The sequence below is a fragment of the Chionomys nivalis genome, chromosome 13 (genome assembly GCF_950005125.1).
Source record: "Chionomys nivalis chromosome 13, mChiNiv1.1, whole genome shotgun sequence".
In the NCBI taxonomy this organism is placed as follows: domain Eukaryota; kingdom Metazoa; phylum Chordata; class Mammalia; order Rodentia; family Cricetidae; genus Chionomys; species Chionomys nivalis.
Window position 1 is genome coordinate 12,345,791 of NC_080098.1, and position 144,179 is coordinate 12,489,969.

Sequence of the window (144,179 nt, forward strand, 5' to 3'; positions counted from 1 at the left end):
GAGGAGTTAATTTCATTGGTTAAATAAAGAAACTGCCTTAGCCCTTTAATAGGACAGAAAATTAGGTAGGCGGAGTAGACAGAACAGGATGCTGGGAGAAAGAAGCCGAGTCAATGAGTCGCCATGATTCTCCCATTCCAGACAGACACAGGTTAAGACCTTTCCTGGTAAGCCAGCTCATGATGCTACATAGAATATTAGAAATGGGTTAGATCAATATGTAAGAGCTAGCCAATAAGAGGCTGGAACTAATGGGCCAGACAATGATTAAAAAAATACAGTTTCCATATAATTATTTCGGGGCATAAGCTAGCCATGTGGGCGGTTGGGTGCCGGGGACGCAGCCCTGCCGCTCATAACACAACAGAGTGGCGCTCAACGTGCTAATAAACTCCACATAAAACCTGAGAGGACTTAAAAAGGAGAGAGAGAGAGAGAGAGAGAATTCAAGACAATTTTTTGCCATTTACGGGTTACATGCGGCAAAAAAATTGTCCTGACTCAGCAACAAGAAAAAACTGGCTGTTTTAAAATGCCAGCTTTCTACATTATGCCGCCATTGCGATCTCTGTCTGGCTCCTACGGGAGAAAGAGTCTTTAAATGGAGCATTTAAAATAAAATGCTACGATTTGTTTGATGGCAACTAGACTCGCTATGTGCCTAAAAGGAAGTCATTGCATGCTATGGCTCAGAGGCACCAAATGGCTCTGAGACAGGAGAAACTCAGCTCCTCCATGCTAAACTATACTGGTCTCAGGCAAAAACTACCATAATTACCATAATAACAGGACAATTAAGATTTAGACTAAGCAGGACATAGATGATACCATATTACTTATACATGATGCAACTTAAGTTTTTAAGAAATGCTTAACATTTTAAAAAATACTCCTGGATAATAAAAAAATTACAAATTCACAATAAAACGGATTCAAACACTGTTAATAAATATACATAGACTTAAAAAATATATATATAAAAAATAAAATTAATATCTTAAAAAATAAAATCTTTAAAAAAACAAAATACAGATAATTATAAATTAAAAAAATAAAAAAAATAAGCCACATAAAAATAAAAAATTCACAAAAAATCTAAATTATTTATATTATTATATTTTCTTTAAAATTTTTAACTATAAAGGAACTAAATACAAAAAAAACATTTCATTACATGGGCTGCCAAGCTAAACAAAAATGGATATAAAGATATTAAAATTTCAAAATTTGGGACTAAGGATATGATACTTTAAAAAGGGTCTTCTTTTGTTTTCACAAAAGATGCGACCCTATAAATTTCTTCTATCCCAATATGATATGATAGACCACGCCCTCCTAAAAGATTGCTATAAACACCTTCAAAAAATTACTTCACTCAACTGCCGACTAAGATGACCCTGACACACAGGTTACACCATAAAAGATATAAATACAACGCCCCCATTCAACAAAAAGCAATTTTAAAAAAAAAACTGCGCCCATGTTCCCAAATATGATTTATAAATATTCTTTTGCATTTATATAGATTTTAAGGTCAATTTTGTTATACATATATGTATTTCTGATCTTGATTAAGGTATTATGATTATGTAATTCATTTAAAAATATAATATATAATTAAGAAATATAGGTTGCTAATGGATAATCATAAATAATAGTCAAGCTTGTAGTCATGTTAATTAGATTTTCTAGATATGCATAGATATATTTCAGATAGGCATTCTTCATATCTTTCAAAGGCTACAGAATATAACATTTAAATGTTTTAATAACTTAGGGCTTTTCATGACAATGAGACACATCTGCTCCTGGCAACACCAATCTACTTCAAGAGGAAGATGGGCATCAAAGAGGCTCCTTATGGAGTTTGATAGCCATTTGGGCAAGAAACTGTTCTTGCCTGGACTGTTACATAAACTGGACACAAAGAACCCGCAGAGGGAGGACTGCTGAACTTGCCTAAAGATGAGATGGTCTTTCAGGGTTCCTGACTCATAGAGGAGTCTGCAGGACATTCTACAGGACACAGCAAAAAATGATTGAACTGTCTTTGGAATTTCCTGCTTGATGAAAATGTCTGCTGGATACTATGGGCCTGAGGGCTGAGGATGGATGCCCCAGCGATGCAGGGGAACTTTGGATGACTGTCCGGGCAATGAGATGTCTCTGTCATTTCTAGAATTTTGGATTTCTTGTTTACTTAGGTAATATTATATCCTTCTAAAGTCTTTAATGGAATTGAAGAATGATTAATTATAGTTTTCCATTATTATGATAAAAGATAAAATAAATATAAATATTATAACTATAATTCTTGCTTTGTAACTGTTTTGTTATATGTAATCTTACTATGTTAAAATGAAAGCCTTTCTTTTTTGTTTAAACAGAAAAAGGGGAAATGATGGAGGAGTTAATTTCATTGGTTAAATAAAGAAACTGCCTTAGCCCTTTAATAGGACAGAAAATTAGGTAGGCGGAGTAGACAGAACAGGATGCTGGGAGAAAGAAGCCGAGTCAATGAGTCGCCATGATTCTCCCACTCCAGACAGACACAGGTTAAGACCTTTCCTGGTAAGCCAGCTCATGATGCTACACAGAATATTAGAAATGGGTTAGATCAATATGTAAGAGCTAGCCAATAAGAGGCTGGAACTAATGGGCCAGACAATGATTAAAAAAATACAGTTTCCATATAATTATTTCGGGGCATAAGCTAGCCATGTGGGCGGTTGGGTGCCGGGGACGCAGCCCTGCCGCTCATAACACAACACAACTTGAAACATCTTTTACATATATTTGAAAATAACATGAGGACCATGCGTAGACTTATCTCCTGATCTGTAAGTATACCTCATACATGTGACAGCCATGTTTACTTAGAGTCATAAAATAGCTGCTGGAGGGCTGGAGAGACAACTCAGCTGTCAAAGGCTAGGCTCACAACCAAAAATAAAACAGTTGTGAAAAGATTTTGGCCAAAACAGAAATTTAAATTAGCCTGGTTCTGTTAAAAGCTCAACAATAGTAGAAACACAAATCATTAAATGCTTATCTTTTAAAATTAAATTTGAAAACTTAAATACAAGTAAACCAACATTCTAGAAAATCTAATTGCTTTGAATATAAAGCATTAAAAACCTTACAGTCAGGGGTTGGAGTGGAGGCTTAGTGGATAGTGCCCTGCAGATGCCCTTCAGGCCAGATAGGTGGGCATGGTGAACTGCCTGGGTTCCCAGCACTCAGGACATGTGGGAGATTATTGCAAGCCCCCAGGCCTCTATGCTCTACATAGTGAGCTTCTAATGGCATAACAGCTCAACAAAGATGTTCCCAGAGTTCTTAAGACAAAAGTGTGGGTTCTGACAGCCGCAGAGGATGTAGCTCACCTGCCAACATACCGACTATAGACATGGGGACAGCAGGGAAGGACAGTTATTCAATGCTAGTTTTGTTAGAAAGAGGAACAAATAAAGGGGTCCAGCGATATCTATCTTTGAGGTTAAGATTTAAATGGAAGACATAAACTTAATGAAGCAATTCTAGTGAAGGCACTGTCCTCACAACCATTACTCAGATGCATTAGCTCTAGTTCCTCTGTTGTCCTGAAGGTGTGCTGGCCTAAAAGGTGGTTCACTAAGTCATTAGTTACTAATCTGTTAATTGCTAAGGGTCTAGCCTCAAAGATACTTGTCTTCATGGGAAAATACAAACTGTGCTAAACCCAAAATGATTCAGGAAGAGAGGTTAAGTCAAAGACTTATTTCTGTGTTTTCAGCCAAAGTACAGACACAGAGAAAGGCAGAGGCACAAAAACTTTCATCCTGTTTTTTGTTTCCTTGTTTGGTGTTTCCATCAACACAAGGCTGTACATATCTGCTGAATTCTCTCTTTGGGTCCAGCCTTGTAGGGGATGAGGTAGGCTAGGAAAGTCTCTTGTGAGTGACTACCATGCCTGTGACGGTGAGGGCTAACTGTCACCTTAACAGGATGCAGACTCACCAGGAAGAGGGGCCTCTGGGCTTGCCCGTGGAGGACTTCCTTGACTGGGCTAATTGATGTAGTAAGACCCATCTGAGGACAAGTGGTCCCTTGGACAGAAGATTCGTAACTGTGTAAATGGAGAAAGTGAGCTGCGTAGTGTGTAGTCATCATTCTCTGCTTGCTGACTATGGAGTCAATGTAAGCAGCTGCTTCAAACTCTTGCCTTTTTGTGGTCCATGTCAGAATGGGGCGTACTCCTAAACAATGCATTGGATAAAACCCCTTCTCCCTTTAAGTGTTGTACCACAGTACAGTGTGGGAGATCCTTCTGTCCATGTCAGAATGGGGTGTACTCCTAAACAACACATAGGATAAAGCCCCTTCTCCCTTCAAATATTGTACCAGAGTACGGTGTGGGAGGTCCTTCTGTATATGTGTTGCTTTTATAGGTTAATTAATAAAGAATCTGTCTTGGGCCCAGCAGGGCAGAATAGAGGTAGGCAGGGAAACCTAAACTGAATACTGGGAGAAAGGAGGCGGAGTCAGAGAGATGCCATGGAGCCACCAGAAGAGAAAGATGCAAGCATTGGTTGGAACCTTGCCAGTCGGCCACGAACTTCATGGTAAAATATAAAATAACAGAAATGGGTTAATTTAAGAGATAAGAGTGAGCTAGAAGTATACATAAGCTAAGAGGCCAAATAGTGTTGTAATTAATACAATTTCTGTGTGATTATTTAGGGGCTGAGAAGCCAGGAACAAACAAGTAGCCAACTACAACAAATTGGCATGTCAACGTGGCCAACTAAATCCATCTAAAACCTGAGAGAGCTTGAAAAGGAATTCTAGACCCAAAAGAACAGAGTTTAGCACAGTTTCATGGTAGCCACATTTTTTTTTCCTAGATGGGATCACTGCAAGCAAGGGCACCATGGCTGCTTTAAGAGAGGCACACTAAAAACTGTGTGACTTCTTTAAAAAACAGTGACTTCCTGGTTTGCCAACACAAACAGCTCTGACTCTTTGGGAGGTTTGGCTATGGAGCACTTGAATGGGACTTTTCATAACAATGAAACACATCTGCTCCTGGCAGCACCAATAACTTCAAGAGGAGGCTGGGCACCGGAGAGGCTCCTTATGGAGTTTGCTAACCCTTCTGGCAAGAAACTGCTCTTGTCTGGACTTGCTTGATGTTAAGCTATATAAACAGGACATGTAGGACCCACAGGTAAATGACTGCTGAACTTGCCTAAAAGTAAGACGATCTTGCGGGGCTCCTGATTCATGAAAGAGTCTGCTAGACATTCTACAGGACACAGAAAAATGTGACTAATAAACTGCTAATATAGGTGGAACTGTCTTTGAAATTTCCTTGTTGTTAGAGGCCGCTTGCTTGTTTCCCGACCACCCAGCTGCCCAAACTCCTAAAATAACCACACAGAAACTTATTAATTAAATCACTGCTTGGCCCATTAGCTCTAGCTTCTTTTTAGCTAACTCTTACACCTTAATTGAACCGATCTCCATTAATCTGTGCATCACCCTGAGGTTGTGGCTACCAGCAAAGTTTCAGCACATCTGTCTCTGGTGGTGGCTCCATGGCTTCTCTGTGACTCCGCCTCCTTTCTTCTAGCATTCACTTTAGTTTTCCCTGCCTAGCTTTGTTCTGCCCTTCTATAGGTCCAAGGCAGTTTCTTTATTAATCAACAGTAATCACAGCATTCAGAGGGGAATCCCACATCATTTCCTGCTTCATGGAAAAGTCTACTAAATACCAGTAGACTAAAGATGGGTGCCCACAACATTACTAAAGAACTTTGGGTGACTCTCCATGCAACAATATATCTCTGTCAATTCTAGAGTTTTGGAAGTTGCTTACAATGTATTTCCTGTTAACTTAGGTAATATTATATCCTTCTGGAATCTTTGATGGAGTTGAAGAATAGACAATTATACTTACAGTTTTCCTTAGTTATGATAAAAGATAAAGTAGATATAAATGTTGTAACTATAATTTTTGCTTGATAGCTGCTTTGTTATATGTAATTATACTACGTTAAAATTAAAACCTTCCTTTTCATTTAGACGGAAAAGGGGGGGCTTGATGTGGGTTTCCCCTTTGTACGCTGTGAATAGAGGTAGGCAGGGAAAACTAAAGTGAATGCTGGGAGAAAGAAGGGGAGTCAGGAGATGCCATGTAGCTGCTGCTAGGAACAGGCATGTTGGATCCTTGCTGGTAAGCTGCAGCCACATGGCAATACACAGATTAAGGGAGATGGGTTAAATTAAGATGTAAGAATTAGCCAATAAGAAGCTAGAGCTAATGGACCAAGCAGTGATTTAATTAATACAGTTTCTGTGTGGTTATTTCAGGGCTGACAGGCTGGGAACAAACAAGCAGCCTCTTACAACAGGAGTATCTTATCACCTCAAGAGAAGGGAAAATATGACAGTGCCTTCGCAGAGTCACGGGGGAATCGGATCTAAAAAGGAAAGGAGACAGACACCGAAATGAAGAAGAGCTACAAGGCCTTCACCCTACATTTAGTGGGCCAAGAAGACGGGCCCATACACTGTTCAAGTAAGATGCTCATGTAAGAGAGTGCCACACCTCTGTTCTCTTTGAAGACACAGGGGCACTGAGGCTCAAGGGGTGCTCTCAGATGTATTGTTCTTTTGGGTAAGACATTTGTTAGAAGAATTACCAGTGCCTTCGACAGCAGAATGGCGGGGCTCCGAGGAGACTTCCCCATGGCAGACTGGGGGGGGAGGGATCACTCGCAGGTTCTGAGAAAGGGCAGAGGTTCTACACCATGTCTATAGCATGTGCTTGCATCAGGCTGTCTGAGTCAGCTGAGCCCAGGAAAGGCAAAAATCTAGAAATACAAATGACTTTAGTTCATATCAGATTACTGTAGTTTCAGAAATGGTCAAAGTTCATCCAAAATGGAAGAGCGTTATAAAAAGACAGGGGCCTGGCTAAAGGGACAAGAGGAAGAACATGGACAGGCCTTACAGAGTTACCCCCAGCTCACTGTCACGAAGCCGTTCCTTTCACCTTTATTGTTCTTCTCCACAATCACTCTGTTTTTACCACATCTAGTAAACAGACATGGATTTCCCTCTCTCTTTCTCTTTATGTAGGGCACAATGCCATGCAAAACAATACATGTATGTGCCTTTTCCTCTATAATCTGTCCTTTATTATAAGGTCATCACATAGTAACTTAGCAATGGGAAGGAAATATATTTCTGTATTCATAGAACTCAGGGACCTGAGTGAATCAGTCTTTCTAAGCTGTAAATGACACAGAAACAACACCCCCCCCCCCAATTAAAAAAGAAGAAAGAAAGAAAAGAAACGTTACTTTTGATAAAGAAATCTAGTCACAACAAACCCCACAGAAAGTTATCTGGTTAATCTATCATGACTAATTTAGCACAAGTGGATTTGAAAAATGATGTTAAAAATAGATTATACCCAGTTGCTTCCACTGATGCCATCTGCATGCCTGTTCCCTTTCTCAGGCAACAAAACTCTAGGAGCTCTGGCCTCACATCCCTAACCCCTCCTGCACTGGAGCTCTCTGGGTAATTAGCATATGCAAATATGCATCTCAATGCAAGCTCACACAGGAGCTTTCCATTCTCCTGCTGAGGAACGGATTCTGTTAGAAGGTATGTTCTCTCATTTAGGCATGCCTGTGCGACTGTGAACACAGAGGAAATTCTTGCAACAGCTGGTAAGGAAGGTGCATGAGGTGAGACAGGCCAAGCAGGACGTGGAAATGTATGGGTCCTTGGCTGGTCTGCCGAGACTGGCTGAAAGGCAGGGGTGCCTCAAAGAACTGATTGAAAATTTGATTGAAAATTCCGCTTTGCCTGTACCTAAAATATTGTTCTAAGAGCTAAGAGTAGCTTCCGGGGCCAAACCCCTCAGCTATATTTGAGAAGTATCAGGAAAGTACAGCAGGCCACAGGGCCACAAGTCACTCCTCTGAGCAGAAGGAAGCTGTCCAGCCAGCAAAGGCTGATCCCTGAGGGCGATGTCAGGGATCCAGGAGAGGTGAGAAAGCTTGCAGACCCAGGTCAGCTTGTCTATCGTGGCCCCTTGAAAAGCATTTATTGTCCACCTCTTGTATGTGATCAGACGTCCAAAGGACTGTTGGGTGCATCCTTTGGAATGTGTGAATAGATTGTTGGCTTCTACCAACCTGCAAAACTAAAGATATCTTCAGGGGTTCATGAGCAGAGGTCTCCCTGCCTGCCTGGTGTTCTCGCCAAGGTATCTGGAGAGTGCCCTGATTATAACTTTCTTTGTTCTGTTACTATAAGAGCGTCATGAAATTGTTACTTCATTGGAACATGGAATTTGAAGTAACCTAAGTCTGTTTGGCAGTTGCAGTCAGCTATATTTGATCCCAGAACAAACTACTGTTTATTCCCCTGGAGGCGAAAGCATATTTGTGTACACGTGCTTTACATTGTTACTGGTTATTTCTACACACAAAATCTTAATAAAGATAGGGCCTCGGTTTCTCTACTGCTGAAGTAATGACTTTCTTGGGTGCTGAGAGAGGTTAAATATGTTAGGAAAGCAAGAGGCTGAGGGCATGGTGGCTGGAGGCTGAGGCCACTACGCAGCTGTATTACGGTAGGACGTCAGGGGACCACTCAACCCTTCCCCGACAGGTTGGGACAAGTGTGGCCCTAATGACCACTGACTGTTCCTTGCTTCATTGCATATTATAGACTTACAGAACTGGCAGTGCCCTTTATGCACATGGCTCCATGACACAAACACAGGCTTTCACAAACCTATCCCGGGACAATCCTGACCCATTCCCGGAGTCCCCACCTTAACTCCTCCAAAATCCTGCTCTTCAGCAGAGTTTGCCGGTGACAGAGAATGAATCTTCAGCCATCACCAACCTTTAAGATTAAGGAATCAAAGTCTCAGAGAGGGAGATTGAGGGAAGACAGAAAGACAGAGAAAATTAAGAGAATATGCAAAGGCAAAAGAGTCCTCCTGGTCTCTGGGTAAAATCTCTTGCTAGTGAGAGTCAAGACTTGAGCATAATCAACAACATTGGCTGAGAAGGTTGTCTACATAAAGACAGCATTCCTTTTATGCAGAGAGAGTTCACACAAGAATGCTAAAACAGTGATGAGTCATGCATACAGCCTAAGCAGATACAACTTTCTTCCTTTCTCATATGTACACCTGAAATATTCGGGAATCTCATAAATAACATAAACTTTATTAACAGCACAAACATCTTAGCTCCTTAACACCCCCTTTTGTCCTGTGGCTTTATCCTCTCAGCTGTAATCTCATACAGCATACATTAGGATCCATCCTATGGTCTCACTTACCTAACAAAAAATTCCCCAACAGTACTTGAGATGTAACTTCAGAACCACGGACTTCCTCTTTGCGGTTTGGCTAAGGCACTTAGGTGGTACTCTCCTGAGAAATCTACTCTCGCATTTGGGGCTGTGCTCACCTTTTCCTAAGTGTTCCTCTTTCTGTAAACTCCATGACATTCAAATCACTTAATACATCCCAATTCTTTTTAATATTGACTTATGTTGAAATTCTTTTTTCTGGCATAGCCAAGAGTTCCTGAAAAGAAGTCCCAGAAAAGAACCCTTCAGGCTGTGCCTCCAGCTCCCATCCAGTGTTACAGACACATCTGTTGAGACTAGTTGTTCAATGTCCTTGGCACATCCATCTCTTCTGACTCACTCTTAAGTATGAATGTTTGCCTTAAACGATAACACCTTCTCCCAGTTTCTTCTTGATCTTCGTCTCTGAATTCTTTCCCTGATCATGACAAGACTCTGGGAATACTCTACAAGGAGGCAACATTACTTTTAGGATCCTAAAACTCCACTGATGTGAAGCTTGTCATTCTGCAGGAGGTCAGGAGACAGGGTACTGTCCGCCAGGAGGTGCACATCCTTTTTTGGGTTGGAACTCCCAGAAGGCCCCCAAAGTCTATCAGGGGCTCTTGACCTTGGTCGGTGGTGCATTGACTTTAGCAGTATGGAAGTGGGGTGTCTGCACCCCAGAAAGGAAGCCAACTCTAGAGGGTATGCAGAAGGCCTTCTCTGCTTCCTCCAGTCCTCATCTCAGCACCTCCCTGGACTGTACGCTTGCCTCTGGCAGTGAGTTATGAAAGCGTTTGGTACTGGGCAGTTGCTCATTAATATACAATGTATCGCTCGGCTTCTCACTGGGTATGGCTGCCATCCCACAAAGCCACGGAACAAGAGAAAGAACTGGCTTCCGTCAGCCCAGGAGGAGAGTGTTCCAAAGCAAACTGATCTAAGTATGTGTCTTGCCACTTGACTTCTCAGCTTCCTTTAAAGGGAGGACAGCAGTACAAAGGTGCCAGGGAAAGTGAGCTGTGCACCCCAACTCCAGACATGTGGAGTCAGAGTCCTCAGCCCTTCTGCCACCACACCTATCCTAAACAGGGGTCTGTGCCCTAAATTCTGAAAAAAAATGTACATATTAATTTTTTAATGGCCAAATGAAACAACTGCAAAGAGATTAATAATAATAATAATAATAATAATAATAATAAACCCTTCTGGATGTGATGGAACACACCCATAATCCCAGCTCCTGAGGCACTGAAGCAGCAGGATTAGCATGAGTTCAAGGACAGGTTAGGCTGTATGTTGAGATCTTATCTCCCAAAACAAAACCAAATAAAAAACTGGTTAAAGAGACACACGGAATGGCAAAGACACAGAAACAAACACACACACAAAACAAAAACTACAGCAAAACCCTGTCTCGAAAAACCAAAAAACAAACAATCAAAAACAAGAAAAAAACAAAAGAAATTTTAAAAACCACTAAGCATCACAAATCCCAGAGGCCCCTTCGGAGTGGGTCTCTCAGTCTGTTTCTAGCACTTTCCATGTCTTTTCTTTTGGTGGTGGGGTGGGTGAGGAGGGGGTAGCTGGAATCAAGCCTAATGCCTTGTACACAAGCTCACTCAATTTATGCCGAACTGAGCAGATTTTTAATTTTTTTTCTTGATTTTTATTTTATTATTACTTTGTTTAACAAGGCAGAATAATGGCTACCGGAAGCAAACCACCTCACATCTTTAAGTGGTGAACTCTTCCATCCATCCCACTCCCCGACTGAAGCAGACCAGGCGTCCACACTGAGCGCTCTGTTCTTTAAGAATCTAAGGAACCAGGCTCCTTATCTCTCCATCTCTCTCTCTCTCTCATCTACATTAATAAAATGAGGCTTAACAAAACAAAACCAGAAAAAAAAAAAAAAGCTCCACCATTTTCTGGATAGCTAAATAAAGGAAGCCAGGCAGCTAGAAAATGATGCATGCAGACACTGCCTATTGGTGAGGGAGCAGGAGAGACCCGATAACGCCGATATAAACGCGCTGGCCTGAACTCTTCGGAGCGAAATCAAAAGGAGAGATAGACATTGGCTCCGAATCCTCAGAGAAAGGATATGTAAATAAACGAATTGGTCTATCGCTCGATCTGTGCGCAGGGTACATAGGTGTGGAGAGGAGCCCTGCTTGCTTCAGCGGCCTGCAGCGTGATTAGTCTGATTCTTAGAGCTTGATTCCCTTCGTGTGCCAGCTGTTCTCGTGAAAAACAAATGGGGCTTTCTCAAGATAATCACAGTCTGGCTGTCTGCAGGGCTTGGGGGGCTCTGCTTCCGGACCGTGTCACAGTGTGGATCTCAGGCTAGATCTCCAGCCTGTGGCCCGCTGGGGGAGACTTAAGATGCAAGACTTAGGAAGGCGGGGCACTGCGGGTGTGTATGGGGCGCCGTTAAAGCGGATACAGGGAATCAAGGGCATATCCTTTCTCTCTTTGCTTCTGAGACACCATGAGCTGGGCAGTTTTGCATTGCCACTGGCCTCTTGCTGCACCGCAGGCTCACATCAACAGAGCCAGCCAACTACAGATCAAGATTTACTATCTTGCGGTTAACTCTGAGCATTTATTTATCCAAATAAAGAAAATTGAGTATTTTTAATATTAAAAGAAAACTAAATGGTAAACCTAGATACATTTCATCCTTAAAAGTTCATCTTGGATGTTTTTGTCACAGCAACAAAAGGTCGACTACCATGCTAGAAAAGAAAGACCATAGATGACCCTGGGAGGGGGGCTCAGGAGTTTGACTAAAGTTTGGCCAAGCAGACACTCATTGCTGGCACAATTTAAAGAAGTTAAACCAACAGAGAGGATAGAGATCAGGAAAAGTCACAAGAAACAGAGACCTACTTGTTTACATACTCAGGAATCCCCCAAACCACTAAACTTGACGCCATAATGTATGCAAAAAAGAGGAGAGAGGAAGATGACAACAGAGACAATGATGACAACAATGAAGAAGAGGAGAAAAAGGAGGAATACATACAAATAAAGAATAAGGTAAATTTTCAAAAGAGAAGTCTTGACATAATATTGTAAGACAAAGCCTCCTTAAAGATGCTGAATGCATTTTCTGTTGTTGTTCTGCTGGGGCATGAAGCCTCCTGGAAGAATAGTTTGTTTCTCCAGTGAGATACACTTGGAGGAAACTAAATTTTCATTTGTAAGTGGTTATCAGTTGGAGATAGCTTCTAGGTTAGAGATGGGGACATGTGTCCACTTCTCCATTTCAACTCTAGGAATCTGCCTGGTGTGGACTCACGCAAGCCCTATGCATGCTGCCTCAGTTCCCTGAATTCATGCATGATGTGTTGATCTTGTTGATTTACAGGACCTTGTTTTCTTGGTGTCCTGCAATCCCTCTGACTCTTACACTCTTTCCACCCCATCTTCATCATTGTTCTCTGAGCCCTAGAGGGAGAGATTGAATGAGCACCCCTTGTTTAGGGCTGAGTATTCTAAGGTCTCTAGTATCTGCATGTCTGACCGTGATTCTCTGTACTTGTTCTCATCTGCTGCAGGAGGAAGCCCCTCTGATGATGGCTGAGCAAGGCATTGATCTGTGTCACTGACTGGAGTCTATTTGTGTGTGTTTGCATGTGTGTGCACATGCGCGTGCATCTGATATATCTATGTGTACCAGATGCATGTAGCTGCCCAAGGAGGCCAGAAGAAGGCATCATAACTCTCAACTTGAGTTACAGGTTTTTGTGAACTTCCTTGCATGTGTGCTGGGAGCCAAACTTGGATCTTTGCAAGAATCATGGATCCATCTCTCTAGCTCCTGATAAACTATTTGGAAATTCTAAGTCGATGTGGTTTGGGAGGATTGTATTTAGCCATAAACATGCACTGTCTCATTTGCCCCCAAGAATGGCCTGCATTGTTATATTATTATATCTCCACAGGTAGAGTTTAAGTGGGAAATGTCCTTACCACCTCGGGTGTTTGAACACTTGACTTCCAGTGAGTCTTAGGGATGATAGTCTAGTCAAGCTTCCTGTTCTCCATCCCCCTCCTGCCTCTACAAACACTGCCACACCTTCCTCACCATCACAGACTAGATCCTCTCAAACCAGGACCCAAAAGAGACCTTTTTTATCTTAAGTTGCTTCTTGTTGGGTATGTGGTTACATTGACGAAAACAATAAACCATCTCTACTTTAGAGACAAAGAAACCAAAGCGTTCATGCATGTAAATACATACATTTAAGGGACGCTGGCTTGCATACATTCTTGCCATTATGTGTCGACCGCCTTGGCGGCTTACTTAGTCTAGAGGTGTAACCCGCCTGGCAGGTCCAGTAATTCCAGGGTCACGGAGAGGCACTACCTGAAAGACATGGGCAGGAGACAGGAAGAAGGCCAAGCAGAGTTCTTGTCAAAGCCTCCATTTATTAGAGTCATGGTTGCAGCTTATATAGCCCCTGGATTGAGGCGCTTGGGGGGCTGGGGCACGGGATCTTGCTACGTGGTCCATGTCAGTCACGTAGGCCAAGAGATCACAATCGGTCAGGTGATGGTTCCTCTGCCAGGAGTTCACGAGTTGACACACCTAGTTCTCTAGATAGTTTGGAATGTGAGGCGGGTTCCGCTAACAGCTCTCTATTAACAGTCAATTTGGGTGTGGGATAGGCTTTGTCAATAAAACAATTCTCAACACAATTGGGAAGTTGAGCCCTCTGCAAACTTCTCAGGGCGATGATCCCTATAATAATTTTTTTGGGGGGGGGATGGCTCCTGACATATTCCCCTTCCTTTTATAAAGGCAGGCATCTATTAAGTGGAGGGCACCAGGTCTGAGTCCAACCCTGGTGTCAGATCTAAATGAGAAGGGACTGGGACAAGGAGGGACCGTCCTCTCGAATGGTGGAGCAATTTGCCTCTCCTGGGAACAGAGGGGTGCCTTATGAATCTTAGGTCGAGTGGAGACCAGGTCTTTTTCCCCCTTACCCGTCCTCGGGTTCCCAGGACCCTGTCTTAGGTTGGGGGATGTCCTGCCACAAGTCGCCGGTCCTTGGAGCTCCTCAAATAAAAGGTATCTAGCAAGACCTAAAGTACGCAGGTCTTTGACCACAGGGTTCCCTGTCTTAGGCTATGTGGAGAGCGATCCTCATGCCTGGCATCATGCCATGTTGAGCCGGCTTCTACAGCCTCTGTATGATGTGCTGTTTAGGCGAGGGTCCACACTAACTCCAGTCATTGGGCCCCTGTGTCTATCATTAATGAAAAGACTGTGAGGAGTTCCTCAAATAAAAGGTATAATGATATAATTTGGGCACCAATAGCTCCATCTTCCAGACAAGAAAAAGGGCGTTTTCCAAACCCAGTATTTACCTTTCAGTCTGGCCTAAGGTATATCCTCCTTCCTAAATGCCTACTCCACAATAAGATTACGAGTGCTGCCTGCCATCAATTAGGGCAGTGTAAAGGGATCAAAATCTAAAATTCTTAACATATGCATTAAACCCAAACATTTACAGCGTGTGTCAAACTTTTCCAAACATCTATAAGCAGTTACAAATATCATTAAGTCAATTCCAGTAAGAATACAATGACAGACATTGTTGTTACCAAATACCACCAGTTCCAGTCTCTGAGCAACAGTCAGAACCCTGATCTTCCCCCTTCTTAAGTGAAGAGGGGTTAGTATTTTAATTAAAATGAGTTCTGTGTCCCAAAGTTTAAAACAGTCAGATGTTTGGTCTGCACCTTGGCTCCAAAGCAAACAGAATACAGACTGCAGAAGCAGCTCAACATTTGTGCTTCAGGCCAGGTGGGATTCCTGGGTGAGGTGAGCTGGACTCAGCTACCTGAAGCACATCCTGGCAATTATCTCAGGTCTCCCTGGACCCTCTAAAGGCAGCATGAGGTCCTGCAGAGTGGCGTAGCAGATTTTGTTATCAGGCACTCCTTTCCATGGGGGCAGGGAAGATCGAACCAAGGACCTCTCCAACTGGTTTCTCCTCGAACTCGTTTATGGGGTGTCCACAGCCACAACATCATCAGGTTCAGCTTTTATTTTCTTTCTGTGAAAAAAGCATAAACATATCCTCAACCTCAAATATATATAGGTTGGGTTTTTTCATAATGCATTGCAAGGGCTTTTTTACCTTGCCTTAGTAAAGGTCAGCTTGGTGTCATCATGCTAGATCCGTTTGCATCAGGATCTTTGTGCAACTGTTATAAGTTGCTTTTAAGGAGCCTTGGTATGCTCCATAATTTCTTTTTATTAATTATTAACCATATATGCAGTTCTTCCATTGGAAGAGCCATTTGTAAAATTTAGCATAAAATCCTTTAAGGGATTTTTAGCTATAACATTAGCAAAATACAGGTGTGAATTGTAGCAATGATCATCTGGGAAAAGATTATTGTTTTGGCCTTTGAATTGAGCAAAGGCAATTGTCCAGGAATCAATCTTAAAATTATCAATGAATCTATTGTTTAGTGTAAGAAACATTGATCATAGTCAATATTCTGTCAAACCATCTTTCAGATTTTATCCTGCCCTTTTGTACTAGACAGGCTACTGTTCTAAATTAAGAGTTTAATATCTTAACTGGCAAAACCGGGAAGGTTTAGCCATAAACAGAATTTTTATAAAACTGTTGTAGAAAAGTTTTACATTTAATATACACACTTGCCATAGCTGTATTATATTGTACTTATACAAATTGCATACTTCACCTGTTGATTTATATTTTACCTGCTTGAGTACCTACTAGTCAGCTTTTTAAGCTCTCTATTGGAAACTGTTTTTTGTAAGAATTTTACCTATCGGCTCAAGGTCTCCCATAAGAATATAACTAGAGCTTTAACCATTGAATATCTAATTAAAAGCTTATAAGCTATCTTCCTCTTAGGTTGTCAGTCTGCCTCGCAGATAGGGAAAATGGAAAAAGGAAGCATTTTAACTAATGATGTTGGCCTCATTAGACACCAACATATAGAAGAATAAAAATAGATCCACAGAAGAATGAAAATAGATCTACATCCATCCCCATGTACAAAACTCAAGTTTAAATGAGTCAAAGGCCTCAGCATATAAAAATTATGTTGAACCTCATAGAGAAAAAATTTTTGAAGTACACTTTGCCACATCTTAAACACAGTCTCAGTGGCACAAACATTGGGAGAAACCATAAATTATATCTCCTGAACTGAGAAACTTTTGTATAACAAGACTATAGAGTGGGAAAAGATCTTTACTTATCATAAACCCATTCCAAAAATATATGAAGAACTCAGGAAATTAGTTATTAAAAATTAATCCAATAAAAATATTTGTTACAGACCTAAACTGAAAACTCTCAACAGACAAACTTAAAAATGACTGAGAGACACTTAAAAAATGTTCAAACATAACATCCTTTAGGCATCAGAGAAATGCAAATCAAAAATCTTGAGATTTTATTTTATCCTTGTAAAAATGACCAAGATTAAAAATTATTGCTAACAATTTATGCTTAAGAAAATGTGGGTAAAGAAAAACTCCATTGCTGGAAGTGCAAACTGGCAGTCACTTTTGGATCATACACAGTATTGAAAAACCTGAATAAATCCAGACTCCCCCAGCAGGAAGAGAAGAATCAAAAATCTAGGACCAGCCTGTTTAGCGACCCTGCCCTAGGAACCAGCTGAAAGCAAAACCAGACCACAATCCTGAGGACAATCTTGAGAAACAGGGAGTCTCCCCACTGCGATTATCACTGTACTGTTTTAGGAACGAGCTGATTACCCTGGGAGTGGTCCCGAGAGACAGGGAGTCGTGCCCCTGCGACCACCACTGGATTCTTGGAATTTTTATGACCCTCCTGGACCACAGGGCTGTGGTCTCTTTTCCAAAAATTTCCTCCTCAGGTCACTAGAGGCCGAACTCCTCCCCCACGTGGGCCATGAGCCTCGGCCCCAGTGCATTGGCTCCCATCTCATCCCATCAACCAAAGCCTTGTGTGATTGCAGCAAGGATGGTCTCCTGCAAGTCACTGGGGTGGCCATGCCCTCCCGAGACCTGAGTGAGAGTCTCCCCAGCATTGGGAGTCCCTCATTATGGCCATTTTTTAAAATTAGGCAAATATCTACCTTAAAACTTATCAATACCCCTGTTGGGCCTAAATACAAAAGTTGTTTGACCATAAAAACATGTGTTCAGCTATGTTTATAGCAGAACTACTTTATCATAGCCAGAATCTGAAAACCCAAATATATCTCTTTTACACCTAGGATAAATGAGACATCATCCTTTTAAATATCCATGAATACCACAAAATATCTTGGAGTAACTCTAAGCAATCAGGACAGAAGTTTTAGGTCCTGTTATCTTTGCTTGTGAAGGTGGAAATGTTCTTTTATTTTTAACCATTATTATTTGTTAGAGTATAACTCCTGCCCTTGATAAATTTAGTGAGAGGCCTGAGTCTCAGCAGTCTACCCTGAAGCAACACCTGGCAGCAGGAAAGGACCACAAGCTGAGACAATACGACTCCCACCCAAGAGTGGGCCATACAAATGAAAAAACTTGTATGATAAGAACTTTAACTCTTCTAAGAAAAAATTAAGACATTAGAAAATAAAAAGATCTCCTATTTTCTTGGGAAAGTAGAAGAAACATAGCAAAAATGACAATTTCACTGAAAGCAATCTACAGATTCAGTGTAAATGTCCATTAAAAATTATACCAACATTCCTCACAGAACTCACCTACAGATTTAATATAAATGTTCACTAAAATTATAACAAAACTTTCCACAGAACTCGAAAGAACAATCCTCAACTTTATAAGAAAGAAATAAAAATTCAGGATATCCTAAACAATTTTAAAAATCCTCTGAATGTATCACAGTCTTTGATTTCAAAACTTTCCTACAGAACCACAGTACTGAAATTAATCTACCTTAGATATAAATTTATACGCAAGCAAACATATAAATCTCTCTTTTTGACTCTTACCCCTCTCTCCCCGATAAATTTCTCTTCCTTTGAGACTGACCGTTCCCATGTCTTATTGGACGACAGTGATCCTGCGCCTACCTCATCCTGCCATCTGTCTGAGTTCTACAGCCGCAGAATCTTCTTTTCTTCTTGTTGTCGTCCCGGGACTGCGCATTGTCATCCGATAGTTAGCCCTGCTCAGAGTTACTGGTTCGGGCTCCACTGTCGACCACCTTGGTGGGTTACTTAGTCTAGAGGTGTAACCCGCCTGGCAGGTCCAGTAATTCCAGGGTCACGGAGAAGCACTACCTGAAAGACATGGGCAGGAGACAGGAAGAAGGCCAAGCAGAGTTCTTGTCAAAGCCTCCGTTTATTAGAGTCATGGTTGCAGCTTATATAGCCCCTGGATGAGGAGCTTGGGGGGCTGGGGCACGGGATCTTGCTACGTGGTCCATATCAGTCACGTAGGCCAAGAGATCACAATCGGTCAGGTGATGGTTCCTCTGCCAGGAGTTCACGAGTTGACACACCTAGTTCTCTAGATAGTTTGGAATGTGAGGCGGGTTCCGCTAACAGATAGCACTCTATTAACAGTCAATTTGGGTGTGGGATAGGCTTTGTCAATAAAACAATTCTCAATACAATTGGGAAGTGGAGCCCTCTGCAAACTTCTCAGGGCGATGATCCCTATAATAATTTTGGGGGGGAAATGGCTCCTGACAATTATGCATCACCCAGTTCTGTTGTGTAGATGGGAAGCACCCCAAGCATGGCCCTCAGCCTGTGGCACAACCAGTAGATACAGCAGTTCCAAATGTCCTTACTCTCTGTGACAGGTAAGGGGTTCCCATCTTACAGCACAGAGAGGCCAAGAGTGGAAAAGCACCGGGAGGACAGGAGGGCTGTCCCTGATGCTGAGGCACAGTGCCTGAGTACTGGGTTAAAAGGGCCCTTTCCACACCCAGAAGTCAGAACGTTCACTGTTAAAGTGAGGGTTGACCCAAGCTACACTGGCCCACATATGTTCCATCAGTCAGGGTTCAGTATGGTTAATTTGGTCTGCCAAGCCTGAAATCCTATCTTACTGTCTGGCCCCATACAGGAGTTGAAAGGAAAAGAAACATACAGAGAATGAAAAATCCCCATAAACAGGTGAAGCACACATGCGTGCGCACACACAAACACACACACTTATACTCATATGTGTGTTTTGCATACCCAGGTCTCACCTCATGTCATTTCTGTGCCCCTTTGTGTCTTGTCCTCCAGCAGTGTAATGACACCTACAGGTTCAGAGCGTCACCTCTGGAGTCAATGAGGTCCAAGTCTCAAGCTTTGCCTACTACTGACGGAGCAATCCTGGGTCAATTACTTAACATCTCTGTGTCTGATTTCTCTTGCACTAACTGAATTGCAGTATAGGTGTTTAAACTGCATAGGATAATAGCCTCTGGCACGTTAGCGCACAGTATGCAAATTTTGCTATTGTCATTTGTAATTTTGTCCTAATTATTCTATTTGTTATTTTCCAGAAGGCAAAGGAGGAACTAAGTAATTTCTCCAATATCACAGAGCTTGGGGAAGGGAGAAACAGAATGATCGCCTGCTACAGTGTCACCATGTTCCCTCTCCATAAGAGAGGCTCATTCGATTCACCAACAAAGTCATTAGAACAGAGCATTCTTGCTTCCTCCAGTGGAGCTTTTATTGTTAACCGTGACCTGTGGTGTGCTTTCGGTGTCTCTCCGTACTGTGTTAGCCCTATGGGAGCTTCATTTGAATCTACTTTATTAAGGGAGCCACCTGATACTTCGGTGGCCGGCCTCAAAAATGAAGTGAACAAGATGACCAACCCATGATAACTTGGCCTTGAGAAGTAAAATTTAAGAAAAGGTTTGCCAGCGATCTACACAACAGTCCAAAGATTTTAAGTGGAGAACTATACCTTTAAATAAACACTAAGCCTGGCATCATAGTGCACAATACTCAAGAGGTGGAGGAAAAAAAGTTGTGAATTTAAGACTAGCTGGGCTCCAAAAAATCAATCAATCAATCAATCAGTCAGTCAATCACTCAAAGAAACAAACCAACCCAGTATGGTTAGGCCCTAGACAGTGACTGGACAGGTTTCCACTGCTGTCAGACTGAACCCCAAACAGCAACCATCTTCACAGAGGCCTTGGCCAGGTTTCCATTGAAGTGAAAAACTCAGCCAGTGTGTATGTAGACTGCACTTTCTCTGAGTGGCTCTGGGTGCATCGTCTCTGAGACCCCACAGTTCATCTCCAGGTGGCTGGCTTAGGCAGAGAAATACTGGATGATGTCATGCCGAGATGATGGTTTTTTAAGGATTCTGCCTCAATAAGAAGAAAAGGCCAAATGTCCATTTGACTTTCTGTGCCACTCTGCGCCACTAGAGAAGCATTTCTCATGGATGACAGCAGTCCTCCCCCCTTACCAAGGAATTACACCCTGAAACAGATGTCTTCTTACAGAGCAGTGTCAGCCCCAAACACCCTGTGGCACCTGTTCAGGGGTGGGAAGCCCATGTGGAGGATTCTGCTTAACCGGCCCTCCTTCCCTCCCTTTTTTTCCCCTCCCTCTCTCTTTTCCTTTCTTCTTTGCCTCTCCCTCTCCCCCTCTTTTTATTTCTTTCAAGATGTATTTTTATTTTATGTGTACAGGTGTTTTGCCTGTATGCATATCTGATATACCACATGCATTCAGTGTCCAAAGACACCAGAAGAGGGTGTCAGATCCCCTGCAACTGAAGTTACAAAGGGTTGTGAGCTGTGTAGGTACTGGGAATTGGACTCAGGTCCTCTGCTAGAGCAGAAAGTGCTCTTGACCACCAAGCCATTTCTCCACCATCCCCCATTTTCTACTAGTATTAAGACTAGTAGTTCGGGCTGACCTGGAATTCTGTCAAGGTTCCTGAGTAGTGCTGGGCTTCCAGTCTTTTAGCTGCTCATCTCTCCTCTTGCTAAAGATATTTCTAAAGTTAGATGTGAATTTTAATGGAATACTTTGAACCCCAGAACTCTAACCCTAGCTTTGAAATAACAACTACACATCACAATGAATAAAGCACTTCAGTGTCTCCCAGTCTCACCAATCACCACTAACCAGCAGTCCCACAGGAAGAAAAAAAATGAAGCATGCCTGAATGATTCTTAACACCAAGGACCTCATTCGGATGTGAGCTTGAACTGAGTCACAGGCTGTGTTCAGCCCAAGTGGTGACTCAGCAGAACTTCCCTCTTCAGCTCCGGTGGTGGCAGGGCCTGGAAGACACGGCTGCCCAGTGTGAGCTTTGCATCCTGGGAGACCCGGCTGCCCAGTGAGAGCTTTGCATCCTGGGAGACCCGGCTGCCCAGTGAGAGCTTTCCATCCTGGGAGACCCGGCTGCACAGTGTGATGTGAGCTTTGCATCCTGGGAGACAGGGCTGCACGGTGGGAGCTTTGCATCCTGGGAGACCCGGCTGCCCAGTGGGAGCTTTGCATCCTGGGAGAACGGCTACACAGTGCGAGCTTTGCATCATCACTCATCAGAAACACCTGATGCCAGGTACTGTCTGTGGAGGTGAAGGAAGCTTCTTGCTGCTCATGGTTTTGGTGGCTGAAAAGTCTAAGAGAGGGTGCCCAGTGGATGGCAGCACATGGCAGGAGCATGAGTGGGAAGGAGGTGGGAGGCACACTTTCTCTTTTACAGCAACCTGATCTTGATGAAGTTGACACTCCCGGGAGCCTTAACCCCCTCACTGCATTGACATCAATCCCTTCCGACTTCACAACCCAATCAACTCCCTCTAGGCCTCTCATTTCCAAAAGCCCACTACATCTTAGCACCAGAGAACTGGGGGGGGGGGGGGGGCGAGCCTCCAGTGCATGAATATTCGGGGGTCAAGCCATAGCCAGCAGGTATCGGGTATGCAGAAAACCTACCCATTGATTCGTATTTGACATACACTCTCGCTAAAGATGATTAACTTAGATCATTGAGACTAGGGATTGCTTGTTGCTGTGGTAGAAACATGCACTTGCCTCTGTCTGTTTTCAAATGGACTGCTTTTTTTCTCAGTGGCTTATAGAAGTCTTTCCTTATTAAGGATATTAACAGTTTTGGCTGCGACACATGCCACATCACATGTGCTCTTGTTTCTTCTGTCACATACAGTAGAGGTCTTGCGTGCTAAGACTACAATACTGTTTATTGAGTAGGCTGCCACATTCCTGCTGGACAAACAAATCACTTTTGTAATAATAAATCCAAGCTGCTATTTTGTCATTTTCATGTAGTGTCTTAGTTCTTCTGCTTCTATGTTTGTGCCATACTAATTGACTTCTGATTGCTTTTCAGTACGCGTTCTAATACATGATGGGAAGTGGGAAACCAATCCCTATGTATTTCTCCATTTTAAACTAGTGTGGATATTCATGCATTCTTCTAGATGGATTTTTCTGCAAGTTCATAAAGGGTACACCGTGGTTCCAGTGAAAGAAATACTGCCCATGTGTTTATGTGGGAATGCTGACAGTGTCTTGCTGAGTCGCCCAGCAAAAAGCATGGCCTTGTCTTGCCATGTCGTCATGGAAATTTTATTTCTCTCTCAGATTGCCTCTGAAGTTCATTTATAGGCATTCCAGAATATTTGTTGTCATTGCAAATTATTTCATGTAATCTGCTGCTGGTTATTAGACTCTATGCTTCTTAAACTTCAAAGACCTGCCTGAGAATAGAAGTTAAACTGTCTGTTCAATAATTACCCAGAGCCTAAGAGGGACATTGCATGGAATTGTCTGAAAGATGCAAGAAACAAGCCAACCAAATGTGTTTTGGTCAGCACCAGATTAAGAGCGCGTGTCCACCTGGGTCCATCATAATGGCCCCACTTTAAACTCTTAGCTCATTCTACGGTGATGTCTGACTACTGGCCTACGAAATCAGTTTTAGAACATAGGGCGCTGGTTTCTTCCTATTACATTGCTTATCACAATGAAGTGTCAGAAGGAACCTGTTTCGGTTCCTTCTGAGAAAGTCCTCTGTGCCGGTAGCTGGTGAAGCCTGGTCTAATCACTTAACCGACAGCATTGCCTCTCCAGCGGCTGCCTGGAGTGGAGCCAGGCTCTCACCATCTTCAGGGATGCATTTCGCATGCGCAGCTCATTCCCGGACTAGAGCTTTTGTTCTTTATTCATTTTCATCTTGCTACACTTTATAAACCTCTGTAATCCATCTTAAGTATCTGCTGGATCAAAACAGGCTTGAAAAATGCTGAGATGGGCTCATGCCCTATCATCCATACTCTAATTCATTAAATCATATGATAAATATAATTTACCATGTCACTGGAAAAAAATGAAGAGGCTTATTCGGAGATAAAGAATTTTATACCTTAAAATTACAGATTTGTGTCTCTATGTAAGCCTGTGTACTCATGTACACACTGTGATGTGTTTGTACACGTGTGTAGGTGCATATGTGCCCATGTGTGTCTGTTCAGAGGCCAGAGCAGGATGATACTTGGTGTGCCCCACTTGCAGCCTTAGTGCTTTGAGACAGGGTGTCTCCCTGAACCTGAGGCTGGCGTTTTGGGTAGGCTGCCTAGCCAAAGAGTTCTAAAGGCTTGCACATCTCCAGCTTCCCTGCTTCTTACCCAAGCACTAGAGATTCAAACTCAGGTTTTCATGCTTGCAAAGCAAGGGTCCTTACTTACTGAGCCATGTCCTCGACCCTACAAACTGGTTTGTGAGAAACAATCTTAATCATAGGTCCTAAAATCAACTCCATTTTAAAACATGTAAGGAAAATGATTATACAGATAAACTTCAGACGTAAATGATTTACTAGAAAATATATACTTCATGAGAGTCAGTGTACTGAGAATCCTCATCTGTAATGCATTTAAAATGGGTATGTATTCCTTCCTCTCTTTGTGCTCATCTAAAACCTCAATTTCTCACCAAAATTTGCTGTTTAATTGTTTTCCCCTCAGATCCTGTAATTTTCTAATTATATTAATGTAAAACAATTTTGGGGTGACCCAGTATTAAATTAAATGTGCTGGTGTGCACGTGTGTTTGTATGTGTGGTTGTGCATGCATGCATCGGTGTAGAGGTCAGACATTAGTCTAATCCTCATGCTCAGGAGTAGTGTGCTGGCTTTTTTAGGTGCGTGCCAGGGGTGGGAACACATGTACTCATCCTTGTGTGGCGAGCAGCTTCCCCAGTGAGTCATTGTTTTAGTCAGTGTTCTAATGCTGTGAGAGACACCATGACCACAGCAACTCTTATAAAATAAAGCATTTAATGGGGCTTGCTTACAGTTTCAGAGGTTAGTCCATTATCATCATGGCAGGAGCATGGCAGCAGGCAGGCAGACGGTGCTGGAGCTGAGAGTTCTACATCTGGATCCAAAGGCAGCAGGAAGAGAGAGAGAAGCTAGGCCTGCCTTGAGCTTCTGAAACCCTTAGTGACACATTTTCTCCAACAAGGCCACACCTCCTACTTATTGTCAAATAGCATCAGTCTGTAATGACCAAGCATTCAATTCCATGAGCCTGGGGGTGAGGTGGGATTGGGGTATGCATTCTTATTTTAACCACCACAATCCCTAAACAGTGTTCCTAATGATAACTTAAAAATAAGCAAATACATCCTCTTATGAGTCTGTTGGGGGCACAATCAACCAGGAGCTGCTCAGCCTTTTCCAGACCTGAGCCAGCACAGGACACAGATGGGTCTCCCCCTCAGACTTGTTGGTCAGTGCCGGGGTCTATCATATCAAGCACTGCCTGAGCTTTCTAGGCATGGGCATGGGAGAGAAGAAAAGTGGTCAGGACTCAACCAAGCACCACCTGTGACCCAACCAAGAGCCCTGGTGTCAGGCACAATTATGGTGAGTGAGTATAGGGTAGAGAAATGAAAGAGAGGGACAGAAGGGTCCACAGGCTGGGGAGAGAGGCAGATCTGAAGAGCTGAGAGTGGCAAGGCACAGGCTGATGTGAATGGCCTGCTTGCTACCTGAGTCCAAGGAGGACTGGGCTTGGGCTATGACCAAGGGTTAGTGTTAGGGGAGGCCACTAGTTCGTTTCCCGCTGTTCTGACCCAAAATAATCACACGGAAATCTGTATTAATTGCAATACTGTTTGGTCAATATCTTCAGCATATTTCTGGCCAACTCTTATATCTTAAATTAACCCATTTCTATTAATCTGTGTATTGCCAAGGGGCTGTGGCTTACCAGCAAGGTTTTGATGTGTCTGTCTCCTACAGGCAGCTGCATGGCTTCTCCCTGACTCGGCCTACTCCCTCTATATATCTTTTTCAGCCTAGCTTTACCCTGTTAAGCCACTAGCCAAAAGCAGCTTATTAACCAATGGCAATAAAACAGATTCATAGCATACATCACCTCCCACATCAGGTCAGGTCTTGGCCCGGGGCCCTGAAGCAGTCAAGAAAGCCTATGTTGATGTCTGTGGCTCCTGTCGCCGCTGAGGGATGTGCAGAGGTCTGTAGTCTGGGCTGTCACCTGGGGCCATGTTGTTAGTAGAGGGCCATGCTGCAATGGGGATCGTACCAATCTGAGTGACCTGTGCTGCCACCTGGAGCCATCTTGACCCAGGCAACTGCTGAGGACCGTGTTTGGGTTGGTAGTCTACCGCAGCCAGGGTCTGTCTGGGTTGATGTTCCTGGTCCATACAGATGCCTGGGGTCTAGGATGCAGCCTGTGGCCACGAGGGTGTCAGAGGGCCGTGCTGCTGCCAGTGTCATGCTGATCTAAGTGACCTGTGCTGTCATCAGGGGCCAGGGCTGCTACCAAGGGTCATGTCCATGGCCCTACAGCTGTCAGGGTCTGAGTTGACATCCATGGCTCCTGTTACCACTGAGGACCATGAGGATAACCAGATTCTGTTCAACCATTTGAGACCATGTTGATGCCCAAGGGCCATACTCATCTGGGTGGCCTGTGTTGACACCAGGGCAATGGTGAAATCCACACCCTAGTTGCTGAGGGCCATGTCTGGGGTCCTGCTGCAGCTGGTGTCTATGACGATGTCCCTGGTTGGTGTTAGCATGGGGTCATTGAAACCAAGCTTGCTGGGTCATCTCTCCCCTTGGCTGGCGCTGGGATGGGTGGCCCTGTTCCTCACTGGATACTGCAGCAGGAGATCTGGCCCTTCCCCTCCAGGGAGAGCTAGATCCACTCCCTAGGACCCCCAACCCCACACATAGGAAAGATGCCCCCCCCCAACAGCACACATAGGCATGCACCTCACCTGGGTAGCACACTAGAGCTGACCCTGTTGGTGGGGGCAGTAGTGAGCAGACCCTAAGGGCCTGAGAGCAGGAGAGCTGACCCTGCCCCTGCCTTCCCGTATGCCCCTGCAGCAATCAGGAAAGAGGGCCCTGTACTTCACCAGTGCAACACGGTAAAGCTGGCCCTGGTGGTATGAATCTGAGTGACCGACCCTGGCCTGAGGTCCGTAGAGCGGGAGAACTGGCTCCACTCCTTGTTGCAGGCTGCATTGGGCGAGCTAGCCAATCCCGTGCTGGAGAGCTCACCTTGGTGGGATGATGAGGGGAGCCTGGTGAGCCACCACCCCAGCTACCACCCAGGCCCAGAACCAGGGCTGTGAGTTGGCCCACCCCAACATCCACCTCACTTGTGAGCTGTTGGATCATAGGAAGAGGCAAACAGCAGGATCACCATGACACACGACAACAGGGTGTGCAGGAGGAGCCCCAGTGAGGGCCCATCATCAGTGACAGGTGGAAGCCAGAGGACTGGAGCCAGACCAATGACCCGTGCAGTGAACACTTGCAGGAAAAGGTAAACAGACTAAAGGGTAAACTGTAAAAAACATGATCCAAACTGCAGCTTTCAAGACACAATTCTTTCTTTTTTGTTTTTGTTTCTTTGTTTTGTTTGGGTTTTGATTTTTCTTTTATATTTAGTTTGGTTTTGGAGCGGAGGTAGCAGGGGCAGAGGGTGAATGCAAGGGGACAGAAAAGGGGTGGGATCAGAATCAACAGAAGTCAAATAATGAACAAATAAACATGAATAATCAAGTCAGAAACTACTTTGAAATACTGGAGTCTCAAAAGGCGGACCCAGTACTGAGACAGCACAAATGGGCGGGAGTTTCTTTAAATCAAGTGTTACCTGACTCATGCTGGATACCAAGAAGGACAGTGACAAGCCCACTCCATCACAGGAAGCAGTTGCTGAGCGCCTTCCTTGATGAGTCCTAAGCTCGAAGGGGGCTGAACGGTTTCACCCACAGTTACCTTGTGTGAGGATGGGGAGCATGGGAGGCCCTGACGGACCCCGAACTCCACAGCCTGGAACACGCACAACCACACCCAGTTTATTTCGACACACAAACTATTTCTAAGGCCTTTATTTGAAGCTATCAAATCAGCTAGTGCCCTTCTTAGGAAGCACGCAGAGATAATTTCTGGTTTGGGTGCTCGTGTGTTCCTTTGGTGACTAAAGAAAGCGGTAGAGGTCTGCCTCTCGGCTGCCGAGCTTCAGCAGGGCCCCGGGGTGGAACATGAGATCCACGATGTACTCTTCCGGTGGGGGTAGGCGCCCGATGATGCCCTTCCGAGCCTCGTTCAGCAGCCTCACTTCGTTCCACGCTCGGCTGTACTCACCGCGCACCAGGCAGCAGCCCACACCGATTTTATCAGCCAGTGCCTGAGGGAGGAACAAGATACCTGGGGCTCAGGGCCATAAGCAAACAGTTGGGAAGAGGTCCTTAGTGGGAGAAGACCTCTGGAGAGAATTAAACACAGGCATGCAAAGAAAAGCTTGGACTGGAAGCTGGGAAATGGAGATAGCGTGGTAGGAGCCGAGCATTGGCTGTCGCTGATGGCTTGCCGTCCGTGAACTCAGAGTGTGTCAGTGACCTGGGAAAGGACGCTTTTCAGGCAGTTAAAGTAGTGGAGCACAAGATGGATAGGGTGGCTGGAGGGGCGCAATCCCAGGGCTCCAGCCCGTGTACCCATCAGTCTGTCCACAGCCCCGGCTGCTCTATCCCTGTAGGCAGTGAGACTGAAGTAAACCCCGTTTCCAGCCAGTCTGCTGTGCACTGTGGTTGGCGCCATGGGGCAGGAGACCCCCGACTGAATCGGGCTCTCTGGCTCTCTGCAGCTACCTCACTGCAAGTATCTCTCGGTGTTCCCTGATCCCCTGATTTGGAAGGGTTTTTGTTTGTTTGTTTTTGTTTTGTTTTGTGTCTTTACAGTAATTTAAAATTTTTTTCAGCCTTACTGTGATGAATAGAAGAGCTTGGTTAGACTGCTCTGGGTTGCACTTCAGTTTAACCCAGATTCTTACCAACTAGTGATAAGCAAAGGGTTTTGCAAAGCCCAGGCTTCTATTTACTCCTCTGTGCACTGGGAAGAATCATGGTATCTTTATGGTTGTGTGATGAATTAATGGGTACCAAGTCCCAAGAGTAAGTACTCAACAAAGGCTAAATAGCACCAGGGAGCAGAATTGTGTTTGAGTAGTGGTTATATTCATATTTTAATTAAATGTATTTGTTACTATGCAAAATACTATGTATTTGTTACTGCACCAAACTGCATAGTTTGGAATAGGCCAAAATGATGAAACTTGGTGGTCATGCCAGGACACTTAGGGTTTGATTTTGGTAGTATTTGACCTTTAGCGGGAGATGGCCTAGAAAGAAGTGACCATGGAACAAACAGCATCAAAATCTATCACCATTACAGTCCGGTGTGATGCAAAGACTGTGTGTGCTGTTTTCCATGTAACATTTACGGGTATGCAGGTCTCTTAGTTCCTGCTAAAGCACTCTAAACCACTACAACAGATTACAACAAATTACTGTCCCCCATTTTCTAGAGTGAAGCTGAGGTAAGGTGTTGCACAACATTAGTTTACTCTGTGTGATGATGTGTCACTCTGATTGGTTTAATAAAGAACTGAATGGTCAATAGCTAGGCAGCATAGATGGGGGGGGGAGTGGGAGAGAGAGGAAGAGGAATCTAGGCCTGCAGATTATGCCAAGAGACACCAGTGAAACATGGAAGGACTTGGAAATACAGAAGGAAAGAGGTAAAAAGGCCATGTAACAAAAAGTAGATTAATAGAAGTGGGTTAATTTAAGTTATAAGAGCTAGTGGGACAAGCCTAAACTAAGGCCATACTTTCATAATTAATAATAAGTCTCCTTGTCGTTATTTGTGGACTGATGGCTCAGACGAAAAAGTGCTACTACAGTCAGGTACTTTCCCAAGGCCAGTGCAGGTAGAGAACTAAAGGAAGGATCAAGTGTCTGCCTCCTCCAGTGTGCAGTGACCTTGTGAGCTGGTGAGAGAGGGAACACGGCCTAGTGAGCTAGTGAGGAAAGGAACACAGTGAGCTGTGAGGAGGGAGCACAGTGAACTGTGAGGAGAGAACACGGTGAGCTGTGAGGAGAGAACACAGTGAGCTGTGAGGAGGGAGCACAGTGAGCTGTGAGGAGAGAACACAGTGAGCTGTGAGGGTGGGAGCACAGTGAGCTGTGAGGAGGGAACACAGTGAGCTGAGGAGAGAACACGGTGAGCTGTGAGGAGAGAACACGGTGAGCTGTGAGGAGGGAGCACGGTGAGCTGTAAGGAGAGAACACAGTAAGATGTGAGGAAGGGAACACAGTGAGCTGTGAGGAGAGAACACGGTGAGCTGTGAGGAGGGAGCACAGTGAGCTGAGGAGAGAACACGGTGAGCTGTGAGGAGAGAACACGGTGAGCTGTGAGGAGGGAGCACGGTGAGCTGTAAGGAGAGAACACGGTGAGCTGTGAGGAGAGAACACGGTGAGCTGTGAGGAGGGAGCACGGTGAGCTGTGAGGAGGGAACACGGTGAGCTGTGAGGAGAGAACACAGTAAGATGTGAGGAAGGGAACACAGTGAGCTATGAGGAGAGAACACGGTGAGCTGTGAGGAGAGAACACGGTGAGCTGTGAGGAGGGAACACGGTGAGCTGTGAGGAGAGAACACGGTGAGCTGTGAGGAGAGAACACAGTAAGATGTGAGGAAGGGAACACAGTGAGCTGTGAGGAGGGAGCACGGTGAGCTGTGAGGAGGGAACACGGTGAGCTGTGAGGAGAGAACACGGTGAGCTGTGAGGAGAGAACACAGTAAGATGTGAGGAAGGGAACACAGTGAGCTGTGAGGAGGGAGCACGGTGAGCTGTGAGGAGAGAACACGGTGAGTTGTGAGGAAGGGAACACGGTGAGCTGTGAGGAGAGAACACGGTGAGCTGTGAGGAGGGAGCACGGTGAGCTGTGAGGAGAGAACACGGTGAGCTGTGAGGAGAGAACACGGTGAGTTGTGAGGAAGGGAACACGGTGAGCTGTGAGGAGAGAACACGGTGAGCTGTGAGGAGGGAGCACGGTGAGCTGTGAGGAGAGAACACGGTGAGCTGTGAGGAGAGAACACGGTGAGTTGTGAGGAGAGAACACGATGAGCTGTGAGGAGGGAACACGGTGAGCTGTGAGGAGGGAGCATGGTGAGCTGTGAGGAGGGAGCACGGTGAGCTGTGAGGAGGGAACATAGCCTTGTGAGCTGTTGAGGGACGGAACCAACTTTTATTTAGAACTGTATTTTCTTTGTAACGAGGAACACACGAAGGTCTCCAGCTCTCAGAGGAAAGAGGAGCAGGAGTGGGGCCTTGTTGTTGGAGAGATTAGGAAAGTGTATGTGATAAATTGGAAAAGATTGTCATGCATCTATACCTAAATGTAACCCCCATCATGTTCTGCGGCCCGTGTGTCAGAGCAGACAAGATTGACAACTGGTCCAGGTTGGTTGGCAAAGCAGTGGTGAGAGGGAGGAGAGGACAGGAGGGAAATGAGGAAGCAAGGGAATTGTTGTACTTGGTTGATCTTGGATAAACTCTTTCTTCCAAGTGTTAATTTTTTTTCTTTTTTAAATCTTTCAAAGTAAGGTTAGTAAATTCAATATCTGCCATTTTTGAGACTCTTCACTATTATATGGACAAACACCTGACAAGTAACACCAAATTTTAACTGTCACGAGGGAGGAAAATCATAACTGTGGTTGTAGACATTGTGATAACAGATTTAGATTTTCTTTGTATATACTGCTGACTTCAGCATGTCTAGATTCTAAATAGAAGAAGAGTTAATAAAAGAGAAAGAGCTCTAAGACAGGAAAATAAGAACTCACAGAGCAAGAATTCCAAGGATATAAGAAAGGCATTTAGATGATAAAGAAGATTGGTGTGAAACAGGAGTGAGATATAAATGGATGTGATGAGAATATGGTGCCTGTTCTGGCTAGTTGTATATCAACTTGACACAAACTAGAGTCGTCAGAGAGGAGGGAGCTTCAGTGGAGAAAATGCCTCCATAAGATTGGACCATAGGCAAGCTAGTAGGGCATCTTCCTAATTGGTGGTTGATGAGGGAGGGCTTAGCCCTTGTGGATGGACCAACCCTGAACAGGTAGTCCTGGGTTCTATAAGGAAAGAGGTTGAGCAAGTCATTAGGAGCAAACCAATAAGCAGCACCTCTCCAAGGCCTCTGCATCAGCTCCTGCCTCCAGGGTCCTGCCCTGCTTGAGTTCTTGTCCTGACTTGCTTCAGTGATAGACTACCATGATCCAAATAAACCCTTTCCTTTCCAATTATCTTTTGGTCATAGTGTTTCATCACAGCAATAGTAACCTCGCTGTGGGATTATATTCTTGTATGCTGTAAAGATTTGTCATTTGTATTGGTTTAATAAAACACTGACTGGCCAGTAGCCAGGCAGGAAATATAAGTGGGGCAACAGACTAGGAGAATTCTGGAATGAGGAAAAAAGAGACACAGATGTCACCCAGAAGCTGAGGAAACAAGATGAGAATGCCTCACTGAGAAAAGGTACCAAGTCACATGACTAAACATAGATAAGAATTATGGTTTAATTTAAGTTGTAAGAGCTAGTTAATAATAAGCCTGAGCTGACAGACCAAGAAGTTTATAATTCATATAAATTGTGTGTTTCTTTGGTACTGATCAGTTGCAGGACCAGGCAGGACAGAAACTTCCATCTACATATCTCTAACTGAGACAATGACTAACAGTATTTGTTTACTTGTGATATACCCTGGACACATCTCTGAGGGTATTTCCAAACAGGCTTAACTAAAAAAGAAGGACTCATTGTGAAGATACCATGTGGAAACCTGGGAAGATAAACCCCAAGCTCCACAGTGGTGGTTTAGCTAGAATTTTATTACTGTGAAGAGACATCACAACCATAACAACTCTTAGAAGGAAACAATTGGCTGGGCCTGGCTTACAGTTCAGAGGTTAAGTCCATTATCATCATGGCAGGAAGTATGGTGGCATGCAGGCAGACATGGTGCTGGAGAGATAGCTGAGAATTCTATACCTGAATCCTCAGGCAACAGGAAGAGAGTGAGACACTGGGCCTGGCTCGAGCATCTGAGACCTCAAAGCCCGTCCTTAGTGACGCACTTCCTCTAACAAAGCCACACCTACTCCAATAAGACCACATCTCCTAATAGTGCCACTCCCTTTGGGCCTATGGGGGAAACATTTTTATTCAATGCAACACAAGAGGAGGCTTCCCCAGGATGATGGAAATGTTAAGAACATGGGCCATTGGCCAAGGAAAGCTGTGCATATAGAGCACTGCTTGACAAGAAAGTGGTTGGTCATTTGCTATAGGAGATGGAACTGGAAGAGCAAGGCTTCAGAAGCCCAGTTGATTCTATTACAAGCCCTGGGTGCTGAACATGGTGGTGTAGGGATTGCCGTTTTCCCTGTTGAGATTTTTATTTTGGTTTGTTTGGTTTTCCAGGACAAGGTTTCTCTGTATAGTTCTACCTGTCACTCTGTAGACCAACACTGGCCTTGAATTCAGAGATTTGCCTGCCTTTGCCTCCCAAGTGCCAAGAGCCACACCTAGCTCTCTGTTGAGTTTTGGTCTTAGTTTGACCCAATCTTTTCTTACAGTGTTCCTGTTCATCCATTTTTATTAGGCAATGATCATTCTGTGACATTATATGCTAGAATTATATAACTTGGAAAATGTTCTTTATAGGCATCGTCGTTAAGAAATTGCTTTGACTCTTATAATAGACTTTGGACTGTTAAGATTTGGGGGACTCTTATAGTTAACTAAAGAAAGTTTGCATCATGAGATGCCCACGAGTCTTTCAGAATGAGATATGGAATATTTTCACTTAAAATGATGAGTTTAGTTGTCAAAGTATTAAGTGGTGGATTAGTACTAGTTCATTGTCAGCTTGATTGGCTTTAGCCTCATCTAGTAGACATGCCTCTGGGTATTTTGTAAGGAAATTTCAAAGAGGTTTAACTGAAGAAGGACAAGAGAAGACCAAGTCTGTATGTGGGCAGCACTATCCCATGGGCTTGGGGGTCCCAAACAGCGTAAAGGTGAGGAAAGAACAAAAAGAACTTCACATCAGCATTTTTCTCTGCTCCCTGACTGTGGGTGCAGTGTTTTCAGCTGCTGCTGCCGCCATACCTCCAGGCCACTGTGGACTTAAGTCTCAAATCCTTCTTCCCTTAAATTGCTTCCTGCCAGATAATTGGTCACAGAAAGCAGAAAAGTAACATGGGGAATATTATTTTCAGGTGTGTGACTTCTGTTTATGTTGCATTTGTTTAACTCTGTGAAGCTGTGTGACTGTGCCGGTCTAAAACACCTGATGGTCCTAATAAAGAGACGAACGGCCAATAGCGAGGCCAGGAGCAAAAACAGGTGGGCCTGGCAGGCAGAGAGTATAAATAGAAGAACAGGGAGCGAGGAGACAACAAGGAGAGGAGGACATCAGGGGCCAGCCACCCAGCTACACAGTAAGCTGCTGAGAAAGAAGTAGGGAAAGGTGTATAGAAATAGAGAAAGATAAAACCCCAGAGACAATAGGCAGTCAGATTAACATAAATTAAGAAAAGCTGGCAAGAAACAAGCCAAGCTAAGATCGGGCATTCATAACTATGAATAAGCCTCTGTGTGTGATTTATTTGGGAGCTGGGTGGTGCCCCCCCAAAAAAAACCAAAAGAGTGAAACATCACACACAGTAACTCATACAGGAGTTTATAATTACTTGGGAGATGGAAGCATTTTCTCAGTTCCTACACAGCGAATCAAAACTCTCCTAAGCCTCACACTTGCCCAGGGCTCCGTCTCCGTGAATGGGCTGTCTTCTTTGCTTGCCCTTCCCAGGTACTCTCCTCACCACAGTCAGGTAGCTGCCGAGTCCTTTTTGTTGTTACACTCCAAGTCTTCTCCCTCCCTTCTGCTATCTAAATGACGTCCTCCGCATTCCCTGCAAGGACCACTGGTTCTCATGCCAGTGTTATTTTATGTGTAGATGTTCATGAAATTTAGAAAGTTGTTTTTCTACCTAATGAAATTTTTATATTATTTACCATATGTGTGCATATATGTTATAATCACAAATATTTTAAAATAAATAAGTATAAATGCAAAAGTAAATATTATCCAGTTAAATGTTAGCAGCTGGTTCCGTCTGATGCAATAAAGACAAAACTTTTTAACCTAACGGAAAATGAGACAAAAATACTTTAAATACCTTGAAGAGCAAAGCTCGATGATAAAAGATTCCTTTCTTGATGTATCCAATTGGTATGACATTGGATTTCAGTTGAAATTTCAGTTCACTTATATGAAGCTCCCAGCTGAAGTCAGATAGCTTCTCTTTTGAAATCTTACCACCCATTTTATCCGCCACATACCTGTGCCCATTACATGGAGATGAAAAACAGTCAGTTTTAATCGCTTACTTTTGATGTTTTATGTGTGCTTATATATACAATTACACATGTAAAAACTACATTTCCTCTGGTTTTTATTTGCTTTACTTAAAAAAAGTACTTGTGGGGAGGACATGCTTACTGTACTAAGTCAATCACAAATACATATGTAAACGGAAATCATGCTGATTTAATTCAGTGCAGAGAAAAGAATGAATGCTAACATCCCAATGGGTACACACAAGCTAAATGATTATCACACTAAATATAAATGTAATTTTAAAGCTTTATCTTATTCTTGAACAGTGTTAAGTGTTCTAGTCTGAAAGTGAAAGCATTTACTAACTGGTGGACTTTGTTCTTTCAAGGCATTTAACCTCAAATGCAAGAGGAAACCAGATGACTTTCCCACTAGACTCATAACATTTTCAAGGGTGTGGGGGGCGGGGGGGGGTGCCTATACTTTTTTTTTTTTTTTTTTTTTGGATTTTTCGAGACAGGGTTTCTCCATAACTTTTTTGGTTCCTGTCCTGGAACTAGCTCTTATAGACCAGGTTGGCCTTGAACTCACAGAGATCTGCCTGCCTCTGCCTCCCGAGTGCTGGGATTAAAGGCGTGCGCCACCACCACCCGGCTGTGCCTATACTTTTGAGATGAGATCTCAGCATATGGCCCAGTTTGGCCTCACCCTTCTGAGGCTCCTCCTGCCTCTGCCTCCTAAAGACTGGGTTTATAAGCAATGTAAATTTCGTAATTTTTTATTTAAAATTTTTTCATTTAAAATTTATTATTTTAATGAAGAAAGATACAGTATTATATAATACTGACATCAAGGGAGAGAGAAAGAAAAATGCATGGGAAAAATTGAAAATTTTAAGGAAAGGTTGGCCTTTGGCTGCACCATGAGGAACAATGTCTAGGTGGAGAAGGAGAAGGAAAAGGAGGAGGAGGAGGAGGAGGAGGAGGAGGAGGAGGAGGAGGAGGAGGAGGAGGAGGAGGAGGAATAATAAGACCACCTCAAAATACAGTAAAACAAAACAAAACAGAGCAACTAAATCAAAACAAAGGAAAACCCCAAAGCTAAACAAAGCCTAAGCAATGCTGTAGGGAGGTGGACAGAGCTGTTGATCCACTCATCTCACGACAGCCTGTCCTGTGGTCAACAGACCTCTGCCTGGCCACGTTTGAAAATCTGATGACAGGGCTGGGAAGTACGGGACAAATGTTCACAGGACTCAAGGACACGGAGATCCTGCTCTAGCCAAACGCTCTCATTCTCCCCCAATCCTGGCTGACAGAAGTCAGCCGTCTGGCAGCTGTGAGCTTTGCCGTTGTCACATCCAGGTTTGCGGACTGCTTCTTGGGCTCCCACCTGGAGTGGCTAGGACTCCCACAGAGACCGCAACTGTTGCTAGAGCAGGGTTGTGTCAATCATGGAGCCCACCCCCATTTCTCGTCTTTCCTGCTCCCTCACAGTCCTGCTCCCAGCCTCAACCCCGTTAATGGAATGAGCCCAAGCACGAATGAGGGCGGCAACTTCGGAGCCTTACAGGGAGCTCTGGTGTGGCCTGCGGCGGGCTCTCAGAATACCCATAGTCCACTCGAGAGAAAGAGCAAATAAACTAGCAGACACTCATCAGAAAAACAGGTGCCTATTTGTACTTAAAAGAAAAACGAGGGAGTTTATAGAGAATTCACAATAGGACTCCTTGAAGTGATGAGGACCACGTACACCTAAGAAATTATTTCATTTTTAAACACGAATTCATTCACAGCCTCTCTCATATCAAAGATGCTTTTAATCAGCTTAACTAGAAAAAAAGTAGCAGGCGTTTGTCTCTGAGCAACTTCTGCTCTGATTCTTACATAACAGAAATGACGAGCCGCTTTAATTCACTGCACTGCTGCTCAGAGCTCAGGCGCCATAAACCACTGCGGTTTATTTTGTTGATTTTATTCTAAATTAACTTTTAAAAAAAGCAAACCACTGAAGCTTTTAAAAATTCAGAAGTAAGTATACACAGAGAGAGGAAGATGGGAGGGGAGAGCTCACTTGGCAAGGGCCTCGATCTGGTCCTTAATGTTGATGATGGGCAGTATGGACTTGGTCACCTCATACACGTACACGCAGAATTCAGGGTCAGGAGGCGGGTACCACTCTTTGTCGGGGCTGCTTTCTGTCAGTTTGGGCACTGCTAGGACTTCTTCTTCCTCTTTTACCTTTTCTTCTTCTTTTTTTCCCCTCCCTTTCCTTCAAGAGTAAACAATGATAAAATCCCGTATCCAGTCAATCAAATGACCAAATACTTACTATACTCTGAATTAATCTGAAAAGCATAGAGGAATAAGGAAAAGGCAACTGGGGAGGGAAATGAATTAGAACAAAATGCAATGACTCACGTTTATAAAATGCCAAAAAAAAAAAAAAAACCCAAAAACAAAAGCTAGAGACAATTCAATTCAAATGCCCTTCGATAAGAAATGGGTGTATATAGTGATAAACCCTTACGATGAAATACTGGTCAAGAATAAAAAGGAATAAACTAGTAATGCACAAAATAATTTGGAACTGTCTCACAGGCACTATGCTGGGTGGAAAACAGCAGTATCAGATGTAACATACCAAGGATCCCATAAAAGTCGTCGCTGACGACCTGGTGGTGCACACCCTTATTGCCAGAACTCAGGAGGTAGAGATAGGCCGATTGCTGTGGGTTCGAGGCCAGTCTGGCCAACATAAGTGAATTCCAGGTCAACCAGGGCTACAGCTACATAGTGAGATCTTGAAAAACCAAAACCCCAGAAAACACCACCACCAAGTCCTGTCAACCTCAGCGACTGAAATGCAGTATCAGGGACTGGATGGAGAGTGTCAGGGTGAGGGTCCTGGGGCGCTTGAACTCTGTTCTACTGTGATTGGTGCCGGTTACGCAAATTCCCCCTCTAAATTCCATAGGGTTTTAGACAAAAGGCTATTTTATGGCATATCAATTAAAACTGTAATTGTGCTGCGTACAGAACTCTCCTTACATCTGCATAAGAGTGAGTCTTTTACTCCATTTATGTCTAGCGTGGTAGATGGCAGCGCCTGCTCTTCATGCACGCTAACACTAGGTGTATTTGTATCCTTGAATCCATTTCCAGGTCGGCACCCTTCCTCCAAACAGCTTGTCCTAAACTTTTGGCCCCACCCCATACATTACCATTGCCTCATCAGAATCTGCAACTAGCAGATAAAGTCTTTTCTGTTGTTTGTACCCTGGGGATTTCGAAGGATGGCACTAGCTGAGGGGACTGAGAAGAACCAATAGGAGAGCAGGTGATCCTGTGTCCTGGTTCATGTTTTTGTTGCTGTAATAAACATCATGACCAAAAGCAACTTCTAGCTGGGGAGAAAAGGGTTTATTTAAGCTCTCTTAGGTTACACTCCCTCGTGAAGAGAAGTCACCATCGGCCTTGGAGGAATGATACTCACTGGCTTGATTCTCATGGCTTTCTCAGCCTGCTTTCCTGTATATCCCAGGACTACCTACTCAGGGATGGCACCACCCACAGGGGGCTGGGGCCTTCAACATCAACACTAACACTAACACTGATAAGAAAAACATGACCACAGACTTGCTTACCAGCCCACCTGCTTGGGCACTTTCTCAGCTAAGGCTCCCTCTTCCCAGATGATTCAAGCTGACCAAAAATCAACTAATGAATTTTCTAAGAAGAAGAGGGCAATCTCCCTAGATGGCCACCACAGCCCCTTTGTAAGGAAACCATAGAAACTTAAGCAGGTAAGACTCAGCTTTCCCACTTCTGAGATGGCCCAGAATCCAATGGTCCCGATTTGTGATTTTAGCCTTTAGTAAGTTTTCTCCTTGATAAGGGCCAAAGGGCAATTCAGTAAATGACACTTTTTTGTTGTTTGTTTTGGTTTTTGGTTTTCCAAGACAGGGTTTTTCTGTTTAACAGTCCTGGCTGTCCTGGAACTTACCCTGTAGACCAGGCTGGCCTCAAACTCACAGAGATCTACCTATCTCTGCCTCCCAAGTTCTGGGATTAAAGGCATGTGCCACCACTCCCGACTCTTATGGTAGACAAGTCTTTGGTGAACCAATACTCATGTGGGCAGATCAAGAGGTCTATCCAAATATACTTGGAAGGGGTGGGTGGGGTATCTCAGAAAGAATGGAGAGACCAAGTCCCACGGGTCCAGGCAGGTCAGAGTGTCCCTCAGTTCAACCACATACTTGCTCCCCAGCTGTGGAGCTGCAGGGATAAGTCTCACAGCCAGCTGTAGTTTTGAGGGGGTGAGGGTTTCTGGGTGCTTCTATTGCTTCTGCCTGACCTTAGTTCTATCAATTTTTCTAGCAGAATTTTGTAACTTGGTCATTAGTGATATGTAAATAAGCATATTAATTTTAAGGTAAAGAGACTGTTGCTTTAGAAAACATGCTATATCTTCCTATGTATGGGTGCAGACATTTTATGCTGTGTTCAGGAGGCTAGACTCTCACAATACTAAGGTTAAGCAACAGATCTTACTGAAACATTCATTACCTAATTGACAAGGAACTTGAATTTGTTCCAGATTCAAACAAGCCAAGACTATGGGGCTAACCTGGGGTAGGCACGAGTGGCTTCCAAGTTAAGTAATTCCCAAGTACTGGGTCAATGTTTCAATGGAGCAAACCAGGGGTAGGAATTATTTATCTTTACCCATTATTTACCGCACAGGGTAAAAGGAACAAATCAACTGAAGCTCACGTGAATTTTTCTTTTGAATATTTTGAAAAAAATTCAAAGATTCCTTCAATTGCTATTAATAAGTACAAACCATTTTTCCCCCACTTCGGTAGTACTGGGGCCCAAGCCCAGATTATATCACTTGTTGGACAGACTCTCTAGCACCAAGCTATTTAAGACCTGAGAGGTGGCTACTAAATAGGAAATTTTAGGTGCTTGGTTATGGTTCAGTGTGAGCCCTTACCTACCTTGGAGACTCCGGGGTTCCACGCCCAGCACAGAATAAACAAAAGCTACATCCCCCTTTCTGACCCTTGTTGTATAATAATTACAAGTTGACATGATTGTAACCCAGAGAAGATTTCCTACCTTGAGCCTTTCTCCTTGGCGGCACCTCTGCTGAGGACAGTGTTTCGTCCTGATGTGGGCTCTGATTTTTCTTCTGTGGGAGATCCAAATCCAGCACTAAAATGAAAACTATTTCTCTTTTTTGTCATTTGTAAAGAACACATCTTATTCTAGTTGTACTAACATTGGCAACAGGTTACACTGACAAGCTAATTTTATTAGAAAGTCCTTTCTCTCCCATTATGATTGGGTTCGATCACCATTGTTAACAGTCTGAGCCTATGCCAGCCACAGTTCAGGGAAACTCAACCTCAATTACAGGTCCCCCACACCTAATTCCCCCCGAGAGATCTTTACCAAAGCAGTTTACAAAACAATTATAAAGCTCTATCACCATAAAAAGAAAAAGAATTGAGTTGCCAAAAATCTAAAAATCGAACAACAAAAACCTTAATCTTTCATCTCTAGGGGCTTAGCTGAGTGTTGATAAAATATGTCATTACGTGCTCTTCTCTTTGCTTGCCCTTCTTAAGGAAGATGAAGAAGAAATGCTTCGTCCGTAGCCAACGTCTGACAATTTATCCTCCATAGATGGAGGTGGAGAACTAGAATGTTATACATTTGAAGTTAGGTACAAATTGAAGTCTGTCAGCACTAACTTTGTCCTATAAAGCAGATTGTTTGGGAAAGTCATACTATTTTTAAAAGCATGAAAGAGAGGTTAAGACTAAAATAAAGTCAAACTTTCCCCAAGTCAGAGCAGGAAAGACTTGCATAACATATATAACATGTTGGTGGTAGACAGATACACAGGCTCACAGGATTGGTCTGGATTTTTTTTTTAATATTGAGCTGGGGCTGGGGCAGTAGCTCAGTTGGCAGAGAACTTGCACAGCATGCGCACAGGCTTGGATTTGAGACTCTTCACCATATAAATGATACCTGGTGGTACAGGCCTATAATTCACTCAGGCTTGGAGGCAGAAATTCAAGGCCATCCTCAGCTACAACAGGAGTTTGAAGCCAACTTGAGCTATAAGCAATCCAGTTTTAAAAGCCCAAAATGTGTAAATCAGGTGCGGTGGCACAACCCTTAACCCCAGCACTATAAAGGCAGAGGTGGGTGGATCTCTGTGACCTCAAGGCCAGCCTGGACTACGTAACAAGACTCTATATTTTTTTAATGATACTTTAATTTTTTTAGCTCTACCATTTATTATTTTAAAGAAAAATGATGGTGGTAGTTGCATGCTACTACACATTCCTGGAGATTTGTCAATATTTTCTACGTTTACATTCTCTGGTTATTTCCCCAAATCCACTGGAAATTACGTGGAATCAATGGAGAACACAGGTTGTTCCTGTGGACTGGTCCTTATTTTCAGTATTAGATACATCTGGGAGGAGACCATACTGGGACCTTTTACACGCATGTGTATTTGCTAGCAGAAATGGCACGCTTCCCTCCCTAAAGCACCGCTACCCCCAAAGACTCACGTGTCAAATTTACTGTTGACTAACAGAATAGCACGGTGATCATTCAGTTCCTGTAAGCAGAGTTCCTTCAGTGGCAAAAGCTTGGTACCAGGATTTTTCTGTAAGATAATGTGAATGCCAGAGTGGGTTCTCCTCATATGCCGTGATTTAAACATGAGTGCTGATAGGAAGGGTTCTTGACAGTTTCAAGAGTCTAATCCATTAATGTGCACACACACTACAGATGGAGAACTGAAAGACAGACCAGACAATAGCTAGAGAGAGGAGGACTTCACCTGTAAAAGTACCTGTGAGCGGAAACTGATTCCTTAAAAATTGTGGGCTGTAAAGATGGCTCAGCTGTTAAGAGCACTTGTTTCTCTTGAAGAGAATCCAGGTTCAGTTCCCAGAACCTAGTGGCATTTCACAACTGTCTGTAACTCCAGTCTCCAGAAAGTTGATGCTCTCTTCTGGCCTTCTCAAGCACCAAGCCCACAACACACACGGCACACATACATATATTCAGATAAACACTCATGAACATGTTAACACAGAGGGGAGAAAATTTCATGGGGTCCTACCTCTAAATAAGGAACCACAGGCAACTAACGATTGCTGGGAGAAGGGAAACTAACCTCTCCTAAGGATGAGCCCCCTTATTGGTTATCCAGTGCCAAGTGGTCAGCCCTGAAACCATATACACACAAACACCAAAATGAACTCAGCAGATTCTCTCTCTCTCTCTCTCTCTCTCTCTCTCTCTCTCTCTCTCTCTGTCCATCCATGCATGCATGTATCCACATACATATATGTATATAACAATAATAATCAAAGAAAAGGAAGCTATCAACTTGAAAGTGGGAGGGCACAGAAGTGATTCCAGGGCAGTTTTGTCAGCCTGAGAGAAGAGGGCAGACTAGATAAACTTCTGGGTCTTTTTGATCAAGTTAATAGTTAAGATCATTCCTAACTAAGATAGTTTTCATAATCTTTCAAAACAATGCAAAGAAATCCTCTTACACTGTAACAGACTCTACCATTCTACAGGGATCCTGCCCTATTTCCCATTCAGATGGAGGCCCTGCTCTTGTCGGGGTCTTCGAGGATCATATGATCTGGGTTCCTTTACCCATCGGAAGTAATCTCTAGTCTCCCGTTTTATTAGCTCCGCTCCTATACTGTCCCCGGCCTAATACTTCTTAGACATGCCAGGCAATTTGCCCTCATTCCTCTGCCCAGAAAGTTCTTTCCTAGATAGCCACCAGGCTAACTTTCCTACTTTCTCCACGTTTTTATTCAGATATCACACTCAGTGAGGGCTGCCTCACCACCATTTTGAAAATGGCGACTATCCGCTTTATTACCTCATAGGTTTGTAGATGCCCCCACCCTAATTCCGATTGACTCTCCCCCAATCCCCACCCAACTCTAACACATTTGCTCTTGTCTGTGTCCTCCCATTGGTCCCATGGGAGCAGAGATCTTAGTGAAATCCTACAACATCAGTAGCATGGTACTTACAGAGTGAAACAGAATTCTCCTCAACATAGAATAGGTTCATTGAATGTCTCAACGCTCATGACCTGCTCTCTGTCAGCATGTCCCTGTGTGTTCTGGGCTGGATTTCCGGCTCTTGTCCTCAGCTCTCCTGAAGCATCTCTGTGCTGATGCTATAGCAGTTCTCTCAAAACCACTCAGTGTTGGATACAATGAACTTTTGTGGTGCAATTTCTCGGTAGTTTGCGTGTGTCGTGGGTGTTACTGGGCTTGAATTAACAAGCTGACTTAAACTACTGGTAAAACAGAACCTAGTAAAACTGTGTGAGAATGCAAAGGCTTATAGCCAGGAGTCCAGGCTAAAGTGCTGATTTTCACACTTCTGTCTGTAAAAATATATCAGGATTAAAGGGGAAATCACAGTAGAACACAAACACGTACTGTCACTTACCCGACCACAATCATAGAATCCATCAGTAATTATGTTGCTTGATGACAAATAGCCAGTCTGGCTGTATTTCAGAGAAAGATTGTTGTTGAGCAATTTGTTATAGGCTGCCTCACTGAATTTATTTTTCCGACTTACTGATAGATTAATTTCTTCAAGGATATCTAGAGCCCTGTCACAAAAAAAAAAAAAAAAAAAGACAGGAAAAGCCCTGTTTGTTTTCTCCAAGCCATTGACATTGAGCTCCCGAGTGAAGAACTGAGATGAAAAGGTTAGTGCCTCCCTTGCCTTCTTAAACGAAGTAAAACTGACAGAATTATGAAGACAAATCACTGCTTTCTGAGAACACAAATGCCACGCAATAGCTCATATTCAAACAGTTGGTAGGACATGGCCTGGATAAATGTCTGCATTCAAAGCCTGGTTGACTGTGCACTGCTGGGAGGTGGCAGAGTACTGAGGTGGGGTCCAGGGAAGGGAGTGAGGGCATTGGTGTGTGTCCTTGAAAGGGTTATTGGGAGCCATCCCTCCCCCTCTCTGCTTCCTGGCTGCCCTGGAGGTGAGCAGCCCTGCTTGGCTCCGTGTTCCCACGGTGATGTGTTGCCTCACCCCAGGTCCAGATACAGTGAGACCAAGCAACCATGAGCTGAAACCTCTGAAACCTGAAGTAGACCAAGTAGCCACGAGTTAAAACCTCTGAAACTGTGAGCCAAAACCAACCTTTCCTCTGTAGGTGGAAACAGATGAATGGGTATTTTTAGGGAATGATTCTTTGTCCTTTTTTGTCATTTCTTTAATTTTTAGGTTGACATACAAACTAATGTGTTCTATTGTGACATTTTTGTATGCATGTGCCACTGTACTTTATTCTCATTTGCACACTCACTGGCCTTCCTCATCCTCTTTGCCCCTCTTGGCTGGCTCCCTTCCAACCTCTAAAGATCACTACTTTCTGTATTAAAACACTTGTCACATGTCACATGTATTCTGTTACCCATCATTTTCCCTTCTCCATCGCTCTTTTAAGGTTTCTTCCTCCCCTCCCAGGGTCTCCTTTAAGCACACACATACACTTATAATTTAAATCTAGGTTCTACATATAAGAAATAACATACTTTTATTCTGAGTCTAGATATGAATTTTACTCAGTGATCTTCAGTTCTATCCACTTTTCTTCAGGTGTCAGGACCACAGGGTTTTTGTTTGTTTGTTTTTCAAGACAGGGTTTCACTGTGTAACAGCTCTAACTGTCCTGGTACTAGCTCTTGGAGACCAAGAAGGAGCTAGATAAAGTTCCACAGCTTTCTTTATCTGTTTGCTAATGGACATCTAGGCTGGTTCTATTTCTCCACTGTTTTGGGTGAGCGTTCGGATGGTCTCTGTGGTATGTGTACTTCCAGTCCTTTGGATGCAGTTTACACTCCTGGCTGTGTATCAGGGCTCATCCTCCCCTACAGACGCATTTAGTGCCATTTGCTTTCTTGATAACAACTTTTCTGACTGGCTATAACAGAATATCAAAATAATTTTAACTTGCATTTCTCTGATGGCTAAAATAGTGAACACTTTTCCAGATATCTGTTAGTCATTTGTATTTCTTCTTTTGAGAATTAGCTATTCAGTTCATTTGCCCATTTATTGACTGGATGATCCTTTGGATGGATAATCTTTACATGTTCTATTATTAATCCCATATAATCTGCTATGTAGTTATTGAAGGTATTGTTCTCTTCTGAAGACTGTCTGCTCATGCTGGCGACCATATTCTCCTGTACATAAATGAGAAATTCTATCTCATTTGTGAATTCTTGGTATTATTTCCTGTACCCTTGGAGTTCCTTTCAGAAAGTCCTTGCCTGAGCCTATACCTAGAAGTATAGTCTTGTTTTCTTCCATCAGTTTCAAGGTTTCAGGTCTTACATTAAGGTCTTCTACCTACTTTAAATTTTTCTTTCTGCACTATAGGAGATTAGAATCTATTTATTTTTCCATATGTGGATAGTCATTCTCCCCTGCATCATTTGTCAAATATTCTATATTTTCTCCAATGTGTATTTTTGGCATCTTTGTCAAAAAATCATGGGGCTATAACTATGAAGATTAAAATCTGGATGATCTCTTGTATTCCATTGGTCTATGAGTGTTTTGGTGCCATGTAGGTTTTGTTACTATGGCTCTACAGTATAATTTAGGATCAACAGGAGTGACACCTCCAGCGCTGCTCTTTCTTAGTGCTGCTTTGGCTCTTTTGAGATTTTTTTATGCTTTCATAAAAATTTCTGGATCATTTATTCTAGTTCTGTGAAGATTGTCACTGGAGCTTTGATAGATGCTGTGCTCAATATGCAAATAGCTTTTGTAGTGAGGTGCTGATTATGCCGATCTAAGAGTGAAGAGCATCTTCCCATTTTCTAGGATCTTCTTCAACTTATTCTTTAGTGTCCTTATTTTCATTTTGGAGGTCTTTTACTTCACTGGCTCTGTTTATTCCTAGACATAATTTTTAAATGATTGTAAATAGGATTTGTTTCGCTCCTATTTCTTTCTTAGCAATTTTAATGTTGGGATATAGAGAAGCTACTGAAGTCTGGATGTTGATTTTAGATCCTGCTAGTTGCTGGAAATATTTGTCAGTTCGAAGACTTTTTCTGTGAAGTATTTAGCATCTTTTAAATAAAAGATTAAGCTTTCTACAAACAGGGACAATTTGACTTTTCCTCTTTGTATCTTGTTCCTTTCTTTCTCTTGTTGCACTAGCTAAGACTCTGCACTGTTGAATCTCAGAAGTCGCTGTAGCTGCCTGTGTCTTATTCCTGATTTCAGAGACAAGGATTTTAGGTTTTTGTTCACTTAAAAATATTGGCTATAGGCTTGCTGTATGTTCCCTTAATTCTGTTGAGGTATTGTTGTAGAATATTATTTTAACTAGGCAAAGGTGTGTTACATTTGTGCTGCAGAATATTATTTTAACTGTGTAAAAATGTGTTATTTTTGTTTGTGCTGCATTTGCTTAACAATGTAAGGATGTGTGTTTAATTATGTAAAGATGTGTTGCATCTATTTTGCTTGCCTGCCTAAGATACCTGATTGGTCTAATACAGAGCTGAATGGCCAATAGCTAGGCAGAGAAAGGATGGGTGGGGTTAGCAGGCAGAGAGAATAAATAGGAGAAATTTAGAGTCAAAGAAAAAGAGAAGAAGAATAAGAAGCAGGAGGAGGAGGGAACAAGGGAGATGCCAGGGGCAAGAAGTTAGGCAGACACCAGTCAGCCAGACACAGAGAAGCAATAAAAGAAAGATATACAGAAGAAAGGTAGATAAAGAGAAACAGGTAAGTTTAAGTTAAAAGGGCTAGCAAGAAATGTGCCTAAATTAGGCCAAGCATTCAAAACTAATAAGAAGCCTTCATGTCATAATTTGGGAACTGGTTGATGGGCAAAAAGGAAAAGCCTGGTACAAAACATGGTCCTTTTTTATTTTCTAACTTCTTCAGAGTTTTTACCATGAAGAGATGTTGAACCTTCCCAGATACCTTTTCTCCAGCAATTGAAATGGTCATGTGACTTCTGTTCTGTAGTCAAGTTATTTACTCTGTGTCTTAGGGTTTCTATTGCTATGAGGAGACACAATGACCACAGCAACTCTTACAAAGGAAAATATTTGATTGGGGCTGGCTCACAGTTCAGAGGTTTAGTCCATAATCGCTATTGCAGGAAGCATGGTGGCACACATGGCAGATATGGTGCCGGAGAGGTATCTGAGTTCTGCATCTGTACTTGTAGGCAGCAGGGAGTGAATGCCACAGCGGGCCTGACTTGAGCATCTGAGACCTCAGAGCCTACCCCAGTGACATACTTCCTCCAGTAAAGCCACACCTCTTAAGAATGCCATCCCTGTGAGCCTATGGAGCAATTTTCATTCAAACTACCACACTCTGTTACACTACAACTCCGCCCAATGTCTAAGCTTTGTGTGCTCTTGAAATCACATTAGAAGAATGCTTGTGTCTATGTTTATCAGGGAGATTGGTCCATTATTTTCTTTATGGTTGCATCCTTATCCAGTTTGGAATTAGGGTAATGTTGGTTTCACAGAGTGCATTTGGGAGTGTTCCTTTCTGTCTCACAGAACAGTTTGAGGGGCACTGGTATTAGCTGTGCCCTAAAGATTCAGTAGAATACAGTAGTGAGTTGGACCGGCCCTGGCTTTTCTTTTCATTGTTCATTTGATGCACAAAGAGGACGAGACCCTAGATTTTGTTAACAAATTACATAATAAGAACAAACATTTGGGAATGTGTGGAGGCCTTCACAGCTTTTTTGCTACCATGCTAAGGAGAACCAAGCTTACCTGTCACCCATGGGAAGAATAAACTGAGAGAAGGATGCTGACTAAATACAGATATCAGGTGCAAGGGTTAGGTGTTGTGGGGAGGAGTGGTTAAATAAAGATAGTGGCCCACCCTGTTTATTTCAGCCTTGAGACTGGGACATAAACTGTAGTATACTTTGTATTTTAAAAAATAAAGTTTGCTGACGATCAGAGAGTAAAACAGCCCCACTGGTCAGCCTTACAGACCAGGTAGTGGTTTGGTTGCACACACTTTAATCCCAGTAGCCACTCTAGTTTGCCATAGAAACCAGGCAGTAGTGGTGCACACCTTTAAACCCAGACCTAGAGAGTGATATAAGACAGGAGGAGACAGCTCTCAGTCCCATTCTGAGGATTCTGAAGGCCATTTCAGACTGAGGTAGAGGTAAAAGCCAGTGACTGGCTGTTTTGCTTTTCTGACCTTTGGGTTGAACCTCAATATCTGTCTCTGGGTTCTATTAATCATACTACAATAAACAGGATTGTGTTTAGCAAAGGTGAAAGAGTACCATTTATGAGGATGGAGAGGAAAAGGAACATTGGAAATGAGGGTGGAACACTCAAGGAGGTCACCATCAGGTGAACAGGAAAGCAAAGGATGCCCTGCCCTGTTGGCCCCTCCAGACACTAGGCTAAATAACCCCGCATCCTCTACTTGATACTTCTTCAGCAGGAAGGGTCTGCTTCTTTCTCTCGTGTTCTGCAAGAGCTAGATGAACGGCAGCTCCACTTACCCAAGCCTGTATAACTCGACAGCCGTCAGCTCGTCACTGGCGCAGACCATCACAGCCCAGCTGGCATTCCTTCGTACCTCATCATTCTTGGAGTGCAGGAGCTCAGTCAGGGGCTCCAGACCACCACAGTTCCTCAGCTACATCCAGAAACCACAATTTACATGGTAAGAGTATAGAAATGGGACAGGCGAACCACACCTGTAATCTGCATACTCAGAGGCTGGGGCAGCAGACTCCTGAGTTCAAGGCCAGCCTGTATTACAGAGCAAGACCCTATCCCAAATCCCAGGGCTGTCCTGTCAATATGGTTCATAGGCAAAGTACTTCCTGCCATGACTAGAACCCTGGGTGCCATCCTCAGCAGGGCATGGAGGATAGAAAATCAACATTCATACATTAGAAAAATCTCATTATTTGATTATGCAAAAGTTTCAACTGTGCAAAGACAATTTTAGAATGTGTCAGTTTAGAGTTATTAAATTCAGGGGAGTCTGCCGGTCTTTACAGACATCTACTTTTCCATTCTAAGAAGCCCCAGGAAAGTCATTCCAGAATTTTTCAGAATTTTCCTGAGATGAGGGGGAGGTGGCGATCCATCTCCTCCCTGCAGTTTGGGGGAATATCTGTGCTTATCCATCCTGCACCTGAACATTGGAGATTCGTTTGGTCCTGACAGACATGAATGTGTCGCCTTACCCCTGAAAATGACTTTGTGCATGTGATAAAATCACAGCTGCTGAGCCTGGGAGATGACACTGCACTCTCAAGTAGTCTCAGTGTCGTTGCAAAGATTCCGACAAGAGGAAGACAGGAGTGCCAGAAGCAGAAAGGATATGGTAGGATACAATGCTGCTGTGATAATCTATGAAGGTGGAAGACGGGACCATAAGCTAAAGCACGTGGGTGTCTCTAGAACAGTGGATCCCAGCCTTCCTAATGCTGCAACCCTTTAATATACCTCCTCATGTTGTAGTGACCCCAACCAGAAAATTAACTTTATACTGTAATTTTGGTATTGTTATGAACTGTAATGTAAATATCTGATATACAGGATATCTGACATGTGACCCCTGTGAACGTGTTGTTTGACCCCCAAAATGGTCCTGAGCCACCAGTTGAGGACCACCACTCTAGAAGCTGGAATGACCAATTAAATTGAGTACCCCCTCTCCTTCCAAAAAAAAAAAAAACCTTCTGGGAGAGCAGTACACTGGAGACTTCTTGATTTTAGTTCCTAAGATCTATTGTGGGGAATCTGTCCTCTGTTTCTGTAAGTAATAGACTTTTCTTATTTTAAGCTGTGAAATGCTGGTAATTCATCATAGCAGCACTAGGAAAATAACACACACATGAGCATGCACACAGACACACACACACACTGCGGGTCAACAGCATAGCCAAAACCGTGATGGAACTGTTCATAGAAAAACGCTTGTATTTTGTTATTTTTACCATAGAGTTGTTTCTTTGGGGAATAGAGAAGGGAAAGAGTAAGAAAGAACCTGGATGGAGCTATGTCACTTATGTCACTAGGTAATTTCTAGGGATGAAATTCCAAGTAGGAAAAGAAATATCTGAAAGTGTGCTTGTCTTGTGTCTGAGATGCAATTCTACACTCTCTAAGTCTAGAGAAAAAAAGAACATTCCAAAAAATAGTGTTGAAGGCAGTGCTCAAAGTCAAGAGCCCATGCGAGCTATGATCCACATTCAAGCATTCTCAAGTCCAACACAGGGACTCCAGTGCATTCATGCATCACTTCACAGAATGCAGTGGAGCATCCATGCATCGTCACACAGAATTCACTGGAGCATCCATGCATCATCATACAGAACTCACTGGAGCATCCATGCAACACCACACAGAACTTACTGGAGCATCCATGCAACACCACACAGAACTCACTGCAGCATCCATGCAACACCACACAGAACTCACTGGAGCATTCATGTAACACTGCACAGAACTCACTGGAGCATTCATGTAACACTGCACAGAACTCACTGGAGCATCCATGCATAGTCATAAAGAACTCACTGGTGCATTCATGCATCGTCACACAGAACTCACTGGTGCATTCGTGTATTGTTACATAGAACTCATTGGTACATCCATACATGCATCACCACACAGAATTCACTGGTGCATTCATGTATTGTTACACAGAACTCATCGGTACACCCATGCATGCATCACCACACAGAACTCACTGGTACATTTGAAGCATGGCATGCTTAAGAAGCCAATTTTCTGACCATATTTATTTCTGGGTATAAAACAAGATAGAAATCTAATGTGTGTGTGTTTTTTGGCAGAGAGCTAACTTATTAATTCCTCCATCCATTTATTTTCTCATTCATTTAACATCTATTCATTAAAGAGGCATTATGAAAGTCAGGCATGGAGGCTCACATCTGTAGTCACAGCTTTCAGAGGGTAGAGGGGGAAGGGTGGTGAGCTCCAGGCCAGAGGCTAGCCCTGGTTATGCAGTGAGACCCTGCAGATAAATAATACATAAATAAACATTATGTATAATGTATATAGTAATAATATGGACAATGGTCAGAAAATTCCATTCCTTTCCCAAAAGCTTGAAGGGGTTTATAATTTTTCCTTTAAGAACCATAAAATGTGGAGTAGGAAGACAAGGAGAGACCTGGGGTGGGAGGTGGCCCAGCCAAACTGAAGGGCTGGAAAAAGACTGGTGAAGGTGGTAGAGCTGGTTTTGAATGGGAAGAGGAATTTACCAGGTAGATAAAAGGGAAGACCACCTTTCCATGCAGAGAAACGGAGGAGGTAAAATAAGAGCGCACATTCACATGGGCTTGCAGACAGCGGGTATTTCTGTATTGTGATATTCTAGGAAAAGCTGTTGCTTGGGTGGTTGGGCAGTAGGTATGAGTCACACGGCGTTTTTGTATATAAAGACCACTCTTACCATCTGTGACCTTGCAATGGTGTAAGGAGGCTCACAGGCTAAAGGGCCAGTATGGGGAGGGAAGGCAGGAAAAAATCTTCTACAGTGTCCCAGGCTAAACAGACCCTCTGCAAGTGTGGGATAGCATGGCCACAGCCCTGTCGCTTCTCATCAGATCACCACCATCCAACACAGTATTGGCACTGAGTAGTAGGAAAATAAATACCCAGAGGCCAGCTGGATGCCCCCGTAGATGGGCAGGAAGAAACGGTACCAACAGGAATGAGAACAGGTAGAGAGGATTAGGTAGTGGTCTGAGCAGATGGAATGACTCCAAACCACGTACGGGTTCAGCCTCACCTCGTTGCGGGCCTCCATATCACAGGCAGTGGCAGCCACGGTGAACGCCGCGGTGCTCTGCACCACTGTGTTGGTGGAATGCAGCGGGCCCAGCAGCGCGTGCATCACTTCGTGGCTTTGGATGACGGAGCGCAGAGGTTCCTGGATGGCCATGTTGGTCAGCACGGTGGCAGCATTGGCGATGGCTCCGTCCCGCTTGCTCGACAAGATGTTTATCAGAGGGGCGATGGCGTCGGCTTCTGCAGCCGCACTGTGCACAGCAGGGAGAAAGGATTGCTATTCTATCAGTTCAAGACAGTAACCGAGGAGTTTGTAACCGAGTTCACTCCAACAAGCACAGAGATGATTTTAGAGACAGGATGGTTTGTTGTGCACTGAACCCAGAATGGGGTGCTAGTGATGTAAGTGCTTTCTGGGGAAAATTAATGAAATCAAATCATCGTTTCTTTGGGTTGCAGAAAAATACATGACCAAAACCTTTCAGGTCTCTTAAATCCTGGGTGTTTGTTCGCTTATTTTCCTCAGTGAAGATGAAAACTGGGAGTCACCTGGGAAGAGTTTCAGTGAGGTGTTGTCCTGATTTGGTTGCATGTCTTTGGGACATTTTTTTTTGATTCTGGTAATTGGGTTGAAAAAACTTGATCACTGTGGGTGGCACCATTTCCTGGGCATGGGATTTTTAACTATATGAGTGGGGAAGCCAGATGCATACTAACACCCATGTCTAAGTCATAGCTGTCTGCCCTTGACTGAGGGTAAGACCTGACTGGTGACTTCAGGTTCTTGCTGCCTTCACTGCCCCACAGCGATGAACCATAACTCCTTGTGCTTGACAAAGGAGTCATGCATTTTGACCAAGGCATGCTTGTGGATGGTTAAAGATAAAAACATTCAATAGGAGGGGATGCACGGTGTTAAAACACGTGCCTGAAAAATAACCCATGTAATAAGATTAAGGAGCACACTGGCCCTAAAGGACCCACAGGGGCGAACATGCCCGGGCTGTCATCTCAGTTATGGGGACAGCAAGGAGTTCAAGGCCTGTCTGGACTATGAAGTGAGTTCAAATTTAACCTTGGCTACCTGGTGAGCCAGTCTCAAAGGAAAAAGAAAAACGGGCAAAGGGGTCAGGACATGTAGCTTCATGGTAGAGTGCTTACCTAGCATATTCATGGCTCTAGGTTCAGTCCCACTAACACAAAATCATGTTAGCAACAACTATTCACCTAAATCATATTAGTAGAAGTCACCGGGACAACGAAACAACATCATCCGATACATTCAATAACAAACATTTCAAATTTTCACACCTTGAACTTATTTATATTGGATGTATTCTTTTTCATTTAGGATAGTAGAAAAACTGAAGAAAAAAGTAAGTTTTGTCTGGTTTAGCCACCAGTGTCCCAGTGCATTTAATCTGGTAACATCATCTAAATCTGTTTACTAGGAAGGAAGACCTGTGTCCTCAAAGACAAAAGTTATGACAATTGTCCTGTCCATCACAGAGCAGATGACAAGTGAAATCTGAGTAGGGAGCCCAGTGGTCTCTGGGGAGAGTAGGCGGTGATGACCATGTAAAGGAGTTCAGAAGGAGAGAGAACAAATCCCGGCTTAATGATGGGCTGGCAGGCTTGACCCACAGGTCCGCTTGCCTGCATCTTTGCCTTATTAGGCCCATCCCTCCAACATACTTGTTGCCCTCAAGGAGAAGGTGATACCCAGCTTCATTTCCATGCTGCTGCTTGCTCTTAGGATACAGTTAACCCTTCCTATGACATCTTCTATTCTTTAGGAAGATGTCACCAAAACTGACTTGTATAAACATGCTGGAAGGCCCCACATCTGAGCATAGTAGCTGGGGAGTCAATGTTTCGTTTCATTTTCTTGGGATAATTCTTAAGTGGTCATTTGTTTTTATAAATAAGGAAGATTTTACACTTGATCTTAGTTTAAGAGCTGAAAACCAATAAGAATAAATTAGAAGTTACAGATTTATCAGGAATTTTTCGTGGTTTTGCTTACATAATTTTTAGAGTTCACATACCGAATTAAAAAAAAACTTTCTGTAGCATGTGTGTCTCTGTGTGTGTGCGCTCACACACACGTGGGTATACAAACCTTGTGCACATGCCAGGAACAGAACTCATACTTTCCCACAAAACTACCTCCCAACCCCTGGAAGTTCAAGTTCAGTGTAATTTTCCTAGTTGACAAACACTGAAATCTTTTCTTTTCTTTTTTTTTTTTTTCAAGACAGGGTTTCTCTGTGGTTTTGGAGCCTGTCTTGGAACTAGCTCTTGTAGACCAGGCTGGTCTCAAACTCACAGAGATCCGCCTGCCTCTGCCTCCCAAGTGCTGGGATTAAAGGCGTGCGCCACCACCTCCCGGCTGAAATCTTTTCAAAACTCCTCTTCTTTTGAGTAATTTTTTGACACTTACAACCCAGCTCCTCATGTCAAATGCTTCAAATCTATAGCTACTATAAGCATACCTTGCCCAAGACACAAGATTCCTTTGTCAAGTAGTAGGGATTTTTATTCTTGGAAAATTGAAAGAGCACATCTAATTTTATTTATTTGTTTAGTTTCTCATGATAACAAAAAACTAAGAAATGGGAGTGGGGGCTGGAGAGACAGCTTAGTACTTAGGAACACTTACTACTTGCTTACTACTTACTTACAAAGGACTTGGTTCAATGGCTCAAAACCACCTGTAACTCCAATTCCAGGAGACTGAATGTCCTCTTCTAGTCTCCAAGAACCAGATATTCAAGTGGTACATAGATACACAAGCAGGCAAAACACCATACACAAAAAATCAAATGAAATAAAAATAATATAAAAGACTCAGCTTATATTTCGAAAGAAGAAGAGGAAGAGGAAGAAGAAGGAAAGGAGAAGAGGAAGAAGGGGAGGAGGAGGAGCGGAAGCAAGAAGAACAAGAATGAAACTAAGAAACAGCAGGTCAAGACGGAGGATTTCCATAAGGAATCCTGAGCTTTTGGTCCTTGTACTCGGAGTTGGCATTTTATGGTAGAGATGTGCTTTGCCTTGGCCGGTGGACGGCTGCCTTCTGCTCTTTTCATGCTCTTTATGAAGACAATAAAAGGAGTACATAAAAACCTAGCTGCTTAAAAAGCCCAAGTTCCTGGTGCACAGGGGAAGATAACTTTTCCTGCCCTGAGCAGAACAGCCTCCCAGAGATAAAGTAAGCCTTCGTCCTGGGAAGAAAGGCACACAGTGCACCTCCACCCTCGGCCTCTAGTTTATGTTCTGTGTAACTCTAGAAACAATCACTAAAATGAGTTTGTGGCAGGGCACCAAACCCTTGCTGCCTAACAACAAATTACAGGGGCAGAAATAAAATGCAGGATTTGTCTATCAAAAAAATTGCATTCATCATATTTCTTTCAAACTCATGATATTGTTTTGCTTTTTCCTGTTTTTCATGTGGACGTCCAGAGACAAAAGGCTGTCGTATTTTATAACCATGTTTCAGTTTCTTTAATAACAGGATTACCCGAGTGAGATGGAAGTCACACTTCTGGATTAGGGGATCCGGAATTACAGGGCCATATGTCACTGCAATAGTTGGGAAATATTTTCTGATATTTACTATCATTCATTACGAGCCAGTTGGAGTTTACTCAAATGAATTTAAGTGTAAATTTAAAAGAAAACAAGTTAACAACAAATATGGAGATGAATGAAAACATCTGTGTGTTTGTGTGAAGAGCAGAGGCGCAGTCTCGCTGCTCGGTGCGGTCACCCCAACCAGGCCCTGCCTATACCGCCCTCTGCCGCGATTTCTCACCTCCACCCCTTCCTTTCTTCATCCTCCAGCTAAATCCAACCTGACCTCCTCTCATGTGGATTAGCACCGCTACAGAAAGAAGGTCCACGCATACAAATCATCCTTGACTTACAGTTTAAGTTGGGATTTTTCAGAAGTGCCAGACATTCAATAGAATCCATACTACAGGTTTTCAATTTGAACATCCTTGCCAGGTTGGCAATATATCAACCTATGCCATTAATCCATTCCTTCCCATTCCCTGCCCACCTCCTCCCTACTCTACAGTGTGCTGTATCATGAGGCTATGATGTCAGGTAGATTCAGGGTATAAACAGCATTTGGGCTTAATTTCAGTTTTCAATGGATTTGTGGAATTATAAGCCCATCACAACACGGGAAACATCGATCAGTAAGTCCTAGTATGTCTCACATTTTTTCAACCCTTTCTCTATCTCACTGCTAATGCAAGGGTTTTAAATTACAATCATACTGCTTACCCTAGACTTTCCTGGTTTCCCATTGCCAGGATAAAGCCCGGATCACGACACAGCTTCCAAAGCTCTGGATGTCTGTCTCTGTCTCCCTCTGTTGCTCCGTGCCCACTCCTCCCCTGTCCCTGCTGCTGGGTGTCCCCTCAGCACACTTCCCACTTCTGGCATCCTTCTCTTTTGAATAATCCCTTTTCAGTTTGGCACAAATGGCTTTTCTTCAAAAAAGGGTTTCTAGATGCCTCAGTTCTTTTTTAAAACTTGAACTTGAACCTTTATTAAATGTACGCATTTCTTTTTGTTCAGAAAACAATGTTTTGTCACAAACATTCACAATCCAACACAGCAAAATATAATTATTTCACAACATTTGTCAAGGAATTCAGCAGATTTTCACTGCAGTTCCCAAAGCAATCAAATAAAAAACAAACAAACAAAGATTTAAACAAAACAACAGCCAAAAACAACAAGCCCACCCTCCAAAAAATGGCTACTAGATTTCACTAAGGAAAAAATTCCATTATACCCATGGCATCAACTGCTAGCTTGCAATGCTGTTTCCCAGTATTTGCTCACACCGATGTTCCCTTTGCCCTAAACACCCTTCCCCATCGCTCCTGCATTCCCCTTGAAGAACTGCATCTCCTCTGATAGCTGTTCAGCTGCTCTGTGCTGTCCTGGTGTGACCTCCCTCTCAATCACCCCCTTCCCTGCTGGGCCTGCTGTCCGCTACAGACTTCTTAGAGCCGGTTTGTCCCTTATTTGATTTTCTATCTCCAGCTTCTCTGACATTATGGTTTCCATGCAATCTGTGAAGAACTATGTTTACAAGTTCTTCACATAGTTCTATGAGGAGCTATGCAATCAAGTGTGCTAGCCCAGCACGTCCACAGACATCCCAATTTTTTTTTTCTGATCTGGAGGCAGTCAATCAAAGTCCAAGGGAATCAAATGTCATTTTCTTACACAGAGTGACGAGGGGTATTTATTGACCTATCTAGTTGATCACAATTCTTCACTTCCCTACATGTCCACCACCCTCTCAAAAGCCGGGCGGTTCTGCAGTAATTAACTACCTGCCACAGTGAGAGAACAACTTCTTCATTTCACACGGCTACCTCGGCTCCTAATAAAATAGGAACGATGGCCAAGGTGTTTGGCTGCTCAGAATAAATGGTTTTGCTGTTATCAAATGTTTCTGCTTCCCCTGGAAATTGGTTTGTAATATCTGTAAATGACATGGAATAGCATCCCATGGTAATTAAAGATATCATTTTATTTTCTTAATAAGGACACTGGATATTCTAACATGACTGAAAAAAACGTAAATCCGCAGCACTGAGCTATGTCCTCCTCCTTGGTTAGCTCCATGCAGGTCCCTGGGGCCCTCTTAAGACCGCAGGGTCGTGTTTCTCTTTATGATACACGATGTCTTACTTCAGTTACAGTTCCATCACTTTGGAAATTAGTCTTTTTTATATTTATTTATTATGTATACAATATTTTGTCTGTGTGTATGCCTGCAGGCCAGAAGAGGGCACCAGACCCCATTACAGATGGTTGTGAGCCACCATGTGGTTGCTGGGAATTGAACTCAGGACCTTTGGAAGAGCAGGCAATGCTCTTAACCTCTGAGCCATCTCTCCAGCCCCTGGAAATTAGTCTTTTAAGATGACTGGTGTGCTAATGCTCGCTTGCAATCCAGGCACTTGGGAGGCTAACACAGTAGGATTGGGATAGCCTGGGCTACTTGCCATGCTCTGTCTCAATTTAAAATATAATAGTTGTGTGCTGACGTCTCCCAGAGGCAAGCTCAAGGAAAGCAGGTCCCCAGGACCTTTGTCTCCATTCCTACCACATCTCTATGGCTGGAGCAGCACCCTACACAGAAAGCACTGGGAGAAAACAGGGATGTGATCATGAAAGAATCCTAAGATCAAAGGTGCACTTTTAGATAAATGACAACATGTTATAGAGAGGGGCAGCCCCTCAAGACCCTATTGAAAGATATTTCTACAGAGAATAGACTATTGGAAGAGACAGAATACCTGTCAAGCCGAGTGGCTCAGAGGTCCAAACCAGTGCGCAATCTACAGTCCAGCTATAATTTCCTAGCTGAGGAAGAACCAATCCGGATAGACAGAAAGTGTTCATCTGTTCGCTTGCTTGAAGCCTTGTTTCCTATAGACCAGGTAAGCCTTCAGCTTATCATGTAGTCAAAGAAGACCTCACACTCCCGATACCCCCTCCCCACCTCCCAGTGCTGGGATCACAGCCACATGCCGTCCTGTCCAGATATCAGTGTTTCAAGCATTACAATCTTTTCAGAAGACAATATTTTCTGTGACTGCCCCTCCCTCTCCAAGAAAAGCAAATGTAGAGTCTGCTTGCTTCACTTTGATGTTGTTCAAGGAATGAGAGAGGAGGAGAGGCAGGGAAGATGGGGGGGAAAGAGAGGAGAGAGAGAGAGATAGAAAGAGAGGGGAAAGGGAGAGGGAGAAGGAGAGGGAGGGAGGGAAAAAGGGAGGGAGGGAAAAAGGGAGGGAGGGAAAAAGGGAGGGAGGGAAAAAGGGAGGGAGGGAGGGAGGGAGGGAGGGAGGGAGGGAGGGAGGGAGGGAGGGAGGGAGGGAAAGGAGTCTGGGGAGAAAGATGGAGGGGGAGCAAAGAGAAAGGAAAGGAAGGGACTGGAGACACAGGCTGAGTTCTGCATAGAGGACAAGAGCCTCCCACACTCTCTCAGCGACAGACATGGTGGAGACAAGCTGCCAGAGTGGGGAGACTGGCAGACTGTGGTCTCCGTGCAAGTGTCCTGCCCACTACCTGGGGTAACCTGGGGAAGTGCCGTGCCTCTACTCGCTCATGAACACATGATAGTGACAAGGACAGTCCTTCACACATAAGACTGCTGTCAGATCCAAAGATACACTCCACTGGGGTACTTGGCTAAACGCCTGCCCACGACTGTCAGCTCCCAACAGCAGCAGAAGATCCATTAGCCACTGGCAGGCAGATTTTTGTGGATCACGGAAAATAAGACCACATTTCAGCCCTTGTATATGACAATGAAGCCTTCATTTTTCAGACAACTTTTCAGCTAGCCAAAATACACCTGCGGGACTAGAAAAGAGGCTGCTTCTTCACGATCAGACCAGAGCCTTTCCACGGAGGAACAGTTAACCAGCAGTAAGGGACTATTTCCAAGTGGAGAAAAACCGTGGGGAATTATTAATATGAAAAGTCAAGGGTGACTACAAACTAACGTATAGCTTTAAATAGGATTCAAATTAAAAGAGAAATAATCTAAGGCTATCCAATCTGTTTGATAATTTCCTGTGTAAGTCAGTAATGCCGGAAACCAGAGAGTACCAGCAACTTTAAAATGTTATGCAAATATCAGCCCTGCTCTGCAGGTAATAAAAGCAGAGCGGATAATTTTCTAATTGAACATTTTATGAGATTCATTGAGCCTCACAAAACTGGTAGCTAATCAAATTCAAATTGTTTGTCAAGGTCTGGCAAGCATCCGCCGACGCAAAGCATGTGCAGGGAACCCAGCGGTTTTATTGAAAACTCAGTTTTTCAGTCTCGGTACTTTTAACTCCAGTATGACTTTTCCCCAGCCAATATAAGCAAAATAATGACAAGATTCTACCATGTGGACAGGAATAGGGAGCTAAGGGTGGACCCGAGAAACAGCCACTTGGTAAATTTGGACAGAAGGAATACAGGAATAATTAATTCATAAGCATACCATGAAGATTCTTCCTGTTTTATCGCTTAAAAACAAAGCACTTTTTATTTTATTTATTATAAACGTGTCTGCACCATGGCATGCGTGTGCAGGTCAGAGGGCAACCCTTGAGCGTCTTATCTCTGCTTCCACTAGGTCGGACCTTGGCACCGAACTCAGGACATGGGGGCTTAGTGACAAGTATCTTTACATACTGTCCAATATCGGGGGCTCTTAAAGGACTTCTAAAGTACCAAGCTCTTTGAAATATCATCACTAATTAAAAAAAAAATTCTCCAAACAAAACCAGCCCTCCTAAACCAGCTCAATTTGTGTCACCTGTCACTTATATTGGGAGACGGCCAAGCTTCTAGAATTTTACAACAAATTTACACAAAAATTTTAAATAATCTTTTCTATTACAATGGGATTCATTAGTGTCTATTGCTCAAACGTGCTGCGTTTGTCCCCGTGATAACACAGCACGACAGAAATTCAGTCACCGCTAGAAAAAAAAAAAGGTGTCAAAACATTTTGAAATGATTGCACCTCAGAAAGGGACAAAGACAGACACAAACATCTGCTAGCCGTGTAGTTAGCAGTAAAATACTATTACAATGAAATGCTTTCCAGATCACAATCTTTTAATAATGTTCCAAAAATATTATTTTAGACTCACCAGAGTGTTTCAAATTAAATTAGTGTGTGTTTCATTAAAACACAGAGCGAGCGATCCATTTTTGCCCCTCCCCCAACTTCCTCCTGAGTCGCCACTAGGGGGCAGTAGGAAGACGCGGTTCCTGCCGCTGTGGGTGAAGGGAAATCACGCAGAAAACCTATTTCTTCTGAACGCTACGCGACAAAGACAATAACTGCGCGGCTTGGGCTCTAGGTCCGACCCACACATCAAATCTATGCGCTGAGTTTGCGCCTTTCATGGGTCATTTCGATGGCCAATGTTTCTTTAAGTGTTTTGAGTCCCGAGATTACTTATCCTAAGTGAATCTGAGTGTTGCGGAGAAGTGGGTCTAGTGGCAATTCTCAAAGGACAACAGCACACAACCGCAGCGTCCCTGCCTGCAAGGGATGCCGAGGGAGAAGGGAAGGCGTGGCGTGTGGCCACTTTAACAGACGTGTTTTGTTGCATTCTTGTCTTCAAAAATAACCGGTCATCGCTCGCTCTGTTACCGCCATCATTCTACAATAAAATATTGGCTGCTCTAAGGATAACCAGTCCCACATCTACAAGTTAAGACATAACAAAGAAACAGTAAAACAAATAAACACAGCATATTATATTAACAGCCCACCCCCAGCTTAATTTAATTGGGTGGTAATTTTTTAACCTTACGCACACACACCCTTCCGGCCAAAGATAATTCCTGCTTCAGCTCAGCCCATCCCTGACTATGTGACAGGACTGTCACATCCTATGGTCACTACTGAGTTCTGACTTGTCTTGAGACACACTGGTGAGGTACTGACCTTTGCAATAGTATATGAAAAGGCTATACTGGGGACGCATCTAAATATTTTCCTTCACATATTATATCATTCTCTTAGACAAGATAGCAAATAATCTTCGTGAACATTAAAGTGGTGTTGCCTGTCTTTCCCCCAGCTTTATTTAAATTTAAGATTTTTTTATTTCTATATTAGTCAAAAGAAATTTTAAGCCTACAAAACGACCAGTCATTCATACTGACATGGATATACAGCTGAAGCTGTCTGAACATTAACAAAGCGCTCTCTCAGTACCTGAAATGTGGTCACTCTATCCCTGCCTTACCCATCACCATCTCCTGTGTCCCAGCCAGAGGTCACACAAAAGCAGAGCTCTCCCCAGAGACGAGCTTGCCTCTGCTGTTTCCAAGGCTTGAGCCGGGCTGACAACTAATCACTGTATTATTTTTTAAGTGACTAGTCCATATGCTGCAGTTCAGAATTTCTTGAGTTGCTGCTCTTGTGAGCAGTGGAACAGCTATACAATAAGCTGAAATTTTCACAGGGAGATAGGGAAGTAGGGGTTAAAAACTCCTTTAAAATTCTCTTTAAGGAGAGTGGGGTGTCTATGAAGAATCAAGGTCAGTGTGGTTGAACACATTGTTATCTGTGAAGAGTCGAGCCTTGGTTATCAGTTTTCAATCTCTTAGGGATTAAAATTATTGTAATTATTGCTTTCTATATTCATTCACTGCTATTTGCTAAAATTATATATATATTTTAAAAATGGTATCACTTTAAAATGCCCAACCAACATTTATACTTACTTTCAAATCTCCATGGTTTATCAAAGGGGTAAATTTAGTTAGTGCAAAGGGAAATGAAGGGTACCAAATCCTTCCTGTTCTTGGGGCAACTCTGAAAACTCTACTTCTGATGGTACCCAACAGATGGCAGTGACGTTATAAATTGTTTAAAATATCCTCATTACATATAGAACCAGCCACTCAGAAGAATGTCAACCACAAATCATTCTCTCTGCACTTGCATAAGTTATTTAAAAATTTGAAATGATTAATTGGGTAGAAAAGTACAGAGTAAATAAAACATGAAATTCAACTGAAGATATTTCCTACGTCCAAAAATTAATAGCTTCTCATTTCCAAAAATCATTACACACAGAGGACCATCAAGTAGATTAGCAGCACACCAAGAAAGGCGGCTGTGCCGAGTGAACCGGGGGCTACCTGTTCCCACTGCTGTTTCAGCTCCGTTTCCATCCTTTCTTCTAGCTGGGCTTCTTCCCACCTCCCCATTTTATTTGCTCACATAAACCAGTTTCTTTCTCCTTTCTCCTCTTAACCGGTGACTCTGGCAGTTCTCGCCTCTAACTCTCAGCTAAGCACTTTGATTCTGTTTGCCGCTTCTCACTCATTAACCTTTATTCGCAGAAGACAAAGGACTGAAGGCAAGACCAGAAAGCTTGGGGAGGGAAGTCACTATTGCCCTGGGGTGGCCTCTGGGACCCAAGTGATGCTTTCCCTGGACATGACAACCTTTGGGGGCCGCTTCGGTTTTCTTGGTGGTAAAGAGCTCTCTAAGCAGGTCCTGATTTTCAATGAAGCATGTGTATCCACACATTTAATGCCTCCACAAACAAGTCAACAATTGGTAATACTCTTAAGTAAAACAACAGATATGTATATAGAATAATTAGTTTCTATATGATTTTATTACATTAAGATACACAAACAACTTACATTTATGTAGGGAAACTAAGCCCATTTAATTGCTTATTAAAATAATCAGTACATCTTCTTTACTTGATCCAAAAGAGTTTTCAACCAGAACTCGATATAGGAAGAGATAAATGTCTTTACTTTAGTATTTACTGGTATTTTAATACCAGTGAATTTTGTCAAACTAAAATTAAAAAAAAAGTCTATGCAAATCAATGTTCATCCGATTATTTTGACTATGACTATGTTTTTAAACGTGTGTTTCACTGTCACCCTTTTAAAAATCACCAGTATACAACACTAAACCAAAATTGCTAAACAAGCTTCACAACACACAAATGATAGACTGTATGTAGCAGGGGTCTAGAAGAACATGTGTTTGCTCTCCTTCTATTTAAGGAATTAAAATATGCTTTAGACACAACTAGTCACTGCTTGCATGTTTCAAATAAACTGTAACTGTATAGTGAGAAATCTTGCCGTGAGTCCTGCTCAAGTTGGATCTAACAAGTTAGTAACAACTGCTTCAGGGAAGACATAAGAAGTGCCTCTTTTCAGTTCTGTCTTCATACAATGCTATATTATCCTCCTCCCGTCTGCCTGTCTCTCTTTCTCGTGTGTGTGGGTGTGTTTTCACTCAAACCTTTTAAAAATGAAAACTAACCAAACAATGCTGTATGCACATTTAGATTTTAGGTGGTAGCTTATATTTTAAATCTCCTTCCTTAGAATTTGCCTCAAGTTCTGATGAAATCACAGTAACTAGGAACAAAAACCAGGAGAATTACATTCAAAATGCTTGATGGAGGAGTTACTTTCATTTAATAAAGAAACTGCCTTGGCCCATTTATAGGCCAGCCCTTAGGTGGGTGGAGTAGACAGAACAGGATGCTGGGAGAAAAAAGCCGAGTCAGGAGTCGCCATGATTCTCCCACTCCAGACAGACGCAGGTTAAGATCTTTCCTGGTAAGCCAGCTCGTGGTGCTACACAGAATATTAGAAATGGGTTAGATCAATATATAAGAGCTAGCCAATAAGAGGCTGGAACTAATGGGCCAGGCAGTGTTTAAAAGAATACAGTTTCCGTGTAATTATTTCGGGGCATAAGTTAGCCATGCGGGTGGCCGGGTGCCGGGGACGCAGCCCTGCCGCTCTTATTACAACAAATGCTGATTTCCTAATGGTTAGCAAATGATGTTCTCAGAAGACTTGTGAAGGCAGACAAAGTCCATTCAAGCCAAGTGGGCTATTTCAAATACTCAATACTGCACATAATGGTGGGGAAGACTGTGCATGTGTGTGTGTGTGTGTGTATGTGTGTGTGTATGTGTGTAAAATCTAAGTCCATACTCTCTCTTGGTACTGCAATATAAGATATAGGATGCCCATAAGGAAAAGGAGGGCGGGTTTAGTTTAATTTTACTTAAATGTGCTCTTTGTCCAGAGTCTAGTAATGTTTTCTTTTCAGTACAATACCCACTTTCTCTAGAAGCCTGTTCTTGGGAGCCAGATTGGTTAAAGACTAGGGAAGTCAGAGAGGAACTACCCAGAGTTTTAAAGGGACCCTTTTAATGTGCTAATGGTTGTGTCTAAAATCCTGATTCTTTAAAAAATCAGCTATGTCTTCTTTATCATCTGTCACCTTTGAAAACAAACCACGTGAAACACTACAAAACAAGCACATGCCTTGAATTTGTATGTAAAACAAAGATTACTTCTAGTTTCAAACTCCCATATTTTAGTGGTGTTCCATTTAATCTTTTACAAAAAGAGAAGACAAGAAGGAAGTTCAAATACAGTCTTAAATTATTCTTTTGTCTTCTTTTGTTTTTAAGGTTTTTTAACTATACACCCACCACATCCCAGTTTCAAAGTCGCTCCCTGACTCGTCTTGTTTGTGGACATTTCCAAGATGACCTCCTGTATTTCGTTTCCACAGCTTGTGGTATAGAAACCCCAGGCTCTTCTGTTAAAGGACTGGGGGCTGGCTGCCGCTGGCTCCCCCTTCCAATATTCTCCAGCGATCCTCTGGAGCCATGTCTTCCAGTTCGCCGTCTTCATCTTCATTAGGAGCCGCTCCTACTCCAAGTCTGGACGTTAGCATAGGCTTACTTTACTCAAGTCTGACGGAGACAGCAGGTGTCTCCTTTAGTGTTCAACTGCCGTGGCAAATATCAGTTTGGATATCTTGGTGGGATTTTCTGGAGACAGATCACTCTTCAACCCTCCCCAGCCCCAACTGGAACTTCCCTCCCTTCCCGATCCACCCAGAAATATTTTTCAGTGGGTTTCATCTTCTTAGGGTCCTCCAGCAGCCTCAGTTTACCTGTTTTCGCAGTTTTCCCCATCACACTAAACTTTCCATTTCTCTCTTTGGGTGACATTTTCATTTTTGTTTTTTAAATCTCACCCCCTCCCCCACACCCACCCCATGTGTGGGACAATGCTGTTCTAGATACTTGGGATGTGTCAACGAATAAACAGAGAAAGACTGCTCCCTCCACAGATCTAGTGATAGTGGGAGACACTATAAACAGCAATCAAATTAACAGGCTAGCCACACAGGATGGGAGGCAGGAAGTGAATGAGGGTGGGCAGTGGATAGCAGTGTTTCAATAGCACTGGTAGCAGTGATAGAGAGCTTTCCCAAGGGGATTCGAACAGTGACTTTGCTTTCTAGAAAATCATTCTAGGCAAGAGGACTGTGAGTTCAAAACGCTCCAGGCAAAATACTCTTGGAACTGGAAGGGACTTCTAGAACATATTTTATGGCCTATTTTACTCTTGGTTGTTTTCTGCAACAATGTTTTAATTTGTAAGTGTGTTATTGAATCTCATTTACCAGAACTTGGCAGGTGGGCTAGACAGGGCCTCTGAGAAGTACGCCCTCCGTTTATGGCTTTCCTATAAAATTGGATAAGGCTAGTTACTTGGCACCCAGGCTTCTGATTCACAGAACGACAGGGATTTCAAGGGAATTTTGGCAGGGAGGAAGTTAAGGAGTCAGCCAGACAGGTCCTAGCAGAAACTGAAGATGAATGAATGCAGCCTTCCAACAAAGGGCCCAGAGAAACCCTGGAAACCCTGGGAGACCATTCCCCCAGAATCTGCACTCAGTGGGGCTGAATAGCCTTCATGCCCCCTAAGGGTTCAGGGAAAACAGCTCTTCAGAGAAGTTCAGTCTCTGATTCAACTGGGCTCTCACCTTCCCGCCCTATCCCCACCCACCATGGCCTCAGTAGCCTGGTAAACACAAGGGGAGAATGGGAGCAATTTAGATTCTTTCCATTCAGATTCATTGCAAACTGTTTAAAGTGTTACTCTGTGAAGAAAGAAAGGCTGACCGGTCCAGAAATCTTGAGCATGCCTGAAGCCACATTCCCAGAGACCATCGACCAGCAGTCCTGGAGCCCTTCCGGGGTTTCAAACCTTCCACAAAGGGGCCTGGATGGGCTTGGTATTTGCTGTTGAAAAAGTCTCCTGTCTACAAATCACTGCTAAAGGTAAATGTGTTTTCATGTGAGATACAAGACACATGGTAGCCTGAGATCAAATATATTAGATGAAAAATTGATTTAAAGATAGCTTATAAAATTCCATTTTTAGATCATAAAAATTTGAATGAAAAAGCATTTATTCTTTTTGCAAAAAGAGTCACTGCCAAGTATAGTTCTCCTGGCTATTTCTTCTTTCTTCTTTTCCTTTTCCTCCTCCTCCCTTTCCTCCTCCTTCTCTCTTCTCTTTCTTCTCTCTTTTCCTTCTCCTTTTCTTTTTCTTGCATTTAATTTAATTGAATTAATTTCATTTTACCCATACATCACTCAGGTTGCAAAACAAGCCTCTAACTCCAGAAAACGCCCCGAATTTGAGGATAGATAACGGAGTGCTCAGCCCTAGCTGAGATACCTACCCCAGCAGAGGCTCAGGTCGCATCTCACAAGAGGGCACAGAAAGCATGGAAGACATGGAGAATGGGAAGAACACGAAACACTGTCCTCTGGGTATGATAGAGCTGCTGCACATGCGAGCCCATAGGAGCTGTGGTTATCCGCACAAAATTGTGCTGATTAAGAATTCTAGCATGTTTCTTTAGGATCACAAATTATAGACTCAGTGGCCACTATCCATGGCTAGAAACCAATTATGAGTGAGTACATCCCATGATCTTCTTTTGGGGTCTGGGTTACCTCACTCAGGATAGTATTTTCTACTTCCATCCATTTGCATGTAAAATTCGAGAAGTCATTGTTTTTTACCGCAGAGTAGTACTCTAATGTGTATATATTCCACACTTTCTTCATCCATTCTTCCATTGAAGGACATCTAGGTTGCTTCCAGGTTCTGGCTATTACAAATAATGCTGCTATGAACATAGTTGAACAAATGCTTTTGTCATATGATAGGGCATCTCTTGGGTATATTCCCAAGAGTGGTATTGCTGGGTCCAGGGGTAGGTTGATCCCAATTTTTCTGAGAAACCTCCACACTGATTTCCAAAGTGGCTGCGCAAGTTTGCAGTCCCACCAGCAATGGATGAGTCTATAATTTGTTATCCTAAAGAAGCTAAACAAGAGGGTAAACCCAAGGAAAAACATATAGTTATCCTCCCAGCTATGGGAAATAGACAAGATTGCCGGGCAAAAAATTGGAATCTTGGGGGTGGGGTGGGATGGGGGTGAGGGGAGATGGGGAGAGAAAAGTGTGAATGAGAAGATGAGGGGAACTGGGGAAATCGGGGTGATTGGAGATAAAGGAAGGTTGGATAGGGGAGCAGGGAAACTCATATCTTAGTTAAGGGAGCCACCTAAGGGTTGGCAAGAGACTTGAACTTGGAATGGCTACCAGGTGCCCAGGGCAATGTCCCCAGTTAGTTCCTTGGGGCACCTGAAGATAGGGAACCTGAAATGAACCTATCCTATAATCATACTGATGAATATCTTGCATATCACCATAGAACCTTCATCTAGCGATGGATGGAGATAGAGACAGAGACCCACACTGGAGCACCGGACTGAGCTCCCAAGGTTCTAATGAGGAGCAGAAGGAGGGAGAACATGAACAAGGAAGTCAGGACCATGAGGGGTGTACCCACCCACTGAGTCACTGGGGCCGATCTATTGGGAGCTCACCAAGGCCAGCTGGACTGTGACTGAAAAAGCATGGGATAAAACCGGACTGTCTGAACATGGCGGACAATGAGAGCTGATGAGAGGCCAAGGAGAATGGCACGGGGTTTTGATCCTACTTCATGTTCTGGCTTTGTGGGAGCCTAGACAGTTTGGATGGTCACCTTTCTAGACCTGGATGGAGGGGCGTGGACCTTGGACTTTCCACAGGGCAGGGAACCCTGACTGCTCTTGGGACTGGAGAGGGAGGAGAAGAGGAGTGGGGGTGCCGTCCTGGAAAGAATTGGGTAGGGAGGGTAGTGGTGGATATGTCCAGGATACATTGTATTTCAAAAATAAGTAAAATTTATTATTTTAAAAAAGAATTAGAAATTCACTTTAGGCACATCAAAAGGTGCCTATAGGAGACAGGAGTCATCAAGACACGCCCAAAGTGCTTATGGCGACTCCAGGGCCTTGTTACTAATCAGGTTGGAAACGGGTAAGTGGGTAAGTGTTCCAACGGCTCTCAAATGGACCTGGATTCAGCACTGGCTTTGCCCCTTCCTTCACAATGAGCCACAGAAAGCAATTAGAAAAACAAACTCAGCCACCCCAGCAGCAGAATGGCTCGTGCTGGGAGAGTCTCTGTGAAATAGCTTGCTTCGAAAAAGAGAATTCTGTGGACCCCAGGAAAGCCAGGTTTATGCTAACTGGTGTTTAAACACAGACAACGGAGAAAACATTTTCTATTAAAAATAACCAATCGCATTTGCTGTCACTTCTGTTGAATTTGACTTTATAATCATCGAGTTATTAGCATTCTAGAAGGATCTCCAAGTTGGCTGGCTTCCCTGATATGGGTTGACTATAAGATCTTTCTGATTCTAGTTTTCAGCATCTGGCACAAATATACCAAGACTGACTCACTCCAAAAACTATTTATTTTAGGACTGGGGAGTTGGCTCAGGAGTTGAGAGCACTTGTTACTTTCCCAGAGGACTGTGGAGTGATCCCCAGCACCCACACCACAGCCGTCAGCTCCAATCTCAGGGGCCCAAAGCCTTCTTTTGACGTTGAAAGGTTGCGAATGTGGCTATGCACAGATATGTGCAGGCAAAACACTCATACATCTAAAATGATAAATATATCAATCTTAAAAATATTTGCTTTCAAAAATATTTTTAGATCAAAAAAAAAAAAAAAACCAAAAGTAAGACTATACAGATCTCTCTCAAAGAGCACCCGTGAATGCCTTTCCAAACACAAGCGAGGAAAGGTGGAAGGAATGAAGGGCACTCCTAAGAGGTGAGAGAATCTAGTTGTAGCAGACAAGTACCTGAGAGGACAGCTGCCTCCAACCTCCTTGGGTTTATGCAGAACTGTGAACTCACAGAGGCCAGACTCAGATCAAGGCAGGCATACACTCTGGAGGAGGGCATACACTCTGGCTGTCTGTTAACAGCATTTCGGATAATACATAAATCCAAGCAGATGACAGAGAGATTTTAATATCACTGATAAAACTTCCAGAAATGGTAGAGCTGCTGTCTTTAAACTGTTGCTTCCTGGGTCAGAGGCACCCTAAAAGCCAGCACTTGGGTGGAGAGAGTGATGCCGCTGGCTCCAGAAGCCATGCCGACTGCTCTGACAGAGGAGTGCCCTTGGTGTTGGCGGCTTTCACAGGCCATAGTTAGATTTTAGTCACTCCACTAACAACTTATAAAATGCTTGCGTGGGAGTAGAAAAAGGGGAAGAATGGTCAAGAAAAAGGCTCTATGAGGGGAAAAGGAGGACATGCTTCAAGTTAGAAAGGGAACTTTAGCCAGAACATCACACACACAAAAGGATGAGAAATAGTTGTTAGTTTGCATAGTAAGTGAGACACATGGAAGGGAAAGGATTTTTTTATTTATGAAAGCTGGGTTCAGGAAATCCCTCTCTTGCAAGACTGTATCACCTTCTGTGGAGAAAGGAGCATGGCCTTTGGTATCTGACAGACCTGGGCTCAGTCTCCAGCTCAGCTATTTCCACACAGGTGAACCCTGGCAAGTCAGCTAAGATTGCAGAGTTTTGTCTCATTAGTGATGGACTACTTAGATAACAAATATTAAAAATAATTACAAAACACATTCCACCGTGTGGTATTCCTGGTATGGGGGAGGTCCTTCTATTTATGTGTTGCTTTTATTGGTTGATGAATAAAGCTGCTTTTAGTCAATGGCTTAACAGAGTAAAGTCAGGTTGGAAACCTAAACTGAATGCTGGGAGAAAGAAGGTGGAGTAAGAGAGTAGCCATGTAGCTGCCACAGGAGACAGACACCTCCACTGGAGTCCACTGAAACTTTGCCGGTAGATCATAGCCTCGTGATGATGCACTGATTAATAGAGACGGGTTAGTTTAGAATATAAGAGCTAGCTAGAAATACACTTAAGCTATTGGTCAAACAGTATTGCAATTAATACAGATTTCTGTGTGATTATTTCTGGAGTCTGGTTGGCCTCCACCAACAGTGCTCATAATCAGGAGGCATCTCCTCCCCACCCTCCTTCCTTTGTGCTCATTGCCTTTAGTTCACTTTTAAAATGCTCCCATTTTCTCTAATGTTTACATCCTTTCAAAATGGATCTTGAGACTCTTTAAAAGTTACCTACTGTTTTTAGTAATGTTGTCAAGGATATTTCTAGCATTGTTTACTTTCATTTGCATCAGAAGTGAAAGCTGTATGCATCAGCAGAGGGGCTGGGGAAATGGTTTGGTCAGTCAAGCTCTTGCTGCACACACATGAGGTCCTGAGTCTGGATCCCTGCACCTATGAAAAGTGTCAGGATTGGTTGCACATGCTTGTAATCCTAGCACTGGGTAAAAGGAGCAAGGATGGTCTCTGGAGCCCACTGACGTGCTAAGCTTGCTGAATTGGTGAGCTTCAGGTTCAGTGGGAGACTGTCTCAAGAAAATGAAGGGAATTTGGGCTTTGAGAGATGGTACAGTGGTTAAGAGCACTGGCTGATCTTCCAAAGGATCCAGGCTTGATTTCTGGCACCTACGTGGCTGCACACAAGGGTCTGTCACTCCAGTTCTAGGGCATCCAATTCCCTCTTCTGGCCTCTGTGGGTACCGAGTGCACACATGGTGCACAGATATACAAACAAAATATCCATACACATAAAATAGTAAAAATTGAATAAAACCAAGTGAAAATGGTAGAAAATGATGCCTGGACTCTGTATGCATCTGTACACATGGACATGTAAACACACACACATACACACATGCTCGCACATGCACCACCACCCCCCACACACACAGAGGAGCAAGTACACACAAACTCAAGGATTTAACTTGACAAATTGGTATAATGGTTTGAAGTTTCTCAACAAAATCCAATAGTCCCAATTTTTTTTTGGGGGGGGGATAGGCCAATCAGAAACTACTTTCATAAGAGACCCTGAGAAATAATGAAAGTCAGATTACCTAAAAAAAAAAAAAAAAAATATGGATCACCTTAAAAGCCGACTGTCACAGCTGTGGCCCCAGTGCCGTCCCTGTACTTACTTGGCATTCGCAGGGCTGCGGGTGGTCAGGTTTGCCAGGGCCAGGGCAGCTGCCTCTCTCACTTCCTCGTTGTCACTTCGGAGCAGCTGAACTATCTGCGGAATCCCTACAAAGAAACGAGTGTAAGCCGTGAGTTCAAACCCTTCCAGACAACCCGGAGCACAGTAACCTTCAAACATGGCAGTCCCCGGTTTACTCACCCTGGGTGTTGAAGAAATCTTTGCTGCTGGAATTCTCGCTCATGGCTGAAATAGCTTGGGCAGCTGCAATCTTGGTTTCTTCACTGTCAGATCCCAGGAGGGTCACCAGGCATTTTTCAACCTCTTGTTCGTGAAAAAATTTTCTATTTTTCGCTTTCATAAACCAAAAGGAAGAGCATGTCAGAATTTTCAGGTAAAAACTTTATTACTATTTACCACTTGACAGAAGCCATTTGCAAACTTTAATTAACGTTCAAGCCTAAGCTAAACTGAATGTGTACCTAGCTAACCTTCAGAAGACAGCCGGGACACAAAGGGAATGACCGGTGCCACACTTATTCCGTAATCCCCCATCTGCTGTGTTCCAGTACTGTGGCAGGGAGCTGTGTGTGGTAGGATGCACACTTTCAGAATTCATAAGCACTTAACACTCTTCACGAGCTGATTCAGCTCTCAGTGTTCACACTGGCTCTGCCCCCACTAAGTATGGAAGCCCAAGTCCCTGATATTGTTTTAAATATAAAACACACTATTAAGACGCCTACAATGTTAGGATCAGAGAACCGGATATTCAAGACTCCAGGAGAAGAGCAGCAGGGAGGAAGAAGAAGTGAATAGTGACCTATGGTCCTGCCTCTCCTCACTGCTCATCAAAACCTGCAAATCTTTCTCCCAAATAACTGTACATGCTCAAATAGCAAAGGGTACAGAAATCACTTGAATCATCAGACATAATATAACAATGTTAGAATAATTTTTCTTTTAAAGCACTTAGGATTCTATGTCCACATCATCCTCTTCACCGCCTTATAAAATATTAAATTTCAAACCAATGTGTACGTGCGTGTGTGTGTGTGTGTGTGTGTGTGTGTGTGTGAGAGAGAGAGAGAGAGAGAGAGAGAGAGAGAGAGAGAGAGAGAGAGATGCTGGGGGCAGAAGCTTAGGGCTCTGGACCGACTAAGCAAGTGGTCTGCCGTGGAGATTTCCCCAGCCTGAAAACCAAAGTGATTTTTGTTTGCCGTTGTCTTTTAAACATTTTTTTTCTCTTGTCCTAGTTTTTTCTTTTAAATAAATGCCAATCTTATAGTATACTGAAGGAAATACCTTGCTAATTTAAATTGAAACATCAAACCAGAACATTGAATTTAGAATACTAAGGTTATTTTTGTGTTTTGCTCATTCTAAATTTAAAAAATTTCATGTTCTTTTTAATTCTAAACTTACTACTATTTAAGAGTCTGAAAATGTGCTAAGAACTGGGGTCAGCAGCTCCAGAGGCTGTTGAGGGGAAGAGAGAACTGTGAAACAATTCCTTGCTGAGTTACATTTGGTTTCTTTAAAATATGGGTCTGTGGGTTTGAGTCTTTACTCATTGGGGTTGTAAAGCCTGAAAAACAAAGTCAGTTCTCATGGCCAGTGTGCAGGCTGTGTGACTCTGCAGTCTGAGAACATTAACATAAGAGAAGGACCTGCTACCCTAAACACTGACAATACTTTAGATTACAATCTGTACATGGAATTAATTAATTAGATGTGTTTTAATTAATTTTTTCCCCAGAAATATTTTCAAAAACAAACACTAATGGGGTCTCCATTGATAAGTTAAGGCCTACTTCCCCCTTCTCTCTAACAATGAACGTCCCAATGCTCTCCTCTGTAGCAGCAGCATTCAGTCAGGTTTGCAAAGACTTTCTGGCTTTGGCTCATCCATCCCAGTGACTGACCTAGGCAGGTAACCAACCAGGAGCCGCGTCCTGGGAACCCATCAGTCCTATGCTTCTTCCTTGCATGGCTTCAGGCTGGTCAGAATGGTGGCAGTAGCGTTTCATTAAAAAGCCTCAGTTAATAACATCGAAAGTATGTGGCGTCTAATATATTTTTAAATGCATGAAGTCCTTATTAGCTTACAAAAAAATACTGGAGATTTTTCCAGAGACTGACCACATTTTTAAAAAAATGACTTAGTTGTATCATTAAACTTTCCCTTGGTGGCTCTGAATCAAGTCCTAAACAGAACACTCAGCATGGATTCTATCAGGGAAATATGGCAAGATACAGTAGCAATTAATGTGAAAAGATCAACTTTGGGGCTCATAATTGTTGCATTAAAAAAACTCAGTATATATGTAAAAACTTGAAAGATTAAAAAAATAATTTAAGTAAATACTTTGGGCAATTAGATTTTTACAAAATAATTTAAATAAAGACTGTGGGCAATTAGTTTCTCAACCCTGCTGGGAATGTTCTCAAAATCCAGCTGTGTTCACCAAACCTCAAGAGTGCTGATTGCAGTGTGGCTAGAATAGATTTAAGAGATAAATTAACATATTAACCAAGTACTTTCACTGAATCGCTATGCCAAGAAGTATTTGTGCTTTAATTATGCAGATAATAAAGACGCTAGACAGTTATGTACTAATGGAGTAATGCCCTTTGAAAATAGCACTGAGTGTGCTCACAAAGCAGGGTGAAGCAAAGAGCTGAAGACAATTCGCCAGTAAACACTTGTCCTTGGTTGTTCTCAGGATTGACCATTGTCCCACCTTTGTTGCCTGCTGAGATGTTAGCACCAACCCATAAAACTCTCTGTGGCAATTAACACCTTCCCACCTTCTGACTGGTACCAGGTCAAAGGTGCCGTGTTCACCCTGCTTCCCACTGTGGGAAGTGCAAGTCAAAACTTTAAAAATGGCTGTCATTTGTTTACATGTCTCAACTGTTTTGGACAAACAATGAAAAAACACACACACGTATCTAAAAAAAAAACATTTTAATGATAGAAAATAAAGTAAAACCACACTACAAATTAATACCGGTAGTAGCTTTGTTATTTCTCAGATAATAAGGACTAATATCTGTCCAGAGTTATGGCACTTTCTATCTAGAGAAACATCTAAACTTCTAGCTAATGGTTTACTTTCAACAAGGAAAATACTAGGAGATAATGTTGTTAATCCTTGTTATGTTTGAGGGTTCACCAGTGTAGCTAATACAATAATGCATGTCTAATGAATCTGGCAGCTGGAGGTCAAACTGTCCACAAATTAATATGAAAAACAGACAAGAAATATAGGTAGGGTGTGGACAGAAAATGTCCTACTGTTAGGCACACAGGGAGAGGTGACTTGGGGCTGTGGGCAAGTAGACAGAATTAATAACCCAGCAAGCAACAAAGGCACCATCCAAGTCTCTAGCAGAGGTTCATGAAGGTTGACCTTGGCCCACTACTGCTTAGACTGAACGGTTCTCCAACATGTCTGGCTAAACTGACAAGCTGGAAGCAGAGATTGTAACAGCCTGTGTGTTCCATCAGAAGTGGGTTCACTCTCGTGGATTTATTAAGACAGAAAGCGAGGATGTTCATGAAATCATCTCTTTTTCTAGGCGTTGAGAACCAAGAGTGAAGGTTTCAGGTCAGATATCTCCTAGTCTGAGAAAATCAAAGCCCTGGATTTGAAGAACTACTTGGCACAGGTTTCCAATAGTCCCTGCATAATTGACTCAGGGAGAACATGCCAGAAAAGTGTATAGCTAACAACTATACTGGGGCATGGCCTCATAGACTATTTACCTGGATGCGGTAGTGCGTCCAGCCCTCTTCCTCTCTGCCTTTCCTCCTGGACCCCAGTTTTGCTGGTTCGGTTTGTTTGGATCTCATCTTTATCCATCGTTCACGCAGAGAATCCTGATTTATAAGTTTTATCTATTAATAAATACCTGTATATTTCTTAGTTCTGAGATAGTGTGGGATTCCTTTTATTAAGTGCCAGATCAAGAAAGGACAAAGGAAAATTACCAGGCAAATAAGTAGAATTGTAAATATTTAACCCTTAGAGCTGGAAGTATAGCTCAAGTCTAGAGCACTGGCCTAGCATGTTGAAGAGAGTGGTTTGATCCCCAGAACGAGGAAAGAGAGCTCAAGTTTTTTCAAGACAAACAATTTTAAGAGTTGAGACCAGAAAGGAGGACGCTGATAGAGTTGTGATGCACAGGAGTACTACAGTAAGTGATGTTAGCGGAGATGGTACACCACCCATCCAGAAATGGACACCCTGCTGGGCAGTGGAGGTTGATCTCCATGCTTGCCTGTGTTCCATTATAGCAGGGTCAGATTATTTGACTTCATTCACAGTCTTTAAAATTTATCATAGTAGAGATCTACAAAGGGTTTGTGCAGGAAACTGGGCGTGTGTTTAAAGCAGAACGGGCTCTACAGGTTTAAATGACCCAAAAGCACATTTGTCAAAAGTCTCAGGGTTAGGACCGTGGTTCAGTGGGTAAAGTGCTTGCCACACAAGCCTGACGATTTGAGTTCAGATCCCCAGAGCACATAGGAAGGCAGATGCTAGACAGTTCTTTAGTAAAAGAGAAACGCCCTTTGAAAATAACACTGTGTGTTCACATAGAGACCGTGAGGCTCAGATTTGAAACCATCTCTCCTGGAAGGCTTGTCCTTGCCCATTCACTGGGGTGGCCATTGCACCTCACAGGTCTCTGCAATCCCAGCACATCCCTTTGAGGAGATGGGAAGAGAAGGTGGGGACTCTTCAGAAGCTCTTAGGCCAGCTAGCCTGGTGCACACAGCAGCAAACAGCAGTAGAGGCCTTTTCTTGAACAAGGGAGGAGAGGATCAACACCTGAGGCTGTACATTTACCTCCATAATGCTCCATGATACACATGTGCTCTTGCACACATGTGCACATACATGCATACATGCACACAAGTATATACACATGTGTGCACACACATACACATGCTCATGCATATGCACATGTGTACCCACACACACTTAATCTTTAGGTCCAGAAAGAGCTTATAGGTCCAGAAAGAGAAACCAGTTATTTCATTGACACCCTGAAAAAGAACGGAAATAAACATTTTGATTTTCCTTCTGTATCTAACAATTTTAAGAACATGAACAACAATAGGTAGAAATGAGATTTCTCTAAATCCAAAGACTAAGACCAAAACCAGATCATATGACTGCAAAATCATAGCTTAGCCCAAATCCTGTCCGGCAGAATACAACGCAGCAGAGAGACAAATCTAACCAAAGGGTGTGTGAGTTCATCAGACGAAAACTAACACTGAGAGAGGGTCTGTCAGCTTGATCCTGCTTGTCCTTGCTTTCCTCATTTGGAGGTTATAATCTAGAGGACAGAGGTAGCTTCAGACAGCCCAGGATACCTCTGAGATTACATGGAGAATAATGTCCATATTTAAATGTTGACATGCTTACTCTGATCAGATTCTCAAAGAAATTCAAGACTCCCCTAAAGCCTGAGTTTGGACGCAGTGCTTGCATGTGCTTGGGATCCATAAGAAGCAGCAGGCAGAGATTCAGCGGGCATGTCAGAATTAGAGACAGATTTAAGACTTGCAAGCAGAGAAGGAAGCGATACAGACATTAGTCATAAGTGAGAGCTCTCTGGGAGGTTTAAAAGGAACAAGACAGGAGACCGGAAGACAAGCTCAGTATGGAAACGATGAATGAATGCGAAGGGGTTGGCTTGACAACTGGGGAAGAGCTAAGTGAGAGACATGTTCTAGAAACAGCAAGGAAGACGAGTAAGGAGGAGGTGACCATCAACAGTGCGTGTTCCATAGAGCTCGAGCTTGAAGAAGGAATATATTTGTCTAAAGGACACAGTTACTACTTTATGTACTGGTTGTGTCAGGTTCTGCAAGGTTGTTTTGTGATCAGTGGGTTTAGAGAAGCTGAGGAGAGGGAGCTATTTAAAATTGATTTGTCTGTCAGAGAGGTTGACTAAGAAAAAAGGGAGAAGAGGACCAAGGGGCAAGAGGAGAAAAACTTGTATAAATTATTCCTGGTCAAAACTATGCACCATTTAGTATGTGTCCCACTTCTATTAGCCCCCACCTGACTAGCACTGGCACCAGGAGAAGGCAGAGCAGAGAGCAGTGTGGCGCTGCTGTACAAGAAGACCCCTGCCACCATCCAAACTTGGACCAACGGCTTCCGCTGACATCTCAGCTGATGGGGAACACGGCCAAAGGCTCTGTGAGAGCCTCATTTGCTAGCTACACCCAGGCCAAGGCAGAGCAGTCTGCTGTCCACAGTAACTGACCACGATATTCATGTCCACACCTCAAGGGGGGCATCTTACCATCACGAAAAAGTCCTGAAGATGCTGGATTGAGGACGTGATGCAGAGGGAAGAGCCTCAAGGAGGACGCCGGAGTCTAAGACAGTCCTGGTTAAAGGAAACGACACAGTGACAAAGGCAGAGGCGAAGCCAATGCAGATTTAGTCATTAGATCCTAAAATTAAGACTGAGGAGACACGACTTGAAGCTGAAATGTAGTTATTTTAGGACTAACATAAGGAAGTAAAACCAGAAGACACTAAGTGCCACAAAGAGCTCCGAGACTATATGCCTGAATTACTTTGTGTTACAAAGGAAAAACATGGATTCCAACAAACAAAGCTAGGAAAATTGTCTATATGCATACAAGAAGTGAGGAAATGGATACGTGCTTAAATCGCATGCAAGAAACAGCTCAAAGTAGGCCAGGAACCAAATGGTAAAAGTTGAAAGCAGGAAACCCTTAGAATAGGAGAAGCCTTCACAACAGTGGATTTAGTCAAATGCACTTGGACATGATGCTGCAAATAGATGAACTGAGCTATATCAAAATAAAAACGCACATGAGTTAAAAAAAAAAACAAAAACCCGTAATCATCAGAGTAAAAAGGCAACCACACAATGGGAAAAAGTACTGGCCAATCATAGTTAAGGGGTTGGTATCCGTGATACACGAAGAATCCCTACAACTCTGTCAAAACAAAACAAAGGTGGGCCTGAAAACCCAGGTGTTTGGAAGACTGAGGAAAAGGATCCCAAGTTTAAGGCCTGATTGGTCTACAGGGTGAGTTCAAGTTCAGTATAGACACTTAGTGAAACTCTGTCTCAAAACAAAATGGAAAAAACAATGGGTCTCAGAAGATAGTTCAGTCATAAGGACCTGAGTTTGATTCCCTAGAACCCATGTTAAAAATAAACTGAGAAGTGCTGATTCATGCTTGCAATTCCAGCACCAGGAAGATGGAGGCATGTGGAGCCCTTGAGCAGTTAGTACGCCTAGGCTTCTTGGTAGGTTCCAGGCCAGAGATGAGCAGGCTAGTCAGTCAGCCTAAACTGCTTGGTAGGTTCCAGGCCAGGATGAGAAGGCTAGTCAGTAGGCCTAGGCTGCTGGGTAGGTTCTAGGCCAGAGATGAGCAGGCTAGTCAGTCAGCTTAGACTACTTGGTAGTTTCCAGGCCCGTGAGAGACCCTGTCTAGCAAGAACAACAAAAAAGGTGTACAGTGTTGTGTGAACACCCAAGGTTGTTTCCTGGCCTCCACACATATGCATTCAGACCTGCATACACACACAAACAACTAAGACATTTCTCTGAAAATTATACACATGTGATTAATAAGAGAGTGAAGGAGTTAGTTAACATGGCTAATTACTAGAAAAATATAAATAAAAACAGGGATGAGATACAACTGTGTGCCTAGTAGTACAGTTACTAGCAAAAAACAAAGTAACAAGTTTTGGCTGGCCATCATGTGGAGAAACAGGAACCATGGGCACTGTCCATGGGAATGGAAAAAAATGTGCAGTTGTTAGAGAAAACAACATAGAAGTTCCTCAAAAGACTGAAAAATAGACTTAGCATATAAGTTAGCAAGCCTCCCTGGTGCACATCTCAAGAAGTGCACCTATCCCTGGCCCGCCCCCAGCTAAGCTCACTATTCTTTACTTACAGTTTCCACTATTCTCTTGCAGTTAGCCCTGGCCATGGCCAATATACTTTATTTTCTCTCTGCTCTAGGCCTTTCCAGATCCCTCCGGATGGTCCCCCTGACTCACAATAAGCATCTTCCCCACAATGAAGAGGTCATTTCAAAAGTTTCTTTACAGCACCCCTCACATACATTTCCAATATTAAAAAAAAAATCTAATGCCGGGCGGTGGTGGCGCACGCCTTTAATCCCAGCACTCGGGAGGCAGAGGCAGGCGGATCTCTGTGAGTTCGAGGCCAGCCTGGTCTACAAGAGCTAGTTCCAGGAGAGGCACCAAAGCTACAGAGAAACCCTGTCTCGAAAAACCAAAAAAAAAAATCTAATTTTACAGCCTGGCTTTAGATTTGGTGTTGACAGTGTAACTCACGAAGCCGCAATTACGCTTGTGTTTGCAACATTAAAGCTGAGCCTTTAGGAAATCCAATATGGGCTAAAAAAAATGCTCTCCACAGTATACTCAGAGACATATGTACAGATGTGAGTATGTCTGTTTAGAATGTAAATCATAGAAACAAAGCTGCCATCATTTCTAAGAGTAGTGATGCAGAAAGAGTGAAATAAGTTTCCATCTCTTACTTACAGAATCCCCCATATATACATAAATTAAGGCTATCATTGCATCTTCAGTTTGGGGATGTAACTAATCACTCCTATAATACAGATTATGACAACACGGCTTGTCCCAGAAATGAAAACTGTACTATGTGTATAGCACAAGCATATTGTTTCTGTGGCTCTATGACACGGCGCTGCTAGTTTCCAGCTCAAACTCAACAGTCCTTGGATGTCATTCGAGTGTGGATCTCTCAAAACAATACTTACAGAATTACAAACACCATGTGTACTCTGTATTATTCCAATTTCTGGAGAAATAAAGACCTAAAGCTTAAATTTATAACGAACTGCTTTTTAAAAATGGGATAATTAAGTTTGTAACAAGCACTGTAACTTGTTGGCTAAGTGAGATGCGTGGGTTCTAACTATATTCTTCTCTTCCCAGAGGGGGTGTTAAAAACAGACTGATGCTCTAGTTTTATAAGTATTCATCAAAATTAAGAATGCAAGGAAATAAATGTATGTTGAGATTATGTTAAGAAGACACATACGATCATAAGCCGCTTTAGTAATGGCTTTGGCTGCGTTCTTCTGGATGTCAGGAATTGTTGAGTTCTCTGCGAACGAAAGCAGCTTTTTGAGGTCCCCCGTCTGCTGCATCAGCACCATTGTGTCCATATCCTCCAGACAGTTGGCTATCACTGAAAGTGCTTCTACATGAAGGTCATTCAGTTCCTAATAATAAAAACAAACACACCTTGAAAGTTGTCCTCTTGGCTGCTTCACAAGTTGCTACAACAAACACCTGACCAAGGAAACTTAACGGAGAAAGGCTTTATTCCAGCATACAGTTCGGAGGGGATACAGTCCGTCATCTCCAGGAACCAGGAACATGAGGCTGGCCACTCTCATTTCATGGGCAGTCAGGAATCATAGTGAGGACAGGAAGTTGGACCAAGCTATAATCCCTCAAACCCCGCCCCTAGTGATGTACTTCCTCTTCCAAGGTTCCACTCCTAAGGTTCCATGACCTTCCCAAACCTCACAACCATCTGGGGACCAAAGGTTTAACATGAGCCTATGGGGGACATTTCACATTCAGAACACCACAGTTGTGTTAAAGAAAGTTACTCTTCAGGTTTTACCGTGAGAAGTGGGACTCATCAGAACATAGTATGATTAATTCTGTGTTGACAAAAGCCCAAGGAAGCAGAAGTTTTTTTTTCTTCCAATAACTAATCTCCTACCACTTGCCTCATCTTTTCTCATTTCTCTTACTTCAAATATTTTATGGATAAAATAATAAAGGAAGCATCCGGTAATTACAGTGAATTGAAATTGCTTATATTATCTTCCACCAAATACAAATCTAAAATCCCATGGAAAAAGTACATATATTTTGGTAGTGTAGGCATGGAACCAGAGCTTTGTCCATGCTAGGCACACTTTCTACACTGGTCTGTAACCTCTGAATCAACAGGCAAAAAAGAGAGTTTATACACAATGGAAAGTTGGGTTGCCAATCAAAGAAAAGGTATGTCTAGAAAATATGAGCTCTATTAGTGTATCTCTTGGTATTAGCACACTGTGTGGTTAAAGCCATTGGAAGAAACCATGACCTAGTTTGCTCAAAACTTATAATGGACAACCATGTGTGGTGGCGCATGCTATAATCACAGCAATTAGAAGGCAGAGGCAAGATGACTGATGCAAGTTCCAGGCCAGCTGGGGTGCACAGTGAGATGCTGTACACACACACACACACACACACACACACACACACACACACATCCCACAAAACCAAACAGGCAAACAAACTTACAATGGCCCAATCCATTCTAGTGTTCAGTAATTAATTAAAGTGAGCCATCTTACAAGTTAAGGGCTCTGATCAATTGAGATTTTGTTGAGGGCGAAAGGAACCTAGACTGAAGGACATTAGTCATGACCATGTCACTAGTTATAGCTAGGGAAACTGTAATCGCCCAAGTGTTTTTTTTTTCTTCATTCTGGTAAGGATGCTCGCCTATAAGTTTGTTTGTATTTGTGTATTTTAAGTATATGACTTTGTTTTTTACTCTCTTGTCTTCTTTTCATACAATTTGAAATGGTCATTTATAATTTAGGATTTGGGTTTCATTGCCTTTAAAATATAGAATTTAAGTTTCTGAAAGTTAAGAAGAATGAATATCACTCATGGACATTGCCCTCATTCTAGAGTAAGTGTGGTGAGTTTTCTAAAGAACACAGGGTGGTTACTTGTATCAGATGGATGTCTGACTCTGTCCTTGTTTTTTCTTGAAAAGTATAATTTAATTTTAACATTAAAAATTATGAAGTCAGAGCCCAGTGCAACAGCACATCCATTTAATGCCAGCACTCAGGAGGCGAGGAGTGTGGAAGTCTGAATTAGAGGCCAGCCTGGTCTACACAGGCGTTCTAGACTACTCAGGGTTGTAAGTGAAGCTGTCTTTAAAAAAATCAGAACACAGAAGTGAGGAGCAAGGGGTGGGGGACCAAGTCAAAACAATAGCTCTGACAAATGGGTAGAGCTCTCTATGCAAGTCTTCCCTAATACTATTGTGCATGGTTTGGCATGAAGAGACTTTACACAAATTTTGAGAATTTAATTCCTTGCAGTTCATATTTTAAGAATATATGGTAGGTGTCTAAGAAGATAGCTCAGTCAGTGAAGGGTTTGCCAGGCAAGCCTGTGAACCTGAGCACCGAATGCTTGGGATCCCAGAACTGGGCATGCTGAAACAAGAGGATCCCTGGGACTTGTCTGGTGGGTCCAGCTCCAGGCTCAGTGAGACACACTTCCTCAGAAAGCAAGGTAGAGCACAATGGAGGAAGACAGCTGATGCTGACCTCTGACCTGCACACATGTGTGCCTTTAGATACCACATACACACATGCATACAAAGATACACAAAACATCTTCCTTTCCAATATGAATTCCCTTGATCCCCTTATGTTGTCTTGTTGCTATTGCTAGATCTTCAAGCACTATATTGAAGAGGTATGGAGAGAGTGGACATCCTTGTCGTGTTCCTGATTTTAGTGGGATGGCTTTGAGTTTTTCTCCATTTAATTTAATGTTAGCTGTCGGCTTGCTGTAAATAGCTTTTATTATATTTAGGTATGACCCTTGTATCCCTAATCTCTTCAAGACCTTTATCATAAAGGGGTGTTGAATTTTGTCGAATGCTCTTTCAACATCTAATGAAATGATCATATGGTGTTTTTCTTTCAGTTTATTTATATGGTTGATTACATTGATAATTTTGCGTATGTTGAACCAGCCCTGCATCTCTGGGATGAAGCCTACTTGATCATAATGGATAATTTTTCTAATGTGTTCTTGGATTCGGTTTGCCAGTATTTTATTGAGAATTTTTGCGTCGATGTTCATGAGTGAGATAGGCCTGTAATTCTCTTTCTTTGTTGGGTCTTTGTGTGGTTTTGGTATCAGGGTAACTGTAGCTTCATAAAAGGAATTTGGCAATGACTCTTCTGTTTCTATATTGTGAAATACATTAAGGAGTATAGGTATTAGCTCTTCTTGGAAGTTCTGGTAGAATTCTGCATTGAAATCATCTGGTCCTGGGCTGTTTTTGGAAGGGAGATTTTTGATAACAGTTTCTAATTCTTCACGACTAACAGGTCTATTTAGATTGTTCACCTGGTCTTGGTTTAGCTTTGGTATATGGTACTTATCTAAAAAAAATGTCCATTTCTTTTGCATTTTCCAGTTTTGTGGCATACAGGCTTTTGTAGTAAGATCTAATGATTCTCTGAATTTCCTCTGTGTCTGTGGTTATGTCCCCTTTTCATTTCTGATCTTATTTATTTGCATGTTCTCTCTCTGTCGTTTAATTAGTTTGGATAGGGGTTTGTCAATCTTGTTGATTTTCTCCAAGAACCAACTTTTTGTTTCATTGATTCTTTGGACTGTTTTCTGTGTTTCTATTTTGTTGATTTCTGCCCTCAGTTTGATTATTTCCAGTCTTGTACTCCTCCTGGGCACGTCTGCTTCTTTTTTTTCTAGAGCTTCCAGGTGTGCTGTTAAGTCCCCAATGTATGCTTTCTCCGTTTTCTTTAAGTGGGCACTTAGTGCTATGAACTTTCCTCTTAGCACTGCTTTCATCGTGTCCCATAGGTTTGAGTATGTTGTCTCTTTATTGTCATTAAATTCAAGGAAGACTTTAATTTCTTTCTTAATTTCTTCCTTGACCCAGGTGTGGTTCAGTAGTTGACTGTTCAGTTTCCATGAGTTTGTCGGGGGTAGCATTGTTGTTGCCTTCTAACTTTAATCCGTGGTGATCTGATAAGACACAGGTGGACACTGATATTTTTTTGTATCTGTGGAGGTTTCCTTTGTTACCGAGTATGTGGTCAATTTTCGAAAAGGTTCCATGAGCTGCAGAGAAGAAGGTATATTCTTTCCTATTTGGATGGAGTGTTCTATAGATGTCTGTTTTTGATCCTACTGCATGTACTGGCTTTGTGGGAGCCTAGGCAGTTTGGATGCTCACCTTACTAGACCTGGATTGAGGTGGGTGGTCCTTGGACTTCCCACAGGGCAGGGAACCCTGATTGCTCTTAGGGGGACTTAATTGGGGAAGGGGGAGGGAAATGGGAGGTGGTGGCGGGGAGGAGGCAGAAATCTTTAATAAAGAAATAAATAAATTAATTTTAAAAAGACACACAAAACAGGTAAGCATGCATACATAAAAAATATTGTCACTTGAATTACATTTATTTTGCTTTTCCAAGGCTCATTACTAGCTGTAAATCCCAGCCTCCGGCCTCCATCTTTGGAGGCTCCTCCCATGTGCCCCTCAAACCTTGACCCCCTCCCCAAGGAGGGTCAAGGTGGATATCTTTTAATCTGGTCTGATATGACTTGATGGGGAGTATTTTGTGTCGGCAGAGAGCTCGCTTTTAAAAAAGTACTACTAGCCGGGCAGTGGTGGTGCACGCCTTTAATTCCAGAAGCTGCGGGCTACGTTCCTGCCACCCAGCTCCCGGCCTGGCTAGCTTATGCTCCAAAATAACAACACACAAACTGTATTCTTTTAAACACTGCTTGGCCCATTAGCTCTAGCCCTTACTGGCTAATTCTCATATCCCGATCAACCCATCTCTAATAGTCTGTGTAGCACCAGTCTTACCAGGAAAGATTCAGCATGTCTGACCTGGCGGCTTGCTTCATCGCGTCTGCCTCGGGGAGCAGAGCTATGGCGTCTCAGCTCACTTCCTCTTCCTCCCAGCATTCTATCCTGTTTACTCCACCCACCTAAAGGCTGGCCAATCAAATGGGCCAAGGCAGTTTCCTTATTAACCAATGACCTTCCTCCATCAACTCAGGAGGCAGAGGCAGGTGGATCTCTGTGAGTTCGAGGCCAGCCTGGTCTACAAGAGCTAGTTCCAGGACAGGAACCAAAACCCTGTCTCGAAAAATCCAAAAAAAAAAAAAAAAAAAAAAAAGAAAGAAAGAAAGAAAATACTCCTAACACTAACATAAAGAAACATAATTTTCATGAATTGACCTTTATCCTTTGAACTTGAGAAAAATCTACTCAAAAGTTAGTTTAGATATTCAATTCGCAAGTAGACTTTCCTTTTTCTCTTCTGGTTTTCTGTCTTCAAATCTGTTAGGTTTTTTTTTTTGTTTGTTTGTTTGTTTGTTTTTGTAGCTTTCTTTTGTCTGAGTCTCAGTACCATGGTAAGGAGTTTGAGTGCATGGGAAACTTAAATGAAGGATTCTCTGGGCCTTGTGCTCCACCCTAGGTGGAGATGGGAGAGAAACTTTCATATTTCATTCTATATATTTTAGTATAATTTAAAAATTTCCAGATAGAGCTGGGAGATGGTGGCCCAAACCTTTAATCCCAGCACTTGGGAGAAAGAGGCAGGTGAATCTCTGTGAGCCTGAGGCCAGCCTGGTCTACCAGATCTAGTTCCAGGACAGCTAGGACTGTTACACAGAGAATCCCTGTCTCAAAAAAAATTTCCAAATAGAATACACATTTAACTCTGAAAAATACTTTCCATATATTTGCACTTTCTGTGACTACAGACAGGTTATTTAACCTCTGATCCTAATTTTTCTCATCTATAAATGAGGTTAAAGATGCGATAATTATATATGATATATAATATAGTTGATATATATATAATTATATAACTATAAATAATTATATGATGTTATTATACAGAATATATACAATATATAGATTTTTATATAAGATATAAATACATTATATATTATATAGTATCATTTATAATGGTATAATAATGTTTTTTATAGATTATCATACTTTGAAAGAAATAAGGAGGTAATAAAATCACATATTCCAAACACCTGTATCACATCTATGACAGGGTAAATCTTTTCATGTCATTTTTTTCTCATGAAGACAGGAGACAGAACTGTGACATTATCAGACACAACTATATTCATCCTGTGATTAATGATTTACACATTCCATTTGAAATAATAGCATAACATGATAAGATAAAATAATGGTATTGTTAAGAGTTCTATATAGTTCACAGTACTATTTAGCCTATGGCACTGTTAGAGTTCTATATATAGTTTAGTTCACAATACTAGACAGCCTATAGCACTGTTAGAGTTCTATATAGTTCACAATACTAGACAGCTTATAGCACTGTTAGAATTCTATATAGTTCACAGTACTAGACAGCCTATAGCACGGTTAGAATTCTATATATAGTTCACAGTACTAGACAGCCTATAGCACGGTTAGAATTCTATATATAGTTCACAGTACTAGACAGCCTATAGCACGGTTAGAATTCTATATATAGTTCACAGTACTAGACAGCCTATAGCACGGTTAGGGTTCTATATATAGTTCACAGTACTAGACAGCCTATAGCACGGTTAGAATTCTATATATAGTTCACAGTACTAGACAGCCTATAGCACGGTTAGAATTCTATATATAGTTCACAGTACTAGACAGCCTAGTTAGGGTTCTACACCACAAATGTAAAATCCTGACACAGAACTGGTGCACAGGATGTCACGGAATCAGAGATAGATGGATGTTGCAGGAAACTTAATAAATTATTACTCAAGGAGTCTTTAACTTCCTAGAATGTGCCTCTCTTCTTATTTTCTTTTTCTTTTTTAAAGATTTATTTATTATGTATACAACACTCTGCCTCGATGTGTGCCCGCACACCAGAATAGAGCTTTGTTGATCTAATACATTGAAATAGAGGCAGTGGATCTGAACTCTGCATATCAGCGTTGGCTCTGGAATAGAGCCTGGGGACCCTTTCAGCGTGGATCTGAGCCATGTCTATACAGCTAAATGGTCTGCAGCACACTGCTAGATTGGCATTTGTAACCAGAAGACATGAGACACACAGACACAAAGTTGGAGACAGATTTCTTGTGAGCATTCTGGGAACTGTGCACCTTCACCTCCAGTGTTTCTCCTTGTTTTTAGAAGGTAAATTGTTCTTCTCTCCTCATCCCACAGACAATTAAAGGATTACTTCTAGGTACTTCTGAACAATCATAAACCTTCAAAGCCAGATTTTCTATTAGTTCTTCATGGCCTCCACAGCTAGCCTGCTTTAAGAAGCCCAATAAAGTTGACACAACCATTAAGGAGTTACTCCTGTAAACTTTGCTTACTAAAATTAAAAACTTTCAGACTTTAGGACAAAATTTCAGAGAGCTGCATGGATGGGAATATGGCCAATACCTTGGCTTCCAGGATCTTGGTGAGCTGGTCTAGTCCTTGATTGTCTTTCAGCATTGTCCGAGACTCCTTATCACACGTGATAACACCCAGGGTTTTGAGAGCCAGCAGCTGGATGATTGGATACTCGGACTTCAGGAGTTCTAAGATGGGAGGGATTGCGTTTAGTTCTTGAAGTGTAGTCCGACACTGAAAATCCTGCCGTGAAATGGTAGAGAACATTGTTAAGTTATAGTTTCTCCAGCATTGATTCTGGATTCCAAAACAACTCATAGACAAACGAACAAACAAACAAAAAAACCAAAAAGCAAAACTCTCAATGGAAAGTAAAAATAAATTATTGACATTGTCAACAGGAAGTCAACGTTAACTATCTCTTGCAGGATTTCTATTGCTACAAACTTCTATAAACAATATTACGTTAAAATTTATACATGATACAATTCTTTGAATTATGAATAAACTGTTTCAAATAGTATTTGATGAAATAACTTGGATTCTTGATCTTTGAGGAGTTGTTGTGAAACAGCAGCATGCATTCGGTGTTGTAGATAACCCAGTGTGCAAATTTAAAGCAGGATTTTTTTCAAATACATGATCTTAAGACACTTAAGTTCTTATAGTCGGTGTAGTTAAATTCCTGTATGCGACGAACCAGTTTTGGTAGTGGTAGCAGGGCAAAGGGTGTTGTATTGAGCAGTGGAGAAAACTCTGGAACAAACTCAAAGGTGCTTAAAATAGCACTGAAGGTGGAAAAGGGGGGTAGGAGTGGGGAGGTAGCTCAATCGATGGAGTGTTTGCCGCTTAGCCCAGGGAGATGAGTGTGGGCTGCCAGAACCCATGTAATGAAGTCAGAGTGGCAGTGTGATGGAGGCAGAGCAGGTGGATTCCCAGAACGCAGTGACCGGCCAGCCTTCCTTAGTCCATTAGTTAGGGAGAGACCCTGCCTCAAACAAATAAGGTAGAGGGTAATTAAAGAAGACGGCGCATTGATCTCTGGCCTCCACACTCACATGCACAGATGCGCACATACCTACATAAATATGCATGTACAACATGCACACATGCACACGTGCACACACACGCACACAGACACACTCTCTGGAAAAACTTCCATGTTCCGCTTAGCCTTCCTTCTTTCATCATTTACCCAACTTCTAAATGTTTAGCTTCCTTCAGGCATAAACGTTATAGGTGACCTTTAAGATAGTGTCCCCAGGGACTCATAATGTGATTGCATTTGGAAAGAGAGTCATTGCTGATATAATTAGACAAGACGGGGTCACCCCGGAGCATAGTCCTTAATGGTGTCCTTTTTTTTCCTGGTTTTCCGAGACAGGGTTTCTCTGTAGCTTTGGATTCTATCCCGGAATTAGCTATTGTAGACCAGGCTGGCCTTAAACTCACAAGAGTTCACCTCTGCCTCTGCTTCCTGAATACTGACTGGAATTTAAGGCGTGTGCCACCACCGCCCGGCTTAATGGTGTCCTTATAAGAAAAAATTGATGTCTTCTTGAGGATGGAGATGACAAAGGCAGAGACTAGAGTGCTGGCGGCTAGCAAAAGTTGGGCAGTTGAGGAATGGTTCTGCCCAGTCTCTGGAGCAGAAGTCACATTAACACCACGACTTTGAGCCTTTAGGCTCAGAACTCTGCTCTGCTGTTTGTGGTATTTAGCTGCAGCAGCCCTAATATCTTCTTAGTCTCCAACGCTTCTGTTATGAAGAACTGTAAAGGCAATGCTTCTTATTTTCACTTGAAAGAAAATGTAGAAAACTGCACCCAGGAGGAGTCATGAGGTTAAAACCACAAATGCATGGATGGACAGTTTTAAGTTGTTGAGTGAGTTGGATAAAGAGTGTTAATTGACAACTATGAATAGGACAAAATCATCCCAGAGACAAGCCTGTGAGAGGTTTCCTAGATTAAGTGGTTCTCTAGCTTTTGGGATTACCTTGATTCCATTCACTGCCGTGGGAAGAGCCATCTTGTCTGTGGAACCATTCCCTGGGTGGCAGACCCTGGACTATATGAAATGGGGGACATTGGCCGAGCATGGGGATCCACTGCATTCAGCTTCCTGATTGTGGATGTCATGTGTCCAGCTGCCGCAAGCTCCCATCATCTTGACTTCCATGCCGGGATGAACTATACACTCTTGAATTATGGACCAGAAACTGCTTTTCGTGAGGGTGTTTTTATCACAACAGGAAAATAAGGTGAGATGGTGAGGGAAAGCCCATTGCTTACCAAACACATTATTTCATTGTTAAGAAACCCGAGCAGGAAAAGCAGCGGGGAAGGTCTTTCTAAATTGAGCTGTTGTGGGTGAGGGCGGGGCATAGAGAATAGAGCAGCAGAGAGAGGAATGGAGTTGTTTTTTATATACAGGAAAGCAGCCTGATGAAACAGCTTTTGCTGTTGTGAATTGCCCTGAGCAGACTCAGATGAGACTTCTCACCAATAAACAGTCCAAAGCTTTGACCGGCTGGTCCTCCAAGCCCGTAAGGACTGTCCCAGTGGTTTGCCTTTATGAATGAGAATTCTGGAAGGCAGCTGTCTGCGAAGACTGATGCTGTCTCAGCAGTGATGCGCACGGGGGGAACACCGCAGCTCAGAGTCTGACTACCTTATCTTGTGCTAGTTTCAGCCCCCTGAACAGTCGATCCTTGCCTACCTGTGGGTCAGAACTGACATCCCCTGGCTAACAGATAAACATCTTTTGAAATCTGTTATGTTACAAACTTCTACCAACCCAAAGCTAAGGATGTTACCAGATGCCATCTGAGGCCTACAGGAGGATTCCCCCTACTTGCTGTAACCACATCTCTGATGTACCCTTCTCCAATGTATTTTCACCTTGCCTTGATTTGTGCTTTTTTATTTTGCTTACTAACAAACCTCATGAACTTGCTTCCATGTGGGAACATGGAACCTGGGGTGGCTTAACTTCTTGTTCTCCAGGGCAAGGAAACTCAAGTTTGGGTTCAGAATAAGCTTTTAGATGAGAACTGTGTTTTTGTGTTGACACTTCCCAGATTTGACATGAATATTAGATTTCTCATTTTAAAAGAAACACAGTGGACTCACATGAATGTTACCTTAATATGTATGCCATTGTGTTCTTTTCATGTGGTAGACAATTATTTATCAAATGGTAAATTTGAAAGGCATCTACATGGAATTTCCATATCTTTTTCTGAGTGATAAGTACTAAATGGTGATGTGGGATTCCCCTCTGTATGCTGTGAATACCATTGGTTAATAAAGAAGCTGTTTTGGGCCTGTGATAGAGTAGAGAAGAGCTAGGCAGGAAAAACTACTCTGAATGATGGGAGAAAGAAGACAAAGTCAGGAGAAGCCATGTACCCTGCTGGAGACAGATGCAGGAAGATTGCCCGGGAAGCCACAGCCATGTGGTGATACACAGATTACTAGAAGTGGGTTAAATTAAGATGTAAGGGCTATCCAATAAGAATTTAGAGCTAATGGGCCAAGCAGTGATTTAATTAATACAGTTTCTGTGAGGTTATTTTGTGGTCGAGCAGCTGGGAACAAAAAAGGGGACCCTACTACAAAATGGCCTGAGAACTACTATGCAAAACTGGTGAGTTTTAAATTATTTTTAAATGAAAAGATAAATTCCATGATGGGCTTCAAAAAGTATTTTATGTGTGGCTGTTTGCCTACATACCTGTGTATCACATGCACACAAGTGCCCACAGAGACCAAAAGAGAACATCAGACCGCTTGAACTGGAGCTGCAGATGGTTGTAAGCCACCATGTGGGTGCTGCAAACTGGTCCTGGGTTCAATGATAGAGCAACCAGTGCTCTTAACCTCTGAGCCATCTCTCCGGCCCCACCCCCACAATTGGCCTTCTGCATGTTAGGCAAGCACGTTAGCACTGAGTTGCATTCCCTACCACCAGAACGCTGTTTAGAAGCCATCCCTACCTGTACCAAGTTGTAGATGCACTCAATAGAGTTCTTCTTCACATCTGGGTCTGGGCTACTCAGCAGTCTGATGAGCGGCTTAAGTCCACCATGCTCAAAGATCTGTACTTTCCCAGTGTACTCTACTGACATGTTTGCGAGACAAAGACTTGCAAACTCATGGATCACCACTTCTTCTGTATATCATAGATAAACAAGACAATGTGTTAGCTATTACCGAAGCTCTACTTTACAGTAGGAGAGGAGGGGTATGATGATCCTAGCTACTTGGCAGGCTGGGGCAGGAGGTTCTGCACATCCAGGGTTATGGGCTATATTGCAGTGGTAGAGTGCTCTCTGAACATATGCAAAACCCTGGACTCAATTACTCAATTTTAGTATTACACACACACACGTACACACACATCTACATACATGTATACACGTGTTCACACACACCAAAAACACACAGAAGCTTTGCAATACAAAGCTCTGAAAATCTTGCTCACATTGCAGTTTCTGAAAAGTTAAAACTGCGCTGTGGCTTGAAAGATTATAATGACAGTTCACAGTGGATGGCTCGTAAGTTCTTTACAATGTGTAGTTTAATAAAATATAAGAAAAAATCAGTCCCATTTTGGAGCCGTAGGATGCAAAGTTACCTTCTGGAGCAAGCTGAGCAATAACAGAGTTCATGACCTCTAACTCCCTCAGCAACTTTTTAACATCACCTACAAAAGAAGAGACAAAATATGGATGTTTGGTAAAGTGATGGTGACGTCTGCTAAGCGTTTGCTAAGATAGGTGTTCCTGTCTGATTTCATGGTAAGGATATTGAGATCTAAGCAGCAAAAAGGCAGTGGCAGGATGCATGACCAGGTCAGTTGCCTCCACTTGGACATCATCTAGTCGCTGCCTATTGCTCAAAACTAAAAAGAATAACAGCAGAATTGCCAGATATACCCAGTACACATCAGAAAAGCTGACTTACATGTCCTATATTTTTTATTATATTAATCTTTTGTTTTGAAATTTTTATACACGACTGGTTTATTACATTGTTTCCACCCTTCCTCCTTCTCCAACTCCTCCCATATCCTTACTTCCTCTCAAATTTATGTTCTTTTCTTTTCTTTTTTTTTTTTTTGATTTTTCGAGACAGGGTTTCTCTGTAGTTTTTGGTGCCTGTCCTGGAACTAGCTCTTGTAGACCAGGCTGGCCTCGAACTCACAGAGATCCACCTGCCTCTGCCTCCCGAGTGCTGGGATTAAAGGCGTGCGCCACCACCGCCCGGCATTATGTTCTTTTCTTTAATTCTTGTTGGAGATGCTCTAGCGGGCCTGAGCATGGCAAACATGGCTCTGGCCGGCCTTGGTCTTTCCCTATTCCTCTTCCTTGCTGAAAAACAAACAAGCAAACAAAAAAAATCCAAAAAAAAAAAAAACTCCATTAGATTACGTTCCTAAAACTAGTCATGGAGGCTATTCCTGTATTTGGCCACTTTCCCCTCTTGAGGCTGACTACCAAGCTGACTACCAAGGTCCAGTAATCAAAAGCCCCCTTTTGGCTACCCTAATTAACATGCCCAATCAAATATCATTTCCCTTTTCCTTTGTTCCTGTTCCTTTCTCTCTTATCCTCTGCCTCCCCTGTTCATCTCTTATTCCCTGCCCTTTGTCCTTCTGGGGCAAATAAATCTCCTTTGTGCTGAGAACTTGTCTTGGGGTATCTTTTGCCAATGCTGGCAATTTCAATTGTTGTTATTGCTCTCCTTTCTCCTTTCTCTCTCTTGAGTGTGTGATGTGATATGATGTGTGTGTGTGCGTACAACTTACTGAGCTGACTATATGGGATTGTATAACCTATCGAGCTTGTTCATGGAGAAAACAGATTCATCCCCTTTGAGCAGCTCCTCACGTGGGGTGGAGCTTTGTGCCATTCTCCCATCTGCACTGGCACATTGACTGTTGTCATTATCCAAGGCCTTGTTTAGGAAACCATACTGTTTAGATTCCGTCGGTGCCTCTTCATGTCATGTCTAGAAGACCCTATTTTGCAGTAGGTGTCCTGGTCCTCTGGCTCCTCAGTCTTTCTGACCCTTCTTCCTTGCCTTCTCCAGAGGCTTAGCTTACATAGGTGCATCAGATGGAGTTGGGCATCTGTGGTCACTTTTTCTCTCCATTTTGAGGTGATTTTTAAGTTTGATTTCCATAAACTTGTGTAGAGTGCAGACAATTATCCTAACATATTTTGACTGATATATCCTTATTGCTTACACTTTATTTAGTTATTAGAGATGTCAAAAATGTTCAGAGATAAATGCACGGGCTTTTGAAGCTCACTGTCTGTTAGGCTAAGGGTAGCCAGGTGTGCCTCCACTTCTTGCTGACTTCAGTTTTTTAAGGAAAAAAAAGATACCTCTGGTTTTTTGTTTGTTTGTTTTGTTTTTTGTTTTGCAACTTCTGATCCATTTCCTTTATCTGTTAGAAAAGGCTAATCCCACAGATTCGGAGGAAAGGTCTCCGAAGTGAGCTGTCTAGGATGAGTTTGTCCTTATTAATAGCTGAATAAGTTTGGTGTTCACTGAGAACCCTTTCCTGAGGAATTCAGAGCTGTGACTTTTCTTCAATGTGTCAAAACTTCTGATTTCTCTGTTTCCCTTGTAAGTGGCTGAAGGCAGAGCAAATGGACAGTTGCTTTTGTGCGTTCCAGGACATGCAATGTTCCGGGGTGCTGTGTTGTGGGAAGCAGAGGTAGAGGTAGTTTTGGGGGAGCATGTGTTAATGAGAAGGACCCCAGTGCCTCAGACCCATGGGAACTGACAAAGCCTCTCCTGGGGTTAGGTTCAGGAGATTGACATAGCCTTTTCTAGGTCAGGGTCAGGGAAATGGCAAAGCCTTCTTTGGGCTCATCTGTGAATGTTGACGCAGTTTACAGAAACCTTTGGCTACAGTCTCCTCAAGACTACTCCCCAACAAAGACTTCCTTCTGAAACTGGCTAAGCCTCCTCTGTGTGTCAGTGTGCTGTACATAATAAACTCACTGAGGTTCTGGTTCCTTGGGTAGAAGTTGCTGCTCTCCATCAGCCTGACTACAGCCCACCTGATCCCAGACTTTCTGTATGTACATCTGCCGTTTCTTCATTCCTCTGTCAACTCAGTCAGGTTTCTAGCCTAGTCTGTGCTCGACACAGTAGGGGATGACATTTATGGTCCAACACCAGGTTTTAAGAAGTGTTTACTCCACTGATTGACAGGTAACAGCCTTGGCATAATACTTAGATCCTTGCAAGGTTCTGGGACCCAAATTCCGTGCACCTGTCTCAGCAGGTGCTGTTCTGACGCCAGTTGGCCGAGAACAATTTTTGTGACAGCCGTAGCAGAATTCCTTGTTTCTAGAAGCTCGAAAACATCCTAACAATCTCGGGAAGTTGGGTATCTGAGCACTTCCCCATGTATAAAACCATCCCCGTGCACTTCAGACCTTCTTTATTGATCCTGACTTGAAGGTAGACCATGTTGGTGATGGTGTGGTTTTCAATTCCTTTCTTTCTGGGTTATTGGCAGTCACCTGGAAAACCCATAGCTGCATGGTCCTTGTGGCCTGAGGTGGACACCACACCTTGCTTTGCCAAAAGAAGCTAGAAGTCTTCTCCAGAGAGTCTCATGTCATGAAATTTAGATCAAATGACCAGAGGTGCCCAAGACCCGCTCTGGGGTCCATCCAATCTGCTGAGCCACTCCTCCCTGCTGGATGGAAGGTTCTAGTTCACTGCAGCTCTGAGAACTGGTGTCCCAGTTGGTTACTTACTATTCTCCTTTTGACAGTTGATCATTCAGAGAATCTAATCCTTTTTTTTTATGTGAAATCAACAGAAAATGTCAGGTGAGTTGCTCTTTCAAGCTCTGTAAACACAATATTAGTCTCTGTTCCTTCTTTTTCACCAGGGAAGCGCCTCAACTTCGGCCACTGGATGGAAATTCTGACCTGTGCTGGGCCAGGTGAACAGCATCTGGCTCAGGAGGGTGCCACTGTGATTCTGGTCAAGGCAGCTCTGCCAACGGCTTTAATGCCTGCTCTAACTTCATTAGCTCTCTTCTGATTGCATTTACTTTTTAGACAGAGCCTCACTACGTAGTCCCAGCAGGGCTAAAATTCATTATGGTAGCCATGCCAAACTCACTGCAATTCCTCTGCCTCAGCTCCCCGATACTGATGCTGTAGATGGGCACTGCTGTATCAGACTTTATTACTTTTCTAATCATGGTATCTTGGTTTTACCATCTATTTTATTCTTGGCCTTTACTGGTTTACAGCACCACCTCTCTCTGCTGGCTTTGAATGATCTAAAGTGCTGGTTTCTGAGGTTGCCTGATGGTGTGGGAGGTCTTTCAGTATTTGTGTTGCTTTCACTGGTTAATCAATAAAGAAAATGGTTGGCCTGATAGGGCAGAACTTAGATAGGTGGAGAAGACAGAACTGTATTCTGGGAGGAAGAAAGCAGCAGATAGAGCCATGCTACCATGAAGCTGCCAGGTCAGACATGCTGAATTGTTCCCGGTAAGCCACAACCTCATGGTGACATACAGATTATTAGAAATGGGTTGAATCAAGATGTGAGTTAGCCAATAAGAGGTTAGAGCTTATGGACCAAGCAGTAATTTAATTAATACAATCTCTGTGTGGTTATTTCGGGAGTTAAGCTAGCCAGGCATTGGGATGCGGCCCGCTCCTCCCTACTATAACCTGACACAGGGTTTTTGGTGGACTCTCAGGGGCTGACTACAGCCGCTGCACCCGTGGCTGACTGTGTCTGCTGTGTGCTCTGAATGAATTAAGTACAAACTAGCAGGAGAGAGAAGACAGTAACAGTTGTGTTTGGGCCAAAAAAGAAGATCCAGTAAAGTAACTTCACTGTCTTTTTGAATCACTCCAGCTTGGCAGAGACACATAACTCAGTAACTTCTAGAAGAGGAAGAAGAGGTAAGGGGACGACAGGGGAAGAGGAAGGGGAGGAAGACTATGGAGCAAGGAGGGAGAGGAGGAACTGAAAGAGTAGGAAGAGGAGTAATTAGAAATGAAGGAGGAGGAAGAAAAAACAGAAAGGGAGGAAGAGGAGAGACAGGAAAAGAGGGAGAGGAACGAGGAGGAGAAGGAGCGAAGGAGGCCGCAGAGGAGGAGGTTGTGAAAGGAGAGCTGTCTCACATGAAGTTTCAGCAGCAGCATCCTGTTGAAACATGAGTTCATCTGACAGGAGCACAGTTGTTCAGGAAGGCACGTTTCTAAGGGGCAGCCACTGTTGCTGTTATTAGACACGCCAGCAACGCTGTAGGGCAGCAGTGTAGAGCTGCACTCCTTTACAGATTAACATGGAGGCACGACTCGTTAGAATCCAGCGGCTACTCATTCAACTTCTATCCAAGTTTCCTAGGACCTGTGTGGCAAGTGGAGCTATAGCTGTGGACATGCCGATTCTTCCAAGAAAAGGAGACCTTGCCAAGCTGGGGATGCCATGTGTTAGCCACACCATCAGATACAAGTCAACCCATTCAAATTGTATCTAATTCATGGACCCCAAAGAAAGCCTTTCATTATACCGCAATTGCTCTTCACACCAGGTACGTATTCTTGACCTGTTGCCTTTATTCAGACAAGAGAACTAGGTACTTACTGGGACCCTGAGGGCAGCAGTGCTCTCCCCGCTGGCTGAGCAGATGTGCATCCTCCTAGTACTGATCAAAGCCAGCTTATAGGGTGGGATCTGGGCCTGGGAGATCTCAGAGAACCCCTCACTTAAGACCCACACATGAAAATATTTCTTTAAATTTTTAAAAAGTTAAATCATGTGGGTATGTGTGTGTCTCTGTGTGTATATGCATATGTCTGTGTGTGTCTGTGTGTGTGTCTGTGTGTGGGTAGTATGCAGGTATGTATATGTGAGTGCAGATGCAAGAGCAGGCCAGAGGACGTGCTTCCCCCTTAATCTGGAGTCATAGGCAGTTCGTTATGAACCACCTAGTATGGGTGCTCGGAACCAAGCTCCAGTTCTCTGCAAGAGGAGAATGCGCGCTTTACTGTTGGCCATCTCTCCAGCCCCTAATTCTTAGTAACTTAGTGTCACAAAATCCCCTAGAAACACAGAAAATGCAGTTTACAGATCCTGAGAATTTTCACCAACAATGTGGAGAGTTGCTCAAGAAATAAATACCTTATATATTAGAATATAGATGAATGAATGAACAAGTAAGAGAATCAATAGAAATTAAGAAAAAAAAACAGAAAAAAGTTATTGAATATGCAAAAATCTATATATAACATTTGTTGTCTAGAGAAACTGCCAGTTGGGGACAGAAAGGGAAGAATTCATGACCTGTAGAGGTCATGGTAAGAAACAAAGTGATGATCTTAGTCACATACTGTTTCTGGGAGGTGAGTTTATTTCTGTCTAACCCTGGTTGAATTCATTCTCTATTATAATTCATACCCCCATTAAAAGTATCATTGAATCTTTTTGTAGTTACAAAGATGTTGGCTCAAAATACTTTTTGAAACTTTTGTAAGTTACAAAATTTGTGTCTCAAAAACTACCCTAAAACACAGAGAAGTGATTTATGCCTGGAGAAATACATGCTAAACACCAGTGGAGATGACTGTTGTTGGCATGGCCCTGCCAAACTGCTCTTCTAAAACCAGAAGAGCATGTGTTAGCTAATACTGTAATACCACACTCCTAAATAGATAAAAAAAAATTAATCAAATGATAGATCTGATTCAAGAGCATTCTACTTAGATAATTTGAATTCAACATATACAACTCAATATTTTTATATGAGCAATAGTTTTAAAATAGGTTTAAAAAGTCAACTTATCAGAATCTACTGTGGATTTCATATACTAGAAAACTTATTTGAAGTATAACTGACATGCATGCAGGCAAATTACACTTACTAACTTGGGGGGTACTCATTTTAAGAGATAATTTCTTTCCTAACCTGTTAGGTTAGGCATCATCACTAACTTTGAGATGAGAAGTAATAGTTGTCTCCACCTCTGATAATAATCAGTTTAAACAGGAAATCAGATAGATAAATGGATAAATGGTTCAGTGCTCAAGAGCCCTTGCTGCTCTTCTCGGTCCCCAGCACCCACATGGGACAGCTCACAACCACCTGTACTTCCAGCTCCAGGAGATTCAGAGCCCTCTTCTGGCCACTAGGCACATCTGCACTCTTGTGCAGATACACACACATTAAATAAACACATCTTTTAAAACTATGAAATCATGTGTTACATTGCACCACAGTTTTTGCTGATGTTAAAGTTGGTTTAAATAAAACTTAGGCAAATCCCTTAAAGTTAACTTTGAAAAAAAGGAAAATTCGTTCATTTCAAAACATCGTTACTCACTGTTGGAAGTCAGGATGCCAAAGATCATTGTAGCATTTCTTCTTACGACTTTGTCTTTATGGGTAAGCAGTTTGGTCAGAGGCTCCACAGCTCCAAGTTCAAGGAGAGTTGCTTTATTCTCCTCACCTGACATGCCAGGTAGAACAAGACCACGTATGAGTGCCTTCTGTCTCCCAGGAGTTCCAATTTGTGTGACTTCAGTTTCTTATTTGCCCTTTGCTTTCTCTCAGAACAAATCTGGGGGCTCCAGCACCCTGGATTTTCACTTCTCTCTTTGCCTATCACATAGCATAGAATACCTTGACTAACCCTTCAGAGTTAAACAAATCTTGGGGTCTTCACATGGAATTCCCTTGTTAGATTTAATTTGCTAGAGTTTTCTTTACAAATTCTTCACCCATGTTTAAGAAACATACTGAGCTAAAGATTGCCTCATTTTCTGTTTTTGCCAGCTCACGGTTTCTGATTGTTTCTTATTATTTTCTGTTCCATTGATTTGTTTTCAGATACCTATTATATTTATCACTGACTTTGAGTTTAATTTCTCCTTTACCATTGCTCTGTCTTAAAACAAACAAACAAAAAAAAACAGAAGCTGAAGTGTAGTATGAAACTTTTAAAATTTTTTTATCTCTGTGTATGTGCGCATGTGCATTTAGCATGTGAGGGCATGCACATGGGTAGAAGTCAGAGGACAGTTGACTTTTACATGGATCCTAGGGATTGAAATTCAGTGCAGTACCATTACCCACCCTCACAGAGTCAGCTCCCTGATGCTAAAGCTTGCTTTCTAACATGGTGCAATAAGGGTTTATCTGAAACTCGTTTACCAGCCCTCTATATGTTGTTATAGGTTACCTCAATATTCACGTTTATTCCCCTTTTCTTTCACTTGTGAGCTGCATAGGAGATGTTGCTTACTTTCTGAGTGTTTAATGATTGCCCAGAATATCTGGTATTATTGATTTCTAATGTGATTCCTCTGCAGTTCAGAGATACATTTTTGAATAGTTTAGAATCCCTTAAAATTTGGTTTGTCTTGTTTTATGCCTCACAATGCACTTTACTGAAGCAAGTGTTCTATGAGATGCTCTTGAGAAATACTGTTCACTCCACAGTTCTTAGAGAACGCTTTCAATACTAGATTAAACTCAGTAGTATTGATGGCCACATCCTCTATATTCTTACACGTGTGGTCTATTCATTCTTTCATTTATTGAATTTTTTTTTTGAAAAAAGGGTCTTGCATTCTCTCTCTGGGGAGTGTGTATGGATGCTTATCTCTCCTCATAAAACCAACTTCATGCATTTGGAAGTTCCTGTTTTAGGTCCATAGCTAGGGAAGAGATTCTTCAGCCTTTATGGGATTTGACCTCTTTATCATAATGAAATGACCTCTGACTCCTTTTGCTGTTTATTTATCTTATTTTACTATAGCAACTCCAGGTTTATTTTGTTTAGTCTTTTAATGAGATATCTCTTTTTATTTGCTATTTGAGCCCTTATAGTCTAAGCGTCTTTCTTGAAGGCAGCATGTAGTTTGGTTTTGATTTTTAATTCAATACAACAGTCTCTCCCTGTTGTTAAATTTTATTTTAATGGAATTTTATTCCGCTGTAAAGGAAGATGAAACTATAAAATTACATGAAAATGGACAGAACTAGAAAACCTTAAGTGAGGTAAGCCAGGATCAGCAAGTCAAACACTGTGATCTCTCGTTCTCTCTCCTGTGTGGACCGCAGCCTCTAACTGTTACAACTGCACATCCAAGCAGAAGGAAATATGGGTAAAAGCAAGGAAACTGGGAAAAGGCCAATGAGACTGAGCAAATGAAGTCTCTAAGGGAGGGGCTTTGGAAGACAACAGAACAAAGTCAGAATAGGGACTTCTGGGGGTAAAGGGATATTTACTGTCTGAAAGGGAGCATGGAGATGGGGGTGGTGCTGGTCTTGAATTTTACTCTTCATATCAATATTGTTTATATACAGGGATATTTATTTTATACTTTGGGTTATGATCCAGTACAAGTTTATCTTACTGCTCGAATGGTGGCTCTTTTTGCTTCTGGGGCATTATTTCTTCTTGTTGGTTGATTGAATGAGTGAGTGGGTGGGCGGAAGAGTAATGGAAAACACAAGGGTGTTTACTGCATAGCCCAGGCTAGCTTTGCGTTTACAACCCTTCTGCTTCTACCTCCCAAATCCTGAGATAACGGGCGTGCGCTTGACTCCTGTGCTTTTCCCATAGTGAGTGGCCTAACTGCTCTATACTGTGACCGACCCTTGGACACCCAGTAAAGCATACAAGAAGGCGCACTGCCTTCAAGTAGGGCGTTAATGTTCCCACGGGAAGTAAGCTACAGACTAGTGAAGAAGGTCCTGGTCTGCAGCAAATAGAAACGAGATAGAAAGACACGCTGAAGGAATCCAAACCTTTCAAAGCAAACTTATAGATGGCTTCACAGGCTTTGGCCAAGATCTCCTCCTCTGGAGAGTTGAGCATGAGCACCACGGTGGCTGCTTTTTTGATTTCGATTGTGAGTGGGTCGAACTGAAATGCAAAAAGAAGAGTAACCAGGTTCACATGTAATCCTTAAATATCACAAAAAATGCACAGTGGTTTAAAATTTAAAGAGGTCACATTCCCGCAAAAAGATGTGATTGCCACTCAGTAGGTGAAATGGAATGTTCCTATTTCAAAAGAAATCCCTGGAGCTGAAGAGATGGCTCAGTGGTTAAGAGCACCGGCTGCTCTTCCAGGAGACCCCGGTTCAGTTCCCAGCCACCTACATGGTGGCTCACAACTGTCTGTAATTCCAGTTTCCAGGGCTCTGATGTTTTCTTCTGGCCTCTGTGGGCACTGCATACATGTGGTGTACAGACATGCATGCAAGTGAAACACCTGCGCACATAGAATAAAATTAAAGAAAAAGTCTTAAAGACCACCGATAGATCTCTGATTTCCAGAGCACAGTGAGAAGGGAAGAAAGGATTTGAGTTACAGATGTGGTTTCTTAATTTGTCTCAGACAAGTTGCTGAAGCTTCTAGAATGCTGGTTCCTTTTTCTGTGTTCTAGGGATAATGTGCATATCTGGAATAATCAAGGGAGGGTTAGAGAGGTTATGATGAAACACTTAACCCCTTGTCTGTCATATCACAGATGCTCACTGAAATAAAGATATATTGCTATTGTTCTAAGCCCTCGCACAAGAATCCTTGAGTATATCTTGTGCCCTGTCTCAACAGTCAATATGTATTCCAACTACCAGACTCTTAATGGAAAAGCAGGAATAACATACGTGAAAAGGAACAATGACGAAGAAGTGGGAAATGTATATAATAAGATACAAACTTGAGTAAGTTCTGGAAAAGGGTATTGGTAGCATAGCACAGAGGAAAGCTGTAGGACTCTGAGACCTGTGTCAGGCCGAGTCTGGGCAATTCTTCTGTAGCGAAAACAAGTGAGACCAAATTCATAGCATTGGTGCTTTCTGTGGGCAAAGAGCACACAAATTATGACACAGTTTTCTTCAATTTCCAGAGACGAATGGAGGAAGGAGTTCTGTTTATGATGCAGACAAGTGGATTTCCAAGTGCTAGTTGGTTCTCTGGGATGACTCTTCCTATTTGAACATCTCAGTAAGTTTGGGGATATAAGGTAACCTCATTGTGTGAAACGAGGTTAAAAAGGAAAAGGAAATGGACACTGGATGTAACCTAAAAGGTTGTATCAGGAATGGAAAAAAATCACACAGAGGAGAAAAACCTCTTGGATTTTTAAAAATTTTTACATTCTTAGTTTATTCTGTATGTGTGTGTGCATGCATGCAAATACGTGAAAGGTCAAAGGAGAGCTCAGAGGAGCAGGCGCTCTCCTGTCGTGTGGATCCTTGGGATTACACTCAGGTCATCAGGGTCAGTGACATGCACCTTTATCTGCAAATGCCTTCTGCCAGATTTCAGGACAGTACTGTCTCAACATTGATAAAGAAGGTCTATGTCTGGTACCCAGGGGTAATAGATGATGCAGTAGGGACTCCCTGGAATCCCAGTGCTGGGAGGCAGACACAGGTGCAGCCCTGGGACTTTCTGACCAACTCAGTGCACCCCAGGTTCCTTGATGGACCCATCTCAAAAACTAGGGGTGAAAAACTATTGGAGAAAATATCTGATGCTGACCTCTAGCCTCCAAATTCACGAACAGCACACACACTCACACAAACAGACTTCTAGTTAATGGCAAGTGTGTAGTTAAATTCACAAGAAAACACCATGTTTTCCCAAAGCCATTTTGCAATCCCACTATCAACGTACCTATATAAGCACAGCGTTTCTGCTTCATTAGGCCTACTTTGTCTCTGTAGTGCTTTATATGATATGGATATTGATTTTTGGCAAAATCAATATTGTGTTTAAATATTTCATCTTTATGTAATGGAAATGCCTCTTTTTCATATTTTTAAAATGTGTGCTATTAAGATCATTTTCTTCTTAAAAATGAAAATTTTTATCATTACGAAATGTCCACCTTGCCCTTTGATTAAAATGTTTGTTCTGTAATTATTATTTTGTTGGCTATGTGGGCATTTTCTTATGATTAGTGTTTGCATGGCATGTGTGTATTTCTGTCCACCCTTAACCTATATGTATCCATATATCCTTAAAGTTTTCTTGAGTCTTGTCTTTTCATTAATTTGACAATCTCTCATCTTAAAGACATTTCAACATTTATATGTAGTGTGCTTATTGATATGGTTGAGTTTTATTGATCATCTTGCTGTTTCCACTTTGTCTAATCTATTCTTTTTCCTGTCTTCTTTTTTGGTAACTGAATTTTTTTTAGCTTTCTATTTTATTTCCTCTAATGACTTATTGGTTGTTTTTCTGATATAATTCACATTTTTCTTTTTTCATCATCAATTATTTTTATCAGCTGCTTAACGTTATGAAAACTATGTAGTTGAGTGTGTAGATCTTGTTTCTTGGTGATAGGGATGAAGAGAACTGAGCGGACACTGGATTTTGCTATGGCAAGCACTTATCCTACATTCGGGTCAATGTTCTCTACTTCAAGCCCATTTTTAAACCTTGCCATGGCAAATTCAGGAAAGCCTTTACCATATGGCAAGGCTAACCATACTATAACGACATTGTACTTCTGGAACCTCTGCCTGCTAATTCTCTAGAAACTCAATAAGACTTTCTTATAAAAAATATAATTCCCAGACTCATGTGAGCTCTAAAAATCCTTCAGTTCATAGTAGTTCACACATGTTAATTCTCATGTAGAGTTCCACCCAAATAGTTTACAACTTAAAGTCTCCAGAGGACCATCAACCAGACTTCTCTGCTCTTGGCCCTTTCTGGTTGGTTCTCTGTGCTGTAGACTCCAGGAAAAACCTTCCAATCAAATCTCTCTTATTTTGAAACAAAAATAAACTTACTTTAGATACTATTCACCCTCTGCCCTTCTATGACTTTCACGATCAAAACCATGGTGAAATGTTTCTTTTCTCCATTTTCTGCTGGCTGCACTTATCCAAGCTGAACTTAACTTTCATCAAATTCCAAAGGGACCATTTCTAAGGCTACCACCACCAGTGACTACTATGTCACCTACCTCTTACCATTTCTTGACTATTTCATTGCTTTCCTTAATAAAAACTATGGACCCCATGTTTTGTTGGGTCTCCTGAGTTCAGTTTGTGGAGTTAAGGTGATTTATGTGTGTACTGCCTTCTGATATCAGGAAACCTAAACCATCAACAGGCTTCAAAAAGTACATTCTGTTTCTGAAATCACAGCCAAAGTATCTAGAATTTCTGTTCTACCCTCGCAAGGCTCCCTGACTTCTTGTCATTCTCTGAGGACCACAGCTGTAGGTAGACATCCTGAGACTTTAAGCAGTTTCCCAACATTCCAGCTGCCTATTGTCCCCACTGTGAGTCCACACTCAGACAAGACTTAACCCCTATTTCAGGTCTTTAATTTCCTAATATAAGTCTTCCTCATGTTTTCTCTCTCACCTCTTCTTCTCTCTCCCTCCCCCTCTATGTGTGTGTGTGTGTGTTTGTGTGTATGTGTTTATGTGTGTGTATGTGTGTGTGTGGTGTGTACACGTTAGTGTGAGTGCATCCGGAGGCCAGGGTTTGACAGAAATGTATTTTATTAATCAGTTTTCACGTTTTTGTTCTTTCTTTTGCAGGCTCTCTTACATTACACCCAAGCTCGCTGATCTGACTAGAGAGTCTGCTAGCTATGGAGCTTCGGATCTACCCATCTCCCCCTAGTGACCCGCACAATACTGGAGTTATAGATGAGAGTCACCTTTGTGGGTTCTGGGGATCTGAATTCAGGTCCCCATTTTTGTGTGCCATCACTAACTGAACCATTTCCCAAGCCCCTCCCTCCTTTCCTCCTTCCTTCCTTCCTTCCTTCCTTCCTTCCTTCCTTCCTTCCTTCCTTCCTTCCTTCTTTCCCTCCCTCCTTCCTCCCTCCCTCCTTTTGTACCTCCTTCTCTCCCTTCCTTCCTCTCTTCCTCCCTTCCTCCCTCTCTCTTTCTTTTTTGACATTAGCTTCCACTGTGTTGCCCAGATTGGCCTTGAAACCCCAAACTCAAGGAACCCTTCTACCTCAACCTCCAGAGTAGCTGAGACTACAGTCATATCACAGAGCACTAAATCTCAATCAGTATTTGACTATCTTAAAGCTTGTTTTATAAACTAACTTTGCAATGACTGCGGGTGAGAAAGCTGTGATAACTACAGTCTTTAACGAGAGTACATAAAAATCCATTGAAACAAGAGTAATAACTAAACACTATTTGATCTCTCCTGGAAGTCTAGTCAACCCTCTGCTCTGATATGCTGCTGTGCCTTCTGGTCATCATAGGAACAAGGCAGTATAGATTATGGGAAACACAAATGAAGATGGAGGCCAGAGGAGCTACGCTCTAAAGAGCAGTTGTGGGGTACAAATGCCAGTGCTTGGCAGACAGTGGAGGCGCTTGGCCTGGCACTTGTTTCTCCTGCAGGGCCTACAGTATTACAGGAATTCTTTATGTAAAAAGGTGCTGAGAATAAAATGATGGCTGGAACAGAATGCCGCACGACTAAATAAATAACACCGAGCTATAATGACATAGCCCATCTGCTTCCCCTTGAGGTAGTCGGCTACCAGCAAGCTTGTTGTGAAATTACAATGTCACGCTCTGTATAAAATGAATGGTGAGCCAAAATTACCACGGAAAGAATGACAGTAAGAAGCAGCACCTGGCTAGACTCTGCTCTTGAAGGCCAGTCTATTGCGAGAGCAGAGGTGTACAGAGGGGCTCCGGTAGGGAAATAACTGCTGTGAGAAATCGCTGTCCCACAGAACTTCAGAGACAGTGGTGTTCCTCATTTTGCCTTTCCAATATGGCACTCACAGGTCACACTTGTTTGCTTTGCTTTTGTTCATTCTTTTTAAGACAGGGTCTCACTGTGTAGTCCAAGTTGACCTTAAAGTACTGGAGTCCTGTACCCCTGGGCCCGGCTCACATGTGGGTCAGGGGCACTTGGGGTGGAGGCTGGTGCTTAGCAGTATTCCAAGCGCCTGATGCCTCTAGTGCTCATTGTTGAGAGTGGGTCTTCGCCCTCTGAGGTGGGGACTGTCGCATCCTCCCTGAACCGCGTACAGGTCTGGAAGTGGACCCAATGCACAAATGGGCAGAAGTGATTGGTAGAGAAGCCTTCATCATTACTCTGTCTTCAAGTATAATATATCTTGGTGGTCATTAGTGTGTGTGTTTGTGTGTGTGTGTGTGTGTGTGTGAGAGAGAGAGAGAGAGAGAGAGAGAGAGAGAGAGAGAGAGAGAGAGAGAAGAGTACTGAGGATTCCTACAATAACAAATGTTTTTTTACTGAATTATATGTCAAGCCCTGAGAATTTCATATAATTTTTTTGGACTAATAATATAGCAATCCAAATGAGTCAGAGAGCGCAATTCCCACTTCAAAGATAAACAAAGCTGAAATAGTTTGGCCAGATTTGGTAATTTGGTCAAAGTGATTAATATAGTTTGTAACAGGCCATAAGACAAAGCTTTCAGCCTGACCATAATGCTCTGATTTGGAGGGTGACTTTCTGTTGTGCTTTCCAATATTTGCAAACTCGGGAATTCCTCATCTCTATTTGTGTTCCGTCTGATGACAAACACACCAAACATGTTTTTAAGAAAAACTCAAAGTCAGTATCCTCAAAGGTCGTTTTCTACAGTAATGTAGTCTTTCAGTAATTGATTAAAGTGAGCAGATAAACCATGAAGAGTGAAAAGGGCTTTCTGGAAGGGGCCATGTTTATGCTAAACATGTGGAAGAGAAGGAGCCGATGACCCCAGACTACTTTCCAACTGGAAAATATGGAACATCTCATGTCCCAGACCATCAGCAGGTGCCATACACAAGTATGTAAGCACTGTAGCATGACTTCTCTTTATTTCTGAAAATTCTCTTGGATAATTCATATTAATGAGAGGCGAGTGAATCTAAACTTCAAGTATTTAAAAGAATACACTGAAACTCTTTGTTCATTAACTAGACTGTAAACATCCTATCTACATACTAGAAAAGCTAGTAATCGCTGTTTAATTGTGCTAATTACATAATGACAATGTTGTACATGTTTGTTTATATTCTCTTAGGTATCTCTGACTAATCTTATCATTAGTCAGACTTTGGACTTCTGCCACCATGCATTCATGTGCCAAACTGTCAGAACAATTGATTTTTTCAAACTGGTGGTTATTTACACCAGAAACTTACCACATCCTTAGGGGGAGGTTCAACTTCTTTCTTTATCTTTTTACCCATCCTAGAAAATAAAGATGCAAAAAGTATGAAAATGTGATTTGCACATCATCAATTTGTACATCCGCCATCTCTCAGTTATCTATGTTCTTTGGAGGAGGGCCATTTCTTCTTCACATTTTTTACCCAATTAAAGCTTGCAATGTACGTAGGGATTACTGCAAGTGCACAAACTGCTCCGTATGCTTCTGTTGGAAGCACTGGTTTTCAAAGAACTTACTGATAAGACGGTTGAGCACCGCTGTTTTGCTCAGTTGAGAAAGGTGACTGTATTTGTGACCTGATTTTGACTAAGTGAGCAATAGCACAGCACTTTTACACGCCACCTATGCTGGACTTGTGGCTAAGTCTTTGAAATTCACATGACATGCCCCCAAAGCAGCCATTTGTCTCTCTCTCTCTCTTTTGTTTTTTTGCATGCAACTATGTCATGCACCTGCAGGTATCTAGCACATGATATGAATTCAGTATTATGGAAATTGTTAGTTCTATTTTCCTGTGACTAATGCTTTGCTGAAAAGAAGTTACTGAAGTCTTGCGAGAAATCTCGGAAGGTGTAAGATCCCTGAAAAGGCCCTTCAGTGTCAGAAGTAGTTCAGACTGCTTGTCTGGAGTCAAAAACTGTTCCAGGTCTTACAGACTCTGAATGCACCGAATGCCTCAAAAGGCCACATAACCACAGTAACTCAGGAGCTTTTGAAAGACTTTAATTCCATGTGCCTAACTTGAGTTATAAGGCCTTTGAGAAACTGGGCAGGCGTATCCTATCCTGGGGTACCTTGTGCCTTATCCAGTATACTAAAATGTTAAGAGATACATTCTTCACTAAATATAATCTTGTATAAATATGTTTTAGGTTTATTTATTTTATACGTGGGGGTGTTGTGCCTTCATGTGTGTGCACGATGTGGAGGTCAGAAAAGTGTGTGTGTGTCCCCTGATACTGGGGTTACAGACTTTGAGCAGCAGTATGGATGATGAAACTCAAACATGACCGTCTGTAAGGACAACGGATGCTCCCAACCCCGAACCATTCCTGGCCCCACAGCTTCATCAGGATGTCTTTGAAATTTCTCAGCAACTATTATGAATGCCTGAAAATTCTTACAAGATGAGAAAACTATTTTGAAATGTATGGAGATATAATATAAATAAAACTCTAAAATACTTGTTTTCATAGATTCGAGCCAACATTTTTCTCAAATTGCAAATATTCATACACGCTTGAAAAGTACATAGGCCCTTGACTGTGAGCCTGTTTCATGAAGAGAAACACATTGAAATAATTCCAGAACCCCGAGCAGCTGTCATAGAGTCAATCTCTAGGTTTGGAGCTAAGTTTGTAAGGAATTCTAAGATACAGCAGCAGTTGCTAAATATAGAATTATAACGGTTCCTTCTGAAGAACATTCAGAAAACAGTTAAGTTACACCCACACCATTGTTGGTAGTTATCTCCCTTGTCCACATGCTATTGTCTCCTATTCCAGGGTAGGTTTTTTGAACAATAGAATAGCAAAAGGTGCAGAGGATAAAGACACACAGCATTGCAATCCTGGAAAGGATCCTGGGCAACACCATGAGATCAGAGGTGGCTGGTTTGTATCACTGTATTGGGATAGCTTTGGGGGGATGGAGAAACCACTAGAATAGGTGAAAACAACTAGCCACACATGCTAATTTTTTTGTTGTTTTTGTTTATAAAGACTAGGCATTTCACTGTAGAGAATTTGGAAAACAAAGAATAGCACAATGAACAAAAGAAAATTCACCCAAAGACAAGCCCAGGTGGATTTGTGTTATTTTGCTACAGTTCCTTTGTGTGCGCATGTTTTCCACTGTGATTTTAGCATCTTTCCCGAATCTTGCTGCCTACCGTCAATTTCCTTACCTGGATCATTTCCCTAAGAAATTCTTAAAGGGCAAGTCCAAAGCATTTCCACCTCCATTTATCTCCCTAGCATCTTCAGTGGATCAGCATATCATTTAAATAATGGTTTCGAATCCATTACTCATCTAGCCTCTCATTTCCAATTTTCTGGAATTATGGGCAAAGCTGCAATGAATGTCTTTAGACATAAAAAATTTACCCACCTCTCAGTTTCTTTAGGAATATAAATATAGCTGGAAGATAGCGGGATGAATGGGTTCTAAGTTCATTAAACTGATTGTGGCAATGGATTTGAATTAAGATTGGGCCTTTCATTGCTATATTATCTCCCGATTTTCTGATTTGTCATTTGTATTCCACCCCCCACCCCCCCTTGCTGCCCCCTCAGTCTCTGAGTTTCAGATATTCCCTAAGGCAGAAACTGGCTTTGAGCGGACTTAAAGCTGCAGAGGAGGGCTGGAGCAGGTAGATGCCTGCTTCAAGAGTCACTTACAGTCAAGTGACAGGGTCTTAGACCCCCACGTCCCTCTTGGAGCCTCGGATTCTCCCTGTTAAGTGCCCGGTGCCGCTGGTAACTGCCGGTGCTGGCTGGGACAGCTCTTCAGGTGTCCCCCTCCCTTTGTCCCAGAGGTTCCCACCCTCAGGGCAGGTGAAGAGCCAGGCCTGCCTTTACCTGCACAGAATCCCTAGGAGCAGCAGCTCCCTACACCTAACGTACAGCACGGCCGTTGAGGGTCAGTGTCGGTTTTTCATGGTTGCTAGGCGACACCAGGCTGCGCCTGCGTGCTCGGCGGCCCGAAATTGGCTCTTAGCTCCAAGGCGCCCATTGTCCAGCTCCCAGGCGGCGATCAATCCTGCAGGAACCGGAATCGTGCTATGGCAAAACTAACAAGTCTCAAACTCTCTTTCTCTCTCTCAATTCCTCAACCTCAGATAGCTTTTCTAACTGTCCAAATAAGGAAGATCCTGTTTGCTCTCTCGCTGCTGCCCCCCCAGCCACAGACAGCAGAGAAGCCATTCAGTTAATCAGAGCCTTCCCTTTCTTACTGGTTCCTTCCAATATTTACTGCCACCACAGCCCAGGCCATCGCGTTTGCCCTGCAGATAATGACTCTGGTTTTCCCTCCCAGTTTTTCTTCCACTCAGATGTTCTGGCCCTCCAGAAATTGTTGTTCTGGTCTTATCCCTCCACTGCTCAAATGTCCGCATCTTTCTTCGGAAAACACAAAGATAACCCGAAGGCTGGCTGCCCGTTCTATCCTATTCCCGCTGCCTTGTTTCCAGCCTTTCTTCTCTCTTCCGGGTTTCCCCAAACTCTCTCCTCTGGCGTCTTCACACTCTTATCTCATCTCCTTTCCCAGCAACGCTTTCCAAAGGACCTGCTATCTGCCAGGTTGTATACAGCTCTCAGAATATTCTCTCATTTCTCGGTAACTCAGCTTGGCCAGGCGCAACCACCAGAAAAAGATCCTTGAGTTATCTTAGGAGACAATCTCTTCACCCCTTCCACTTCCCACCCAGCCTCGTTACCTCAGCCCCAACAGTGCTGGATCCTTCTTCCAGCCACTGGTTTATTTCTCTACTCTCTCTCCACCATTGTAGTCACCTAACATCTAGATTTTTACATATTTAACAACTATTCCTATCAAAGTACTTAAGGTCAGGTATCTCATGTGATTTCTATATTTTGGTTAGACCTTGACCAATATCTTAACTAATATAACTCATTGACTTGCTTTCTTCCAGTCCCTCAATACGTATATAAATATAATAATTTCTTCTGTCCCTCACAAGAAAATAAAAACAAATTAGAATTTCCTTTAGGCAGGGTCTAGCAAAATGGCTCAACAGGTAAAGGTGCTTGTGAGGCAAGCATGGAGACCTGAGTTTGATGCCTGACTGCACGGGCATGTAGAGGGAGAGAACCAACTCCATAAAGTCTTCATCTGGCTTCCATATATGTGCTGTGGCACATGCCCTGTCCCTCACACACAAACGTGCACGCGAGCACACACACACACATACACGGGGTGGGGAGGGTGGGAGAGACAGAGAGAAGGAAGGAAAGAGAAAATAAGTAATAAAAATTTAGAAACTTTTTTTTTCTTTATTACGGAGCTTTCCATTATTACTATAGAAAATACCTGAAATAATAAACATAAAACGGTGGATTTGATTTGACTCATGATTCTGGAGGTACCATCCTTTGGCTAGGGCAGTGCATCATAGAGACGCACCCTTCACAAGCTAGGAGCCAAAAGCAAGGCAGAAGAGGGTTACAGGATGTTTGATCACACTGTGAACCCCAAGATTGTGTTATTTACTGGAAAATGATAAGTTAAATTCCTGGTTATTTGGAATCTGCTGCCACTGATATAATAAGTCAATCAAACCAAATTAATATATACAGGTTTATTCTGAGCAAAGCATTCTTGGGTGGCCCCAGGGAAACTTGAGGCGAGAGATCACAAGGGAAACCCATGAGGTGGGGGCTTTTTAATGCCCTGAGAGGGGCACTGGTAGTGGGCTTTCTTGGGGAAGAGGATGGAGTCTGGACTGAAGCAACTCCAGGTGAGGGGGTTTGGGGTGGACTTCCACCCGAACAGGAAAACTTGCTTCTAGGTCTTGTGTGACTCTGTCCTAGCACACATCTTTAATCCAAGAGCTTTCTGCTTGAATATTGTAAACAGATGAAATGAAATCAACTATAGGTCAAAAGGCAGAGCAAGCAACCAGTTGACAGGAGAAAAAAAGAACAGAGAGAGTAAGAGGAAGTCCGGAGGACGGAGAGAGATGCATGGGAAGTAGAAGGGAGGGACATCCGGTTGGAGTAGCTTTTATTTGAGGCACAGGAGAAAGCTCTCTTTCTGGGAAGCCCATGGAGAAGGAAGCAGCTGGGTACTTTCTCTGACCTAACATGTTTTCACTGCGGCATCTGACTCCTGAGTCTTTACTGATAAAAATCAAATGATAGAGACATAGTTAAAAACAACAGGATCCCTCTAAAATGTCCATGGGAACCTTCAATAACATGCCATTGTGGGGACCAAGTTTTTAACCCGTGGGCCTTTGGGGGAACATTTATAAAAGCTGTAGCAAACTGCGTCTCTTGCTGCTCAATTATTTTTCTGCTCCCATTTATGACTCTCCAGGAAATTAGTCTGAGCTATATTCTTCCACATTTTAACTTCCCATTCGAGTCTGTTTTCCCCCCAGCACTAACACTGCCTAGATCCATAGGATGTTTATTGGTCTCTGTGTTCTGATGTTGCTGTGCACATGACACTCTTAGCAGTTCCTTCAGGAAACTCTGGGCTTTCTGTGCTTTCCCTTGATCGTCCTAGTTTTAGAACCAACAGTTGAGGTTTTTCTACACCCCCATACATGTTGTTATTTTTCAGTAATATGTTCCTGACTCTCTCTCACACTGTATGCTTTATGTGTGTGTGTGTGGGGGGGGGTTGATCTTGCTTCTACCTGTGACTTCAATTGCTGTCTCTCTGCACAGCATCTAACTTTGATAATAAACTCTAGGCTCAAATCTCCTTTCTCTTGCTACATAGTTTGCAGGCACCTTATACATCAACAAGATTCACATAAATTCATAGTTTACTTGGTAGAAACATGCTCTTCAATTTGTCTAAGGTAGCAACCTAGGGTTGCAACCCCTTTAGGGTAGATTGATACTTTCACAGGGGTGGCATATCAGATATCCTGCACAGCAGACATCTACATTATGACTCATAACAGTAGCAAAATTACAGTTATGAAGTAGCAGTGAAAAGACCTTTGTGGTTGGGGTTCACCACAATATGAGGAACTGTATTGAAGGTTTGCAGCGTTAGGAAGGTTGAGAACCAGTGGCCCGGGGCACTGGTGCCTTCATAGCTGCTCATACAGGAAACCTGACATTCATTCTCCTTCATGCTCAGCTATCAGATTCTAGATTTCTCAGATTTATCTCTTCACCCCCACCACCCATGCCCAGAGTACTGCCATCCTTTTCCTGGGTTCAAAAAGCCTTTCAATCTCTAGCCCTGAAACCTCGACCTTGCTTCAGCTGCTCTTTTCCAGGGTGATCAAAGTAACCCCTGTAAGATGCAGTCTCCCCCACCCTCCACCACAGGATGGCATATACCATGATTGGCATTTCAAAGCCCTTTGTGTGCTGGCTGACTCCGCCCTTTTGTAATAACTTCCCTTCACGTCAAGAAATAGCAAGCTGCACATAATTCTCAAATACACAGTGACATTTTCTGTCCTTTGCTCATTTAATTGGCCCTATTTTTTAATATCGTCGTGATTTCCTTTAGAAAGTCCCCGTCAGCTCCCAGGCACCGAAACCATTCCTCGTTTTACACCAGCACTCTACCTCACACATGTGCTATGTCCCGTATTTTCACATGACGTTATAAGTAGTGTGTGTGTGCCATCGCCAAATGGTCTTCAGAATGCACATTTGGTAAATGTTTACCCTGAGCCGGAGTTGTGAGTGGTTAGTGTGAGTCACTAAGCCCTAGCCTCATCTTTGAAGTATGAGTGCAATAATCGGTGTAAGGTCACTCTTCTAAGAAGCGGCAAAGACGGACTTGAACTGAGGTTGGCATGACTTTTATTGCCAGGTCCTGAGCTAATGCATCGTACACAGGTCTTCAGAACACAGTATTATAACAAGTCATAAAGGGGTTTTCATGAAATAATTTAAACTGCTGTTTTGTTCTTTTCACAGACTTCCTCTTGACTCCATATGTCTTTTTCCATTTTTTTGGTCATGTTCATTTAAAAACATGCAGTTGGTGAGATTTGACAAGGGTTTACAGTTGTGTGAGCAACGCCACATGGACACGAAACATTTCTGTCATCCCAAGTGTTCTTCATGCCTCTTGAAAGTCAGCCCTCTCTCCCCACGCTCCTTCCCTGGAAGCGGAAGCTCTGCCTTCTTTCTCTCCCTATAATTTGCTTTTTCTGGAATGTCTTGTAAATGAAACCATACAGCGAGTGGCCTTTTCTGTCTCGGCCCCTTTCATCTTCCATCATGTTGCTGTGCATTCTTCCTGGCGTCTCTTCATTGTTGACTAATGCTATCGAATGCATGGACGGCTGCTGGATGTTGATTCAATCGCTTTCTAAACTGGGGCTGGTATTAATCCACCTTCTCCGAGCTATTATACAAGGATTGGGGAGAGCATGCTTCCTCCTCCTTGGGGAAATATCAGGAGTGGAATTTCATTTCTAGGTCTTAAGGCAAGGCTGTGTTTAGTGTCATAAGAACCTGCTAAATTGCTTCCCCAACACCTACCCTGTATCTGCAAATAGGTGTGAATTCCAGTTGGGCGGTGTGCTCTGCAGGACTGGATACTGTCGGTCCTTCCGATTGTTGTCTTTCCAGTGGCTGGAAAGCAGTAGCTCTTCTGGGTTTTGTTTAATTTTATTTCTTCATTTTGTAAGGAGAGGGAATGTGTGTCATGGTGCTCCTGTGGAGGTCAAAGGGCAATGTGAGAGTCTGTTCTCTCCTCTACCATGGGGATTCTGGGGATTGAACTCGGGTCTCCAGGTTTGTGCTGCAAGCTCTTTTACCTACTGAGCCATCTCGTCGACACTCCTTTTCTGGTTTTTAATGTTCATTTCTCTCACGAGGAATGGTGATGATCGCCTATATTCTTACAGTGTTTATCTTCTTTCGTGAAGTATCTGTTTGGAACTGTAAGAAATCTTCTGTATTTGTGTTATCTGTCAAGAATGTAATTTAGAGATATTTTTCATCAATATTTGGTCTATCTTGTTCATTTCCTTTTTGAGTTTTTATTTTTTTGTGTGTATAGGAGTTTTGCCTGCTGGTGTGACTACACACCACGTTTTGTAGTGTGCAGCGTCCGAAGAGGCCAGAAGAAGGCATCAGGTCCTCAGGAGCTGGAGGTACAGCCAGCTAAAAGCTGACAAGTAAGTGCTGGGAATTGAACCTGGACCCTCTGGAAGCGCAGTTAGTGCTCTTAACCACTGAACTATCTCTGCAGCCCCCCATCTTTCACTTCTTAAATACATCTTTCAAAGGCCAGAAGCCTTCAATTTAGATGGAGTTCTATTCATTCATTTTAGGTTCCTTTCATTGCTGATTTTTTGTTTTGTTTTGTTTTTAATCTAAGAAATTCTTGCCTATCCTGAGGTAAATTTTTTTTCTTTGTTACTTTAAAAAAAAAAAAAAAAACTATTGGACTCCCTAGAACTGGAGTTACAGATATTTGAGATTTGAGTTACCATGTGGATGCTGGGAACCGAACCCAGGTCTTCCTTAAGATGAGCAAGTGCTCTTAACCACTGAGTCATTTCTCCAAGCCCCTTTATGTTCTGTTCTGTGCTTGCCTTGCCTGTGTTCAGAAGGCTCATAGTTTGATCTTATGCTTGTTTAGCTTCATCTCCTGTTAAGTTTTGCAGATGTTGTGGGTAGTTTAGGCACCACAATTAGTGTATTAGTGTCCAAATATTACCAGGATCACTTGAAGGAAAATTTCTGCTTTATGTGTTCAATTACTTTGGCACCTTTCTCAAAAATAAATTCATCCTTTGTAAGGAGGGCTGTTTCTGGGCTTTATTCTGTTTTTTGATCAATATTTCTATCCACTCACTAATAACCACAGCGTCTTCATTATTTTGGCTTTTCAGTAAGTCTTAGAAACCTTTCAAATGCTTTGGGCCACCCTACACCTTTTTACATTTCCTACACATTTTGAAAATAGCTTGTCAATTTCTATAAGAAACCTGCTGGGATATTGATTAGGATCACATGAAATCCATGGATAAATTCAGAAATACCTGGTAACTTTAATAATGCTGAGTTCTCCAATTCACAAACACAATATCTTTCTCCATTTGAGCACTTTAAGACTTCTCTCTGCATCTACAGGTCTCATATTTATATTTAAAAGCTCCCATCTAAGTATTCTGTCAATTGTCTATGCTATTATAAAGAATACTCTTTGCAATGTCAAAATTTTCCCGTAGAAAATTAAATCTGAGTTTCATATATTGATCTTCTAAGATGTGACCTTGCTAAACCCAGTCCTCAGTTCTGGTAAACTGTGGGCAGATTTGTTAGAATGTTTTACTACAAACAATCTTCCTTCCCCTGATGCAATATAGATTTGTTTGTCTATGTATAGCCTTTGTTCTTTCCTTTTCCTTTTCTGTTTCAGGATTTGCTCGCTGCAATTCTCAGAAGCACTCCTGTGAAATACGCCTCAGACAAGGAGTGCTGCGGAGCATGCTTCCGAGGGGAACTGGAGTAGCGTTCGCCTCTGCGAGAAAGGGGTTTCCCCATGAGTCACTGTCCTTGCACCTCCAAATGAGTGCTTTCAGGCTGTTTCCTCTTTAAATGTCAGTATAAACACATGGGCTCCCAGCATGTTACCCAGAGCTAAGTCTATTGGGGTCACTATTCTCTTTTTACTTTTAATTTTCCAATTTGGCAAATAGGAGCCCCTTTAAGTTGAGTACTCTGTCCTCTGGACACCTGGGGCTCACATGCGCATGTGTAGGGGCAACTGGTGAACCTCAGGTGTTATTCCTCAGGAGTTCTTTACCTTTCTCTCAGTTTTTCTTTCCTTTTTGCCTACGTATGTGGTATGTGCGTGCGTGTGTGTGTGTGTGTGCGCGCGCGCGCGTTCAGGGAGCCCAGGGTTATTGTCAGGTTTCCCCCGCCACACTCCACCTTAATCATTGAGGGAGAGTCTCTCAATGGAACCCATAGCTCACCTATACAGGTATTCTACCCGGTCAGCTGCTCTGAGGAGCCCCTTTGCCGCCCTCTGAGGCCAGAGTTTCAGGGACAGTCTCACACCCATCTGACATTTATATGGGTGCTGGAGAACCAAACGCCACAGTCACGTTTGTATGGCAAGTTCGATACCTACTGAACCATCTTCCCAGTTCCTCTGTGTTTAATTTCTGTTAAGTTTTCTATTTTATTTTATTAGTAATTAAATAATAACCATGTTTATTTATGGGGTACAATGTGATGTTTGGATTCGTGTGCGCATTGTGGAATAGTCAAGTCAGGCTAATTAACTTATCGATCATCACAAATACTTAGCATTTCTCTGCTGGGAGAGCATCTACAATGAACCTTTTGCTTATTCTAAAATGTCAGTCACCCTGTTTGCAGTAGATCACCTAAACTTATCTGCCCCACTTCCTTTCTGCACATCCACACTCCTCCACTACGGTAACCACTGTACTTCTACTCTGTCTACGAGTTCTACATGCAGGGAGTCACCTGATGTTCATCTCATGATGCCTATTTACTGGTTTTGTAACATAGTCTAGCTATGAGTTTTTGTTTTGTTTTTTTCCTTTTAAAAATTCATTTTTAGGGGCTGGTTCTTCTAGAAGACCCAGGTTAAATCCCAGCGTCTGCGTGGCAGCTCACACCTCTCTGTAACTTTAGACCTAGGGGAATTGACGCTGTCTTTTGGCCCCCATGGACTCTGCATGCCTCTGACATCCATGAAAGCAACACACACAGAGAGAGAATAAGAAAGTAAGTTTTTAACACCATGTTCCTGTGACATCCATGAAAGCAACACACACACACAGAGAATAAGAAAATAAGTTTTTAACACCATGTTCCTGTGACATCCATGAAAGCAACACACACACAGAATAAGAAAATAAGTTTTTAACACCATGTTTCATTTTCATGCATCTTTTCTGCTGGATCCAAATCTTTTTTGTCCGTTTCTACTCTGGTCTTAGTTCCCTTGCAGCTCACCTTGCAGCTCCTTTGTTCTGGTTCTAGTTCCAGGAAATCACGCCAGATTGTTTACCTGAGATGATTTTGAATTTAAGAATTTCGTTTGTAAACAGCTTATGTAATCGTTGCTAAGTAAGGACTTTCTAAGGCTATTTTACTATTGGTTTTTGCTTGTTTTGTAGATCTGTTCTTCTTTTCCCTTCAGGATTTGTGGCTTCTGCAATGGTATGATTGGATTTGTTTTTGGTGGTTTCTCTGAGCCTCATGTAAAATACTTGATACAGGCTATTTGAAGCTACCAACAATCTTGATTGTCTCACAGACTGTACACTGCTAGTCATCTTCCACTCATATTTATATTCATGCTGGAGTAACTTACAGATTTTCATAATTTACTCCTGAGACCACATCATTGTAGCTTTAGATTCTTTTAATAGTCTCAGTGTTAAACCTTGATACCAGACATTGAGTCCATTTTCCCGCAAATGTGAAAGTATTTAAGTATGTGGAGTTTGTGAATGGACTTTATTTCACCAGTGAGGTCTGTAAATTTTTTTATGATTCAATATTGCTAATTAGCATTCTCTTCCTTCGGCTTGGAGACAATCTTTGTCGTGGTTTTGATAAGGTTAGTTTAACACTGATAAACTTTCTCTCATTCTGATTGTCTGAGGAAGTCTTTTTTCCCCTTTATTTTCTAGAAATAGAATTGTTGAATATAATATTTTAACCAAGGTTTTTTTTTTTTCTTTCAAGGTTGTGAATAAATTACACTGCTCTCTTTTTGCCCTTAGGTTTTCTGCTGTAAAAAGAAATTCTCATATAGGAGAAGCTAACTTTTATTTTCCTTATTATAAATATGCTATTAAAAACATTTAATCATTGTTTTACACCAAGACCCCTGGTGACTCCAGAAAATCCCTTTCTGGTCACTGAATGTGACTATAAGACCCCAAATCTGTCTAAAAAAATTGACCTTGAGCATCAAACTTCAAGACTGTAAAAAATAAATGCTTAGTGCATCCAGTCTGTCCTATCTGAAGAGAAACCTTAAAGAAGACAATCTTCAGTAAAGACGGAAATGATCTACTCTAGTCTATTAGTATAGCTAAGCCTGACTCAAGTAAGAGTACGTCCATGTTGTAGTTAATTTAATCAGAACACATTCTGTTTTAATGTACTGAATTAAAGTCCTTTCAAACTAAATGAGTCACACAGTTGATTGCTGTTCATCAGTCAAAATTTGTCAAAGATCAATAATAAAAACCAAAGACTTGTGTGTTCTGTACCATCCAGGTTAGTGTGAGGAGGAGCAGCCCATCACTCTTTCCAGAGCCTAAGCTCATCATTTGCCAGCATGTCCTGTGAGCAGCTCCTCAATCCCTCAGCAGTAGTTTTGCCCCAGGCACTTTCTGCTACCACATTGTGTTGTTTAAAAGTTATCTGCTGTTTTGGCAGCCATTCAAGAGAGTTCTTTGCTTGTAAATCCTCTTTATCTCATGCTATGGTCGAAGTGAAATCTTGGCACAATTTCAGTTCATTTGTCTTCTTGTACCAGGGAAGGAAAAAAAATGAAAGGCTCTAAAGACTAACACTGTGTGTAGGTCGTGAAGCAGCGGGAAGCCCTGTTGGCTATTCAAAAGGGTCATGGTACTAAGTAAGCATCCAAGGGGTAAAATACAATCTCAGCACAGGAGAGGCGGCCACCCCAGAAAACAGATTATTCGAAAGTCTGAATGGTAGAACTTCAAAGTAAATAATGCTATGTGTAGTTGACTACAAGCCTTTACAATCAGCTTAACTTAGTAGAGAAGTCCACAATGATCAATGCTTTGGTGCTTAGGCTGGTCTTTACATTCTTTTGACTTTGAATTTGGCTTCTGTAATCGCACCATGGACCTATCAGCTTGTTTACTGGAGTTGCTGAAGTTTAAAAGGAAATAGGAGGTCATCCCACTCAGAGAGAAAGAACGGTAACACGAGCCTGTGCCAACACATCTCCTAGAGACGCCATTCTGTGGAAATGACAGAATGATTCCTCTGCCCACATTGTCTCTGCATGGAACATGGAACCCATGCTGCTAGGAAAGCAACGGGAAGAGCCCCTTGATGGGAAACAATTTCTCTAGTTTGTCTCTGCACACTGAACCCCTCTTTAAATAGAAGCTGAACGCTGTGTCTTTTAAGGAAGGAACCTTTGTACCCAGACAGTCCAGATCAGAATCACCTGAATGGCTTGTGATGATTACATGATTGTGGGGGTGCACCAAGACAGACTGTTGTAATACGGAGTGGCGGGGCTGCATCCCCGGCACCCGGCCGCCCGCATGGCTTATGCCCCAAAATAATTACACGAAAATTGTATTCTTTTGAACACTGCCTAGCCCATTAGCTCCAGCCTCTTATTGGCTAGCTCTTACATATTGATCTAACCCATTTCTAATATTCTGTGTAGCACCATGAGCTGGCTTACCAGGAAAGATCTTAACCTGCGTCTGTCTGGAGTGGGAGAATCATGGCGATTCACTGACTTGGCTTCTCTCTCCCAGCATTCTGTTCTGTTTACTCCACCCACGTAAGGGTTGGCCTATCAAATGGGCCTAGGCAGTTTCTTTATTAATTAACCAATGAAAGCAACAGATTGATACAAGACCCACCTCCATCAACAGACAGAGGGTTGGAGGTGAGTGCAGGGTTCTATCAGCCCTTCCCTTAGCCTGTTATTCTATAAATGAGAGAATCCAAAAGCACATGGACTGAATGAAGCTAGATTCTTAATCTCTTGGGCTTTCTTAGCCAACCTGGAGCAGAGATCACCTGACACACTGACGGATGATCATTCCTTTGCAATGGTTTGAATGAGAATGTCCCCATACAGCTCATGATTTAGACCCTTGGCTCCCAGGCGGTGGTACTTGTTTTGGGAGGCTTTGGGAACCTTAGGAAGTGTGGTCTTCCTGAAGGAATTATGTTACTTAGGTCAGAGCTTGGGAACTTAAGCCCTGGCCCTAGGCCCAGTTTCCTCCCTCTGCTTGTATTTGCGGTTGAGATGTCCACGCTCAGAGCTCTGCCCCAAAAGCCACGCCTGCTGATGGCTGCTATGTCTCCCTCCATCATCTCGTTATCTTAGCCCCCAGAACCATGGTCTAACATGAACTCTTTATAATTTGACTGCTCCGAGATGTTCCCTGAAGTATTGCCAGTTAAGATAAAACTCTTCTTGAGGTCTAAAGTCAAGAAAACTCTCCATACCTGCTAAAATATTCAGAGATCATTTACTGATCTGACTTTAAAAGCATGACTGCTGGAATTCATTCTTGTAATCAGGGATCTGGAAGCATACTACAGGTAAGGATTTACAAATGTATTTAGGCATGAATGTGAATTGCATGATGGCTGCAACTACTTGCTGGAACTCTGTTGCGCTGTGCCCTGGCAACAATTGCAAACCTAACATTTAAGTTCAATTAAACACTTATATTTTAATTTTATAAACATTCCTATACCTCAGGAGAAGCAAAGGAAATTTTATTTTTCGTATTTGAAGATTGTTTTATGTACATAAGAAAATAGCCAATGCAAGTATTTCTGGCTAGCAAGTACGAAGTCATTGAAATCAAAGTTTAAGTGATTGAGCGAAAATGGATTCCACTACCCTGGGATTGTTAGCAGTGTTGGTCGGAATGAACGTGGAGAATAAACTTATTGAGCATATCAAAGCAAAGGCTGTGTGTCGCCAGGGTGTATAAAAAATTGGGGGACAAGAAGTGAATAGCCACAGGTTCAGATAATCTAAAGATAGTACTGAGAACACAAAAGCTAACATTTTTCTGAGTGAGAATTTCATGTCTCTATTACTTTCCCCAGTTTGTTGAATGTAATTCAAGAAATATGGGTTACTGGTCTCCTCATCTGTCCCAGAATACTGATATTACTGGAACTGTCAAAAGGAAGTAACTTAAGACCATGGGGAGAAAAGCAATAAAAACACCATATCATATCTCTAATCCTTGCTCTTTAACCACAAACATCTTTGTCCATAAAATCAGATAACCTGTTTGTTTTCTTTGCTGAGAGCCTCAGTCTTTCATGTGAAGATTTCTTCATTTTGCTTCTGTTACTTATACTTTGAACAGGAACATCTTAGTTTCTGTTTTTATTGTCGTTTTAATGAAGGCTGCAGTCATAGTTCTTCGTGGGGGCAAGGATTAGATTTACTTATTTAATAAGTTGAGTGTGTCATTTTTTTAAAAAACCGAATTATTTTTGTAGATGAAGAAGGAAAACAGATATTAAAGTCATTACTTACCTCCATTTTAAAATCACATTCAGTGTAATCCTTGGGCTTGCTTAGAAAACAGCCGCTCTAGAGAAGAGCGATTTTGTGGTGTGAAACATTTACATTTCTGGGGAACCCAGTTCAGCCAAAACCTATTTCTCAAGGCTGCTGGTCAAGAGGTGGAGATTTGCCAGATAGGAAATCATCTTTTCTGTAGAAGCAGATATTTATGAAAAAGAGAGAGTGTTAGGGTGTTGTCCAGACTGCCTTCTTTATTTAGACTCCCTTTGAAAGGAAGGGAGACAGATGTTAAGGAGATGGCATATTCTTCACCCCTAAAAATTTGAATACTAGCATCTTGGATACTACAGTCTTTGTTGCTAATAACTGGGGGTTTAAGTGAACCTCAGGGAGCCACTGTAAAAAAAAAAATCCTAAGCGGACAGAGTGGGCATGAAGAAAGCAGCAGAGGCTATGATAGAGTGGGCATGAAGAAAGCAGCAGAAGCTATGAAAACTTCAAGCTGAGCATGGGGTCCTCCTACACTAGATGAGATCTTCTTCAAATGGGGAGACGATGCAGAGTGACCGACCTTGGTTATTAGCATTGTAGATGGCATAGTGGTTTGGATAGGAACTGTCATCCACAGTCTCAGCCATTTGAACACTTAGGCCCCAGTTGGTGGCGCTGTTGGGGTAGGCTTAGAGGTGCAGCCTTGCTAGAGGATATATGTCACGGGAGCTCTTCATTCAAGTTTCAGAAATAGGCCAAGCACTCATGGCGTTCTATGTCACAATAAAGATGAGCCCTTGGAATGTGTTGATTGGAAGGGATACACAAGAGACTTCTGTGGTACTGATATTGTCCTGTGTCTCTATGTAGCTGTTTTCTAGGATGATATAAACATACACTCTCAGAAAAGTTGTAAGATACAAAATCAACGTATAAACCCAGTATGTTTTCTATAAACCAATAGGGAACATATGGAGAAAAACATTTGGAAAATAAGCCCATTTACAATAGCTTTAAAAATAACCTTAGGAAGTCATTGTTTTTTACTGCTGAGTAGTACTCTAATATGTATATATTCCATACTTTCTTCATCCATTCTTCCATTGAAGGACATCTAGGTTGTTTCCAGGTTCTGGCTATTACAAACAATGCTGCTATGAACATAGTTGAGCATATACTTTTGTTGTATGTTTGGGCATCTCTTGGGTATATTCCCAATAGTGGTATTGCTGGGTCGAGAGGTAGGTTGAACCCGACTTTCCTGAGAAATCGCCACACTGCTTTCCAAAGTGGTTGCACAAGTTTGCATTCCCACCAGCAATGGATGAGAGTGCCCCTTTCTCCACAACCTCTCCAGCAGAGGCTATCATTGGTGTTTTTGATTTTAGCCATTCTGACCGGTGTAAGATGGTATCTTAATGTTGTCTTGATTTGCATTTCCCTGATTGCTAAGGAAGTTGAGCACATATTAGAGTACTACTCAGCAGTAAAAAACAATGACTTCTTGAATTTTGCATACAAATGGACGGAAATTGAAAACACTATCCTGAGTGAGGTAAGCCAGACCCAAAAAGAGGAACATGGGATGTACTCACTCATATTTGGTTTCTAGCCATAAATAAAGGACATTGAGACTATAATTCGTGATTCTAGAGAAGCTAAATAAGAAGGTGAACCCAAAGAAAAACATATAAGCATCCCCCTGAATATTAACCTTCATCAGGCGATGAAAGAAGACAGAGACAGAGACCAACATTGGAGCACTGGACTGAAGTCTCACGATCCAAAGGAGGAGCAGAAGGAGAGTGAGCACGAGCAAGGAACTCAGGACTGCGAGGGGTGCACCCACACACTGAGGCAATGGGGATGTTCCATCGGGAACACACCAAGGCCAGCTGGCCGGGGACTGAAAAAGCATGGGACAAAACCGGTCTCGCTGAACATAATGGACAATGAGGACTACTGAGAACTGAAGAACAATGGCAATGGGTTCTTGATCCTATTGCACGTAATGGCTTTGTGGGAGCCCAGGTAGTTTGGATGCTCACCTTAATAGACCTGGATGGAGGTGGGTGGTCCTTGGACCTCCCACAGGGCAGAGAAACCTGCTTGCTCTTTGGGCTGAGGAGGAAGGAAGACTTGATTGGGGGAGGGGGAGGGAATGGGAGGTGGTGGCGGGGAAGAGGCAGAAATCTTTAATAATTAAATAAATTAATTAATAAAAAAAAATAACCTTAGGAGCAAACCAAAGCAAGGAGGTAAAAGACTAGAATGAAAACTGTAAAATACTAAGGAAAGAAACTGACGAAGACAGTGGCAGATAGAAAGACCGCCACCATGTTCATAGATCAACAGAACTAATATTATGAAAATGATCATATTATCCAAGGCAATTTACAGATTCCGGGTCATCTTCCTCATACATAAGAGAAAAAGAATGATGACTTTTGAGGGGAGGGGGAACAGTGGAAGGAAGCTGAAAGGCCACTTGGGGTGAAAATGAGCAGATTATAGTGGTGTGCATGTAGAAAAGTGAACAGAAATGTAATTATTGACCTATGACACAAGGAAAATTCTGGTGCAGACCACCCATATAGTATATATTATATAATATATGAAATTCATTACAAACTAAAAAAATAGAAAATTAAAACACAGACAATGTATGGGAGAAAAAAAGACAAGAACATTAATAGAAAAAGAGTTACATGAAGCTCAGTCTTAGTTGAAGTTAACTAAGCTTCAGCCTACCACAGAGCAGGGGCACCACACTTAGCTATACCAGTTTGCCATCACAGAGTTCAAGGCAGTATTGTTTACATCAAACTGAATGTGAGATGCTCCTGAATGCATTCCATGCACAACATGCACAGCAATACAGCAGCCCTGCAGTAAGAAGAATGTAAAACATTATCATAGTATGCTATTTTTGTTGGAATATCTAAAATCAAAAGCTTGATACCTTCTATTAAAAATCTGAGGAATTAAGTATTTCTATGATGGGATTTTAAATACATAAAAACTCTATAAACTAGCTATTAGCAAATATCAAATGTACCTGCATTTACATGTAAAAATGACACATGTTCAAGATAACCTGAGTGTTATCTGTAATTTCAAGGGAATGAAATCAAAATAAGTCTTTGCCAGAAAGAGTCAAATTTAGTACATAACAGTTTTTTCACTTATAAGATAATGTTCTTATGTTTAAAAAATGACACATATGTATCAATTATGAATAATCTATAGTTGATATCACCTGAAAAGAGCAAGGTGGGCATGCAGTTCATTATTATGGCGCTATTTTAGAGATCAGTCTTTGGAAGATGAGAAGCAGACTTTGTATGGCTAAGGAGCAAGGAAAGAAAGGACCTTCACAGTCACCAGCATGCCAAAGAATTCTCCTCATTGCAGAAGAACTGTCATTTGTCACTCCTTTGGGAGAGGAAGGCTAAAGAAAAATCAACCTTGGGGCTTATCCTTTCTGTCATGGAAAAGCTCAGACAGTGATTGATTGGCAATCAGGAACAGAGCTGGCCCCTCTCTTGATGCTGCCACTGTTTGTTGGTTTGTTTGTTTGTTTTGGCCAGGTGAATCCACACTGAACTGGGACAGAGGTAAGACAACATTTATGACTATAAGTAAAAATAAAACAGCTGTTTCTCCTCGAATGCATCCTAAAGAATCTCCCAGCAGAAAACCACGACAAGGATTTCGCTGTTGTCACCGCCTCACCAGAGTCTTTTTTTTTTTTTTTTTTACTTATTTATTTATTTTTATTCTTTTTTAATTAAAATTTCCACCTGCTCCCCATTTCCCATTTCCCTCCCCTCCTCCCAAATATTGCCCTCCCCCCACTTCCCTCCCCCTATCCCCACTCCTCTTCTCCTCCCCCCACTCCATTCCCCCTCCCTCTCGATACTGAAGAGCAGTCCAAATTCCCTGCCCTGCGGGAAGACCAAGGTCCTTCTATCTACGTCCAGAAAGGTGAGCGTCCAAACAGGCTAAGCTCCCACAAAGCCAGTTCATGTATTAGGATCGAAACCTAGTGCCATTGTCCTTGGCTTCTCATCAGTCTTAGGAAAAGTCAAATGTTGGCTCCTCCAGGAAGCAGTAAAGGTGACAGAATTAAGAACATAAGATTTTTATCATTAGTCAAGTTATGAATTGACCTTGATGTCCACCAAAAATAAGTGAATTTCAAAAGCAGTAAATAGATACAACGAATCTTTATTATGTCATAATGAAGGATGAAATTGTTTCGTATAGGAAATGGATGCTACTGGAGCTCATTACTCTAAGCAAAGTAGTTTGAGTCAGACTCAGAAAGATGAACACTGAGTGTTTTCTCTCATACATGGAATCTGACTTTTCAAAATAAAGTTTGAAAGTGGACGGGGAGGCTGTTTGGAAATAAGGAGACAGCAAGAGGGCATGGGAGACAGGAGCATCAAATGGCAGGGTTCGGAGACCCAGGTTTATGGGAAGGTCATAATGAAGCCCATTAGTTTGTAAATTAATAAATATATGGTAATGAAATAACTAAAACTAATTATTTCACCATGGAATAAATGTTCTAAAATGAAAAGGGAAAAGAATCAAGACTAGCAGGGGAGCCAGCAGTCTAATCAAAGCAGAACTGTGTCTGCCATGAAGACAGGACTCCGGAGTGAAGCCAGCAGATGAGAAGTACTTCGTACTGTGGCCATGCTGAGGATGGGAGTGAGGAGCCCACTGGCTTGCAAACTCACACCGATCCTGTTGATCGTTACCCAGAAGACAGCTATTCTGGAAGTTACCCATGGTTGCAATGGACTTGGTGTTCATGAGAAAGATGCTCTTATTGTTTAGCAAAAACAAACAAACAAACTGGGACTCTTGATGTGCAGAATCTTTTGTTCAATTTTGGAAAAATTTTGGCTGTGCTTCTTCAAATCTGCTGCTGCTGTCCCTCCCTCTGGCTTTTCCTAAGAGGCACAAAGCACCTAGATTATTATCTGGAGAGAGGGTCTTCCACTGAGTTTTGATAGATGCTCTGAGCCTGAAGAGGCTGCATGAGCTCCCGTTGGCTACTTCTTCACTGTGCACATCTTCTGTTGCTGTCTATTCATTTTGCAAGGTGACCAGAACAAAGGAACAGACTGACTTCCCAGAGACAAGAGAACTCTCTCACACTTTTGAGAGCTAGAAACCCAAACTCGAAGAAGTATCCTACCCTCTTGAAGATCCTAGAGGAAAATCCTTTCTCTGCCAGCTTTTAGGGGTGCTAACAGCCTGTACACCCTCTTTTTATGGATGTTATCACTCTAACCTTGCCTCTATTGTCCTGTGTCACCTGTCTGTCCTACTGTCTCTGACTTCGCATGAAGTTCTTCACAGGACTTGTTTGTGTTCATAATTTCTTCTCCTTATAGGGGTACCAGCCTTTGAATTAGAACTCACTCTAATTTGGCCTGGCTTTATTGTAACTTTATTACCTCTGCAAAGGTGATTTCCAAATGCAATCACCTCCACAGGTGCCAGAAGGGAGACCTTGATCCTGTCTTTGAAGGGACCAGAATTCAACACACAACCAACTGTACTGGCCTTGTTTGTTTGTAGGTAAAATTCCCCCTAGCAAACAATTAGCTTCCCGAGAGAAAGAATTTTGCTCATAAACCCTCATGTCAGACACAACATCTGAATCCTACGTAGGTGCCCACTGTGAGCAGAGAACAACTGACCTGGATTAAGGCAAGGCTTGTACCGCTGAGATCCACTTGGAGACAAAGTGGAGTAAAGTGAATGCCCTTTCACGTTGAGCCTTGGAGACGCTCTTTGTATGGTGTGTTGCTTAGGGTATACATTTTGTTGAGTAGTAGCAGAAAACTTCAACTCATACTGTCGTAAAATGGCTCATGCATCCAAGTCTGAAGATTATTTGTTTTCCATGTTCAATGACTCAACCGTGAAACCAGGAAGAACATAAATATCTTCTTTCAGCCATGATTAAATACCTGGAACTGACATAGCCATAAATAGCAGAAAGACTGGACAATATTAGAAACTGGAGCTTTTTTTGGCCTTGGGAAACAGTAAGGACTGTGATATCAGAGAGAAGCAAAATACAATAAATGAGATGAAACTGATGGCCACTGCTGTTCTGCACAGAAATAGAGATATGACCTCTGGATCCAGCTGAGCTCAGGAAACAGGAACTGGAGCTTGGAAATGGCAGTGTAAGTGGGACATGAAAGTCAGAATACTGAGGAAGTAGGAACTTCACAGAGCTAGCAGCTCAGAACCCCACAGATTCCAATGGACCTTGTATTAATCTAGTTTTCGTGGCTATTACAAAATACCAGAGGCAGTCATTTGTAAAGAATTAAGTTTATTTCACTCATATTTTCAGAGACTAAGAACACCCAGAACAAGATGCCAGCAGCAGGTGTAGTCCTTGGTCCACAACACAATGTGGCAGAGGACCTCCTTGAAGAAACAGAGTGTAACTGGCTAGTCACACCACAGGAAGCCTCACTTATCAAATCCTCATTACGTACCAAAACACCAAACTCCAAATGCCTTTGGCATATAGAAGATAGACTGCCCCATGAGATTCTGAGGGGACTTTTGAACCATGACAGCTCTGTCATATTTTTGGCTCTATGCCAAATACTGTGCACAGTCAGACTCTATGTGGCTGTGTATAGGAGCTATGATCAACAAAAGCAACAAACCTCATACAGACCTGGGAGACATTTGACTTTAAAAAAAAAAAAAGCTAGTGTGGAGAAACCATAGTAAAACTCTGCAACATTCAGTAGAAATCCAAAATCCCCCTAGTTAGTAACAATGCTAAAGCAGTGTGGATCATCCCTTCCTAATGTTTGTAGACAAGCATCAGAAGGGTGAAAGGTCATTCTGGCCCACAAAGACCTTGCCTTCAGCCATAACTAAACTCATACTCTTTAATAAAAAGAAGTTTTAGGAAAGGTTCAGTTACGTGTTAGGGCTCAGGAAAAAAATGCTATTTACTGAGGATAAATATCTGACTAAAGTACTTAGCATTTGTGAGGTTGTGGGTTCAACCCTCAACACCAAGATTAAACAAAAAAAGAAAGAAAGAAAAGAAAAGGAAGGAAGGAAGGAAGGAAGGAAGGAAGGAAGGAAGGAAGGAGAGGAGAGGAAGGTGTTGGTCCTCATGAGGCCTGGGCTTGTAACTTTCTGAGCCTAACTTGAGTTTGGTAAAGTCTAGAATAACTTCCTAAGCCTGGTTCAAGTTTAGAGATCTGTCTCTGGCTACCCGACCTAGACCCGTCTCTGCCCAGCCACTGCTAGCATAGCAGAATATTATTGGTCCTTATTTCTTATTCTGCCTCAACCCATCCCAAGTCTCTCCACCCCCATCACAACCATATATAAGTTCCTGCCTGATACCATTAAACGAGATCCTGCTCTGACAGACTCCCGACTCAGTCCCCACGGTGGGCAGGGGAGGTCTGGGTTTGTCCAACACTCACCATCCCGCTCACCATTATGTCATCAAACACAGAAGCCTACCTCACAGAAAAATGGTCAAAATTAACATCACAGCCAGAAACCAGATGAACTCTGTCCTGGACTTCTGTCTTTTCTATAGGACCATTGCTCACTCCCTTTCCAAATTACTCTTCCTCTTAAAAATAATTGCATCTCGACTCCCATCTCACCTTGAAAGGATCTAGAAGATTCTAAACATTGGGTACTCACTTCCTGCCAAATCCTGGCATACATAATAACTCTGTGTACCTCTCTCCCCCCACCCCACTTGTCTACTGTCATTTTCTTAAGCAGAAAATTTAACTAACAAACTTTCAGAGGCCAGAAGAAAAGTTCCATTAATCTCTGCAGACTCAATATGATAATGTTGATAGCATCCATTACCCAATAAATAAGTACTAGATGTTAAAACAGTACATAATATAGAGGAATTAAAAACATCAGTTAATCTAAAATAGGTTCAGAATAACACCAATAATGAAGCTGGCAGAAAAGGACTCTCAAAATTGCTCTTAAAACATCTCAAGGGGAAAAAAATCTCAAGAAATACATTAGTACAATGAGGAAAGAAACTAAACCACAGATAAGAAATTCCTCATTCTAAAATAATACAAAATCTGAAATTAAAAAAAATTGTTAGGTGGCATTAATAGCCATTTTGATTCTGTTGAAGAAAAGATCAGTGAACGTAAGACCTAGGATAAGAACTCTGATATGAAACAAGGAGAGAAACATGACCTGATAAACAGTGGATGATCTTAGGCACTGACACATACAATTGGAGCTCCCCTGGGGACAGGGAGAATAGAAGAAGATTTGTGGAGACAATAACTTCAAGTATTTTAATTCTCATGAAAACCACAGATCTAGCCGGGCGTTGGTGGCGCATGCCTTTAATCCCAGCACTCGGGAGGCAGAGGCAGGCGAATCTCTGTGAGTTCAAGTCCAGCCTGGTCTACAAGAGCTAGTTCCAGGACAGGCTCCAAAACCACAGAGAAACCCTGTCTCAAAAAACCAAAAAAAAAAAAAAAACACAGATCTGTAGAATAAAGAATTTTAACAAATCAGAACTGGAAACAAAAAAAAAAATGTACCATGATACACCGTAATTAAACCAAAATCTTAAAGAGAAGAATTGTAAAGGAAACAGAAGGACAAAAACATTCATATATAAGAACAAACATATACCATGGAGAATGTATATGGAAAATCGACATATATGTAGTCAGGAGTCAGTTCTTTGCTTCCACTGGGTGAGTTTGGGGATTAAACTTAGGGTTCTTGGGCTCAATGGCAAACACTCTGAGTATCTTAGTGACTTCACAGGCCCCTACTCATGTAATAAAAAGACTTAATAGGTTCTTGGTTTTGGAGGCTCGAAATCCAAGCAGTACAGCACACTGCATGTGAAGACCTTGTGGCAGGCAGTCATAATACAAGCAAGGCAGAAACCATGTCTTAAACCAGGAAGCTCAGAGAAAAGTGGGTGCAGCTTGCTCCTTTTATAACTGTGTTCCCATGAGTATTACCAAGACTGTGTGGAAGTCTGAATAAGAAGCCACCTATATTTGAATATTTGGTCCCCATTTGATGGAATTATTTGGGAAGGAATAGGAAGTGTGGCTTTGTTGAAGGTGTTATGTCACTGGGGAAAGTGTTGGGGTTTCAAAAACCTCACACTATTCCTCTATGTTTCCTGCCTCCTACTTGTGGTTTGAGATTGTGCATTCTCACCTGTTCCCGCCCACCATGACTTCACTCTGCCGTCATGGACTATAACGCTCTGAAGCCATAAATAAAATTAAATGCATTCTTCTATGGTCATGGGGTCTTATCACAGCAATAGAAAAGTAACAAATACAGCTTGCCTGGGAAAAATGCCTCGATCCTTTCCTGTGTCAGGAATTCGAATGATCCCAGGACTCTCACTACGTCCCATCTCTCCACAGTCTTATAGCATCACTGCTGTGGGAACCAGCCTCACAACACATGGGGCATAGGGCAACATCCAAACCACAGTGATGAATAAATGTGATGTTTAACTAGAAAACAACATCCTTCTGATGAGACAAATTTCTTCACCATAATTTTCCATGTCATACTTTTGATTTTTTTAAAGTGGAAAAATCAGGGCAAAAATATACTACCTACCAAATTATGAACTTTCAAATTTAGAAAATATCATGAAGTTTATTAACAAAGTATATCACAGCAGATTTCCAAGCTCAATCTTAATTAGCATATCAATTCTTATGTAAATCATGCTTCTGCTGTGCTGGAAAAATGAATTCTAGGATAATTTAATTCTTAAATAAAACGACTTGAACAATCTTTTGTCTCTGTTAATTGCCACTCAGTTTTTAATTATTTATACTTTTGTAGTACTAACACTTAATTCAAGGGGTAGGGCGTCTAAAACACTTTGGGAACTATAAATCTTTAGGAACAGGTAAGGCAAGATTAGTGTATTCTTTGACTGAATTAAATTCTGCTGCATTGCTCATCGTGGCATTGCCTTCTATTTTCATAATCAGTAATATTAAATCTTGTCCCTCTCTCTGCCTTTTGCATTCTTGGTAGGAGATTATACCATGAGTTTTACAGTAAACAAAAAACAAAATAAGCATGCCTACCTAAACAATCTATTTTTTCTTTAATCATAGACTTTTATATACTTAGGGAAGTATAGGACCAAAAGGATGTTCTTTCACCCCAGAAGCAATATGGGAACACCAGCAACACATGCACGTGTGTGTGTGTGTGTGTGTGTGTGTGTGTGAGTGTGTGTTCATACATCAACATTGGGCAGAGGAGGTGGCATCTCCCTAAAGTCATAGATGCTTGGTTTATAAGACCCTCCCAGCCCCAGGCTTTACCTTATGAGATATTTCCATTAACTCGTTCTGACCTGTGTCTGTTGTCACAATAGGCCTATAATTATAATGCCATTGTGAGTCCCTATTTGCCCCTCTGGCAAACATCAACTCAAAAAGAGTTTGTGGAGACCCTTAGATTTGTTGCCAGCTTCTCTGAAGTGAGGGTGGCTCCAGCCCTCTCCCCAAACAAACCAAACAAGCAAACAAAGCTGTGTTTAGTGTCAGAGGTCTTGAGCAGAGGGGCCAATTTGAATATCTATGTCTCTGATCCCAAGTTTTACTAAGCTTGGGTTGATGCCTGAGTCCCTGTTATTCATTATATCTTTGCTTGGGGTCTCCTACTTCTTCTGGGATGACTGGCTGCCTTTTCAAACATTATTACATTCATTCATTCTTCAGCAAACTTTCGCTTATTGGGTATCTATTTTATACCCAGTCAAACACTATAGAGCGAAAAGGACATGATACCTTTTCTCAGCTATCATGAAGACACTCTGTAATGGGGTGATGGCTGTTGTCTAGGGTTCATTCCCTGGCATAAACAAAGAACTGTAAAGTTTAGAAAGATTTTAGACCAAGACAGAGGAGAGTAAAAGTAACAGTATTACCTCTTAGGGATGGGAGCAGTCCTAAGTCTGACAGTCAGCGTCACAGAGTCTGGTTTGGGTATTTCATAGGGCTGGGTCCTCCCCTTTCTCCTATTGGCCCTATTTAGACACCCATCTGTGCTTTCTAGCTGTTCCCCCCTCAATGTCTTCTGGGAACAAGAAGCCACCATTTTGGGAGCTTCACTTTCCTTTCTCTACTACCTTAATCACTCTGATCCCCATTCAGTGAACACGTATCAATAAACGTATGTTTGAATAAAAGGATGTGCACCAAGGCTTGCCAGTTCAGATTCCCCCTGGCCTGTCTGTGTAGCAATGCTTCCTCTGCCACATGAGACCCCTCTGAAATGAAGCAGGAGTCATCAGGGAAGAAGGGATATGGCGACATTCATAGATGATATACTCTGCTTGGAGGAAGAGCAGTTATAGCTTCTATGACCCATTTTTGGGGGAGAAAGAGAGGCAGATGACTGGAGTATTGAGGGGAAAGTCTGAGGGTCCTCACTTGAAGGCTACTAAGGCCCTGCCAGCCTCAAATATTTAGCACTAAGTACTTTAATCTGGGAAGCCCTTGTTCTCCTGATTCCTACCAACCAGTGGAGAAGATTGAACAGTGAAACCCACGCTGGTGGCCCCTACCCTAGATCTGGGAGTAAGAGATGTTCCCCCAAGGAGAGCCATCTAGGTAGATGGGTCAATATACCCAAAGGCTGTGGCATGAGAAGAGATTAAAGGGGTTACAATGGCTGGACAGAAAACTGTAGAACAGAGGCTGCTTTTTTGTTTCCCGGCTGCCCAGACCCACAATAATCACACAGACTGTATTAATTAAAACACTGCTTGGCCATTCACTTAGGCATATTGCTAGATAGCTCTTTTATCTTAAATTAACCCATTTCTATTAATCTGTACATCATCACATAGCCGTGGCTTACTGGTTAAAGTTCCCCAGGCATCTGTCTCCTCCAGTAGCCACATGGCTTCTCACTTACTCTGCCTACTTTCTCCTCTATCTCTGCTTGGAATTCCCACATTACCCTATTTTGCCCTGTGATAGGCCCAAAGTAGCTTCTTTATTAACCAATGGTATACAGAGGCAAATCGCACATCATAAATGGTGTGCACACACGTGGTGGGGGAATGCAGAATCAGCCATTTACACACAGCCTGGTGTAGGCTGCTGGGGGTGTTGGAGTTGATTTTAGAGAAACACAAAGCCTTTGAAGGGTTTTAAGCTGCGACAGATTGTGTTTTTCATAGTTACTTAGTGTGTTAGTAGCTTTCCCATCACAGTTACAGAAAGGCTGACATAAACAATTTAAGAGGAAGAAGTTATTTGGGGTCACAGTTACAGAAGCGTTAGTCATAGTCCTTGGCTATTGATTCCAGATCCGTGGTGAAGCAGAACATTGTGGCAATCTTAGCCTGATACAGACACTGTTCACATCACGGTGAACAGGTAGAAAGAAGAGGAAGGAGTCAGGGAAATGATAGTCCTAAGGACCTGACTCAAGGAATCTACTTCCTCTAGCTAGGTTCCCCACTGCTGAAGTTTTCACAGCCTCTCCAAACAGTATGACCATCTGGAGACCAGGCATTCAAGTGACTTGAGCTTGTGAGAGATATTTTCTATTTTCACTGTAATAGTTCATGTTCATGAGGAGGCCCTATGTCCACTGCAGGAATATGGCTGGTGTGAAGAAATCTTGTTCTGAGATAATATTAGTAAAGTCGAGAGGAGCAGAGCGAAGTAGATGGATGTAAAGGTTGAAGGATCTGGAACCACCCAGACTTGTGAGTGACAGAACCAGATCACTGACATGAGAGATGCAGAGTTAACTAGTGTCACACTTGGGAAACCACAGACAAGATGTTGTTATTCACTGAAATAAAGGTCGCTGGAAGAGGACAGTTGTCTCAATGGGAACTGCCTTTTGTGTATTTGAAAGTCAAATGAGTGAATGCTTAACACATAGCTTTCTGTACCTGTGAGTCTGACTGTATGTGCCACACTCTGAGAGTGAGTGATTGGAGGAAGGGATGGTGTTGTTGGAAGGCGCTTATTTGTTTGTTTCCTAGCTGCCCGGACTCCCAAAATAATCACACAGAAACCTTATTATTTAAATCACTGGTTGGCCCATTAGCTTTAGCTTCTTATTTTCTAGCTCTTACATCTTCATTTAACCCATCTTCATTAATCTGTGCATCACCATGAGGTCGTGGCCTACCAGCAAAGTTTCAGCACATCTGTCTCTGGTGGCAGTTCCATGGCTTCTCCCTGCCTTCTCCTTCTTCCTCCCAGCGTTCAGTTTAGTTTTCCCAGCCTACCTCTATTCTACCCTATCAGGCCAAGCCAGTTTTCTTTATTAATTAACCAATAATATTCACAGAATACAGAGGGGAATCTGACATCAGCTTAGGATCCACATTGATGAGTTCAGCTAGAGAAAATTGCACACAAAGCAGACTTCTGATGTTTCAGCTGTGTCCTCTGCTTCTCTCCAGGGTTTTACCAGTAGGAAAAGAAGACAGAGGGCAAGAAAGAGTCTCCTTTTGGATTCTTTTGTGCTTGCATATATAGTCACCATCTTCTTCCTCCTCCACTTCTTCATCTTTCTCTTGTTTGCAGTGTAGGTTGCTGAGCTTCATAGGGTTACCCAGGCCCAAACTCCTCCTGTACCAGGACACATGTCACAGAGATAGATGTCTCTTCTTGCTAAATGCAAATAACTTAGAACTCTCCTTTCTGTTGGCCCTATTGGAGCTCTCACAACACAGCATAATATGCTTTTATTAGTCAACATTTTTTTTTTGGTTAAAAAAAATCCAGCTTTTCCTTGTCTTAAAATCTCCTTTGCATATAAATATCATGACTATATTGACTCACTTTATTCCTGGATGTTCTGGTGTCCTTTTTCAACTCAGAATTTTCTAGAGGTCTTCAGTCAAGCAATAATCCCCCAAGAGTTTTGTGTAGAATCTGAAAGATTTAATACCCTGGACTCACTCCAACTCCTTGATAATAAGACACTCCATTCCATGCAAACATGCAGACTTGGCAGGGGCTAGGTCACAGTATATGAAAAAGGACAGAGACTACACAGCCTCATTCTCTCTTCACTAATATTGTAGAATCATTTCACTTTTCCAGAACAGGGTGTGGCAAAATGTCACAAAGCTAGGGAAAGATTGGGCTTCTGCCATTCTATCTTTAACCACTGAAATAACTATGGCAGACCAGCCCTCATTATGTCCTTCATTCCTCGGGCACTTGGAAATAGCTGGGGCACATTTAGCTCCAAATAAAGTCACTCAAGCAGAAGGATGAGCCAGAAAGAGAGGGAGGGAGCCACACCCTTCACAGCAGGTATGAAAGTTTCTATTCTGTTAAAGTGTCTGCCCCGAGAAAGACCACTCTCAGAAGAGGAAGTTTCTTGACACCCCCACAGAAGGCTCCTATAAGAAACAGCAAAGCATGTATAATTTGATCTCTAGCTTGGCAATGTTTGCCTCCCTGCTTCCATACTTGCTCATCTTTCATGTTCTAGAAAGACATTGCCTCCATAAACCTTAGGTCTAGTCAGTATTGCAGACTTACACGAACACTTGGATACTTGGATGCTTGTTCTGCCTCTTACCCTCCCACCTATGAAAAATGTTTATTGGGGATAAATTTTATACCCAGTTCTTATTATAAGAGGAAACTCATCTGATTAAAAACATTTACAGCCTTCACAGCATCCCATGAAAGCAGATATAACTAAGAATTTTCTCATCCACAGATTAATGACTGTAAAGAAAGAAAACAGATTAAGAAGCTATTTGAGTCCACATTATCATGTACTTAAAACTGAATGAGAACCAGGAAAAGTCTAAATACCTTGTGTGCATGTTCTTTCTCAGTGTATATGTGTGCCTACAAGTATATGTGTCTTGCTATGTAGTGTGTGTGTGTGTGTGTGTGTGTGTGAGAGAGAGAGAGAGAGAGAGAGAGAGAGAGAGAGAGAGAGAATGTAATGTGTTTGTATAGGGTCTCATGCATATCAAATTTTTAAGTAGCCAGTGACGTCATTCCTCAACCTTTTTTTTTTTTTTTTTTTTTGGCTTGGTACCATAAGGAGTTTTTATATTTCTAAGGCTCCATTATCCAAGCTTATGATCGAGATAAAACTACACCACAGAAAAGGACTGGCCTACAACATTGTGGGAATATCTTCTTTTGGGTTACATAAGTGGGTGTGGCTTGGAAGTGGGTGTGGCTTGGAAGTGGGTGCAAGGAAGAAAACATCTCAGTGTGTGTGGTTTTATTAGAAAATCTAAGGGAGCAAGAGTGACATTCGGTTTATTGTCATGATCTATGTTCTTTTTAAAACTGATTTCTTCAAAATTCATTCGTTTATTTATTTTATGTGTCTTTGTGCTTGCCTGCATGAGTTTATGTACAGCACATCCATGCAAGAGCCCACAGAGACCAGAGGAGGGGAACCAGAGTTACAAGCTGTTATGACCCTTCCTGTGGGGTCTGGGAACTGAACCTGGGTCCTTTACAAGAGCAGCAAATGCTGTTAATAATTGAATCATCTCTCTAGCCCAACTGTGTCCTCTGAAAAGCTCTCAAAATGCACTTAGGATCTGTACATTTCTCTGTATTCTATGCCACAATATAAATGGGCTTTTAAAAATCTAATAATCTACTTTGACTTCAAAAATTTTAAGAAGTCTTTGGGAAATCCACCTGGAGCTGAGCTTTCCCGAGAATGGTATTCACTGATCATATGAAATTTTGAGTACTAGAAATGTAGCTAGATATTAAGATGTGCTGAAGGTATAATATACACATTGAATTCCAAAGACACAGAACAGCTAGGAAAGCCATTGCAGTGGGAAGGACGAGCCAGTTAAGTTATAATGCAAAATACATCATTGATAACTTTATGTTCACACATGTTTAAGCAATAAATATGTATATTGGGTTAAGTGAAATACATCATTAGCAATTATCCCCACTGTTTCTTTTACCTTATTAGCATGGTAACTGTGAAATTAGAAGTCACATGGGTGGTTCTCACTGTCAACTCTTGAAGAACACAACCCTAGAGGCTAGAGGCCAGGTATGAGGTCAGTTACTATAGGTCCTGTCCCCATAGCTCACATCTACTAACACTTCCAACTCCCAGTGAGATTGCACAAAATATTTTATAATCTGGATTTGTAAATCTGACTTAAATTAGACAGACAGACAGACAGATAGATGAATGGATACCTACACAAACACACACACGCGCGCACGCGCGCGCTATTTGATCTGTGTTATTTGATCTTTTGTAATTGGACATCACATTAGCTTCCTGCCACTTTGACAAAATGCCTAAAATGACTGTTTTATAAGAAAGAAAGCTCAGTTTAGCTAATGGGTTTAAAGTTTTGGGTTCATGCTGTCTCAGCCCTATTGTGTTGTATCTCTGGCTGCACAAGACACCATGTTAGGAGTTGATCGTATAGGAATATTATTTGTTTATGATTTCTAGGAAGAAAAAAGAGACAAGATGATCCTATTGTGTCCTTAAAATGTGTATACCCAATGACCTATCTCCCTAAGTGTTCCACTGCCTGCCAATAGTATAGCAGTCTGTGGACCAAACCTGTAACATGTAGACATTTGAACGACATTTAACATTCAAGCCATGGCTAACACTACAACAAATTGTGAATTAATAACAATGAATAGCGTAATTGGTTTTCAGGTTAAAAATAGCAAAGGAGCAGTGGTCAAATAGACAGATTTGAAAAATTTCCATTCAATCCTTTCTTGTGTTTATAGTCCTCCCCTTTGCCTACTATTTCCGCTCTCAGCTGGATCTCTTTTCAAGATGGATAGCCAGGCTGTGGCTAACACTCTTCTCTCAGCAGAAGCTGGCACCGCAGCCAGCTCTGTGTGCGGCAAGCTGCCACTGCTGAACTTCACCCTGGGCTTGGGAGGTGCTCTGCAGCTGAGTAGCAGCAAGTGCTGCCTTCCCTCCGAACGCATTTGGAAAACACTCACAGGCAAGCATTTTTTTTGCAAATTACAATATTCTGTGGGTCATATAATTAGTACATTATAAAATATACGTTCTCTTGTATATTATAGTAATCTAAAATTTGATAATTATATGATAGCACACTACACAAACATAATTACAGAAAACCACATTTGATGCACATTTCAGTTATTGGCAAACCCAGGAACTAGTTATAAATTATTTCTGGAAAAGTAAAAATGTGTTCCCAAAGTGTGCAGCTCAGTTAAGGCTAGAAGCGCTCAAGTGGGCTTAGGAAAATTACAATTTTCCTTCATGACAGTCACCAGGGAAACATCTATCACTGGGAATTTGAGAAAACAGCATGCAAGAATCAGGTAGGAATCGCAGCAGTTTACAGGCCTCTGTTTGCAGAAGCTTCTGGTCCCTTCTCTCCCAAACAACCTCTTTCAAACAGCACACTGCCAGTGGGTGTTCAAAATGCTAAGTGCTTTACATTGAACAGCTGTTGTCAAATATAGAAAACACAGCATGGCTACACCTAACGTGTGTGTGTGTGTGTTCATCTATGTCTATATGCATATGGGTGCCAGGGGTTGATATTGAGTGATTTTCTCAACTGCTTCCCAGCTTCTTTTGTTAGACGGTCTTCCAGCAAATGTGGCACTCACTGATTCGGCCGGGCTCACTGACAAGTGAGGTCTAGGATTACAGACATGTGACACCATGCGTGCCTTTTACCTGAGTGCTGGGAGTCTAAACTCAGGCTCTCATGTTTGTGAAGCAAGCATTTTAAGAACTAAGACACATTTTCCAGCCCCAAGCATGTTTATTTTTGGATATTTTGTTTATTTGCTGTTTGGTTTTGCTTTACTTCTTCTTTCAAATATTTTCTCCCTGCTGTAGTTTTCCCTCCCCCTAGTATCTCTCTGCACCATCCCTGTACCCCAGATCTACCTCCCCTGTGCTGCCATCTTCGGACCTCCCAGGAATATCAATCAAACATGGCATAATATGCTACAGTAAGACCAGAAACGTACCATAATATCAAGGCTGGATGAGGTGACCCAGTAGGAAAAAAAGGGTCCCACAAGCAGGTAAAAGAGTCAGCAACTACCCACCCACACACACACAACACTGTTAGGAATTCCACAAAAACATCAAGTTACTCAGCCTTAGGATATATGTAGAGGATTGTAGCATGAATAATAAAAACCCAGAGACAGAAATTGGGGTTCACCCTGAAAACCAGAAAAGCAAAGCAGCCAAGCCACTAGAGAAGTCTTACCTCTACCAAGGCTGGGCGACCACAAACTAAGCAGACTAAACCTCTCTCTCCTCTCATTTTATATTCCCTCTAGTGCTGGAATTGAAGGCATGTGACTCCCTAGGACTGGAATTAAGGGTATGAGACACCACCACCTGGATATTTTTCTGCATTGATCTTGTGTAGCCCAGGGTAGCCTTGAATTCACAGAGATCCATCAGATTCTGTCTCCCAAATCCTTGGATTAAAGGTGTGTGTCACCATTACCAGACTCTAGTGGCTTTAGTTTTGTCTCTGGTCTTCAGGCAAGATTTATTTATTAAAACACAAATAATATACCACTATAAAGGATCTAGGTCAGATCCCTTTAGGCACCCTGATCTTTGTGAACCCCCATGAGTCCCAGTGGTTGATTCTGTGGGCCATGTCCTCATGGTGTTCTGTCCCCTCTGGTTTCTCTGATCCTTATTTCCTGTCCTCTGCAGAACTCCCTAAGTTCCACAGATGCTGGAAAAAACCTTTGACAAACTCCAGCATCCCTTCATGATAAAAGTCTTCGAGAGCACAGGAATACAAGGGACATACCTAAACATAACAAAGGCAATATAACTCAAGCCTAGAGCCAAAATCAAATAGGACAAAACGGCAGCCCATCTAATGGGAAAAGATTTCCCCCAACTCCACATATTGATGTGGGAGGTTCTGTATGTGTGTTGTTTTTGTTGGTTGTTGGTTTGCATGTTCCTGGCTAGCTCTTACATCTTACATTGACCCATTTCTACTTTTCTCTGTGTTACCATGAGGCTGTGGCCCATGATGTCATGAGTGGCAAAATGGCCACATATGTTGTTGAGTGTGGGATCCTGCTGTCACCACGCCTGAGTGATAACAGTCTGACGTGGCAGAGATGCACTGCAGCAAGCCACAGACTTGGCAGCAGAAGCAGAGAACTCATATCTTGCATGGTAAGCGCATAGCAGAAAGACCCTGGCCTGCCCGCTCTCTCCCCACATCTCTGTCAGTATTTCCCGCCTGACTCCACTCCTTAAAGCCATTGTCCCAAACAGCCTCACCCATCAACCAACAAAAGCAACAGAAGGACCTCCCACATCAACATATGACAGAGGCCTGATATCCAAAATATATAAAGAACTCAAGAAACTAGACACCAACAAGGTAAATAATTCAATTAAAAAATGGGGTACTGATCTAAACAGAATTCTCAACATAGGACACCAAAATGGCTAAGAAACACTTAAAGAAATGTTCAGCATCTCTATCCATCAGGAAAACGCAAATCAAAACTACTTTGAGATTCCATCTTACACCTGTCAGAATGGATGAGATCAAAGACACAAATGACAGCTTATTCTGGTGATGATGTGGAACAAAGGGAACACTCCTTCACTGATGATGGGAATGCAAACTTGTGTAGCCGCTTTGGAAATTAATGTGTCAGTTTCTCAGAAAATTGGGGACAGATCTACTTCAGTACCCAAAGGACACTCCATCCTATCACAAAAACATTTGCTCAACTATGTTCACAGCAACTTTATTCATAATAACCTGAAACTGGAAACAACCTAGATGCCCCTCAATTGACGAATGGATAAAGAAAATGTGGTACGTTTACACAATGTACTCAGCTGTTAAAAATGATGACATTTTGAAATTTGCAGGCAAATGGATAGAACTTGAAAAAAATTATTCTGAGTGAGGCAACTCAGACCCAGAAAGACAAGCATGGTGTGTACTCACTTATAAGTGGATATTAGCTCTAAAGTAAAAGATAGGCATGCTCCAGTCCACAGACTCAAAGAGGCTAAGTTACAAGGGGAACGCAAGGGTCTCGGGGAAGGCGTACTAGAATAGATTTCACCGGTGGACTGAGGATTTGTGGGGTTGGGAACAGGAGAGATCAGGTATGTGTGGGGAGTACTGGGAGAAATGACTGGAATTGGGAGGCAAGGTGGAGATCTAATGCAGTAGAGTCTCCATGAACTTACGAGGGTAACCCTGGCAAAGGAGTCTTGGCGAACACCAGGCCTGAAGTGGCCATCTTCTATAACCAGGCAAGGCCTCAAGTAGAGGAACTGAGACACTAACCCAGCCACAAAATCTTCAACCTACAGTTTGTCCTGCGTGCAGGATGTGCTGGGACCAGAGCCTAGCAGAATCATTATCAAAGAGACCAGAGAGACTCCATCCAGCAACTGATGGGAGCAGATGCAGAGTTCCACAGCCGAACATTAGGCGGAACTTGGGAAGTCCTATATTTTTGACGTCTCTTTTCATATCATTTCAGACGAATGAGTGTGTGCCGGTTTTATGATCACAGAAAGTATTCACATACTCCCTAACCAAAGTTACCTTTCCACAGTTACCTCCAAGTTGAAATCATTTTTTATAGACAAATATAAAGATAAGATTATTGAACTAAGAGAGCAGTTTCGATTTATAAACGTTTTGTCCAGCACATGCACAATCTCATCTAGAAGCTGAGCTACCTTGAGCTTGAGATTTTCCCATGTGACTGGCAGGATCCTCCTTTCTCACACTTTTGCAGCATCAT

The 144,179-nt window shown here is 42.4% G+C and overlaps 1 protein-coding gene across 7 annotated transcripts; it reads right to left on the reverse strand.

Annotated features, from left to right (window-relative positions):
* Positions 1 to 27,806: 27,806 nt before the first annotated feature.
* On the reverse strand, positions 27,807 to 111,003 carry Armc3 (armadillo repeat containing 3). Of its 7 annotated transcripts, XM_057787472.1 has the most exons (19): positions 110,775 to 110,989; positions 108,347 to 108,395; positions 101,978 to 102,095; positions 99,546 to 99,671; positions 92,801 to 92,869; positions 92,160 to 92,335; positions 88,208 to 88,402; positions 81,008 to 81,191; positions 72,088 to 72,240; positions 71,888 to 71,993; positions 52,029 to 52,278; positions 48,754 to 48,890; positions 43,653 to 43,821; positions 41,726 to 41,823; positions 40,735 to 40,834; positions 40,251 to 40,369; positions 37,198 to 37,395; positions 34,964 to 35,126; positions 27,807 to 28,056 (listed from the first exon to the last, which is right to left on the reverse strand). In XM_057787472.1, exons 2-19 carry the CDS (start codon positions 108,392 to 108,394, stop codon positions 27,847 to 27,849), a joined length of 2,619 nt encoding a protein of 872 aa, XP_057643455.1. In that variant the 5' UTR covers position 108,395; positions 110,775 to 110,989; the 3' UTR covers positions 27,807 to 27,846. The 7 variants fall into 7 exon arrangements, with proteins under 7 accessions (XP_057643455.1, XP_057643450.1, XP_057643451.1 ...); XM_057787467.1 differs by lacking the exon at positions 40,735 to 40,834 and having other exon boundaries at positions 40,251 to 40,358; positions 110,955 to 111,003; XM_057787468.1 differs by lacking the exon at positions 40,735 to 40,834 and having other exon boundaries at positions 40,251 to 40,358; positions 92,160 to 92,332.
* Positions 111,004 to 144,179: the final 33,176 nt, after the last annotated feature.

Coding starts and splice junctions, on each gene's coding strand:
- Armc3 (XM_057787472.1), bottom strand. CDS start 108,394: ATGGGTAAAAAGATAAAGAAAGAAGTTGAACCTCCCCCTAAGGATGTG. Junction 92,870..99,545: donor TGGCATCCTGACTTCCAACA/GTGAGTAACGAT, acceptor CTTCTTTTGTAG/GTGATGTTAAAAAGTTGCTG. Junction 28,057..34,963: donor ATCGAGCTTTGCTCTTCAAG/GTATTTAAAGTA, acceptor TTCCTCCCTCAG/GCACTGGCTGATAAAATCGG.